General features: G+C 44.1%; 1 protein-coding gene and 1 pseudogene across 1 annotated transcript; one reads left to right on the forward strand and one right to left on the reverse strand.

Annotated features, from left to right (window-relative positions):
- The first annotated feature begins 57,670 nt into the window (after positions 1–57,670).
- On the forward strand, positions 57,671–121,668 carry Serpine2 (serpin family E member 2). The gene is made up of 9 exons (XM_059278168.1): positions 57,671–57,812; positions 93,059–93,339; positions 97,496–97,723; positions 103,747–103,944; positions 112,103–112,301; positions 113,547–113,647; positions 116,855–116,941; positions 119,361–119,444; positions 121,250–121,668. The coding sequence occupies exons 2-9, from the start codon at positions 93,081–93,083 to the stop codon at positions 121,285–121,287; spliced, it is 1,194 nt and encodes a 397-aa protein (XP_059134151.1). The 5' UTR covers positions 57,671–57,812; positions 93,059–93,080; the 3' UTR covers positions 121,288–121,668.
- Positions 121,669–125,152: 3,484 nt separating this feature from the next.
- LOC131923514 (ATP synthase subunit d, mitochondrial-like) lies at positions 125,153–125,638 on the reverse strand (annotated as a pseudogene).
- Between the last annotated feature and the right edge of the window lie 5,279 nt (positions 125,639–130,917).

Here is a 130,917-nt window from a genome sequence, read left to right on the forward strand (position 1 = left end):
CCCTATGTAACCAGGCTGGTTTTAGCCTTGTAATTCTCCTACACCTACCTCCCAAGAGTAGGGATTAAAGCATGCCACAAATGACCAGCTTTGAAGTCAACTCTTACCTTTTGAAACCACAAAAATAGGACCATGGGAAATCACATGCAGACTCTCCTCCCATGACTGGGTGAACTACAGGATCGGTTGAATGCTCGGTCTTGCAGTATGTTGACTGTATGAGTGAGGGCAATGAGGTCAGGAGGAATAGAACCTTGAATGCTGTAAGTAGGTGTGTAGACATGGTGCCTATAACACACAGCAGAATCAAAGCACCAGTCAGAATATTCCTATGTTGGCCTGTAGTGTTGTCATGTCGATGAAGAATTCCTAGAAGTGAAATAGTATTCCCAAAGCTTTATTTGAGCGGTGTAAGTAGAACACATTAGGATGAGTAAGAAGTGATCTTGAACAACAGCAGAAAAAAACAGAGTTTGGCCTTTGAATGTCTGGACTTGAGCCAGCTAGCTTACAGATTTAGCATCCTCTGAATGAAGGAGAGGCCAAATCTTCTCAAGAAAATACCCTGATCTACTGCCAAAAATGTCTCCTGTTAATCTTACTCCCAATCCTCCCTAAAGGACCTATGACTTTTCCCAGAGTTACTCCACATTGGGAGTGGGGGGGAGGGATCAGGCCTTTAAGGACTATAGGATAGTGTCTCTGATTTGGTATTTATTTCAAGAGACCCACAAAGGCTAGTGTTGTCCACCAGTTAGAGTAAGAACTTATGGAAGAAGATTTTTATCTCAGATCTGCATCACAGTAGGCACAGGAAGTCACCAAACTCAACCCCTGGTTATTCCCCCAGATCTGCAATGTGTAATTGAAATGAACAACCCCAGCAGCTGACACACTCCTCATGATGATTCCCTGGCCTGTCAATCTGGTTTCATTATGCTTTGGAAAAGGGGTGGAAGCCATTGGAAGTGCCTCTATCTAGGAAAAAAAATACAACAAGGGCAAAACTGCATTATAGAGGGGCTACAGTGACAATGTTGCCACTGAGGACTTGAGGGACATAGGGACAGTGACTCCCACCACAAATGCATTCAATTACAGAGAATGATAATTAGATCTTAGGGAGCAACAGATCTCCCAGGTGGTGACTCCAATTCCACCTCCTGCACCAGGAGTGATTTCATTGCTTGAGTGAATTAACACATGATTACCGCATTGCAAGCTATTAATATAGCAAATGCCTTCTCCATCCATGACAATAAGAGGCAGTTGGCTCTCCATTGTCTTAGTACTATATCATCAACACCCTACCTCAGGGATATACAAATTCTTTAATCTTTTGCCATAATTTAGTTTGCATGGTGCAAACTAAACTTTCCTTCCTTGAGATACCACACCAATCTATTATGTTGAAGAATTATGCTGATTGAACTCAATGAACATAGAATAACTTCTATCCCAGTTGTACTGGTAAAACACGTATATGTCAGAGAGCTAGAAATAAATCCAACCAAAATTCAGGGACCTTCTATCTCAGTGCAGTTTTTAGTGGTTCCATGGTATGAGGCGTATTGAGAAAGATCTTTCCTAAGGTGATGGGTAAGCTGTTGAATCCGTGCCTTTGATACACTGAAGAAAAACTCAGTGCCTAGAGGACCTGTTTAGATTTTGGATGCAACATACTTATCTGTTGGGAGGTTGCTTTTGCCCATTTACTTAGTGCCCTGAAAACTGTCATGTAGAGGCCAGACTAAGAGAAAATTCTGACACAGGTCCACAATGCTGGGCAAACTATTCTACTGTGTGAGCCATTTGGCCCAGGAGATCCAATGGCATATGAAGATAGGAAAGCCCTTTTGAAGCCTTTGTAAAGCCCCTATCCAAAGATGAATGGGCTCATGGGATTTTAGAGCCAAGTCCCACCATTCTCTGTGTAACTGCTCTTTTTTTCAGACATAGTTTTTAGAAGTCCTTAACCATAGGCCACTGAGCTCTCTTGCAACTTGAACCGCCCCCTTATGTGCTAGATTTATCCAATACAATTGTCTTAGTTAGGGCTTCTGTTGCTGTGAAGGGACACTATGACACCATGGCGACTCTTAATAAGGAAAACATTTCATTGGGGCTGGCTTACAGTTTCAGAGGTTTAGTCTATTACTGTCATGGCGGGAAGCATGGCAGTGTGCAGACAGACATGGTGCTGGAGAAGGAGCCAAGAGTTCTACATCTGTATGGTCAGGCAGCAGGAAAAGAGTGAGACACTGGGCCTGGCTTGAGCCTCTGAGACCTCAGCCCCACCCCTCAACAGTGCCCTACCTCCTCCAAAAAGACCACACCTACTCACACAAGGCCACACCTACTCACACAAAGCCTCTGTCTCCTAATAGTGCCACTCCCAATCAGCCTATGGGGGGGCCATTTTCAAACCACCACCACAACGGAACACAAGGGGTTGATCAAATCCTGAAGGCGCGAGTGAGTTGCATGTAGAGGTGGCACAAATCTCCATGTCCCCACTGCTATTGCACTGCCTTATCCCTCCCAGCTTGAACCTGTGTATTCATGGGGAGTCCTCTGTCACCAGGAGACTGAGACTATCCCCAGTTTATATGTGGGTCCACACAATATGCAGACACCACACAAAAGTACATAGTTGTAGCATTACAGCCCCCTTCTGGTGAAGGGCAAACCTACCCACACCACACAAAAGTACATGGTTGTAGCATTACAGCCCCCTTCTGGTGAAGGGCAAACCTACTCACGGGCAGAATTTGCAATGAACCAGGCTTTCCCCTTCACTTAGAAGTAGAAAGAGCCCCCACATACTTATCTACTAATGCACAGATTGTTGACATTGATTTTGTTGGATGGTCAACTACTTAAGAGGAAAATTGGTGACCAAAAAAAAAAAAAATCTGCAGAAGAAGAATGCCTGATGAAACTCTCCAGTTGGCTTTCAAATGGCTCACAGTTCCAAGTTATGTTCCTGTCCGGGCATCTTCAGGCAGGCCAGCGAGGAGTGAATGTGTGACTAGTGCACTTTATACAGCTCAGGATCGCAGGGCCAGAGAATGGTCTGACCCACAATTAAGGTAATGTCATCAAGACAGTCCCCTTGTTGTTTGACACTCTTCTTAGGGAGGATGAACAAATGTCTACCACCCCAGACAGGGAATGGATGACAGATACCGCTGAAGTCCAACTTAGTGAATCAATTAAGTTCTGTTAGGTTACTAAAAGGAGCAGAAATGACTCCAAGTCAGCTGCTTCACCAAAAAGCATGAGTGACAGTTTGTAAAAGCTGGAAACCTGGAGCACACTGCACAACCTGCAGGCAGCTCAACAGGTTGGAGTGTGTCCTTCCCAGGTAGCTCAAGTGGTCTGGCGTCTGCCTCTTCCAGGCAGCTCAGATGGTCTGAGGATGTCTCTCAGTGGTCCTTACTGCTTATATACGCCTGGGGAGGGAGGACCCTAGTGAATGTACTCAGTGTCAGTAACTTGCTGAAGTCTTTAAGTCGCTTACTTCCTGAGCTTAAGGAGCGTCCTGCGGGCTGCAGTGTTTCACCTCCCCTTGAAGCACTCTGTTGTTTTACCTTTGTTTTGACACTGTGTCTTAAGGAGCTTCTCTACCCATAGAAGGTTTTAATCTTGGAGGAAACTGGTACAATACACTCCTACAGGCATGCCCAGAGACCACGTGGACAATTAACACTAACAATAAGGATGAATGGATGGATGGATGGATGGATGGATGGATGGATGGATGGATGGGTGGATGGGTGGATGGATGGATGGATGGATGGATGGATGGGTGGATGGATGGATGGATGGATGGGTGGATGGATGGGTGGATGGATGGATGGATGGATGGATGGATGGATGGATGGATGGGTGGATGGATGGGTGGATGGATGGATGGATGGATGGATGGATGGATGGATGGGTGGATGGATGGATGGATGGATGGATGAATATAGATGATAGATAGATAGATAGATAGATAGATGGTGGATATTAAGTATAGATATATCTATAGATTGGTATATTAGATAGGTGATGGAGTTCTGATCAATACACTTGTCTTTATAATATTCCAAACAACTTTAGAAGATTTTGGAAATGGTTTTTCACTTGTTCATGAGGCAAATATCTTATTCAAGTTTAGTGCACATATAGAAAACCATACAGATAACAAACACATACTTACAGTTTTACAAAATTCCTATTTATTTCACTGATATCCAGAACATTAGCCCTTCAGTACCTACTTCCAGCCTCTATACCCCAAGGACAAATTACTTGTAACCCCATCCTGACATCACAAATGGGACTGACTAGTTTTGAACTTCATATAAAGAGAGTTATACCATGTTAGATCCAAAGCCCCCTTCTGTAACCCGCTTTTCCCTGTCCACTCTGTGTTATCTGGCTGTTTTGGCTGGTTTCTGCTCGTTGTTCTCTAAGTTCTCTGTCTCTCATGCTGTGCTCTGTCTTTCTACTTCCATTATTCTCTCCCACTCTCTCACTTCCCTAGCCCTGATCATGTATAGTCTGCTTTTCTCGCCGTTCTAGACTTCTCCAAATGCCTCCGGCTGTTCCCTCTCTAATAGCTGCAATAAAACCTTCTCATACCATGTTAGTAGTTTATACACACAATACTTGATTTTTCTATCTGTCTTACTATAGACAGTGAAGAGACTGGCCAGTTTGAGTGTGACAAGCACAGGTCTGGCAGGCCTTTTCCATCTCTCCCATTCCCTCTGCCTTGCAGGAAAAACCATTAGATTGCATTCCTAAAGCTGGCCCCCAAGGTCTACTCACTTATTTGGCCACTTCCTCTTCCTGAGGCTGACCACCAAGGTCCAGCTATCAAAGTATTGAAGTCTAGTGATCAAAAGTCCTCTTTGGCTCACCTAATTAACATGCCCAATTAAAATTAAACACCTCATCCTAACAGGAGGGTTTCTCATTTTACCTTTAGAAACTGCCATTTGCCTATGGGCCTAGTCTGTTTCCTCTCTATCCAGAGGCAGTCCTTTGCCCCCACCCCCTTGCCCCAGGACGAATGTCTCTGCCCCTTTTCTCTTGTTCTCTTCCCATTCTCACTCATCCTCTACCTCCTGTCTGTCTCTTATCCTCTGCTCTCTGTCCCTCTAGGGCAAATGAAACTCCTTTGTTCTGAGAACTTGGTCTTGGAGGTCCTGAGCCAATGCTTTTCCTTGCAGACAACATAATGTTTGCAAAATTTATATTCTGTAAGCTGTAACATGTAGTTGTTCATTCTCATTGTTGTGCAGTATCCTACAGCAATCTTTTCTACATTCTGATGGTTTATTTTCAGTGTGTGTGTGTGTGTGTGTGTGTGTGTGTGTGTGTGTGTGTGTGTGTGCTTATTTCTTGCTTTTGACCATAAACAATTCTCCTGCCATGAGTATTCAGGGATACATCCTTTGGAGGAGACATATCTGTAGCTTGAGTTTTCCTGCCTGGCCCACAGTCAGGACAAATCTCTATCACCTGCCAGTCCCACAGCCTCAGACCCGACCAAGTAAACACAGAGACTTATGTTGCTTTCAAACTGTATGGCCGTGGCAGGTTTCTTGCTAACTGTTCTTATAGCTTAAATTAATCCATTTCCTTTAATCTATACCTTGCCACATGGCTCGTGGCTTACCGTCATCTTCACAAACTGTTTCTCATCGTGGTGGCTGGCAGTGTCTCTCTGACTCAGCCTTCCACTTCCCAGCTTTATTCTCCTCCTTGCCCCGCCTATACTTCCTGCCTAGCCAACGGCCAATCAGTGTTTTATTGATTAATTAGCAACACATTTGCCATACATCCCACAGCACATATCTAGGAGTCTTTTAATTGGAGTACTTATTAATGGCACATGTAACTTTGGCCAGAATTAAACACCTATTATCTTTGCTCCAAGAACATGAAAGATCTCCCCACTGGTGCAAATTAAATATCCTTCCAAAAGCACTTCCACATTTACCTAGAGATGAAAAGAAGATAAAAGAAATTCTGACTCACCTTTCCGCAGCCAGGGTTGCACCCTCTTGCCAAAGCACTGAGTATAAATACAGTGTGTTTGGTTTCCCTTATTTCTCACAAATGTTCATTATATTTGGCCATTACTGCTCCCAATATACCCTTTTGACTTGATTGTTGGTCATGTCTTGTTCATTCAACTTTGGACACCTAACTTTAACATTGTGCATACACTGGAGGGCTCCATGTGGGGCTTTGGGATATGGGGGAGGACTTCTTTATTGGGCACTTGAGCCGTTCTCTTGTTTACAGTCTTATTTCACACTTAAAAAAAATCTACATCCGTAAAAATCTTAGATAGGTGTCTTACTATGTCAAAAATTCCTTTGGCACAAACAGTCATCAAAATGTGCCATGAATTGACCAAATAGTCTGCCTTAACCGAACAAAGTGTCGAGTGGATTGTACTGAGCTAAAGTCTCTTGTGATCACATCTCACCGCTGAGCTGAACTGGTTCTGTAAATCTTCATTAGAATAATACCCATTAAGGTGCCTGATCCTGGCAGCATCCAGCCTTGATGAGGGATGTGTGCTTTTAGGATAAATGAGCTCATTCAAACTCTCTACAGGTAGGTAGGTAGGTGTCACATTGTCACCTGATCTCTTCTAACCTCTGTGCACTTTTCCCTGGGCAGCAGGAATCCCCAGTACCAGCTCAAGGAAATGGAAGAACTAGTCCTACAAAGAATCAGGCCACAGTCTGTCTTGCCCATTGGTCCCATTGCTTCCATTAAGCTCCCCAACTTCAGACATTCTGGGATGAATAGTATACAACACTCAATGTTTTCTGATGAGCGAGGCACTCTAGAATCCAGACCAAGCTCATCCCACTCGACCCTCCTATCTGCACCGTTGCCAACTTCTCCATTCTGCACTTTGCTCAATCGTCACTCCGTGGAACAGATGGCAGCCTCCTTCAGCTAAAACTCCCAACTCTAGGAGCAATTCCCATGGAGATCCAGGAGAATTTGGTTGAGTAGGATGCCGGTGGGGATGGAGGAGGTTAGCATCCATCGTTATGAAAGGATAGTGGTCTCTGACCTCCTATCTCTCTGCCTCTCCCCCACTTCCTTCTTGGGTGCATTTGCTCCCATCCCATGCCTGCTGAGGCCACAGCCATATACAACAAATTAGTTAAGCTCAGGAGAGCAGCCTGGCCCTGACTTTCTGTGGGATATCCAGAGTGTTTGGGGTAGATAACAACCTATTTGTCATCGGTTCTTTCCTTTGCCAGTAACTTCAAAATAGTAGGGAAGTTTTCAGGTGATGAAAAAAATTTACAAACCCCATCATTTCAGTTATCAATGTTATGAAGGAGATCTAGAGAAGTGTGACAGTGTGAGGAACCAGTTAAGATAGGGTCAAAAGCAGCCTGAGGAGGAGGCATATGAGCTTACATTTCCAGAATGATAGAAATCACTGAGCCCTTCAGAAACCTGGAAGAACATTTCACACAAACAGAATACTATGTAAAAAATGTTGACATAGGCCAGGCAGTAGTGGCGCACTCCTTTAATCCCAGCAGTTGGAAGGCAAAGCCAGGCGGACCTCTGTGAGATCGAGGCCAGCCTGGTTTATTGAGAAAAATCCAGGACAGGCACCAAAACCACACAGAGAAACCTTGTCTCAAAAAACTAAAAAAAAAAAAAAAAAAGAAAAAAGAAAAAAAAATGTTGACATAAAAGTAAGCTTGACTTGTCTGGGAGAAAGAGAGGAAGCCCATGCTCTTTACAATATGCATTTTGCAATATACCTAGATACTGGCAAAATTACACTACCCACCTTTAGTCTATCACCCAAAAGTTACCATTCATGCATTAATGAGAATTCACAGCAAAGCTTCTTCTCATAATGAAGAGGAAGGATAGGAGATAGGGGAATCACTCTAGAAAAGAATGTTGTAGAAGCAAATTCTGTGTAAATAGATAGTTAAATCTTTGACTCAGGCATCACTAATGTAAAAATCATTCCTACCCACTTCTACGTGCTATATATTCATATAAACACCAAGCAGTTAATTATCATCTGTTGCAGTCCAGACATGCTATAAAATGAAGTAAGTAATTGAATTATAAAGGTCCTGGTACCCAAGAGGCAGCCATCTATAACTCTATCATGATAATCAAGAATACTTCAGAGAATAAGATGAACTAGACATAGAAAAATGTTTCTTGGTGTGAGTATTGCCAGCAAAAAAAAAAAAAACAAGGGGAACTCGTGAATGTCATTGCATTGTTTTGAAAGACAAATTATTAAAACATATCTAAGATTAAGTCATGGTAAAACTGATATTAATTTCATAGTACTCATTCTTAACCGTGGATTATAAAATACCATGTTTCTTATGAAAAGTCAAACTTTCATTTAAAATAATTAAGAAGCCACTCAGATTTTTCTTCCCAGAGTCAAAATATGACCAGGATACATTGCTTCAGCCATCTATTATTCCTCTGCTGGCCTGAGGACTCAGAGTCCTGGCCAACTGGGCTCCTCCTCCACAGGAAGTCAAAGCTGAAATCAGTGTGCAAGTAAGGATCATGATACACCCCAGCAGAGCAGGGGAGCAGTGGAGGCTCTCCACTATGGTGATATTTTATTTTGTACTAAAATGTTATTTGTATGTTAATAAATAAAGTTGCCCGGGGGTCAGAGCTATTAGCAAGCCATAGGAAAGCCGGACAGTGGTGGTGTATGCCTGTAATCCCAGCACTTGATAGGCAGAACTAGGTAGATCTCAGTGATACAGCCAGCATTGGAGATACATGCCTTTAATCTCAATCATAGAAGACCTGGAGGTCTACACAGACAGGCAGTGACTAGGCAATCATGTGGTTGGGTTTACAACCAATGAGAAGGCAGAACTGAAAGTCTATATAAAGACTTTAACACAGGAAGTAGCTCTCTTTCAGAGAGGTAGGACCACGGCAGGAGGAAGGGTAAGGTTTTAGCTCTTAGCTCTGACCTCTTGGCTTTCTTCTTTGCATTGGTTCTGTGTTTCTTATTTAATAAGACAATTGGTTACAGCTACACCCCACCCTTGGCCACTATATTCCTGAAGAGACTCCACAACACAGACGGTGTTCTCTGAGCTTGGCTGATTTCTGTTTTACACCTAGGAGCTCTTTCTTCAATGGGGATCGTAGTCAGTTCATTTTATGGGGAGATGCGTGGCTCTAAGCTGTTCCCATTCACCCAGGCACTCATTGACAAGACGTGTCAGTTTGGTGAAATGTATCTCAGTCCCAATCACGTGGCCAGCTCTTTTAAAACAGTGATAGCCATCAAGTCATGGCATATCTATACAAATCTAAGATGTCCCTAACATCATCGCCTCATGACCTCATTTACCCCACTTGTATAATCCCCCAAGATTGTCAATGATATGATTTTTTTTCTCCTATGACCAGAGTATGCTATGTGCCATAGGTCACCTTAAGACAGGACAATTGTCCAGGTGGATATGATCTAAGATCAGGAGCCATGTTCAGTGTTCTCTCGTTGTCACCAAAGTCTATCATGAGGAGCTGGGATGTTAGGTGCATCTGGCTGGTGTAAAGATGGCAGAGACCACGTGTCAATGAATCGGGCAGCACAGAGAGACCGAAAGCAGTATCTGGCTGACAGCCTGCAAGAAATGCGACCTCAGTCTTGCAACTGTATGGTGTGGAATTCCACAAGTGTCCCAAATGAACTCGATAGTTGATCTTTTCCTTAGAGCCCACAGGCAAGAAGACTACTTGTGTGATCCTTTGACGATAGTTTTGAGACACTAAGAAGGACGCGATCATGTCTAGACATCTGACCTACAGAGCCAGGAGCTAAGAAACATATTGTTAAGCCCCAAAGTTTATGGTACAACAGAAGTGTAATACACAGCTTCAGTAAACTGACTAGCTCTCCCGGTGTGTCTCCCTCTGTCTATCCATCTCTCTGTCTCTCTCTTTCTATCTTCTTCTGTCTCTGTCTCTCTCTCTCTCTGCCTCCAGAGAGTCATCAAATGAAGTGTGTGCTCCCATGATGGGTCCCAGGATAATTTTAGTAGCAGACCCAGAATTGTCAACAATGCATTATTTAAAAGTTTATATTTCCCCCAAATCCGTGTCATCCCAGTCTGTGACATGTGAGTAGTTTCTGTCTATATTTTTCCAAAGATACAGAATATAGCCTGTGTTCTTTATGTGTGACCCTTATTTATGTGAAAACAAATGAGACGGGCATCTTCTGATGATGGTATATGAGACAGACAGACTAAGGAAGAAAGAGAAGAGAAATGAAAGGAAGGGGGAGAGAAAGGAGATAGGAGGGTGGGAAGGAAGGAAAGGGGGAGAATGATAATGCAGTATTTCAGTTATCTATTGATACATTTAAGAATCATCCTAAAACAACGGCTTGGTGAATAGCTACTTTATTTTCCTCTAGTATGATGGATGAAATGGTCCAGTTTTTCCTTCCTATGACTGTGATCTCGTGCTACAGATATTGAAGGGACTTGGCTGGACTGAAAGTCCAAGGTGACACAGTCACGGGACTAACAGTGGTGCCAACTGCTCTCAGGATACTTAGTGAGGACCAGTGACCACAGTCTGTGGTTCTCTGTGTGGGGTCACCATGCACTTTGTGCTCTCAGGGTGGCAGCCGGGTGTCGAGGAGCAGAGAAGGTCCATCTTCCTTCGGTATGGATCTAGAAACTCGAGAAAGCCACTTTCCCTGCATCGTAATGGACAGAGCCTACCTTAAGAATCATGCTGATTCAGGAGAAGGAGAAATAAGTCCTGCCTCTTGAAGTAAAAAGAGAGAGGTTACATGGACAGGTTGGAGAAGAACTGTTGGAGTCATCATTGAAAACTCAGCATTAAAGGAGAATCTCTGTGTGTTGGTTGCTACCACCCTCCTCCTCCTCCTCTTCCTCCTCCTCTTCCTCCTCCTCCTCTTCTTCTTCTTTTTCTTCTTTTTCTTCTTCTTCTTCTTCTTCTTCTTCTTCTTCTTCTTCTTCTTCTTCTTCTTCTTCTTCTTCTTCTTCTTCTTCTTCTTGACAGAGAAATCATGATCTTCTAAAACTAGATCAGACCATATCATCTTTCCACCTGGATGTCACAATAATCTACAAGGGGCGCATATCTCCTACTCCTGTATGTAAGCCTCTCTGAGCCCAGCCTCAAGCCCTGACCTGATACAATGGCTCTCTGCATTTCAGACTTGGGTCTCCAGGCTGCTCCTCAAGCCTTCCAGGCACATTCCTATCTCAAGGATTTTGCCTTTGCTTTTTTTCCTCCTTTCTCAGAAGTGTTCTGCAGACAATCACAAGGTTCCTTCCCTCAAGTCAAACGCCAGGGAAGCTGATTTGACTATCCTAAACAAAATAAGAACCTTCCTCATCTCACTGCTGTGTACTAAATTGAGTCCTTCCAAAGTTTGCATGCTGAATGAAGTTCATACCTCTTAAGTGGGTGTTATTTGGAGTAAGGATATGATTAAAATAAAATAAAATACTAAGAGTAAAGCCCTAGCCGGATAGGATTGATGTCTCTGAGAAGAGACAGTGGCAGAAAGCCAGAGAGCATTGTCTCCCTCTTCCCCCACCCTTCTCCACTTCCCCACCCCGTGTGTGAGGACACAGCAAGAAGTCATCTACAAACCAGAAGAAAGCTCTTTCTAGGAAGCAAATGGATCAGTTCCCTGACCTTGGACTTCCAGCCTCTAGAACAATGAAAGAATGAATTTCCATTGTTGTGGCCTTCTGTTTATGATAGCCCCACCAGCTACCTCTGTCCACCTCCCTTAGTGGATTTTCTCCACTCCCATATCATCAACTGTGTGGTGATATATTGTGTCCCCCAATATATTGTGCACCCTAATAAACTTATCTGAAATCAGAGACCAGAACAGCCACTAGACAGACATAGAGGCCAGAAAATGGTGGCACACACACCTTTAATCCTTGCATTCTGGAGGCAAAGATCCATCCGGATCTCTGTGAGTTCAAGGTCACACTGGAAACAGAGCCAGGCATGGTGGCACACACCTGTAATCCCAGGACTTGAGATCTCATGTCTTGCTTGGGAAAGACACATGCCTTTAATCCCAGGAAGTGATGGCAGGAAGCAGAAAGGTATATAAGGCGTCAGGACCAGGAACTAGAAACTTTTACCCTTTCTAAGCTTTTAGATTTTAGCAGCAGTTCAGCTGAGATCCATCTGGATGAAGATTCAGAAGCTTTCAGTCCGAGGAAACAAGATCAGCTGAGGAATTGGCAAGGTGAGGTTGGATGTGGCTTGTTCTGCTTCTCTGATCTTTCAGCATTCACCCCAATACCTGGCTCCAGATTTGTTTTTATTAATAAGACCTTTTAAGATTCGTGTTACACAACTGTGTGATTCCACATCGTCTATTATTTGTGTTTTCTGTCACCCAGCTATAGCCTCCATGAGGAGATTGCTGTTTCCTTAACCTCTAAAACATGCCATCAATACCTATGTAATGAGGGAGTTGAATGAACGAGAAAAACTAGGGAAAATTTTGTGCATTCACTAATAGAGAATACCATTCCTTCACCAGCTGGAAGCCTAGCATGTCTCCCCTTCCCTAGCAAAACCAGCAAATGTTTTAAAGAGCTGGGTCAGGTGAAATGTTGCAGGAATGACAGCACACACCCTGTAAGAAGAGAGTGGAACAGGAAGCTAGCCGGTGCAAAGACGGGACTGGGTTTTTAAAGTGCATGGACGGGAACTCTCTGGGGTGGGTGTGTTTCGTCTTGACTTGCTCATATTTGATGCATTGCATTCGAGTGCCGCTTGCCCCAAGGAACCTGTGAGTGCCGCTTAGACTAGGGAGTCCAATCCACTGGGGAAAAGTGGTTCAGCTCTCATTACACATCCATGATGTGTTTTTGAATCTGTGGTAACACTAAAGGTCTATCCCAGAGCATCTTCTAAGAGCTCTGGGATTTGTTTCTATAGCAGGCTTGCTGAAGGTACCCACAGGGCATTACATCATGAGTCTGAGCCAGAATAGTTTCGTGGTAGATCATTAACCCTTTATGTGTATCATTATAGCTTATTTTCTTTTATTTTATGTGCATTGGTGTTTTGCCTGCATGTATGTCTGTGGGAGGGTGACAGATCCCCTGGAACTGGAGCTTCGGAGAGTTTGTGAGCGGTCTTGTGGGTGCTGGGAATTGAACCCCAGTCCTTTGGACAAGCATGCAGTGCTCTTAACCACTGAGCCATCTCTCTAGCCATCTCTCATTATAACTTCTTCAACACCAAAAGATAAGTCTGTAACAATTGTGGTAGAAATGAACTTCCAAGTATCGGGGGTACCTGTTGCTTATGCTGGGTTCACCTTCATATTTCTTAGATGCAGACTACACACTCTCTAGTCTAATAGCTGAAAATAACAACAAAAACAGCAACGAAAACCCAGCAACTACAGTAAAAGAGCCATCACCACAGTCCCAGCTCACTGATCAGGGAACTGAGACGGAACAAATTGTGCACAGTTAGAGCCCAGAATGAATTGAAAGAAGAGCGATGGGTTGACAAGGAATTCAAAGTAATGAATGGTCTGCTTTTGCATGGCAGTTTCAACTCTTTAACAGCAAGTGAATGAAAACTGTCATTGGAGAGAGTGCGTGATGGGAGCTAGGGAGATAGCTTGGTGAGCCAAGTGCTTGCCCTGCGTGTCTGTGGACCAGAGTTTGGATCCTAAGTGTGCAGGTAAATGCCATGTGGGCACAGCAGCCTCCCTGTAATCCAGCTCTTAGAAGGTAGAAACAGGATCCTCAGAGCAAGTGAGACACCACTTCCCAAGATGTAAGGTGGAGAGCTAGTGAAGAAACTACATGATCCCAAACCGTGATCTCTGCATTGATGGTTACACATATGTGTACATAACTACATATCTGCAGACACAATGAACTTGGTGGTAAAGCAGCCAAAATGTGTTGAATCTCATGGATTCAGAGAGCAGAAGTCCCAAGTCAGGGCATCAGCAAAGTCAGTTCCTTCTGTAGACTGTTGGGAGAACTTGTCAATGACCCTTGGTGCTCCTTGGCTTATGGATGCAACTCTCCAGTATACCCCTTTCTTCACACGGCCTCCTCTCTCTCTCTCTCTCTCTCTCTCTCTCTCTCTCTCTGTGTGTGTGTGTGTGTGTGTGTGTGTGTGTGTGTGTGTTCTCCCTTTCTGCCACTTATAATGGCCCCTCATTCAGACTAAGAGTCCACTCAGGTCCAGGATGGTCTATTCTGGGCAGTCTTAACCTTCATCAGACCTTCAAAGACTCTTATTCCAAATATGATTGTATTATGAGGTTCCAGGGATTAGGGATTGGACACATCTTTTTGGAGGACCCTATTCATTCCCTACATATTCTGTCAGTAGACTGCAGTCTACTAGATACAAAAACTGATCACTGTTTGCTATTGAAGTACAGCTAGGGTGGGGCCATGAAGCCTGTTCTAGCTGCAGTGAGCCCTCTTCCCTCAACAGCCCACGTTCATCCTTTCCTCAATGTTCTTCTCAATTTATCTATCCAAGTTACAATAATCATCTAGTGATCCCATAGATCACAGCCATTCTCTCCAGCCCCACTTTTCCCTCAGACATCTGCGCTTCTACAAATTCATATTTAGTTACAGAGGGTGCTGCAAAGAACATGAACTTCAGATCCAAATGCTAGCACATACAGCTCTGTCATGTGACCTTGGAAGAAGTATCCACTCCCTCTAAAGCTCAATCTACTTGTCTGTGTAGTAATACTTGCCATAGATTGAATGCTCCTATACGTAAAGCTCCCAGCTCGGTATCTTGCTCCCGAGCTACAGAAAGAGTCAAGAAGTACTAGTGTTCTTCCAGGGCATACATTATATCTGTGCTGTATAATCCAGGCATGACACAATAAAAAACTTTGTAGGAATTTTCCTGAAGACAGAGAAAAAAACATCATTACTCTTAAAGAAGCCACAAGTGGATTTTCCTCTTTTGAAATTCTGAGCAGAAGAAGATTTAGAAATGTCCTTGAATGAGGATGCATGGATCAGAGCTCTTTTTGTGTCTAGGAAGGCTTGCACGTTTACCGTTACTGATGATGGGGATTCATCCTAATTTAGTACATCTTTCTAAAGGAAAATACCTGCCCACGACAACCTTCTCTCCTCTTGCAGCTTGAACAGCTCCCTGGCTATTCTTTTAAATAATCTTCTAATTTCCCATATGATGGCTAATCATCCAGTCACTCTTTAGCAGGCTTCTGTTGTTTTGAGTTGTAGCATTTTAGTTTGGCTGAAAAAAAGTCTGCAGGTCTAACTTGGCCATAGAAAACTCGTGTACTGTCAAATCCAAAATGATCTCTTTGAGTTTTTCTGGCACTGTTTGATGACTGGTCACAATGAGGTTCCAAGAGCATTGCAGGGTGCCTATGGAGTTTTCTGAGCCATGAGAAGAATTGACAATGACCAGGCTTGTTTAGATGATAAATACATTTCCTTTCCTGCTAATTGCACGGGAAGGACAAATTTGCATATTGTTTATAAAATAAAGCTCATAGTTTGTCATCCTGAATCATAAATCACGTTGAGAAGCCAATTACTCTATTCCCTGATCTTACTAGATGGCAAAATGCCAGCACTTTCTGGAACCATCTTCTTAGTTGCACTCATTTGAGTGTGTATGTGTGTGTGTGTGTGTGTGTGTGTGTGTGTGTGTACATATTTGTGTAGGTACATGTATACAAGTACAGGCACATGAAGGTCAAAGGTCATTCCTCAAGCACTATCACTTTGGGGTGTGTGTGCAAGAGACCCTGTCTGGAACATGTCAAGTAGGTTAGGTTGACTGGCCAGTGAGTTCCAGAGATCAGTTTGTGTATCCCAGTGTGTCCCCAGCACTAGGATAACAAGAACATGCTGCCATGCCCAACTTCTTTAGCATGGCTTCTGGAGATTGAACTATGGTTCTCGTGGTTGCTATTTCTTAACTCTTGCATCTATTTCTAAACCAAGGTCTGTTTTGCCCACCAGCAGCCTGCGTGGCTAATAAACTTTATTTAGATAATATAGTACACGTTTTTGTTGTTCTTAGTGGTGCTTTCTGATTCGAAATAGCTCCTACCACTCTGTGTCCTGCTTCTTCCATTTATACTGTCGCTTGGTTCCTAAGTTCATGTGAACTGGTTATCATTGAAGAAACTTAACAGTTTATCTGGAAAATACCTGAGTGTTGGCTAACGGGTCCAGTTAGGGTTACTAATAATTCCCCGTCTGCTAGGCACACCCTTGTGGTGCTGTCTCTGTCATTCTGACTCAGAGATCAGGCTTCAAGCTCACCCAGCTAGTTAACTATCCGGTTGGTTCCAAGAACCACAAGCTAAATTTCATTAAATTGTGACACTTTGATATTTCCTAAATGGTGACATTTTGGTATTGTGCTATAAAAAAATAACAGACAGTGTACTCGGAATTTTCCCTCATTGAAATCTTTAATTTTTTTTATTAAGCATTTTAAATAAAAGTTCATCTGGCCTAATAAACCCAGAACAAAGTTAAAAATGTACCTAAGAACTTGTTTAAACACCATAGGCAACACCAAACTCACATTTAAGTCTTTCCCCATTAGGATTGGCCAATAAATTCTACAGGCCTACCCTAACTACAGGTGTACCTTACTGTTAGTATTTGTGCTGGCCAGTGAAAACCACTCAGGACTCTCTGAGCTTCTCTGATGTATTTTCACTTTGACCCTTGGTCAGAATGATGCCCCTGAAGCATTTTAGCACTCCTCTGGAGTCTTCTCAGCCAGGTAGATGTTCCACAGACTAAGGTTTTGCTGCTCACACATATTGGGCCAACTCTGAACACACACACACACACACACACACACACACACACACACACACAGAGTATAGTATGCATATATGTATATTATATATCATATATATATATATATATATATATATATATTAAAATATCCCAAATCTTGCAGTTCTTTATACACTGTATAAGATTCATGGATCTTTAGTATGCTCTGAGAAGAGCTAGAGAGACACATCATTTCCTAAACTCATTTATATATCCAATTCCTTTTGCACAAAACGTCTCTTTGTTTGTACTTCAAGGCACATACTTTGAGAAAGGCTAATACCAGTTCCTGGGCAGAATTTGTGACAAATCCTGGCTACTTGAGCATCATCCCAGTGACTAAGCCACCTCAAATGATTACCAGACTTTCATGGGACCTTGACCGCATTTCAGAACTGCTATGAACCACTGATGTTTCATCTGTTAAGCAACTAGTTTGAGTTTTCTTATAGTTTGAATAGTTTCTGATTTGCCCCCAGAGATTTGTAATATTATATTCATTTGTTTCACTAAATGACCAAAGTGGAAGTGAAAAAAAATACTATTCTATAGAAGAGAATTCCAGGGATTCCACACCAACCTGACTACAAAGATACCATTATGGCTCAATGCAAAAGACCTATGATTTCCCCAAGACCTCTGCGTTTTCCATAAGTAGCGTCCAAGTCTTTACATGTTAAGACTGACAGTAGCATGCTTCATCTACCAAGGTCCTTTGTAGAGTGTCCCTGGAACTCTTCCATTTTCACTTCTGAGGAAGCTGGGAGTCACTTAGTGGCTTTGCTGCTCAGTCCCTTAATACTGGGAGGAGATCTGAAGTTAGGATCTCCATGAGCTACCAATTTATCCACGTAGTAATGTTTTCCTTTGCCACAGTAAAGGACAGAGACAGCAGCCTTAACCCCACCCTCTTCTCTCCTGTGAGTTTTTCCCTTCTGAATTCTTATATCTCATCTCTGGGATCATCAATGCCCTGGCCACACCAACCCCACCACATTCTTCTAATGATTCATAAAGAAGTGGAAACTGTTTCTACACTTCATAAACCAGGCCACCACTACCCCTGGCAGTATAGGACCTTGAAATCTAAGAAATAGAATATATTCATATTTCTATTTGTTTCTCAACCTGTGAAAAATGGATATGTGTGTTTGTTTGTTTTTTGTTTTGTTTTGTTTTGATTTTGATTTGTTTGGTTTTTGGTTGTGAATGAGAACAGAAAGTTGTCTGGAAATGTCCAATTAGGTAATGAAGTTGTAACACTCCAAAAATGAAAATTAATTACCATTAAGCAACACACTTAGCAATTTGGTCTCAGTCCAGAGGCAGACATGAGCTTTGGCTTTCGGGTGACAATCTACTCAAAAATCCAACGTTTGCTGTTGTGTATTTCAATGACACTAGAGAGCTAGAACTACCCTGGATGTTCCTGAAGAGAAACAGGCAACACTTGGGGGTAGGTGAAAAGACCATCTGATGAAATTATAACTTTATTTTTCTGACAAAGTTTGATGGAAATGAAAAACAGAACAAAACAAAAGTGTTAATCCATATCCCTTAGCTGTAAAAGATGAAACTCAACTCAAACCAGCTCTTAAGCAAAAGAGTTTTGTATTTGTCCGGGAAGGTTAAGTTGGACACCTGCTTTCTGTTTGGTGAGATCTGGGGCCAGCTATAATCTCTCTCTCTCTCTCTCTCTCTCTCTCTCTCTCTCTCTCTCTCTCTCTCTCTCAATCCCTTCATCCTTCCTTTCTTCCCTTTCTCCCTTTCTTTCCACCTCTCTCTCAGAAAACTTGGCAGTATACTAGTATACTAGCCCACTGGGTCAATGAATAGAACTATGAGTCACCTTAGGAAGGAGTACTTGGTGACAGGAAAACTTGGCCAATGACAAGGCAGTCACAAATCTTGAGTTTAACATTTTTCTTTGCATTCTGACTTGACCTGTGCATAGCAGTTTTCATACCCAGGGCTGCTGCCTGGAACCTCTGCTGCCTGCTGATAGGTTACCCTCTCTCCATCCTTATCTCCTCCATAGACAGGCTCTAGAGCCCCATCTATTATGAGAGGACATTCACCAGTTACTCCTTGTCTCAGGCCCTGTTGGCTTCCCTTGGGAAGCAATCTCAGTAGAAAGCATGCTTGTGTATGATTGTTGGCCCTAGACTCTTCACCCAGTGAAGACAGGGATCCGTTTCACTAGCCAACAACTAGTACAGTGTCTGCATTGTATACAAAGTGAAAAACTGGAAGTAAAATAAACCCAAAGAAAGAGAAAACCTCTATTTCTTTGGTCTTTCGTCAGATTGAGAAAAGCAAGGTGAAGCCTAACATTCTGGGCTCACATAATGTACTTTGACAGAAATTGAGAATGTATCGAGCTGGAGTTGGGGGCAGGAGGCCAGGGACTTGGCTCATATACCTCACCAGTTCTTCCTACTTTCCCAAAAACATTTTGACGGTATTATATATGACCGGACAACGTACCATCAAACAAATATTCATGGTGTTGTCTATGACATTCTCAGTTTGTGAAGAGAGAACACATTATCTGCTTTTCTGCCTTTACCAGATATTCCATATTGCCTGTTATCTACAGATTTTCTATCATATATATAATAAGTAACATATATAAAGACATAATATATAAAACAAATGAATCTCTAACACATTTATAGAAGATTCTGCACTGAGAGAAAATGGATTCATCTTGGCCAGAAGTGAAGAGGGGGCAGGCAAGTCATACAATACCCTGGCTGTACTCTCATAAGAGTCCGTAGCAGTGGGTCTCAACACCATGGGGGTCAAAGAACCTTTTCACAGGGCGGGGCATATCAGAAGTCTATATTACAATTCATAATACTAGCAAAATTACAGTTTTGAAGTAGCAATGAAAGAATTCTATGGTTGGAGTTCACCACAACGGGAGGAACAGTTTTAAAGGGCTGCAGCATTAGGAAGGTTGAGAACCACTGGTCTACAAAGTTAGAAACAGAGAAGTGGGAAGACACAATGGAGAGAAGAACCAGAAGGACAGGGGACCACTTCATCCTGATGGGTTCTAAGGGTGAGGATGGAAATAAACACCTGAGCCTGGGGTAGATGAACCGGGAGTTTATGCAGTTATTCACAAGTAGGAATGCTTCTTTTTCCCTTTGCTCTTACTGAGGTTTGACTCTGAGGTCTCAGTAAATCCACCCTTAACCACTGTGCCTTGGCTGAAAGGGCTGTCTCAATAACCATGCAGAATTCGGCTGTCCAAAGAACTCTGCCCCTTCTAATACACACTTAGCTCTCAAAACATAGAAGCACTTTTAATCTCTCTCCAAATGTGGGCTCACACTGGTGGTGAAAGCCATGTCACAGCGTGCTCTAGAGAAAGGCAGCGGATATCCACAGTCATACGTAGTAGCCTGGCCACTCTGTGTGACTCTCATTTCTGAACCAGCCCCTCTCAGGTAATCAAGTCCAGTATTCTTGCACTTAAAGTCATTAGCAGCCTGTCACCTTTACCTCCAGCTCACCAGTTCTGTGCTGTGAGCCATGGTCATGCTATTCTGTCCACTACATGTTCAATTCCAACTCACTTAGGAAAATGTTAGTAATTCTTTAAAAAGAAATGTATAGGTCCTAAGACTTAAAAGTAAAACAGCTTACTTATTTTTATACTCCTGGAAATAACTGACAGAATAAAAGATGATGAAATGAATAGTTAAGTACCAAAACATCTTAATACTTCCAAAGACTTGCTGATACCACAGGCGCCGAGAGAATCCAACGTGATTTTGTTCTACTGTAACGCTTGGGAAAACAGCACCAATGTGCCTTCTGCTCCAGGGGACGTGCACTTCCTTGAGCCCCAGTGGCCTCCGTCTGGGGTCCTCCACTGCATCTTCATTTAAGAAAGAAATATCATAGAGATGGGATGCCTTTGTCTTCATCAGTGAGTCTGCCAAGAGGATTTCTAAACTTTTTAATATCTCTGTTAGCACAAAAGAACAACTTGATACTTCAGTAAATACTCTCGCTTCTTCAAGAATTTGGAAATTTCTAACAGACCAAAAAGCTTTGAATTACTTTCATCATTTGTCACCATTCTGACATTTCAAATGGATCCCGATGTTTAATTTAATTTGTATTGGGGATTTCTACACTAACTGACCATATTTTCTCTGTAAAGTGGCTTTGGAAATTGTCACTACTGGAATTTAATTACACAGACATATTTTTCCAATAAGAACTTGTTCAGTTTGGGCCATAGAGATGCCTCGGGTCAGAGCAAGAGGCTCTATGAAAACTAAGATACATAAACCAGTTATGAACGCTCCTTGTGAGGCTCAGTTGAGTACAGACACACTCACAAAATGCCAGGAGGTTCAGTCGGCTCTGTCACATGACTCTAGGACTAGAATGAACTTCTGACGTCTTGCGTCACAACTTCTGACATCCTGTTTCACAGTGATATCCAGAGAGGTTGAAAGTCTTAGTCATAGAGATGCTTAATGGCAGGGGCAGGACCAAGTTCCAGACACTGACACTGAACAGAAGCATTATGCTTGCTTTACAAGCCATCTCGTGAAGTCTGTTCTTTCGTTCCCAGCCAGGCCTGGGGACTTAACTATGAAATAATGCAAACATTTATCCTATCCTCATAAAGCTTATATTCAAGTGAATGAGATAGGTTGTCACCATCATTGTTGATGTCATTATCATCACAAAGTTGGACAACTGAAATAAAGAAACCAATGAAGGACAGAGAAAATAATAGGAAGTGGCTGTCTGGGTTCTCTGAAGGAACAGTGTGTGTGTGTGTGTGTGTGTGTGTGTGTGTGTGTGTGTGTGTGTGTGTGTAATTAGAAAGGGATTTACTGAACTGGCTTGCTCAATTGGATGGCCATCTGCATGCAGGAGAGCCAGAGAACTCATAGCTGTTCAGTCCAAAAAACCGGAAGCCTCAAAACAAGAGAAACCAATGATGCAGCCCCTGTATGAGACTGAAATCTGGGGAATGCCCTGAAAAGTCATTGGTATGAGTTTTCACTGAAAGACTGAAGGAGCTAAGTTCTTCCAGGCAGCAACAATAGTTGTTCTTCTCTGCAAGAGTAGAGCTTGCACACAGACTGGCTTTCTCTGCTCAGATTCCATCCATGATTCCCTATTAAATGACGCTATGTACCTTCAGGGTAAGCTTCTTTCCTCAGTTGCTCTCCCCACATGTCAATCCTCTCTGGAAACACACACACACACACACACACACACACACACACACACACACACACACACAGGTATTTCCCTAATCTTCTAAGCATCTCTCAGTCCAGTCAAGTTGGCAATTCAGATAAACCATGACAACCCCCTTTAGGAACAACAGTCACCTACCTAACAGTCGCTTCCACTTTTGATGGAGGCGACATTTAGGTTCAGAGAGTTGAAGGATGAAGATGAGAAAGTCACTGGAAGCATTTTGAAAGACACAAGCAGCAGCAGCAGCAGCAGCAGCAGCAGCAGCAGCAGCAGCAGCAGCAGCAGTGTGTAGGCACTTAGAGGAAATTTCGATGTTGTTGAGTCTGAGGTCAGCCTAGGTTCTCTTTTGAGAAGAAATGTTTGAGAAGGAATGTGTTTATAACGTCTACCTGTTTGATCTCCATTTTGTTTGGTCAGCTGCTTATTCTGCTCATGTGACGCTTCTTTGTTTGTTTGTTTGTTTGTTTGTTTGTTTTAACTTTTCCCTCCAGAACTAGGGATTGAACCAAGGGCATCACACTGGCCAGGCAAACGCTCTTCCGTTGAACTATATCTCCAGATCTCTATTTTTTTTCTTCTTTTAATTTGAGAAAGGGTCTCACTAATTTACACAACTGGCCTTGAACTCTCTGTAGCCCAGGCATTCATTGAAATTTAAATCCTCCTGCCTCAGCCTCCCACCAGATCTAGCACATGCAATGCTTCTTATACCATAGGAACAAGCTTTCTATTATTTAGAATGGGAATCACACTCCTACCCATCTTCTCCCCTCCTCACAGCATGAAGAGGCTTAGGTTTCATTACTAGCCCTGCTTAAGGGCCTGACTCCTTCCTAAATTAACTGAGGGAATCATAGAAAATAATCTACTAAAGCAGAGGAATCAGGAAACTAACTATTCAAATAGTTCATGAGGTGATGAGCTTGTCATCTGCCCCCATCCATTATATGTACAGTTCAGTGAATTCGGTTCTCCTTATTTTACACACTGAATAGATGTAGAACTGCAACAACATGTTCAGAAAGTACCATCACTCACAGCTGCGACGCTGTGGTGGTTTGAATGAAAATAGCCCCCAAAGGCTCATAGGGAATGGCACTATTAGGAAGTGTGACTTTGTTGGAGTAGGTGTGGCCTTGTTGATGGAAGTGTGTCACTGGGGGTCTTTGAGGTCTCAAATGCTCAAGTCAGGCCCAGTGTCACTTTCTCTTCCTACTGCCTGCTGATCCAGATGTAAAACACTTGGCTACCTCTCTAACGCCATGTCTGCCTACATGCTGCCATGCTTCTTGCCATGACTATGGAGTAAAACTCTGAACTGTAAGCCAGCTCCAATTAAATATTTTCCTTTATAGAAGTTACCATGGTCATGGTGTCTCTTCACAGCAATAGAAACCCTAACTAAAACAGAAGCCATGCAAGCCCCTGAGCACTTCTGTATTTACCACTGATTTTCAAATCTATCCACCAAAATATCCCTGAGCTCCTGCTGTTCATTTTCATTCAACTTTCTTAAATCATGTTTTTGGAGCACAAATAGTAACGCATTCTCAAAGTTTCTCACCAAGCCACCCTCCGACTATTGTCAGATCTCACATGCTAAGATAGAATATTTTGTCTATAACATTAACATAAAGCCACCTTGTCTGTCTGACTTAGTAAATAACTTGACCCCTCCAATAATCTAGGATCTGACTGCTAATGTTTGCCTAAAGCTTGGTTGCTCTCTAGCCAGTTGGATCAGCTGAGATGATACTAATGAAGCCAGTGCTATAGATTCAGCTCCCCTGGGGACTAATTAGCTTCACAGGCAAGAAAAACTCTTCCAAATTTCTCTCATAACCCAAGCCTCCTATTTTAGAAGTTCACACACTAGGGGAAAGAAGGGTCGTCTATGCCATCCCCTCTAAATTCTAAAAAACCCCTCTTCTTCCCAGGAAAGATTACTGCAAGAGCTTTACATTCATTTGCCAGCTCAGTCATTTAACTCTGTGAATTCCTCCTTCCTCCCATCACCTCTCAAGTAGCTCTTACTAAATACAACAGCAGTCTGCTAACTTCCCTGAGTGAGGCCCATCCAGGGCCAATCCTTTCCTCCAGGGAGGGAAAGAGAATAAACTTCTTGGAAGATAAATGAGCCCTCGTCAGTGACATGCCTCCAGACCCTCCCTGGGATAGTTGAGGGTGACAGCTTTCAGATAAGTTGCTTCTGGGGACATCTAGGTCAGCTGATGGGAACCATGGCTGTCACTCTCAAAGTATTACTGGGGACAGCTAGAATTCAATGACTAGTTGTTGAACATGGATATAACGAGCCAGTCTTCTTGTCTTAAATCAAGAGAATCCTAGTATCTCTGAAGCTCTCCATAAAATCGAATGAAGGCTTTGTTGTATTGCCCTGATATGACATTATCCACTGAGGATCCTTGTCACAGAGTAGCAGAGTGACCAGACTGGACTCTTTTTCATCATCAGAGGCTGGTAGTTTCTTCTGATAGCTATCAAAGATACATTTTTGTGTACATGACATTGTCCTCCCTTCCCACTGTGCCTCAACCAGCAGTAATATCAAAAGGCTTACAGAACATCTCGTCCATTGACATCACATTGGATAAAGAATTCACTTCGCAACACAAAGGTATACTATTGATCACATGATCACAGAATATTGGTGCCATTTCTGACTGCATTGTGGATAAATGATTGACTTGACAGAGTAATGGAGAGGACTTTTAAAATGCAATTAAGGTTCCAACTTGGATGTGGTTCCCTGATAAGAATGCCCCTCCTCCAAGAATTAACATAAAGTCTAAAGCAGTTACTACCATACGTTGTTGGATCTCTAATATGTAGAGTACACATGTCCAGAAGTAAGAGTGTCTTAGTCACCTTTTTATTGCTGTGATAAGACACTGTGACCAAGGAAACTCATAGAAGAAACAGTTTATTGGGGACTTAGAGTTTCAGAGGATGAATCCATGACCGTCAAGTAGGGAGGTTAGCAACAGGCAGGCAGGCATTGTGTTGGAGCAGTATCTGAGATCTTACATCCTTATGTAAAAGTAGAGACAGAGGGAACTAACTGGTAATGCCTGTAACATGAATCTTAAAGTTACCTGGAGCCAGTTATTGGGGTGAAAGCTGGAAGATCAGAGAAGCAGAACAAGCCACAGCTACCTTACCTTGCCAGTTCCTTAGCTGATCTTGTTTCCTCGGACTGGAAGCCTCTGAGTCCTCATATCCAAATGGATCTCAGCTGAACTGCTGCTAGAAGCCTAAAAGCTTAACCAGCCAAATGCTTCTAGTTTCTGGTCTTCATGCCTTATATATCTTTCTGCTTTCTACCATCACTCCCTGGGATTAAAGGCTCACTTTCTGGGATTAAAGCATGTGTCACCATGCTTGGCTGTATCCTTGTGGCCTTGAACTCACAGAGATCCAGACAAATTTCTGCCTCTGGAATGCTAGTGTGCTACCACTGCCTAACCTCTATGTTTAATATTGTGGCTGTTCTGTCTCTGACCCCAGATAAGTTTATTAGAGTGCACAATATTTTGGGGAACACAATATCACCACAAATACCTTTAAAAAATACTTTTGAAAACATCAAAGCCCACTCCAGGTGACACACCTTCTCCAACAAGACCACACCTCCTAAACCTTCCCAAATAGTTCCACCAACTAAGGCTCAAGTATTCAAACCTATGAACCTGTGAAGGACATTATCATTCAAACCACCACAAAGGGGTAGAAGTGGAAGTGCCTCTTCCTCCCCTGACAACACACACATCATTATGCCCAGGGATGTATTTTGGTCCCCATAACTCCAGTTTAGATTTAAAGGTCCTGGTTGCCAGAATGAACACTTTCGCCAAACATTTAAAGAGAATTCTGCTGGAGAGATGGCTCAGAGGTTAAGAGCACTCACTGGCTGCTCTTCCATAGGTCCTGAATTCAATTCCCAGCAACCATATGGTGGCTCACAACCATCTGTAATGAGATTTGGTGCCCTTTTCTGGCCTGCAGGGATGCAGGCAGGCAGAACATTGTATACATAATAAATAAATCTTTAAAAAGAAGAGAGAGAGAGAATTCCGTTAACTTTTAAGGTGTTGGGCTGTACCCAGATATTTCAGGTTTCTTTTGCCAACAAGAAGCAAAGTAAGCTGCCTTCATTTTGACAGAAGTAACCATGAGCATCAAGAGAAGTTGAGGCTTTGTTATATGGTTCAGAGGAGGCAGAATATGTTTGGAATCTATATGATGCATTGAACATCTATATTTTGGTGCTTTCGTGTCCGACATTGGTAGTAAGTAGGTAAATGTAGAAGTCATACATAGCCCAAGAAGGGCATGTTACTCAGGGTTTAGAATCTTTGGATTTGAGAGTCTAGATGCCTTAAGTAAATTTAGCTAGCAGAAGTTATAGCTGAGAATAAAGTAAATATACAATGAGTAAAATGAACTGTAGCTTCAAGGCCAATAAGGATGAAGCCTGTATTTTCATCTCATTAACTTTTTTTCTTGTAAAAATCCCAAAGATCAACCAGACATATGAAAGAGTTGTTCCCTGTAGCTTATTATAAGAAATCAAATAGCAGATCCAAGAACTATATGGGACAGACCATAGCAATGTTTCCAAAGTGAGCCACCCAGATCCTTCCTCTCTCTCACTTAAGTCCTTGCAGTATTGATAGGTAGAGGTTTACAGCTAATTTGTCCTCCAGAAACTGTCTTATGTGAAGCAAAGCCATCATAGAAACTGTCATGTTCTCTTCTCACTGGCAGGGCACATCTACCAACTATTCATGACAGGAACAAACAAGGAACCTGCCCTTTGTCTCACACAGAAAAAAAAAAAAAAAAATATATATATATATATATATATATATATATATATATATATATATATATATATATATATATAAAGGGATATTCTAGTTTCTGACCTTCCTCTGAAATTAGATGAAACTTCTGTGACTGTATCAGAGTCCAACTTCTCCCTTTGGCCATTCATGCTTTGTTCATTCCCCCCATGAATATTGATATTGACAACGTTAAAAAATGTACGTTCTATGCACCCATCAGTCTCAGAGTCCATTTCTTGGTGGCCATGAGGGATTTAATACAGGAAGATGTTATAACAGAGATGTTCTTTGTTTGTTTGTTTTTCAGTTTTTATTTCAACTCACATGTATGGGGTTTTGTCTGCATATCACATATGTGCCTGCCAGAAGAGGGTGTCAAAGCCCCTGGCACTGGAGTAACAGATGGTTTTGAGCCATCGTGTGGGTGCTGGGAATTGAACTTGGGTCCTCTGCAAGAACAGAAAGTGCCCTTAACCCCTGAGGCATCTCTCCAGCCCCTATATAACAGAAGGATGTTAAGGGCATGCTTTTTTGTTCATTTGGAGATAGTGTAAATCTTCATTCTTAAACAAGACACTTCCTTTCTCTGCCCTTCTGGTTCAGTGACAAGATAGCAATGTGGGAGTCAAATGGGTATCGTTAATTGATAAAGTCATTGTGACAAAGTCCTTACCATGACACTTGGAATACTAAGTATTTATTAAGTAGAAGTGTGTGCCTATGATTTCATCTTCTATTGCAAACATCCCTGAAGCAAACAGCTATTTTATTGGGAGATAATCCTGGTTAAATATCTGTAGGGAAGTAGGAAAGACAATACTATTTGGTCAATGAGAAGTTATTGCTGTGGTCAGTTAGGGCTAAAACCCTTCGAGACCTTGAAAATACTAAGTCTCCCTTGGGTCTTTCCATTACAACACCACAGTAAGAATCTGGAGAGACACTGACCCCAATTCTAATCCACCAGATTCCTTTCCCCCCAGCCATGGTATTGAATACTATATGTTTTTAGTCTGACTCACCTGCTATTTGAAAAAGAAATGCGACTTAGCAACCAGTGAAAGCATTCAGGTAGAAAGTGAGAGGGACAAGGAGGTAGAAGCCACTAATGTGTTTAAGAGTAATGAGTGCCAAGGCAATATGGCCGGGGCAAGGATTGGATTTTCTGTAGTGTGTGTTTGTACAAAGCACAAATCTTCTCGGAAGTTTACTTTTATTCATAGACTTTCCTCTGCTCTTGATTCTCTCATTGTCTTGTCGGGGGAGGGGGGTGGAAGTGCATAATAAATGAAGACCTCCTTGGTACCAAATATCTACATGCCTTACCTGGAAACTGTGAGAATAAACTTTTGAGAGACTGTGTCTTCAAAAGTGCAATTAAGGATTCTGTTAAGATCATTTGGGTGGACCCTAAATTCAACGTCAAAAGTCCTTGCGCGAGTGAACTGGCAGGAACTTTGAGACAGCAGCGGTGCAATGTGACCACAGATACAGAGTTTAGATTGATGTGCCCCAAAGCCAAAGCTACCCTGGAGTTACTAGAAGCAGCAACAAGGGATCCCTGGTTGAACCTGGAAAGAAAAACTGACCCTGATGATGTCCTTGTCTTTCGGCATCTAGCCGAAGGTAGATTTCTACTGCTTGAAGACTCCCAGGTGGCAGTTTCCACAAAAGCCCTAAGCAATTTCTGAGGGTTTGTTTCTGCTACTTCCTCTGAGAATGCCAGCTGTCTTTACAGTGATTTAACTTTATTGGACTAGCATGAACACAGACCAATCCAGCCATAATCCATCTTAAAGGACCTGTATGTCTTGAGATCCAGGAGATCCTATACCCTGGTCCCTTGGCTCCAGACTATGATAATACCCCACTGTGACATCACATTTTCTGGCCCTTTCAGAAAAGTAATAGGTATAAAGTCTTTCCTGTACTTTCTCAGACAGCTTTAAAAATGGGTTATGTTAAAGCTGGCTGATGAAGCTGATTACTCGATCAGAAGCACGTTATGGCACTTTCTTCAAATTTGTGCACAAGTTGGCTATTTATTCCATCAACATTTATCAGCTCCTGTGGTCGGCCAAGAATTTTTCAGGATGCTGACTTCTCAGAAGCAGGAATCCTGATGGAAAAGCAATGGCTGTCTTTTTCAGCGCACATTTACTGAGGTCCACTCTCCCGCTGGAAGCAAGGGCTGTACATGTGGTGTATAAGAGGAAAGGTCTACTTTGATTCTGTCTACAGAGTTCCAGCTCGCTGGTCCTTTCCTTGGGAGTATTCATGTTCTGTGTCACTGGAAAAATCCCTGGATGCTGGATGCAGAATCTGAGATGCTCCCAGCACTCAGACACTCTTCACATCTTAGAGGATCCCATCTGTATGCTTAACACAGAAGGAAGAGAGGATCACTCCCGTCTATCATGGGCCAGCTAGATCATCCTCCTTCAAAATGCCCTGCAGATTTTTCTGGCCCAAGTGATCCATCCACCTATGGTATTCTAGATCAAGCTCCCTTGCTGCCTCAACTGTTTCTGTTAACTGCTTAAGGCTTTGCTAAGTGTTATCTTCCCCCTACTTAGTGGGATTACACCTGGAAAGCTAAAATAGGTTCCTAATATTGTCTCAATGCCATAAATGCAATAGGTGATTAATAATTTGTTTGAGGAAATGAGTATTGAGTGCAATTGATTGAACGGTTGAATGAATGGATCCTAACTCTTCTGTGCTCAAAGCATCCCATTGACTTCCCATTACCAGCAAAAGGGGGAACGAAATTCATCCCAGGGACCTCTGTGACACATCACCTGCTGTCTTCCAACATCTCCTCCTACCAGTCTTCCGTTGCTCATTCACTGTCCTTCTTGCTGTTTCTTGTCCACACTACATATACTCGTTCCTCAAGACTAGCCAGGACTTCCAGACTCCACAAATTCAATTACAGCACACTCAGATCAGGTTGAAGTTTGCAGAAATGGGTGGTTTAAAACATCCAACGACATCCTAGGTAATAGTTATAATAGGCACATATGGAAAACATTTGGTTTTGTATGGACTCAACTTGAACTGAGTGTCCTATGTGCTAGTCTCTCCATGTAGAACACCTTCACTAGGAATCCCTACATGTCCCTCAGATCCTTGGTTCCCATCAGACATCACCATCTTGAAGAGGTGTGCCCTTAGTCCTCAGTCTCTCAAGAACACACCATCTCTAGCTCTGTCCCTCTCCATCCATTCCTATGCTTCTCTGTGGCACTTTGGAGACAGAGCATTTCCTGTGGGTTTGTTCATCTTCTCTCACTCTCGGGACAATTCTAGATGAGTAAGGACTTGTTTCACTGGTTGACATCTTATTTTCCCAGGACTAGGATACAGTCTGGCTTGAGGCAGCTTCCTTTTAACTATCCCTTCAATAAATAAAATGGAATCACTCATAGTTTGCTTTAATATGTAGTTCTTACAGAAAAATCAAGTAACTTTTCATTCAGGCAACTTCCCATTCTTGTTATTAGCACCAATGTCCTTCAAGAGTAACACAGTAGTCCACTTTTATTCTTAACATTTTGGTTTTGTGAGCCTGCTCTTTAATGGCTGGGCCATTATTCTAACCCTTCACCCTTATTCTTGGCTTCACTTTGCACCGTCTTGGTTATCCATGGTTAACTATGATGCAAAAATATTATTTGTCTTGACCCTTTTGAGAGAAAGGGGCCACTTTCACATAACTTTTGTTATAGTCTACATCTACAGTATAGTTTGTGCAGTATACAACTAGTTATAATGTGTAACTACATTGCTATGGTTGTTTTATCATTAGTTATTGCCGTTATGCTTCATTTACAAATTGAACTTCATTATAGGTATGTATATGTAGAAATAAATGTAGTCTATGCAGAGCTTAGTACTGTATGCAGTTTCAAACACCCAGTGGAGGTCTTGGCACATGTCCCACATGGGTAAATCGGACTCACATATTCCCTCTCATCTCACCTGTTCCCCAATGTGTGTGTGTGTGTGTGTGTGTGTGTGTGTGTGTGTGTGTGTGCGTGTAATAGCACAGTTGCCTGAGGAAGCTGGGAGAGGGTGTTAGATCACTTGGAAGTGGAGTTACAGGTGATTGTGAACCACCTGATGTGGGTGCTGGGAACAGAACTTGGGTCCTCTGGGAGAGTAGCCAGTGCTCTTAACCACAGAACCACCTCCCCAGCCTGAGAGGGCTTTTCTTCAATGAGGAGACACCTGAAATAAAAAGAGAATTCTCCTTGACTCTTTGGCTTCTTGTCATTTACTTAGAAGTCAAAGAAAACAAACATCTGAGTTTTCATCCTTCTCTGGCAGAAAAGTCCAACACCACAAGTTCGTGTCACTTGAATCCGAAGTTGCTTGACCTTGAGTTTTCCTTGCGATGTTGCGGGGCTGGTTTATCTGTAATTGACAGTCTGGGGAAGACAAAAATGAACATTGGTAATTGAGGGGATGACCTGTGCTGTTCCAGCCTACGTTCCACTTTCCTATTTGGCCCTTGCCCAAGAATACGGAAAGCAACTGTCCTCTGTTTTATTATAGCAATCAGCTATAAGAAAAATTGCAGCCACTGTACAATCTTCCAGAGGAGGCACACTGCTTCCATTTCTGTTTCTGAGATGCTTGAGGGATGAGACACGGCCTGAAAGTGGATACCAGGCAGTAGTCTGACTTGTGAGAAGCTGTCAATGGGAAAGCCGATCATAATCCACTCAGCCAGTATCCAACAGTGAAACATTTGCCTTCCAAAACTTTATTCCCAGCCATTGTTGGGGCTCGAACAGTGATGGACAGTCTGGATAATACGGGGTTATTGTATGAAACTGTAGCTCTCCACTATTATAATAGTGAAGAGTCCTTGGAACCTCTTCCTCCTCCTCCTCCTCCTCCTCCTCCTCCTCCTCCTCCTCCTCCTCCTCCTCCTCCATCACCACCTCTCCAGGAGGTTAGCTCCTGTCAACATGAGGTTAGCCTATGTCCTCATTCCCTGATGACCAGCATCTGGCTCCAGGCTCTGGAAGGGACTCTGGAGATATCACCAGTCACTAATCTTCATGTTCTTCATGACCTCTCACGTGTTCAGAAATGATTGCTGATACTCTAGGTTTCTTTCTCATCCAGGATCCTCTACCTGACTTTCAAAGTCCTGCTCCAGCTGCTTTCTCCCTGTCTGATCAATGACCACCCCATCTCTTGTTCTCACCTTATTTTCTAGGCTGTATCCACCTCTGGGCACCTTTCAAAGTCTTCTTTGTTTTCTTGATAGCTTGGAATCTCCTTTGTTTAAATTTGCCTTAACCCTAGACTAGACTTTCTCTCTTGTCATAAAAGTCCATATTTAACATTTGAATATACTTTCTGCCCTTATTTTACTTTTTTCTCACATCATCATCATCATTTTATTTTTAGTTAGCATACAAATTAATAAGTTTTATTATGATATTTTTTGTGTATATATAATTATACTTTGTTCACCACTTGCCACTGTCCTTTTCCACTCTCCCACCAACTCCCTCTTGTTGGTCCTTTTTCTCTGCAAACAGTCTTCCCTCCTGCTTTTCTGTCACTTATGTTCTAGCATCTCCTCTTGCTTCTGCTTCCCATTCCATTTACGCCTTTCCCTCTCCTCTCATCATCCCCTGTTTATTTCCACGTCTTATATATGAAGACATTTAAATTGATTCCACATATGAGAGAAGACATGCAACAGATTCTGAGTCTAGCTTATTTCTCTGAACACAACGATCTGCAGTTCCATCCATTGTAATGTCATTCCTTACACCTGATCAAAATTCCATGGTATATAGCAACTACATTTTCTCATCCATTTATCCGTTTACGGACAGCGAGGCTGCTCCATATTTTAGCTATTATGGATAGAACTTGATGCTTTTATTGATTCCTGTTGTCTTTCCCCCTCAACTAAATTGCAAATGCCTTGAGATATGGCATAAAAATGTGGAAAACGAACACTGTATCTCATGACTGATTTGTTTTTAAACGACCCCAACGGCACATTTAGTGCCCCGCCCATGTTGACGGCTATTCACTTAGTTTTCTCCTAATGGCAATAAGAATGAGAGGTTTCCTTCAGCTCAGTGCCTTCCTGGCACCGTCTATTAAACAAGTGTATTGACTGAATCTGTACTATCTTGACCCCAGCTCAGTAAAGAGCAGCCTACTGTGCCTTTTGAGGTATCTAAAGTAAACATGCTGATTGTACATTTTCTTGAAATCTTTCTATAATCTTATGCTAAGGAATTGTTGTTTCATTTTAGCGCTAAAAACGAGTTTAGTCAGACAAGAAAGTAAGTCCAAGTTCACCTAGTTGGTCGAGAGTGAAGTCAGGCCAGTTATGGTAGCTCATAGTCCCAACGGTTGGGAGGGACAGGCAGGAGGATCACTGCAAGTCTGAGGCCATCCTAGTGGACACAGAGATTTCTAGGCCATCCAGGGACACAAAGGGACACCCTGTGTCAAAAAGACGACAACGAAGTCATCGGGATTTGAATACAGACTAAGCTGCCTTCCAAGCCCAGAGAGGAGATGTCAAATGAACGGACGGATGGGCAGCATTTCCCGCCAGGGAGTAGTCAATAGAATATCTCTTGGAATTTCTATGGCTAGTTGAAAATTTTAATTCACTCGGTCTTCAAAGAACACCACAAACGCCCAACCCTTCAACACGCTGAACCGAAGGATGCTGGGGAGTGTGAAACATCTAAATATGATTGATTCTTCTCCTGAGGGGGAAAAGGAATCAATGTTTTGCTTTTCCTCCAGTTTAGTAGAGCTTTTTGTGTGTGTTAACCGACTTCCTTTAGAAATTTAAATGCTTAATTTAAACAAGTCCTGGGACTCCACATAGCTCCATCTTGCACAGCTGTGTTTAAAAATGTATGGCCCAGTAGCCAAAAAGTAACTTAATTGAAATTTCGTTCTTTGCCTGCATCACTCATAGAATATCAAAAGGAATAAAATTTCTAAATTGAAAGAATTCTGCTCCAAATCCTGTTTCCTCTCATCAGCATTTCCTCTCTATGCCAAAGTTGCATCCATACCTCTCTTGGGTCAAATTCCCACAATTCTTTCTGATGCACCTACGGGAACTCTTCCCTCCCAAATACCTATTTCCTGATTCACTATCCCACCCCATCTTCTCATTTTACATGACATCTAGGAGCCAGAATGTCAGGGCTGCCACAGTCTTAAATGTGAGACTCTATTGGGCTGTGTTACATCTGTCTCTAGTCACTATAGCCTTGGGAGACCCTGCATGTGGCATTGTAGGGTTCTTAGCTCCGTCTCTCTCCATCTCTCCCCTCCCTCTTCTTTCATCCTCCTTCCCTCCTTCCTTGTCCCTTTCCTCCCATTGTTTCTCTGAACCTCAACATGGTTATGTGAACAAACTCAATTACAAATGGGGAAATAAATAACAGAAAGCCTAGTTATCCCAGCTCAGAACATTCTAGACCAGCCCAACAACCCAAACACAAGATAGCAATAAAAAAAAAAGAACAGCACAGCCAGCCCCAAGCTAGACTCGTTATCCTCACAGATCCATGAGCATGCCTAGCCAAGAGTAACAGATTTATCCAGTCAACTCACTATCTTATGAGCTAATTTGTGCTTGATAGGAACAGTTTGTTACACACCATGAGGTAGCTGATACATTAGTGAAACAGGAGGAAAATCAGAGCTGGAGGCAGAGGGGAAGTAGTGAATACTTATAAATAAATTTTTGTTTCCTTTTGATAGAGGCTGGTATTTACAAGTTAAATATTTCTAATAGCAATGTTGGAATTCAGTCTTCTTTTGATCTAACTACCAAAATAAGTGCTCAAACTGTAAAAACTACTTAGACATTTTCTATATAGAAATATTTACCCTGCATGCACACAATAATTTAATTTACAATTCCCTTCAAATATAAAGTATAGCTAGACTTTCTTTGAACTGCCAGCTCCCAAATAATGACACAGAGACTTCTTATTGTGTGTGAAAGCTTGACCTTAGCTTAGGCTTGTTCCCAACTGGCTCTTTTAACTAAAATTAACCAGTTTATATTAATCTATGTTCTGCTTCCTTACCTCTCCTCAGTACAGTACATCCAATTTCCTCTGCATCTCACTGGTGGATTCCACTTCTCTTCTTCCCAGAGTTCCTATCTCTGCCCAGAAGTACCACCTATTCTAGGTATTGGTGGTTCAGCTCTTTATTAAAACAATCAGAAGGTGCCTTGGCAGAGACACATCTTCACAAAGTGTACAAAAAGACTATCCCACAACAGTAAAGCAAATTTTTCTCCCTACCACTCTCATGGCTACTGGTTGGAGCCCGCTGCTTAAGAATTTTGCTGAAATTGGTGCCTAGCGCATCAAAGAAGCAAGTGCTGGTCATAATCTATGACGGGTTTATGGATAAACAACAGAAGTGTGTAAGTCACCGGCTCCTGACAGAACCACAGTGAAATCTGCATGCTGGCTGCATCCATTTAGAAAATATTCCCCTTCTGAGAATATTTGTTTGGCTTCAGCCATTTTGCACATAAATTGTTCTGAAGTTAGGGTATATGCCTCTGAGTCACTGCCAAAAGAACTGCTTTGATCACATTCAAAGTCTGTCCCCACAAGATCTTTCCTAACTTGGGTTTTAGGGGGCTGTGCCATAGCATTCGGCCGGTGAGGAGGCTTCTGGTGATGAGTCAACAAACACATACCTCGAGATACACTGTATTAGGAAATGATAAGTAATGTCACCATCTGGTGACTCCCCCAGCATGCTGCAACTCTCCATGCTGATTTCATTAATGCCTCAGAGCAAGAAGACATCCGTTCTCAAAGAGCATGTGGGAATTCTTTGGGAGACTGTGACAACCATACAAAGGACAGTGGATCAGAGGATCTTTGAAGGTCCTTTGTTTATACAGCGGACATCAATTGTCACTAAACTAGCGAAAAGGAACTTACTAGGATGGTATAGGACGGCTTTTATAATCAAAGGAAGGACTGAAAAACAGCATGGGAAAATGCCTTGCTGGTTACTAGTTTTCCAAGAAGCCAGAGAGCCAGGCCCAGAATGGGTGTTTGCCATATTTACTTCCCTCCATCCTATGTCGTGAATGAACCTTCCAGGAAGCTTAGTGCAATCGAAGTTTTTGTATCTCTGTCTCTCTCTGTCTCTCTGTCTCAGTCTGACTCTCTCTCTCTTTCTGTTCCTCCCTTCCTACTCTCCCCTCTCCCTTTTAGAGACAGAGTTTCTCTATATAGCCCAGTCTGTCCTCAAATTCTCACTGTAGACCAGGCTGGCCTCAAACTCAGAGATCTGCCTGCCTCTGCCTCCCCATTTCTAGGATTAAAGGTGTGCGCCACCACACCAGGCCTAAGTCTTTGAATTTTAGAAGCCTGTTGTCCTCTAGGTGAGTGACCTCTGGACTCATTTCTGGAAGCTAAACTGATGGTTTAAATATATATTTTTATTTTTAAGTGTGTGTGTGTGCGTGCCCATACCTGTGCACGCGCGTGCGTGCGTGTGCGTGTGCGTGTGCGTGTGCGTGTGCGTGTGCGTGTGTGTGTGTGTGTGTGTGTGTGTGTGTGTGTGTGTGTGTGAAGCCTTTGAGAGGACACAGTCATTGGATGCCCCTGGAGCTAGAGTTATAAGTAGTTGTAAGCTCCCCAACACGGGTATGGGAATTGAACTTGCGTCCTTTGCAAAAGCAGTTCATGCCCTGAATCACTGAGCCCCAATCCCCTACACTGACTCTTTACTCCTATAACTTATTTAATTTAAATATGTACTATCATTAGTGATGGAGAACAATATGTCACTACCCCTTCTATAAATAGCTTTCATCTGCTTGCAGACATTAAACCTGTTCCTGAGCTTGCTGTGAATCAAGGGAAAGAATTAAACAACCTCCCCCATCAATTCTGTTTACTGAGCTCTTAATGAGCTTTTCTGAAAGAAATGTCACCAGGCTGTCTGCCCTGGCGAGTCAAGAGTCTATTCAATCTCTATTGAGAGTGGACATGATAAAAAGACGAAAAAACTATGCTGTCTGTCACTCACAGTCAATCCCTTTCCATAAACATGCATGCCTGGGCATGCTCTTTCACACAAATTTTAAAGGCTGCATTTCCCTAGAGGTCATTAAGGCTTCTCTGCCTGGAGATATGGTAGAATCATGGCATCCCAGGTTGGTGAAGAAGAAGCAGAAGTCCCAACAGAAAGGAATCAGGGTGAGGCAGGGTAACAGCCCCAGTTACTGGACTAGATCTCAACAAAATCATTTAATCATAAAATATAACAATGATATCAAATATCATTTATATGTGCTGGTGTTACATCAATCAAGCACTTTACATGCGTGATCTTGTTTGATGTCTTATCCACCATAGCTTTAGAGTTATTTTTCATTGCTGTGTATGAAGAAACTAGAGCTCAGAGGGTAGAGACATTACATAATTATATTTACAGGAGGCATCAGAGCAGATGAGGTGCTATGGCTCCAGAGTTCAGGATGAAATCACTGTACTCTCAAGGACAACAAAACCCAATGCTGGAGGTGGAGAAACAGTCCCCAGTCTGTCGGGCAGCTTCCTGGGTTCCTGCGGGAAGAAGGAAGGGCAGAGCCCCAGGAAGGGTATTGAGAGTCTACTCAAGTCCGCAGGAACTTGAATCTAGTCTCAAACCTCAGCAGGCTAAGATGTGTCCATTGTAGAGACAAGCAACCCGCTGTTAACTGCAGCTATTCAGGCAAAGCTTACAAGCCAATATAGTAAATAAGCCTGAATGATGCAGCAGCCTCCAAGCCCTAGAGCCAGGGTCCACATCTGGTCCTAGGACAAGACTCAAAGAAAATCACCAGAGAGTCTGCGTGACCCCTATGCACTCCCCAACTGTGAACTATAGCCCCATTCATACCCTGTGCCCAATCACTATCCTTCTAGGATCCCCATGGTCCTCTATTGTCTGATGAACCACAGCCCTAAAAATGCATCCAGCCTTTCCAGCCTGCCTTGCTATCTTTCCAGTGAACTGAACCCTGTCCCTCAACCTGTATCAAGAGGAATATTGTATTAAAATTAATATTATTCGTTCGTGTTGTCTATCATGACAACACAGAGATTTTTTTCCTCAGCCACCAAACTGGACCACTTGGGTTCTGATGCCAGGCCAGATGAAAGCCCATCTTACCCGGTATTACATGGCCCCCATACTTAGGCAGTCTCTCTCAGATGGGTGCTCCCAGTTGCAGCACGCTCTGTAGCTCCAGTGCTGCCAGAATGGCTGTCTTACTCACCTTTCCTCGTTTTGTGGCTTTTGGAATTCTCAAACAGTAGACAGCTGAATGAACATTTTATTATGACGCAGCCAGCAAAGCCACTGGCTTTATTGACTGGTGACTGGCCTTAGGTAATGTGAGGCAGGCTGCAGTAAATATTCACACAGACTGACAGCACTCACCAGGGTGCAGAGGTCCACATGACTTCACCCGCTCAAGGCTGAGGATCGAGAGGACAGGATACACACTCCCACTCCCATGCCCTTCCACTTCTCGGTGTCTGCAGCAGACGGTTTGTTTCTGAGGCCCTGCCTTCCCCTGTTCCTGCCTCTGGCTCATTTTCTCATTTTGAAATTGCATGTCCTCTGTCCATTGTTTTGGAAAAGTACAGGTGTGACCACCCTTTTCAGAAAAGTCCCTTTGCACAGACTTCATGTAATATGGGCTCTGTTGCCCTCAGACACTGGCCTGGTGAAGCTGAGGACTTCACTCATTTTGAGGAATGCTGAATCACTACTTCTTAAGAATTAGCCTCAGTCTGGCCAGAAGCCATCAGAAGCTTGGATAAGAGACTCAGTTGTAACACGAATCTTAAACTGTCTTATTAATTAAAAAAAAAAACCCACAGCCATATATTGGGGTGAAAGCTAAGAGATCAGAGGAATAAAACAAGCCACAGTCATCCTCACCTCGCCAACTGCTCAGCAGATCGTGTTTCCATGAATCCTCGAACTGAAAGCTTCTGAGTCCTCACCCCTAAGGGTCTCATTTGAACTGCTGCTAAAAAGCCTCCAGTTCCTAGTCTTCACACCTTATATACCTTTCTGCTTCCTGCCATCACTTCCTGGGATTAAAAGCATGTGTCCTTCCCAAGCAAAGGTATGAGATCTCAAGTGCTGGGATTAAAGGTGTGTGCCACCACTGCCTGGCTCTGTTCCCAGTGTGGCTTGAACTCACAGAGATCTAGACAAGGATCTCTGCCTCCCAAGTGACAGGATTAAGGGTGTGTGCCACCACTGTCGGCCCTCTATGTCTAATCTAGTGGCTGGCTCTGTCCTCTGATCCCCAAATAAGTTTATTAGAGTACACCATATATTGGGGTACACAATATATCGCCACACTCAGTGTCTTCACAGGCCAGGATGATTCTTCCATCAGCAGGGCTATGAACCTCAGGACTGAGAATGGATTTGGGGACATTGCATCTGCAACCAGGAGTCAATGGATTGATATAAGAGTGTTTGAATGTGAATTTTCCTTAAGAGAGGCTACGGTTAATAGACCCTTTCCTTTACTCCTCCTCCCTGTCAGGACTGTGGCGTACGCTGTGTGGTCCTGGGAAGCTTTCCTATTGGTGATACTGACAAGGAGGACCATGATGCAGTGAATGCAAAGTACTAACAGGAAGGATTTTTTCCCAATTTTATTTTTATGTGTTTGACTGTTTTGCATTCATGTAGGCATGTGTACCACATGAGTGCCTATTTCCCTCAGAGGCCAGGAAAGGGCATCAGATCCCCTGGGACTGGAGTAACCAATAGTTATGAGAGACCAGGTGGGCGCTGGGCAGGGAATCAAAGTCTCAATAAACTCTTTTAGCTCTGAATCGTCTCTCCAGGTCCTTAAATATTTGTTTTTATTATTTTTCAGTCGTGGGTATACGTATTTGTGTGTATCTGCATGTGGGCGTGTTCACATGTGTGTAGGTGGCCACAGCGGCATGAAGAGGATGTCTGATCTCCTGGAGCTGGAGTGGCAGGAGTTGGAGAGTCACCCAGCATGGATGTCTGCCATCGGTGTTTCTTTAGAAATTCTGGATTTCAGCCATTGTTTTGCCATTATGTCATGGGGGGAAGAAGAGCTAGGTCAGTTTACCATATAATTTACTTGCAGGTTATACTTCCGCAAAATGTATGCAAATTGTTTCAAATAGCATCTGCTAATCTAGGTGTTGTTTTCCTAGGGCTCTTCATGTTTCTGGCAGCAATAGCATAGTAGAAAGGAAAAAAATCACATCCCCTTTATTGAATGGTGGGTTTTTATTTTAAAGACTTATTTGATTTCATGTGCTCTTAAGTGCGGAGCCATCTCTCCAGCCTCTTATTTTTTTACTATGTATTTCTTATTCTAAGTTCATTTAATATCAACCTTATGACTGGGAAAATTATATAGCAAATCATTATTATCAGAAAAAAAACATTTGGATTTGGGTTCATAATTGGAATTAAAATATAGATTTAAAAAGAGAAGAGAATTTTATTTCTCACCTCAAGCCAACATCTTGTAGCTGTACCATTCAGAAAGATAACTTCTAAGGTCATGGCGGGTAGCAAGGCTATACTGAGTGTTTTAAGAACCAGACTTAAGAGGATGGAGAGATACGGCAGGGCTAAGAGCACTTCCTGCTCTTGCAGAGGATTTGGGTTCAATTCCCACCACTTACATGGCAATTTACAACCATCAGGGGATTTAATGCCATCTTCTGACCTCCGTGGGAACCAAGAATACACATGGTGTACATACATACATGTAGGCAAAACACTCATAAAATAAAATGAATAAATCTAAAGAAGAAGAATCAGACTTGAAAATGGCTTATATCTTTACTGCCCAAAGCCATTCCCATTGCCCAAGTCAGTTGCAAGAAGACTGGAAAATGCGAGAAGCACCAGAGATCGAAAGGGTTGTAATATTCTTTGGGAATGATCCTTTGAAAAGTCACACACAATGGTAAGATCTTTAATTGCATTTCCCTTATACTGCTTTGCACTTATACACTCTACTGTGGCAAAGCTGAGCCCTAAAACATCTGAAGAGGAGAGAGTTTGCCATACTAGCCTACCATTCCCAGATCAAAGACCCTTATTACATTATTTCTCTTATTAAGGATAGAGAGAACAATTCTTACCACAGCCTCCAGGATCTATCTGATGTCACCTGAACTCTAACAACCTCTCTAGGGTTAGATGCTCCATTCCTTCTCTTCTTGATCTGATCACTCTCCTTTGCTCAACAGACCATCTTCAGCTTCCCCCTGATGCCTCCCACCCGGGACTCTAGATGTGTCATCCTGAATTCTAAGATCACCTCGGTCTACCCCTATTTGACTTAAGACCTGGTTCATCACTAAGTGAAGACTTACCTTGATCATCAAGGCTAAGTTGTCCTCACTCATTCTCACACAGCTCCTTACATTTTTCCCTCTTTTGTTGCATATGCATGTGTGACTCTTTGACCAACCTTACTTTTGCTACCATATCTTAGTATATATTTACTAAAACCAATGAGTAAATGAATTCTGGAAATTAATGACAGAATTATCATGACTGGTCAAGACTCACCAGGATTGTGTATTAAGACAGACAGCTGAGAGGCGGAGGGACAGATTCCTGAACAGAATCCAGATTCTACTAGTAGGAAGGGGGTGGTAAGAACAGATAACCACACCTGCTCTGCCGAGCTGACAGCCAGTGTGCTGCAGGCTGTCATAAGTTCTCGTGGGGATATTGTCAAATTTGTATCTGTGTGCATAATTTAGTATATGAATACCCATTTTGATATGTTAATAGGTAGGTATTAGCTAGAATATTCTTGAACTGATAATTCTCTTGTGGTGTGGTACAGGGTATATTTTTCCACGAACAAGAAGCAGGAGGCACGAAACTTCACCAAGATGTGGGTGCTGGGATATTAAAAAAAACAAAAAACAAAACTTTCCCACTAGCAAATCCAATTATGCATTCTGGACACATGGAGACATGGGGCTGAAGAGGCACCAAGATATTTATTTCATAACAGTTCATTTTAATTGACAGCTGGATTAGCTTAACAAACACCTAGTACATTAGTGGTGCATACATTTGGGTGTGTCTGTGACAACATTTCCTGAAAGGATTAATGATGGGGGAAGATCTGAGAGATCAGGATCTGGCATCTCTGTCTTCTTAAGAAGACACTACTGGAGCAGAGTGTCTGATAGAAACAACAAAGAAAAGCAGGGCTGGGACTCACAGTGTTAGTCAGTCATGGCAGGGAAGACACAGCAGTGTCCATGGCAGTGGGAACATAGCAGAGCCTCCTCACATCTCAGAGAACCAGAAGGCAAATTGCTCAAGCTGGAATCAGGGCTGGCTCTAACTCCCAAACGTGCAGCCTCAATAGCCTAACAATAGCAGCCATCCCTCCTGTGCCCCAAAGGTATCTAACCTGTCCAAAAGGTCTCACCATGTAGAGACCAAGTATGCATGTACAAGCACCTGGGGAGGGGACAATTCCCATGCAAACCATAGCACCAGTGCTGCTAGGTTAAGGCCACATTTACCTTTTAAATGTCTTCTAATACAATCATATTAGAAAGTTGGAGCCCACCCTGAGGCACTACCCCATGGGATGGGGTCTAGAACCGAATAAAAGGGGCAGGGAGGAAGGAAAGGCAGCTGAGCAGTGACATTTCTTTTTCCTACTTCCCTGATCCACCCAGATGTGGCTGAGAGTCATTCCTTTTTTCTTCTCCCCATGATGGACTGTACCCCCTGACACCATGATGCCAAATAGAGCTCTGTTCCCTTCCATTCATTCTTGTTGGGTATTTTGCTACAGCAAGAAGAAAGGTCACCAATATGCCCATCAACATGACACTGTACCATTCAAAACAGTGTGTATCTTAGGAACAGCAAGCACACATAGCGTCCAGCTCTGGGTTCCTAAATACCTTTTTGCCAGTGAAAGGAACCCTAGCTTCTTGTTGGACATGGAAAGGTAAAATATAGGTGAGCCTGGTACATCTTGATCCAAAAGGCAAAAAATTGAGCCATAGGCAAATGGTTAAGGGCACATTGAAGGGATGCAGAAAGAGGTCCCAGTGGCTGAATCTGGAAATTTGAGAGTGACAAGATGATACAGAAGTGTGGTATTGTATCACAATCCAAAGTATAAACATAAGTAAATCCATATTGATACAAATACATGACTGAACTAAATAGGTGGAAAGAGACACATCTTTACTACAGGATAATTCTATTCAATACAAGCAGATATTCCCACCTGCAGAAGATGGAGTTCCACCTCCTTCCATGTGAGACAGACTTAGTCATGGGCATCAAGTGAAGAGAAGATGATGCCAACACCCATTGACATGCTCATGTGGAAAGGGGAAATTCTACTTGGTCCCACCCCTAGATGAGGAGCTACAGGCTGTCAATGCCTGCTGAGAGAGGAAGAAGCTGTCTCCTCCAGGGAAAGGCTCCCATGTAAGGTTGTCCTGTCCCTAGTGGTGAACCTGGGACACATGTACGTATGAGCAAATTTAAATGGTTTTAGTAGTTACACATATATGTGCGTATATGGACTGCTTAACAGTAATAACCAAAAAAGAGATCATGAATTTGGGAGGGAGGATGGGAGGAGCTAGGAGGGAGAGAAGAGGGCAGGATTGATGAAGATGCAATCCTAAAAAAATTAAAAGTTTTAAAATTCTTTTAGAATTATAGAGGATAGAAAGAGGGAAATAGTGACTTTCGGTGAAAATACACAGCAGATACGGCCTGAGTCAAATGACCAAGGGAAACTCCCAAGATGAAGCATACTGACCTCATCTAGCCCTGAGATGATGTGAGGAGAGGAAGTGAGAAGTTCACCTCTGTCGTCTTCTTCTTCAAGTCCTGTAATCCCCATATAAAGGGCAATAAAGGACACTAGACAAACACAAATTGAGAGGACATCCTACACGACACAACTATTGACTTGTAACTGTCGAGATCACGAAAAAGAGAAAAAGGTTAAGAACTTGTCACAGGCCTGTCACAGACTAGAGGAAACAAAAGGAACACAGTGACTAAACGCAATGGCTGCCTTTTGTGGGAACCTGGAGTTGCGAAGAAACATTGGGGGAAATAATGGTGACATCCAAATAAGTCTGATGGACTTCAGTTCCTGATGAGGTGACATGGTTAATTTCTAAACTGTGACAAATAAATGATTGACACTCCATATTATCCTTTCAACTTTGTTATAAGCCTAGAAATCATTTCAAAAGAAAAAATTAATTGCTGATAAATGAAAAAAGGCTGAGAACTAATATTCTAAAATTCATGTTTAGGGTGCTGGAGATGTGACTCAGTAATTAAGAGTTCAGTCCCCAGCACCCATGTTGTGCAACTCACATAAGTTGTAAGTCTAGCTCCAGGGGATCCTCTAGCCTCAACCGGCTCCTGAACTACAGGTACATAACTCCCCCCCTCCCCCACATATTCCGCTGCCACCACACACAAACAGACGTACATATATACAATTAAGATAAGTAAATAACACATCTTTCCTCGTTCTAGGCAACAATATTAAGGTTCTGAGTTGCCTGGGCTCCCCAAATGGTACCACTATCCTGCACTATCCAGCACTTTATGTTTGTGCCTGGGTATAATGCTATCAGCTCATAGTAGAGGACCTTGTGACATCATAACATAAACTTGATCTACCGCTTGTTGTCATGTAATAGTGCCATCTCCCTGAAGATCCGTGGGGGATGCTTTTTAGATTTAGTGCCAAGGACAGTCATGATTCTCTAAGCTGGCTTAGACTCTAGCTGCCAGGAAGCTTAAAGCCAATTCGACCACACACCTCTGGGAGATTTAAGATGTTAGGTACAGATCCTGTGACCAGTTCGCATTCCAAGCTTACTGTGACCACCTCCCCTTTCTCTTCCCTCTGCTCAGTTTCCACACGCAGAAATGGGGCTCTTTCTCTCTGGAACCTCAGTGCCCAGCTTGGCGTCTGGCTCACAGCTGCGTCTCATACATTGTTTATCACACACGGCGCACCCTTCAAACGTTTAACAAAACACCGAGGATATTCAAACTTCAAAGCAATCTCATAAAGCAGCAACTGTTCTCCTCTTCATTTTACAGGTCATGTAAGCAAACATGAGGGAACAGAGTTATACAAACTGCCCAAGTTACCAAAAGAGTGAATGGCAGAGCTTGGATTGGAACCCACAAAGTCTGACACTGAAGCCACTGTTATTAACCTTGGCCTGCCCGGTAGCTTGTAAATGAGAAGGGGTGGATGAGAGAAAGTAATAGGAGGGAAGGAGAAAAGAAAGAGGGAGACAGAGAGACTTCAGAAAGAGTTTAACATAAGTGTAAGATGGTATTATATGTTGTTTACAACCTCAGGATTTGAAACAAACAAACAAAAGGACAAAAGGATTTCTGTTCACCCCACTCAAGAACAATCTGCACCACTGAAAGACACACTGTTCATTCTTTAGGGTTTAAGGCCAGAAAAGATACCATTAAAATGCAAATATCACTTGACAGGAAGTGAATCCAGTGTTAAAACTCATTTATCACCTCAGCCGGGCAGCCTTCTAGAAGAAGCCTCAGTTTGAATGACATTTGATGGGTAGAAGAAGGCCCAACACTTCTCAGGGGTCCTGGGAGACTGCAGGAGCCTGCATAAGGCTGGGGCTGGAGGGGGGAGGCCAGAGCCCTGAGCAGCACGGGAAAGCAGAGGAAATTGGGCTGTGGGTAGGAGCCTCACCCACCTGGATTGTTCCTGGTAGACAGCTGGTTGGTTCTGCAGGCCTTTATGGACCAGCCAGGCAAAGACAAGACAGAACAGGAGCCTGAACCCCCTTGCTGTACCACATAGTGTTGACTTCCTCTGGACGTTCCCTCTCTTGTCCCCAGTCTTTCAAAGCACAGATTCTAAATGAGACACGATAGCCTCTAAAGGGCCCGGTTCATCTAAAGCACTGTTTCCCATTTATTGCACGTGATGTGGAACACTTAGGAGGCAGTGCAGAATCAGGACATCTAAGTTACAGTGATGGTCATAACAGCTGCTGACTGAGAGTTTTCTGGATGTTTTCCTGTTTGTTGTTGTTTTTTTTTTTTTTTACATAATTTCATTCCAACTTCCCAGTGAGTCTGTGAGGTAGTATGACGACCTTCAACAACAAATAATGGGAGGCTTCGAGGTATGTGGAGAATTCCCTAAGATTGCAGGTTAGTAAAGTAGAGAGCTTAGATACGATCACTGATCTGTAAGGCTCCAGGCACAGGCTCTTATTACCTCAGTCTCTTCCTGGTTTACCTACATCCTAGGACAAGTCAGTTGGTTTTTGGCCCCTAGCAAGTGAGATCAGCCTTCTTTTTTTTTTTTCCTCGAGACAGGGTTTCTCTGTGTAGTTTCGGAGTTTATCCTGGAACTCACTCTGTAGACCAGGCTGGCTTCGAACTCACAGAGATCTGCTTGCCTCTGCCTCCCGAGTGCTGACATTAAAGGCATGCCCCACCACTGTCCGGCCCAACCTTCTTAAACTCTAATGTTCATATGGCTCAACTGAACATTTTAACATTGTTAAAAAATAGGTTGTTGGCCCAGAGTAGTGGAGCATACTTTTCATCCCAGGAATCAGGAGGCAGAAGTAGGTGGATCTCTGTGAATTCACCACAGTCTGTTCTACATAATGAGTTGTAGGCCAGCCAGGGCTGTGAATTGAGACTCCCTATCTCAATAATAATAATAATAATAATAATAATAATAATAATAATAATAATAAAAAGGTTGTGAATGTAGTAGGTGTGGCAAGACCTGAGATGCTACCAAGCAGGCAAGTTTCTGAGGTTGAGGTTGATGGCCTAGGGTATACACCTTTAGAAACAGGGCACTATGTCAGTTTTGATTAGTATGCATGAGTAAGTCTTCTTAACAAGTTCAGATTCACAGGAATGCCACATGAGCAGATGTGAAGAAGGGATTCCCTCGTACATTATTTAATGAGAATCTCAAAGATGATCCTGCAGACACCTTATGGAATCCACTTTAACACAGCAGTGAAAACAGTAAGTGATCTGTAAGGCCCCTTTCTCGTGCTAGAAGTCTTTGAAGATATACTGAGTGTTAAGATGTTATAGATACAGCTACTCAACGACTCTCACTGGCATTCTTGGTACTTAGTTGTTTATCCCTAAGCCCTTTGGGGTAAAAGTCTCCAAAGTAGACTGGAGAGGCAGAAAAACGTCCTTTGGATGGCTCTTTATGTGATAATTGCTTCAAAAGTCTCCCTGGCTTTCTATGTCTGGCATAACAATAATTGGTTTCTATTCTTTTATAAGAGCCTGTCTTTCCTCAGAGCTTCATAAATGTGGGGTCAGTGTTACCCTCATTAAAGCCAAAATGCTGTTCAAGTAGAGCTGATAAGTGGAAGCAGGGTACTTCCTCACCATTGAGACCCTGGTGGCTCGTAAAACTAAGAATTGCTGTACAGTAATGCCTCAAGACACAGCACAGGTCAGCTGTGCCCTGCAGCCAGCTAGAGCTGATTAAGAGTCTGATCGTTAAAGACTGACTCATTATGATGATAAAGAGTGTTCTTAACTCCAAAGCTATCTTGGGAATTAGGTTGTCTTCTCCATGTGACCTGAGTGAACTTTGATGATGGTCCATGGGATCTGCCCAAACATGTCTATACAAACCAACACAGTTCTTAGAAATCTTTTCTGGTCTGGCATGAAGCCAAGAACTTAAGAGGATAAATTATTTCTTTCTGAAAAGAACTGGACATCTCACGACACTTGTCTTCATCACCCCTTCCCTCTCTGACATCTGTCAATAAAGTCTAGTGAAACCCATATAAACACTACCATTTGCTGCTCTACAATGTTCCAGACATACTAGCAGGTGCCCCAGGAGGGTTGGTGTGGGAGGCTATAACAAAATACCCTAGACTAGATGACTTATAAGAAACAGCAATTTATTCCCCACAGTTCTTGAGGCTGAGAAGTCTAAGAACAAGGTCCCAGATGAGTCCGTGTATGGTGAGGGTTCATTTCTTGGCTCATAGAAGGCTATCTTCATCTTCTTTCTATACTATAGAGAGTCTATGGCTTCACAGAGGAGAAGGATAAGGGTCTTCCTCGGGCCTCTTGTATAAGGGCACATAATTCCATGCATAAAGCGTCCTCACAGTCTAATCATGTCCCAAAGACCTTATCTCTTAATGCCATCCATTGGTCATCAAGTTTTGGCATGTGGACTTTAAAGGGACATAAACATTCAGACCACAGCAGTTGGTGTAGAAGAGACCTAACAAGAACAACTTGAGCTGGACCAGGAAAGATAACTGTGTATTTCAGGATGATCAATAACAACAATATATATGAAATGCTTTGGAGTTTACAGTATGCTTCATCTAACCCTATGAAAGACATTCTGTTATTCTTCTTTTAGACTTAAGGAAACTGCAGCCCACAGGCATTAAATGGCTTCCAGATGATCATGAGAAAGTGACAGAAATGGACAGAAATCCAGGTCATCTGGATCCCAGTGTCTAATCTTTTGAGTACTTTCCATCGTTCAATGCTGCAAAGGTGGAAGACCTCAAGTATAAAAGAAGAAACAAAAATATGCAAATAATCTAGGTACCAAGCCTCACATGGATGTCCCCTTTTGGAACAGTGGAATTAATTGGATCACCCATTCATTCAATAATCACATTATAGTTTTCTGTAATAATATTATACTAATATTAATATATCAATTATAGCATAATTAATATAATTTATTATTGTGTTAATAGTATGTTATTAATAATATTAATACTATATTAATAATAATATTCTATGATAAATTATTATAATCTTCTCAATTGAAGGAACTGTATGAAAAAAATAGAGATATCTGGAATTGAAGATAGGGTATGATTGTAGTAATGACCTATGATGTAGGTCAGTAAGTAGATGACCCTCAGAGCGACAGGCTGCTGAGGAAGGAGAGGTTGAGACTGGCTGAGAAAAAAAGAAAACTGTGATGGTTTTCATGAGAGAAAGGTGGTGGATTATGCCCCCGTATGGTCAAAGTAGCCCGTTCCAAGCCACATATCTTCTTGAAATGTAATTTTGTGATTTACCTTATTATGAACGGAATTCCTGGTCCCCCAAATCTGCTATGTTGAAGTCCTAAACTCACTAATGTGACTATATTTGAAGACAGAGCATTTAAGAAGGTAATTAAGGCTAAATGAGGCCTTAAATGTGAGGCCTTAACCCAGAAACACTGGCACTATGGTTTGCATGTGACATGGGCCCTCCCCAGGAGCACGTGCTTGCACACGTTATTGCTTGCACACTTCGTTCCCTGTTGGTAGAACAGGTTTGGGAGGCTCTGATGCAACTTCCAGGAAAGGAGGCATGACTGCTGGAAGTGGGTCACTGAATATGGACCTGTGAGGGTTAGAACCAGCCCCACTTCTAGCTTAAGAGCTCTGCTTTCGGGCTTGCTGAGATGTGAGAAGATTCTGATGGGCATTTTCATTGCCATGAACATGGCTATGCCTTCCCTGCCATGGCTGACCGTGAGCCAAAAGAAATATTTCCTACTTTAACTTGTTTCTGATCTCTCGCTCTCTCTCCCTCGCTCCCTCCCTCCCTTTATCCTTCCCTCCTGCCTCTCCCTCCCTCCCTTCCCCTCTCCCTCTCTCCCTTCCTCTCCCTCCCCATCTCCTTCCCTTCCCCTCTCCCTTCCTCCACCTCTCTGTGGCCAGTGAGGACACAATGAGAAAACAACCATCTTCAAGGTACATAGTCCAGAAAAATCAGCGCTACTAAGACACCTTGTTCTTAGACTTCCAGCTTCCATAAGTAAATGTTCATCTGCTCATCGTATGCCACTCAGTCTACGGTATGAACAGACAGACAGCTATGCCTCTCAGCCAGAGGTAGAGTCAGCTCTTCCTCTTTGGATCTTAGGTAGTCCATGACCTGCTTGAATCTTGGCAACAGAAGTGACATTGTACCACATCCAAGACAAGTCTCTAAGAGAACTCTGAGCTTTGGTTTCCACCCTCTGGAGGTTTAAACTATAACACAAAGTCTAACTACTACTGTAAACACCACACAGAGGAGATGCTTTTGAGTATGAAGTGTGACAAGATGGAAGAGGGAACATGAAGACGAGAAACACGGAAGGCAGAGGGTAGAGTTCCAGTCACCCCCACCGAGGAGCCACACGTGTGAGGGAAGCCACCTTCAGCTGGCGCCTGCACCAGCGAGCACAGAGTGAATTAGATACCAGCCATCCCAACTGAATTCTGCTGGGGCCAATACGTACAACTATAAACAAGCAAATGGCGGTTGTTATTTAAACTATGGAGATTTTGGCTGATTGGTAATGCAATGCTAGACGTTACAGGTGAGAAAGGGGGCCAGAGAAAATGGTTTGAACAATGGCACATTGATAGAAAAAAATGCAATATAATTATAGATAAATAATTCTGATTGATAAGGCTTTAAGGAATATAGCAGGAAAATGAGAAGGTGATACTAGCAAGGTAGACTAGGTTAGACTGTGGGGGCTTTCACTGCACTTTTTTATTCTGAGCAATTAGGATATGCGTTGTGGAATATTATTTTCACTAGGCAAAGATGTGTTACATTTGTTTATGCTGCATTTTTAAGGATGTAGTGATGTGTGTTTAATTACTTAAAAATCAAATGTCTGCCTAAGGCAGGTACCTGATTGGTCTATAAAAAGCTGAACAGCCAATAGGTAGGCAGGAGAGGGATAGGCGGGGCAGCAGACGGAGAGAATAAGTAGGAGGAGAAATCCAGGCAAAAGAGAAGAAGAAGAGAACAAGGGAGAAAGAGAGGGACACATGAGGGGCCAGAAGCAAGGAAGCTGCCAGCCAGACATGTGTAAGTAAGATGTTCAGAAGGAAAGAAAATTAAAAAGCCAGGAGGCAAAAAGTAGATAAAGAGAAACAGGTTAATTTAAGTTAAAGAAAAAAAAAAAAAAAAGAGCTAGCCAGAAACGAGCCTAAGCTAGGCCGAGCATTCATAACTAATAAGAAGTCTCTGTCATGATTTGGGAGCTGGTTGGTCAGATGTGTCAGGCACTCTGCTAAACCCTTTTCATAGATGAACTGGTCATCACCTGCTCCTGTGAAATTCTATAGTTATTCCACATTCTGCGAAAAAAAAAAAAAAAAAAGGTTCAGAAATTAAGTTACCCTTACTTAGTGCTGGGGCTAAGATCTGAAAGCAGGCATTCTACTCTGGATTGTGAGCCTAGCCTTGAACAGCTGAGCCGTCTCTCAGGCCCAACACAGGCTTTCTAATTCCAGAGTATTCACCCATCACCTCTGCAGAAGATTGCCTATGCCAGAGATTGGACTGCAGCGACAAGAAGGGCGTTACCTGAGCAGATATCGGACAAACACTTTGGAAAGACTATGCATCTGTGGACAGATTATGGGAGCTGTAAGAGTGGGAAGGGGGACTTGGTGTGGTCTGGGTGTTAAGTAGTGGGGCGTATGAACTTGTTGGGAAAAGAATAAGGAAAGGGGATGAACAAGTTGGATTTGGGGAAGAAGCACCACCAAGGACTAAAGGACCACGGAGGAGTACAGATTCATTCTTTTCTTTATGGCTTCAGCCATTCCTGTTAGCAAGCCCGCAAAGGCGAACTGGTTTGGGGACTGGGATGACTCATCTTAATGGTCAGCTTAATGGGATTTGGAGTCACCATGGCAACAGACCTCCAGGCACGCCTGTAAGAGATTGTCTAGATTAGGTTAATTGAGGTGCAGAGAACTGTCCTAAGTGTGGGTGGCATCATTCTGTGGGCTTAGGGTCCCAGACTGAAGAACACAGAGAGAGCTCTGAGCACCGGCATTCACTGCTCTCTGCTTCCTGACTGCGGATGAAATGTGACCAGCTGCCTCAGGCTCCTGTTGCCATGACGACGACAGGTTGTACCTTTGATTTCTCAGGAGTTCTGTAACAGCCATAAGATAAATAATAATTACACGGGCAGAGCTATCCGTTTGCTTTTAGACTTGTTATGTAGAGGTGCCAACTGGGCATTTGATGACATATATACATACATATGCATATATACGTATATGTGTGTGTATACACACACACACACACACACACACACACACACACACTTATATGTGACCTCAGGATAGTGATCCAGATGACACATAAATATTGTTTTGGAATCCATGCAGAACTCACCAACTCACAGGTATCCAGTAGTGTCAGTGAGGGGTCCTTGATTATACTACAGAAATAAATGTCTCCATAAAGTAGAAAGGGCTCACAGAAACACGTGTTCCCGGGCTTCTGTTCAGAAGGGCAGAAACAAGGACGGTGCTGAGCTCCAGATGAGAACTCACATTCTCATCAGGCTGGGATGAGCAGGCTCCTAGCTACTCTCTCCAATCCTTGGAAGACTTGGAGCACTGGGAGGGAATCCAGTTAACTTGGTTGCATGTCCACCCCTAAGCTAGAGGAAGCAAGGACAGTTTGACTTCTATTCTCAACAAGGTGGTACAGAAGTGCTTCAGTGGGCAGAGGATGGGGAAGAATGGATAATGGCTGGCTACATATCCATCGGTGTGCATCCTACTCGGGGAGAGTAGAAAAGACAAAGTCAAGGTCAGTCGGTCTCACCTATGCGAAGAGGAAGATTGGATGAGGGAAAGATACAGACAAGCAAAGGAGTTAGAAGAGTTGTAAAAGATAAGAGTTGTAAAAGCACAAGAATTTCCTGTTAATATTCTGATCCCGCCCTTTGGCGCCACCCTATGCCCTGACGTAAAAACCTATTCTCTTTGAAACCCTGTCTGGAAAAACAAAAACAACAACAACAAAAAACTATTCTTTGTTTTTTGTTTTTTGTTTTTGTGTGTGTGTGTGTGTGTGTTTTTGTTGTTGTTGTTTTTTTTTTTTTTTTTTTTTGTTTTTTTTTTTTTGAGACAGGGTTTCTCTGTGTAGCTTTGGGGTCTTTCCTGGAACTCACTCTGTAGACCAGGCTGGCCTGGAACTCACAGAGATTCTCCTGCCTCTGCCTCTGGAGTGCTGGAATTAAAGATGTACGCCACCACTGCCCGGCTTACAAAACCTATTCTTAAGGGAAAACTCCGCCCATTTTCTCTCCCTTCCGTTTTTCTCCCTTCCGTTTTCCTCCCACGAGGTGAGCACCTCTCGAACCCCTCCCCCCATCTCCCTCTCCCTATCTCTCTCTTTTCCTTTCTCTCCCTCCTTTCATCCCCCCACCAAATAAAACTTCACTGAGTGCTGTCTGCATGGCATCTCTGTCTCTCACCCGCCGTGGCTACCCGCCAGGACCTCCAGCATGTGTAATATCATAACATTTACTACTGCTGGAAGATCATGGAGAACGATAAAAATCTCCAGGGTTTATCCATGTTACTGGTAACTTTGGGAAGAGAAGGATGGAATGAGCAGCTGGTGAAAGCGGGGGGGGGGGGGGGGGGCGACACGGATGACGGGGGGACCGGGACACGACACGGACGGACGGACGAACTAATGATGCGCCTGAGTGGCTGGATTAAAGAAACTCCTGGAAGTAGGCAGGCAGCATCCATTGAGCAGAGGTGAAAGACATGCTAGGTTAAGTGGTGGGAACCGCGGTGATTCTCCAAACGTGCACCTTCTATTGTATTTGGTGAGATGTAAGTAGAAAGTAATACCTAGCCTAGCACCTAGCAATGTCTGTGCTCTGAAGTTGTTGGTGAGCAGTAAACAAGGAGAAAAGAACAAATCGACTCTCGGGCTTTAATCAGTTTCAGAAGTTACAGAAAGAGGAAATTGGATTTACTTGAAAGCCAACTTTAGAGGGAATTAAAAAAACAAATGTCTTTTAGAAGCTCAACCGGGACACAATAGCAGTGCAACAGTCTCCGAAGGTAATTGTCTAAGTGAACTGCTCTAACCAGTCTCCTCTCTCTGGGTTGGAACAGTCTTACAGAACAGGATTTGCATCTGTAATGTTGTGTAACAAGCAGCTTTGTGGTATAATATCTTAAATGGAGGGTAGATAGGAGAGAGGTAACTGTCACTCTCTTAGTATCATAATCTCTCTCAGTCTTCCAGACAAAACACCATCACCCAGTTGGAAGCTAAAGACAGCTTTTACTCAAATACAAGGTCACTTTATGTGGGTCCACGGGGGAGCAGTGGAGGTGGGGTGGGGGGGATGCACATTTATTCCATGGCACTCAGCACTGGACCCCATCCAAGAGAGGAAACCAGACTAAATAGATCATTTGTTTTATTCTGTTTGGGAATTTCTTGCGTGTCTCTCCCAACTGCAGCTTAGGGACACAAAGCCAAACTCAGAGCCCTGGCTAGAGCTGGCTAAAAGCCAGGTCACTTTTTTATTTTTATTTTTAAAGGACTAAATAGCTTGAAGCTGTAGCTGCAGATTAAGGCAAGCCACACAATCTTTGAAGGATGAAATGAAATTCTACTGTGAAGGGGAAGTTGGGAAGAAGGGGCCAGGTAGGAGTTAAGTGATTTGTATTACTCAAACAAAGCAGAGATAGAGAAGGGAGGAACATATCATCGCCTAGAAGCACCCATCTTTGAGAAATGCACTTGCAAGAAGGGTCAGATGCTGAGAGGAAGATCTGCAGTTGGAGCCCTCCAGCTGAGGTAGTCCCACACCGTCTCTGGACCTTCACACCGATGATGGATGGCCAAGTGTCTGACAGTGTGAGTGGCATGGAAGGTGTCCCCCGGGGCCTTCGCTGCTGTCCTGCCTTGTGGGCATGAGGAAGGCAGGCCAACGCCAGCCACGCACCCTCAGTAACAAATGTCGTTGGTATTCCTAGCAGATCGCGCTGGTAGAATGAGGCTTTGTTTTGAATCCTTTCCTCTGGGGGAAGTTCACAATCCATCTCATCCAATGGCCAAGGAGAGAGAAGCATCCATGGCTGGGCTTATTTTAGTGTATTGGTTAACACTGCATCCTGTCTGACTTCAGAACTGACAAGTCAGGTACAGTATTGCTTAAAATGCTTCTTCCACACTCCTGGGGAGAATAGGAAAGTGAATGGCAGTCACGAAAATGTAAACAAAAGAGGCACCTCCTAAAGACTCCTGAGTAATGTATTTCATAGACGAAGAATCTTGACCAGTGGTTCTCAACCTTCCTGATGCTGCGACCCTTTAATACAGTTCCTCATGTTGTGAGGATCCATATTATTATTATTATTTTCTTTGCTACTCATAACTGTAATTTTGCTAGTGTTATGAGTCATAATGTAAATATCTGATATGCAGGATATCTGATATGTGACCCCTTATGAAAGGGTCATTGTCCCCCCAAAGGGGTCATAACCCCACAGGTTGAGAACTGCTGATCTAGATCCTATTTATGCTCTAACTGGGAAAATAGGTTTTTCCTCTTTGGAGACATTAGCTGCATTACAAGACACTCAAATCCTTCAGTGTTTGTGCATTTCTCTCAAAACAGTTAACTGGAGGAAAATTTTCCCGAAAAATATACAATGGGAAGTAGTGTTTGAGATACGAACCACCGCCTCCTGTATTAACATCCTGAGAGTGGTATTACAAAGTAGCTTTGCAAAATGTCACCCCTGAGAAAAACTGGGCAAAGTGTACAGGGATCGCCACCGCACACCTAAAACCATCTCAGTTAGCAACGTCAATGTGAAGACAGCATGATCCAGGTGGCCGCAGAGAACTCAGCGAGCTTTGCTTATCTGTCTTCACTCATACTTCTTCTAGTAGTTTCTCTAGCAGTTTCTTACACTCCCTCACCCCACCCCCCACCCCCCACCCCCACACAGCACTTGGTACACACACCAGGATCTTGTGCACATGAGACAAGCACTTTACTCCCTAGCTACAATCCCAGGCCCTGACGCCCCCATCTGGAAAGCAGCTCTTGGATTTTTCAAATGGGGGTGGGGGTGGGGGTGTGCTGCTTCTCTCTGGGCTGTCTTCTATCACCTCCCCACTAGACCCCATCTGAATTCTGCCTATCCACAGCCCACCCTCCCAGGCAAACTAAGCTGCAACCCTGTCATTACCGCCCCTGAAAGTCCCCTTGCATCTCTATATCCTATCTACACACATTTCTGAGCAATTGCTGTGTGTGGAATGACCCCCCCTAGGCACAGAGGATACCCTGAGCTGGGAACCATGTGAAGCTGGTCTCTCTCTGCTGCTCTCTGGTGACATACCCTGATGAAGGACGGAGGAAACGTAGCAAGAAGCAAATAGGGAAGGGGAAAAAAAAATCAAATCATCATGAGGTTTATGAAGAAACTGAGAGGGAAGGAAGTGACTTTAACTCACTAGTCCAGAAAGGCTTCCCAGAGGAGGGGATAAGATGTAACTTGTGACCTGCAGAATGAGTGGGCAGCCTCTCAGGAGCATTTGGCACAGAGCGAACAAGAAAAATGGGATTTGTAAACTGTCGTGACTGTAGAGCAATGGAAGGTTTTCTTTTTGTGTGTGTGTGATTGCATTTCCTCATTTGGGGTGGAGGTGGGGGGCAAACCTCCCATAGCATGTGTCCCTACAAGAGGAACTGTGAGACACAGAGAGAGAGAGAGAATCTAACATGGACACAGGCGCGCCAGTGTGGCTGCAGGGTGATCTGAGTTGCTCTGACAGTGGGTGCAGTTTATTTCAGGGCCCTAGGGAGATTTACCACCTTTCTTCCTCACAGGGGCCAAACGTGGGGCCTGCCGGGGAGGGTGTTGCACCAAAGGCAACAGAAATGACCATGAAAGTTGGGTCCCCACAAACCTGACTTGAGCAAAGGAGGCCTGAAGAAGGCAGAAAGGGAGACCCAGGTGATCGACCAGGGAGCAGGACAACCATCTGTTGCTGGCCTCGGTCTGCAGCCGTTTCCTACTCCAAAGGTCTCAAGAGCAGAAGGTGCAGGTTCAGAAGACCTGGATTCCCAGAGCTTTGCGTGTGCCTCATGCCGTCACCACAAGCAAGTGCCCAGTTCTCTGGATGCCCTTGCTTGTCATGTACCTAGGAGCCCCACAGCTAGCTCATCCTCTGAGCAGGCATAAGTTGGCTCTGGGGCACCTGAAGGGAGGACCTGTTCCAGACCTCCAAGTCCTGGCACGGTTATCCCCATCACCTGCAGGATTGTACATTGTCGCGGGGCGACCCTTCTCTCTCTAAGTCCCAGGGACACACCACTGGTTTCGGTGTCGCCCACTCACTCCCCCACATGCCCATCTGGACGACCCACGTGCGGCTCGACCCCGGGGTTGGCGCCGCACCTCGGGCCGGGCGCGTCTGGCCGGCGCTTTCGGGGGACCCGGACACCGCCCCCCACCCCCCGCGCCTCCTCGAGGGGGCAGCATCCGGCCGCCGCGGGTCCGGCAGGGGGGGACGTCCTGGATTCCCCTGCGGTGGGAGAGGGACGCTGCGGCCGGCTGCCACACAAAGGCGGCGGCGGCGGCGGCGGGAAGGCGGGGCGGGGCGGGCCGGGGGCGGGGGAGGCAGGAAGGGGCGGGGGCGGCGGCGGCGGCGGCGATAAAGCCCCCGCGCAGCCCGGCCGGCTAGTGCTGTGGTTGCACGGGAGCGCGGGCTGCACGCGTCCCCGCCGCCTGTCCGCCCCCCCGCCGCCGCTGCGCTGTCCTCCCTCCGGGCTCCGACCGCCACCTGGGGATCCAAGCGAGGACGGGTGAGTACCGGCTGCGCGGTCCCCGCCGCTGGGAGGGGAGCCGGGGACCGTCCCTGGGGCTGCGCCGCGACCGGGCGCCGGGGCGGGAACTTTCTCGGGCCGCCGGGGCCACTGCTGCGAGCGCGCCGGGCTCCCGCGTCCCTATCCCCGAGGGCTGGGGCGCCCAGGTGTGCCCGAGATTGAGGGAGCCGCTCGCCGAGCTCGGTGTGGCTGCGGTGGGTCCTGGAGGGCTGCAAACCGTGACCCTGGACCTGAGGCGTCGGGCCACTCAGGGGTATCACCGACCCCGCACTTTGCTTGTGCGCGCCCGGGACAGGGACCAGGAGACCCACTCTCACTGGTTACCTTTTCCTCAGCAGCGTGGAGGTGAGCAGCGATTTAGGGGAGAGCTTCAGTTCACACCGGCCTTTGCAACAGGCTTATCCATACTATGCAGTAGCAGCTCTTTGCTATTTATTATTTATTCCCATCAACTGTAGACCAGGGTATTGCGAGGCCGCTGAGTGACTCCAGGTAAGGTGAAAGTACTCAGAAATCCTGGGCGGAATTCGGTATTTAATTTGGCCCCAAGATGAGCAGAGGGAAAGCTGCTATTACATAAGACAGCACTCCACCTTCAGGTATTAGAGAAGGTACTGTTGAGGATTTTTAGTGTTTTAATGAACAAAACAGAATCTCCGCGTGCCTCTCTTGAGAAATCTCCAAACGCGGCTGGATCTTGCTTTGACTACTTTGCAAAGAACGTTCTTCTATTTAGCGTCAACATAAAAAGGTGTTTGAAGGTTTGACTTTCTCTTTCAAGCTAGGAAGCAGTTTACTTCTCTGAACTGTTCTGGAACAATTGATCTGATAGTTTTGTACCGTGGGAGATTTTGTATCGGAGTGGGAATAGAGATAACTGGGAGAAATGGCAGCTTTACTGATTTGTGTATCTAAAGCACACTTAAAAACTGAAGGTCCTTTCAACACTTTCTGTGGCTCTAAAGCGGGAATTATACGCTGTTTGCAACATTTAAGCAAAACATTCTCAAGAGACGTTCGACCAATAATGCTCCCATCAACTCTTGAGTTTTGACTGTTTTTCAAAATAGTGTTTGAACATTTCGTTCAGGGAAGGGTGACGCCTGAAGGTCATGAGACGATGTCATCTTTCTTTTCTGGAGATCCCCAACAGAATCTATGCAGGAACCGCCCCCCCCCCAATGAACTTGACATATTAGCACAATTTTGAAAAGACAGAAATTACTGGCTCCCCAAAGGATGTTAATTTTCAGCTTCACACATAGATGATTTGACAGTGGTCGGAGATGGCTGAAGATGGTGGAATTGGAAGCGAGATGATGACCTGACCAGGCTCCTGGTCCCGTTCCATGTTGCTGCCTTCTTGTAGCAGTCCTCTCCCACATGGTTGGGGACTTTGGCCATTTCTTCCTCCTGTGGTGGTGATGCTGCAGGATCAATTCCAGGGCCATCTCAAGTCCAGTGGTTTCCACCCACTCAATTCACTCAGTCCTCTAAACAAGTTCGAGACTGGCCCTCACCTTGCAGGTGCTCCGCCTCTGTCAGAAACCCCGACGTCTGCCGGGCATAGTAGTATATGCTCAAAATCCCAGCCCCTGGGAGGCTGAAACAGCGTTGCTGTGAGCCTGATCTACATAGTGAGCTCCAGGTCAGCCAGGGCTCATAGAAAGACCTGTCTCAAAAACAACTGGAGTTCGCAGGCGCACACACACACACAAACATACACACACACACACACACACACACACACACACACTCCATTATTTTAAAACCATAAGCTCCTCCTACTTCCCCAGGCTACAAACTGGCTCTCCCATTGGAGTTTTCAACACAAAGGATTTTCGGGGGGCCTTCCATGCTTCAGGTTCTACAGGTGACCTAATGACCCTGTAGAACTGAGACCATGTTCCTGAGAAAGTAAAGGCCACCAGACTTGTCCCATGTGTTACCACTGTGCCATCCTATAAGCATTTCCATATTTACCCACCCGTCTGCTCAGTTTCCCCGGGCCTGTGTGTGCCTTACGTTTTTCTTTCGACATTTTCCACCTTTGCTAAATATAGCAGGTCCTCGCATTCCTGGGATTATCACTCTTACAGGGGGAAAAAAAACAGAAAAGCATACCTATGGTAAATACTGTGGGGTAGAATGGCAGAGAAAATAATCAAGTTGAACTGGGAATTTGCAGAAGAGGAGAGAAAAGGCTCCTTGTGTCAGTGAGTAATGTCTCCAGCTGTGTCATGAATCCCAAGCCTCCCTCTGCTGAGGAATCTTACCCCTCTCTCTTACCGTCTGTTCATTCTCTTGCTTCTGTTCATTCTCTTGCTATGAACCCTATTGTCCTTCAGCAGGAATTTTGCAATGCTCTAACTTCCCCTGTCCTGGCCTTTTTACCTTTCCCCTGGTGGTCACCAGATTCTTAAATTAGTTGCCACTTCCCAGTTTCTCTTCTTCTCAGGCCCTGCAAGTGTCCCCAGAACAGAAGAGCCTATGATTTCCTGTATGAGCCATCTCCTGGGTGCCCAGCTGGCCTCTGCCATCTCCTGGGTGCCCAGCTGGCCTTTGCCATCTCCTGGGTACTCAGCTGGCCTCTGGCATTTGACACCAGGCACTTTCTTCCATGCCTTTCTCCAGCTTTCCTCCCTTCCGTCATCTCTTCTCCTTTCTGTGGTTTCCCAGTACCCTGTCTCTCCCTCATGAACGCTATCCGTAGAGACTTTGACTGAACCATTTTCCCAGTTTCACTTACCACCATTATGAAGTGAGTCCCAGGTTGCGGTCTGAGCTAAGAGCATTCTCTTATATTTCAACTAGTTGCCAGCTTGGAGATCTGAGACTGTCTTTATGTGTTTGCTTGTTGTATGCAGGTATACATGTATGTGTTTACATGCATGCGCTGTTCATCTTGTTTTTGTTTGTTTTGTGTTGAGATAGGGTTTCTCACTGGCTTGGAGCTCCACAGCAGACCAGGCTGGCTGATGAGCCTGAAAAATCCTCTTGTCTCCGCTTCCTCAGCCCTGGGATTACAAGTAAACACCGTGTTGTTTATTTTTTTAATATTGGTCCGAGGATTGAGCTCACATACCTACCTGTACCTGTGCTTGGGTGGCAGGCGCTTTATCATCTAAGCCAGTGGTTCTCAACCTTCCTAATGCTGCGCCCTTTTAATAATAGCTGGAGAAAGGCATGGAAGAAAGTGCCTCTTGTTGTGGTGGCCCCATTTGTTGCAACCTCATAACTGTAGTTTTGCTACTGTTGTGGATCGTAATGTAAATATCTGCTATGTAGGATTTCTGATATGCAACCCACAGGTTGAGAACCACTGATCTAACTAAGTTATCGATCTCATCAGCCCTGACTTTAGCTTTTATGCCCACCCCATATATTCCTCATTAGCCAAAGTTTTTATCTTTTTTTCTTAATGGCTATATAATTCCCCAAGGTGTACAAGCGGGAGCCTCCAGTAATGCCTAATTTCTGCATATCCTGCTCTGACCAGTCACAGTCCCGTTGCTTCTCTGTGCTGTGTGAGCCCATGAGCCTCCAATCTATTTGCTTGCCTCTGTTTTCCCTTTGTGTGTAGAAATGACAAAATGGTGCCCAGTGCACCGCTTTTAGCTGGCCAACATATATTGGCCTGGGTGAAATGTACAGAAAAATTAGCTAATGTTTAGATTAGTTCTGGAGATTAGTACTTGGAGATAACCTTGGGTTTATTGCTTCCCTTAAAAGGCAGAAGGCGTGGAGCATCATGAGGCTTACATTCAATGTGGAAACCCTCGGTGGGTGCTAAGCCCCTTGCTCTTGTCCATGATGGAGGTTAGCTGCTTTCTGGTCCCTGTGGACCTGTGACCCCTCATTGACATCAGCTTTGTGGCTTTAGAGTTAGTAACTGTGGGCTGGGGCAGCTGTCGGCAGCCTGGGAGTCCTGGCGGCTTACTGCAAGTTGCCTGCACCGAGAGCTCTGCATCCTATCTGTCTGTCTGTCTGTCTCAGATCTCTGCAGGCTCCCTCCACCTGCCTGCATCCCTCCTGACATAATCCAGTACCTCCCTCTTGGTGTGGAGTTAACCACCACTCTGGAGGGGCGGGTGTAGAGTCAGGAGATTCTTCGGGTTGGAAGGTGACTGCTCAGTGGTCCTTCTGCGAGGTTGTCCCTGAGCATCTCAGAATGCTTTCGCTGTGGCTCATACAGAATTCTGATATTACCTTACCTGTGTCCAGACTGCAGCCTCTGCTGTCTCCACATACCTCACTCTTTTCTCAACTCCACGTACCTACACACACACACACACACACACACACACACACACACACACACACACACACACGCTCCAATAGGACATAGGGTTTGGTCAACTCACACCCCAGGCAGCAGTAGTAAGGAGTCTGTAAGTATGAAGACACAGAAGACACAGTCCCAGAGGTATGTAGTTCCCAAAGTCAGGCAGACCTTCCACTGTCCCACCCAGAGCCTGTGTCTATGGTGCTCAGGGAACATTCCATAACATATCAGGAACTCAGGCTGGTGGCTGTCTAGTGACCTGACCACATCTGTACTCTCTTCTACCCTTCCTGCCTTCCCTGCCATGTCCTCTTCTGGAAGGTTGTTTCTTCCACACTGGGCTCCATGGGGTCCACATACCAGGATGCTGCGCTGTATCTCCCTGCCTCAGTCTTGTGGTGCCTTTGCCTACAATTCCCTTCTTCCATGCTCACTGTCTGGATAATTTCACCTTTTTCCAAACCCAGGTCTAGTTATCTTCTGTTCCCAAAGCCATTCCTGATAATCACTGCTTCCAGCCCTTGGTCACACACATGCACATGTGGTATACACACACACCACACCACACACACACACACACACCAGTGCGTACACAACTCTGTGGTGGCAGCTGCCGCCTTATATAGTCAAGTGCTTTACCTGCCCTTGTTTTAATTTTATTGGCAAGCTAATGTGTGAACTAAACTGTCACCATTTTTTTTCATAAGTCTGGTTCATATTCTGTGTGGAAAAGGAGCTGTATTTCAGGCTCAAAGGGGAACTCTTTAAAATATAACCTCAACTTCAGGTTATGGTACTTCTACTTTTAATATACGTTTTCATTCTTCTCTGTGTGGACAGGTGGATATGTATGTGAACTTTTGTGTGTGATGGCCAGAGGACAACCTCAGATGTTTCTTCAGTGGTAGCCACCTTGCTCTTTGAGAGTCTGGAACTCACCAATTAGGCAAGGCTGCCTGGCCAGATAACCCTGGGGATCCATCCTCTTGTCTCTGCTTCCCTAACTGGGATTCCAAGTATATGCCACCATTGTCCTGACATTTTTTTTTTTTTAATATGTGCTCTGGGGATTGAACTTGGGTTCTTGTGCTTGCTTGGCAAGCACTCCTGTTTTCATGGTTTTTTTTAAAAAAAATGTTCTGAGCGACCACATGTTTTGAGGTAGAACATTAGGAAACGAAAGCAGTACAAAAATGCTTCTCTGCCTGTGACCACTTGGAGGATCCCCCTGACCTTTCTCAGCCTACTACTGTCTTCCTTGAGGTCCGCTGGCTGGGCTGCACTTTGCCTCTCATGGCTTGTGTAAGGAGGGATGATGCATTGTGGACCATGGTGCACTTCTGCTCGCCTTGGTGATGATGGTGTGTACCTTCTTAGTGACATTGTTTTTCCGGTTTGTTTCTCTTCAGCCAAATTTGGTGAAAAGGACCCTGGACTGAAAAGGATCTGGGCTGTGCTACTGACAGTCTAACCATGTAGAACTCGGTTTCCCTCTGTATACAGTGGATATCACAGAAATAAATGACATTCACGGTTTCTTATTAAATGTCTTATAGATTTAAAAAAAATCTATAACTTCTTGGCTTTCCTTTCTAATCTAGCTTTCTCATAAATATCAAGTCTAGATGACTTTTTTCCTTGAGTGCATTATTCTGTGCTTACATACCACGACGCTCCCGTCCATCTCTTTCTTTTATAATCCTGTGAAGTCATTTAGCATTAGAATGTAGAAATAGCACCCTGGGCCAAGGGGAAGATTTAGTTGATGTTTCTACTCGGAGGCAGTTATGAAATTGTTAAATGAATTAGGACCCTATGCTTGGATCTTCTTTGTGAGCCCGTTCCCCATATATAAATGTTCTCAGTCTTCGCTTCCAAACCATCTTTCTTCATGAATAGATTGCATGCCTGAGGTGGAAATCAATGTTGGTTAAAAAAAATATATCCTTGGGAACTAAATGGAGTCAAGCACAGTAAACTGCATCTTAAGGTTCTTTCTTATCGGTATGTTCACAATTTGTCTAAGGATGCTGAAAGCTTACTACTATTTTATGATTCTTTAGAGAACCACCATCTTCTACTGAGTAGGCTGCGTCTTTTACGTAGCCCACAAGGCTTTGCTTTATTTTACTGTTTGATTTCTAGGTTTGGATTTAAGCCCAGGCTGGAGAACTCAGCATCCCTACTGAATGCCTTTTTTTTTTTTTTTTTTTTTTTTGGATGGGGAGTGGGGGGCAAGAATGGCCACCAAGCCTGAGCAATCTCCTGTTTTGTAGTACTGTTGGTGTATTTTGATAAACATATCCTCCATTTCATGTCTGGATCTCTCTCAAGGTTGGGTAGACATCCTAGTTCATGATCATATCAGGAACACCCAGACCCATGCTACTGTTTGACCTTGTACTCAACCTCTCCTTCAGAAGATAAAAAGGAATCCACTGTGCCATTCTCCTCTTATCAACTGATCCTTAGAAGAAAGAAAATGTGAACAAAATTTTAACGTTAAAACTCTCTCTCTCTCTGAAAAAGCTGCAGGCATTTCTTGTTGTGGCTGTAAACCTTGTAGATACACTTGGTTTTTATAACTTTGTCGCCTCCATGCTCCCCGACAGCACAAATTAGAGTTTTGGTTACTTAAGGAATTTCTCTTGAGAGTTATACCAAACATAGCATCAGGACCCTGCCACCCTTCTGCCCATCCCCCTCTGTAGAATGCCAACACATCTAGCTATAGGAAAAATAACCACCTGTTTTTATAGGCAAAATCCTGAAAATAGGCATGGGTAGCAAGAGCGTTTATAGCAAACACAAAACCCACTTGGGTTGAGTAAGGTGCAGCTGGGACGTGGCTCTGTGTGTGGCAAAAGGCTTGTCCATCCTGAGTTCAAGCCCTAGCAAACCACCAGACAAGAGATTTAAAAGCATGTAAAAGGCAAGTGAGACCTTCCTTCCAGAAGGGGCCTCTAGGAATAATAGAGATGCTTGCTGATAGCATTTGGTTTTTTTGTTAGTTTAGTTTTTATTTGTTTGTTTGTTTTCCTTCATATTCTGAATACAGATCTACCTGAGAAGTTCCTTTATTGAGGATTTGGTTTCTGTTTGGATCATATAAAAAGCTATTTACACCTGCGTTACCTTTTCCTTACAGTGCGAAACCCTAATCAAAACAACTCCAGCAGAAATGTGTTCCATAAGGAGCTCTTGCCTTTTGCTTGCTGACCCTTAGATCTGGCTCTGAAATGGAAAGCAGAGACTCAAGGCTTTGAGGTTCACTGCTTCCCTTTGGTCTCTTGACACATCTTCTCTCTTCCTTTCCTCGAAGACCATGACTGCAACTAGCTCCAGGCTTATCTCCCTAGAGCACCATGATAAAGAGGGAAGGAGCTTTCTTGCCAATTCCAGTGGAGGGGCGGGGAACACTGGGAGGAAATCTGATTGGCTCAGTTCTGGTCACTTGCCTTTGTCTGCACCAATGGCTGCAGTTATAAGAATGGGGCTTGTATGAGTGGTTGGATCTGGTCAAGTGTTCAATGATGTGGGTCATGCTGGGGTAAGGTGTGCTAAGCACATAAATTATCTTCAGATGACAGAGACTTCTCGTGTGCTCCTTGAACTTGCTGCCTACCTCTAGAATAGGAGCTAATAGCTCTTCTACCCATACAGTTGTGAAAGAAGAGTGGAAAAGCCAGCGTGTCCATGGTTATACAGCCTGTTTACTATGACGGAGTTAGGTCTACGTTTGTGAATTGTGAGCTGGCAACACAGATCACCAAGACTTCCATCACTCCTCAGCAGTGTTTATGTCTTCTCAGAAAGAAAAATCTTCCAAATCCCACCCTTCCTTCCAAGTCACTGCCTTTTCCGTAGGGCCTGATAGCCCAAGTTCATGAGGGAGGAGTAGGCCGACACTTTTATGTTGTTTGAAGTAACGTGTTTACTTTTGTTAACATTTGGCCTCCCAGTTTGGTCCTTAGACATACCTCTCCCCGCCCAACTGGAGTCTAAAATTAGTGCTGACCTTTGGATGGAGAATGCATTTCACACAGTCCGAAGAACCAACGTAGACTGAGCTGGATAAAATTCCACAGAACCAAGAGTGAGTGTAACCTGATTTTTAAATTCAACTCTATTTGGGATTTAACTTTTCTTTTTGTAAAGTTTATACTTTATTCAAAACTTGTCACTTCTCTATAGCAGGGATTTCCCCTCCTCCCTTCCTCTGCTCCTTCTCCTCCTGGTCCTCATCTTCCTCCTCCTCTAGATTTGGAGCCTCGTAGACTTTGGTTTGAATCTAGATCCCATCAGTTGCTTTTGTTTTTTTGTTTGTTTGTTTGTTTGTGTTTTTTTTGTTTGTTTGTTTTTCGAGACAGGGTTTCTCTGTGTAGCTTTGCGCCTTTCCTGGAACTCACTTTGGAGACCAGGCTGGCCTCGAACTCACAGAGATCCGCCTGCCTCTGCCTCCCGAGTGCTGGGATTAAAGGCGTGCGCCACCACCGCCCGGCCTAGATCCCATCAGTTGCAAGCGGGAGAACGTAGCCAGGTTTCTAAGGTTTCCTAAGCCCCAGCTTTGTCTGTGAGTTGAGCATGAAGGTAACCACCTCTTGAGTATTGTGGGCATAGAGTGGAGAGTGTATCTTAGGTAGAGGTTGTACATAGTGGTAGGAATGGAGTCTAACAGGACAAGAGGTGGCCATGGTCATAGTTCTGGATTGTATTTGCCATAGTGATATAGGTGAGTGTTTGGCTTCCCCAAGATTCTTATTCTGTGTGTCTCAGACCTGGTGAGTTGCTCTGTGTATTGGTACCCTTTATAGTCAATCTCCCATCCTGTGACACTGAATAGGCAACACTCCCTGTGATCAGCCTCAAGTCAACAGAAGTGTCTTCCTCTATTTCTCCCTACTTTGTTGAGGTGAGGTCTCTCGCTGAACCTGACTGTGGCTCTTCTTGCTAGCCAGTTTGCCCCAGGGATGCTCTATGTGTGCATCCTGAGTGAATGCTGAGCTTGCACATGGACTACCTCTCCCAAGACTTTGAAGAGAGTCCTGGGCATCTGAACTCTGGTCCTCACACTTCTGTGGCAAACACTTTACCCAGGACCTTGTCCCCCAACTCAGAAATGACTGCTTTAAAGATAGGCTGAATGCATTTGGAACACTTGTTCATTTAAGTATGATTGGATTCCCTAATTATACAAGAATTCTAAGAATGTTTAACTTGCAAGTATTCCCAGGTCAGACATGTATTTTCTGCTGTAGCTGATAGAGTTGTCTTAGGATTTTCCTGGAACTTAGCCATTTGAGACTTAATGCAATGCTCTGAGTATGTGCCTGCACCTGAGCTGGTGCTGACAATGGAGATTTGATGTGGTGGATAACTTAATTATAAAAGGGCTTCCTTTCTAAAGACGTGGGTTTTCTTTCTGAAATTAACTCCCTAAGAGATTGACATCACTTTCTGCCAAATCTAGGTTAGTTTCTTAATATGACATGTGAGTTAAGATAGCCATTTAGAAGATTGGCCAAAGATGCCCAGATGTGCATAATAAACCTGTTCTTGTGCGACAGGGTGGTAAACTCTGAATTTCAAAGTGCTGATCATATAAATGTTAATTAATTCAGCATAGTCAAAGGGCTGAAAACACAGTTGTTCCTACAGGTATGCGTCGCTTATTTGACTAAAATTTCTTTGCGCAAGGTAAGTCCCCATTTTGCGTGTATGATGGTTAGGTTATGTTTTCCTGCCCCTCCTTTCTTGTCTGGTCGTAGGTGTCTTATCTGGCCTGTGAGGACCCACATCCTGTCTTGGCCTTCTGTGTTCCTTTTACTGTACCTGGTATAGAGGAGCTGAAAAGAAGCTCCAAGGCAAAGAAGGAATTGAAAAATTACAGATAATCCGTATGTCAATTGCTGTTAAGCACATTTTATACTCGATTTTGATGAGTCTTAGCAACACTTATATTAAGGGGAGTGGGTCATAGTTGATAGTGAGAAATCATGAGACGCAGGTGTGCGGAGCAACTCGCTCAGACGCTCATGGACAGGAGAGAGTCTGGAACCACGGGTCCCCGTGGAGGAAACTTTTTGTTCTGAATCACTGTTTGCAGTGCCCGAGCAATAAGGCAAGACAGCTCAGATAAAAAGGCCATGACCTTGATGGGCAGGGAATCACCTTGAGAGTCAGAAGGACTTGGGTTTAAATCCCAACTCCACCTGCATTTGCTGTGTGTAGCCAATGTCAACTATTCACCTGTCTGTGCTCCATTTCCACAGGTGGGAAGTACACATGGTGAGGGTTTTTCCTCTTTCTTAGAGAGGGATCGATCGTGTCTGTCCCATTTCACACCGAAGGAGCTAGAAAATGCAGGGACTTATATCCACACCGCGGTCGGAGCTGTGACAGAACTCCCCCTTCCTGATTACTGTCACCTGTTGCTCTCAGGAGGTCAAGTCTGGGTACAGTTTTGCAACAGGCTGCCCCGCCTCCCCCTACCCCTGACTGGACCCTTTACTTGTGGGCTGTCCTATCCATTCCCTAGAAATGTGTGGCCAACTCATGTCTCCTCCTGTCTGGGTTCACTCCCATCATCCTGATGAAGATGCTGTCTTGGGAGTGGAAGACATTCTACAAATTGGCTCTTGATGGGTGTGTCCCTCTCATAACATCCAGAAATTGAATGACGGTCCTGTCATGAGGGTGAAATTCAATTTGAGAGCTGGGTTTTGAGCGCCTACTCAGTAATAGTTACCTGGAGGCACCCAGGTATAGAGACAGGACAGGCGTCACCTTGGAGATTCTCATCCACTTATGTTGAGAGCATGTCTGCGTTCAAGATAACCTAGCACAGTGGCATCCCACAGTGGCAGAAGGGCAGCAACCCCAGAGTGCTCTAGATCAGTGGTTCTCAACCTTCTTCATGCTGCAACCCTTCACAGTTCCTCACGTTGTGGTGACCCCCAACCACAAAATTATTTTTTGTTGCTTCTTCGTAACTGGAATTTTGCTACTGTTCTGAATCATAATGTAAATATCCAGTATGTAGGATATCTGATATGTGTCCCTTGTGAAAGGGTCGTTCAACCCCCACAAGGGCTGTGACCCACAGGTTGAGAACAGCTTCTTTAGAGGGTACAAAAGCAACAGTTGAAGGGGCTGGGAGATGGCTCAGTACTAAAGTGTTTGCTGCATGAGTCCAAGAACCTGAGTCCAGATCCCCAGTGTTCATGTAAAATCTGCAGTGTGTGTCTATCGTCCCAGAATTGGGGAGGCAAACAGGCAGATCCTTGGGGCTAGCTGGAAATGATTAAGGTCCAGGTTCAATAAGAGACTCGGTGCTAAAAAAAATCAGATTGCAAGCAATAGAGGTAGACACCTGACATTGCGCAGCTACATACATAATCATGTACACCACACGGACACTCACAAATTCCCATGCTCAAAAGTGACAATCAGGTTTCCATGGAGTCGTTTTGCTCTTTATCATCTTGCACTGACATGGTCAGTAAGTAGTCCTTCACCAGAGCGGACTTGATCTTATGACCTCCATCCTTCCTCTAGTTGTATCAAGAATCTTAAAAGTTCTTATTAATAAAATCAAACCTGAGGCCAGTTATTGGGGTGAACTGGAAGATCAGAGAACCAGAACAAGCCACAACTAACCTCACCTGGCCAACTTCTCAGCTGGTCTTGTTTCCTCAGACTGGAAGCCTCTGTGTCCTCATATCCGAATGGCTCTCAGCTGAACTCTGCTGCTCAAAAGCCTGAAAGCTTAACCAGCCAAATGCTTAACCAGCCAAATTCTTAACCAAATGCTTCTAGTTTCTGGTCTCCACGCCTTATATATCTTTCTGTTTTTGCTATCACTCCCTGGGATTAAAGGCTCGCTTTCTGGGATTAAAGGCATGTGTCACCATGCCTGGCCGTTTCCAATGTGGCTTGAACTCATAGAGATCCAGAGGGATTTCTGTCTCTGGAATGCTAGGATTAAAGGTGTGAGTGCCACCATTTTCTAGCCTTTGTATCTAGTGGCTGTTCTGTCTCTGACCCCAGATAAGTTTATTAGGGTGCACAATATTTTGGGGAGCACAATACCACCACACCTAGTCCTTCACCAGGTCAGTCATAAGCTGCCATCATTAATGACACTAATGAGGTATTGGACAGGTTAGACTGGCTGGTGGTCAGTGTGGCTTGGATGGTTGAGAAGGCTACACTAGAGTCTCTCCCTCCTATATCTGTTATAAAAGGAATCTAGAAAAGTAGTTTGTGATCTTGAGAGGCAGAGAAGCCACTGATGTCCCGATGAGCCATGGGCTGGGAAGATCTTGCCAAATCCTCCAAGTGGTCTGCAGCAGCTTGTGGTTCTGTAGATGAGGGTCCCAGACTCCCCACTGAAAAATACAGGCAAGTGACAGGATTCCCTCTGTGACATGTGTACAGTGATAGCCAGTTCTTAAGCAGTTGGCTGGGGGGCCGCATGAGAAACCTGTCATGCAGAGAAATGACTTAAATATGACAAGGATATCTGGGACGTAATCTATGCACAGGTGAAGGGTGGGGATATAGCTGATGAATGTGGGTGTCTTGATGCCCTGTGGGTAATAGTCTTTGTTTCTTTGACTTGTATGTCCGCGAAATTCCATTTGCCATAAACTTTGGTTTTTTATTGATTTGTTTCAGCCAAGAATTGTTGGTTTGGCTCTCTGTGGCTGACTACAGGTAGACAACTCCTTTACAGAGGAGAAGTTAGCTTGCACACAAAAGATGAAAGTTTTAGTGGGTGCCTTTGGAAAGTGTGACCCCGTTGTTCATAGGAAGCTTGCACTTCCATTCAGTATGCATGGTTACAAGAGCAGGTGCACGTGGAACTGTGTGCACACTCAGAAGGATTGCATGATGGGCCAGGCCTGGGAACAGTGTCTATCATCTCCCCTCTTTTTGCTAAGTATTCAGTCTGAAGTTCACTTGCACCTTCAGCATAGGCCGAGAAATGTCATTCAGCTCTGGGACTGGAATGATGAGGAAATGGATTAGCTGAGATCCTTCTTGGATCACTTGGTTACTATTGCTGTGATAAAACACCATGGCCCAAACAGCTTGGGATGACAGGGTTTATTTCAGCTTACACTTCCGGGTAACAGTTCATCACTGAGGGCAGGAACTGAAACAAGACAGGAACCTGGAAGCAGGATGATGCAGAGGCCATGGATGAATGTTGCTTACTGGCTTGCTCCCCATGGCTTGCTCAGTCTGCTTTTCTTATATCACCCAGCACCACCTGCCCAGAGGTGGTCTCACCCACAATGGGCTGGGCTCTCCTCCATCAATCACTAGTTAAAAGAAAATGCCATACAGGCTTGTCTGCAGGCTAATATTATGGAGGAATTTTCTCAATTGGAGTCCCCTTCTCTCTGATGACGCCAGCCTGTGTCAAGTTGACATAAGATTAGCCAGCACAGCTGAGGCCCTGTCTACTGTCAAAGGAAGACTACTAAAGGTCGCTTTATAACATCAGCACAGTCAGTCATCGGCCCTAGGGGTCATAGATAATTATATTTTTGCCTCTGAAGGCAATTGTACTGATGTTCCCTCAGAGGCTTCTCATAGCAACCAAGCCAACAATTCAGGGTCCGTGTCTATGACATGTCACTTAGTCAGGAGATGCAGTGCCTGGGAACATAGTTGGGAACTACAGAAATGATAGCAGGTACTGAAGAATGACGGAGGAGAGGCCAAAATAAAATGCTTCCTGGAAGATGGGAGTGGAAAGAAATGTGCTATTTCTAGCTCACAGTACATGTGATCTCATGTCTTAGTCAAAGTTTGTTTAGTCTGGTTAACCCAAACTGGTGAGGGTAGTGAGGATCTTCCTACTGAGAAGACTGGAAGTTTGTGTGATAGTCATCCGTCTTTGGGAGTTAGGAGTCCATTAATGGAATAGTACGACCTTTTCTTGAACAGTGTGGAGAGGGGTGTTGGGTGTACTGGAAATTCAGCTCTGAATCTGGGATAGCTAGGAGGGAAAGTCAGGCCAAGCTTCGAAGTGGCATTTTCGGGAAGAAGCACTGGTAAAGCCAGCCTTGAGGGAGACGTACCTTACATGTTCCCTTATATCTATCTCGCTGGCTGTGTGACATGGTTGGGTTAGATATCATCTGCTCATCTCATGTGTGATGTGACATGTCAACAAGGCTGTGTCCTTGATAGGAACTTTGTAAGTCTCCAGTGAAACTACCCACTTTCTACATTGTTGCCGATTATCATCTTTCTTTCTTAATTTTTTTTGTTTGTTTTTTGGAGGGTTTTTTTTGGTTTTTGTTGGGGGTTTTTTTTTTTTGGTTTTTTTTTTTTTTTTTTTTTTTTTTTTTTTTTTAATCAAGACAGGGTTTCTCTGTTTAGCTTTGGTGCCTATCCTGGAACTCACTCTGTAGACCAGGCTGGCCTTGAACTCACAGAGATCCACCTGCCTCTGCCTCCCGAGTGCTGGGATTAAAGGTGTGAGCCACTGCACCCAGCTTGGATATCATCCTTCTTTTGACACGTAACTCTGAGGAGAAGCCCAGCCAGTCTGCCTACCCTTCCCATTCCCTGGTGCACCATCTATTCCAGAAGTTAGATAAATGGAGAACGTGAACTTTAAATTCTTGGTTTGTTTTTTGTTTGTTTGTTTTATTTAGAAACCTTGCTCTTCTGCCATAGCTTGGATCTGGCAGAGAGAAGTGGTCAATCCTGTGAGGAAAAGCTCTCAGATTTATGTCAGCACTTCTCACCACAGCAGTTCTCCAAAGTAGAGGGTGGATGAAAGGGGTTAGCACTCACTATAGAGCAGGGAAACTGAGTCACTGAGCAGGTATGGGGTCTATGAAAGCCGCTGGTCTGCGTCCCACGTTTGTGTTGAGTGAATGTAGACATCTTATAGGAAATAGCTAACTGTCCCTCTTGTTGCCTCTCTCCTAGACGCCTTCAGAAGGTGTCAGTGTCTACTCTAGCAAGGGAGCTTGAGGCAAACCGAGGGAGGAGACTGAGTTTGAAACCATGCTTCCTATTACTTCAGGCCGTTTCTAAGCTTTGAAAAATTATTTTGGTTTCATAGTGAGGATGACTTGTAAATATAGAATTATTTTTTCTATTGCTGTGATAAAACACTATGACCAGAGTCAACTTGTAGAAGAAAGTGTTTACTTGGGCCTTACAGTTTCTGAGGGTTAGGAGCCCATGATGGGGAGCTAAGGCATGCCAGTACGAGAGCTTATAGCTCACAAGTGGCAGGCAGAGAGGGAAAGACTGGGAATGAGAGGGAAAGGCAAGTCTTTTGAAACCTCATGTCCTGCTCCCAGTGACACACCTCCTCCAACAAGCCCACACTTCCTAATCCTTCCCAAACAGTTCCACCAACTGGAGGAACCAAGCATTCAAATATATGCGCCTGTGGGGCCCATTCTCATTCAAACCACCACAAGCATAGCCTCCCCCCATGCTTCTTACCCTTCTCTTCTTTCCTCTATTCCAATTTATGTGTTCACACATTCTTTGTAACGAAAGACTTGGAATCAAGAGGCTAAGTCTCTCCCTGATCCCTTGCAGTACCTGGTCAAACCCAGTCAGTGCCTTTCACACACAGGGCAAGCACTTTATCACTGAACTATATCCTCAGACCCACAGGAACCTCTCCCCTTTGCTCATCCTCTTTCTTTATTGAGAAGTATTTCCAGATTCTTGTCTTTGGACACATATGTGTTTATTTATGTATTAGTTGATTTTGGAAGGTGGCTCGTAGAGTTTGTTCCCACCGACTTTTATGTTTATAATGCTTTCTTAGCAGCTAGTTTTGCTTACTATATAACTCACAAAAAAGTTCTGCTTAGGAAGTTTGGCTGTACCAAACCTGGGTGGGTGGGCAGGAGACTTGGTTATGAGAACGACCCCCTCAAAAAAGGAGACTAAATATCACGGGGTCACATCAGTGGGTGCCATAGCTTACCTTACAGTAGCCATAGCAGTCATAATAACAAATTCAAAACACTGGCTCCCTGTTTCCTGGTGGAATCCTTTTTTTTTTTTTTTTTTTTTTTGGTTTTTCAAGACAGGGTTTCTCTGTGCAGCTTTGCGCCTTTCCTGGATCTCACTCTGTAGACCAGGCTGGCCTCGAACTTACAAAGATCCACCTGCCTCTGCCTCCCGAGTGCTGGGATTAAAGGCATGTGCCACCACCGCTCAGCTGGAATCCATTTTAAATGTGATGTCTTCAATGAATTTCAAGAACTTTTTCTTTAACCCTGAATATTTAGTTTCTACATCTGTTTGAGAACATGGATGTCTTACAAATCTGATTTAGTTACATGGATCTTTTCTTCTCCCTCTCTCTCAACTTCTGTACCACAGGCTCAGCTTTTGGTTACGTCTCTTGGGATTGCCCCGGGAGAAAAGATAATAAATACTGTCTGGTGCCAGGGGAGTAGGAAAAAACATACAGCGAGGGATCAAATGGTACTACATTTTCCTTGTGTGTCAGAAAAATTGGCTGCTCAGATGACATTTCCTCCTGGGGTCCACAGCATGAAATATGGAATAAAAGCTCAGAGTTTGTCAGGATGCTCAGTGTCATTTAGAGTTAGAGAGACTAACAGTGACCAATCCCACAGACAGATGATAGATAAACAGAGTTCTCTGGCTGAATAATGTACTCCATGGTATGATGGCTCAGAGGCAGAGGCAGGAGGATCTCCATAAATTTAAGGTCAGCCCAACCTATTACTGAACTGGAGACATGTCAGGACCATTTAGCTCAAAAATTCACAACCAAACCGACACAAAACAACAAGTCTTGAGTGATTGGTAAGGTTGTGCAAATTGCCCGGTGTGGTGGTGCATGCCTTTAGTCTCAGCACAGAGGCGAGTGGGTCTGTAAGATCATCTGGATATGCATAGCAAATTCCAGGATAGCCAAGGCTACATTTTTAAAAAAAAGCTGTGTAAGTTAGTGGCCCAATTCATAGAAGTAAAACCCTGAGGTAGCTCCATGTAGACTGTTTCCTAGCCAGTAGGCACAGGGAGTTAGCTCATCAAACGCTGCACACAACTCTATCCCTTTCATTCTTATGTGTAACTACAGATAATGTAAGAGCCTCACCCCTGGGGACAGTTACTAAAATTTCTAGGTTGTGAGTTCTTTCTTCCTAATTTCATTTCTTATTTTATAGACCAAAGGTGAGGGTTCAAAGTGTGACAGGAGCTTTCATGCCCTCGGTAGATGTATATTTGATGCCCCCTGTGTTTCCCGGCTTTCGAGTCTAATGATTTTTGTTCTGTGCTGGTAGTTATTGGATACTAGTTGCTACCACTGTTGGCCCCGAATGGCTGTTAAGGGGAACAATGCCTTCCCCTCCTGCCCTCATGGTCTCCTACTTACTTACTACGTGGTGAGACACTAATAATCACACCATTTATAAAGGCAAGTAGCTGCCCCCCCCCCCCCCCGCCCCCCGTTGGCCTGAAGCTCTTCTTATTGCAAGTCACTTTCTGTCTTGTTTCTTTTTCCTTTAAGGATGCCTGCCATTCATCCATCCTGAAGGTTCTTGGTGTGGGACCTCAATAACAGCTTTGTTAACTTGGGAAGTGCACAGGCTCCTTCGAAACCCCGCTAAGCTCTCAGAAAAGGAAGGTGGTCACACATGTCCTTACTCCCTTCTCCCAAATAGTGTTATTTTAAATCCCCAGCCTCTGTCTTCATCCCCAGTGGGTTTTACTGTCAAGCACCCTGATCTGCAATGTCCAAGGGGCTCTTGTATCTTGAATCATATAGTTCTGGGCACTCTTGAGAACTCAGCTGTGCCTCCTTGGTGGGTATGTTCTTAAGGCTGGTGCCTTCTTCCTGCCAGGCATCCTGGCATCCTGCTGCCATTTTGAGCTTTCTTCTCTAGCTTACTTCTCCCAGGTTTGAACCAGTCAAGTCTGTGGAGCGTTTGTTTTCTCCAGAAAAAAAGAGCCCCTTTCAAGCCATTGTTTTTAAAAGTCACTTGGAACCTTCAAAACCTCCGTTCATTAATTCACAGTGCTAAAATTTAGGAGTGGCTGGGGCTTCAGGCAAGCTATATTGAATTAAATGTGTAGAGCACTTTAAGACAGCATTTGATTGTACATTTAAAATAGGCAATGCAAATTGAAATTCCTCCTGGGTGCTTTAAGTCATGCATTATATGTGCGGTATTTTCAATTAGCTACAGAAAAAAAAAAAATCCTTCAGTACGGCTCTATTTTTACAGCTGGGAATTGCTCAGGGAACACAATCGACTATTTTATATATGTAAGATTTATTTAAATGACTTGTGGGGCATTTGCAATTTAACCAATAATTGAAAATATTGTTGCAGGGTGGCAGGTAAAGCGAGGAAGTCGTTTTGCATTCCAGGAGAGGTGCTATGAGCTCAATAGTGCCTTAGTTAGAGTGGCTGGTTGTGGCAGCAGAGACTTGGTCCTTCGCATTTCACACCTCGCTTTGGCCCCACCGTAGAGAGGAGAATGATTGGCTGTGAGGTGGTACTTTCAATGAGAACTTCCAACTCTAAAGTTTTATCCATTTTCTCCTTTTTTTTTCTTTCTTCTTTTTTTTTTTTTTAAATGTGTCAAACACAAATTAAAAGTCCAATGGGATAGAAGGAGCTATGACTCATTCTCTGAGTCCTGCCCTACCCTTTCCCATTGTTCATCATCATCTCACTTCAGACATCACCCGGAATATTGATGCAGAAAGCAAGTTGATGCCCTCAGGGTGGACTAACCCATACATACCTCCATGGTTGTCCCATAAGCATGACTGGGGCGGGGCGGGGGATGGTTAATAACGAATACTCCTACTGAAATAAATTATGTTTTAAGTGGTTGTTCAGCCACACTGTACTGAAACCCATCATTATTCAGCTGCAAACAATGAGTATAGATTAGTTAGGCATTTTGTGCCCAGAAGGGAAATGGTATCCGTTTATTTCTAACCTTTATAATAATGACTGCCAACCAGGGTCCGTCTTCCCTCTGTCTTCCGGGATGTCTGTTAATGTCTGTAGGCATGTAGGTATCACAAACGGGCGGAGGATGCAACCAGCATCTCTTGGGTAAAGATGCTGCTTAACAATTTGTAATGCACAGCCCCTTACAACCAAGAATCACCCAGCCCAGCGTGTGAAGAGTGCCAAGCACTTTTCAAATATGTTAGACTGTATGAAATGGTCCATGGTGCACCATTGAATTAAGTTGGTCTTTAGAGGCCTGGCTACTTCTTTAATGCCTTGTTTGTATGTTGAACACCTGGGTATCCATGTGTCATCCTGGATGCTAGGGTCCAGTGATGGACAGGGCAGATAAAGGAACCAAGGGGAGACAAGACTGATACATGTTTCATTTGGGAAGAACTTTAACGTGGAAGCCTGATGCTGAAAAGAAGCCAGAAGGTTTGGGATATCTGGAGAAAGCAAGCTCAATCTCAGCCAGATAATGATGTATATAGGCTGCAGGATGGACTTGCGGTTGCTAACAAGAATATTGGGAAACCATGGGAGAGTTTGGCACAGATCTTTTGCAAAAGAGCATGGTCAGCTCTCTTCAGCGGTCAGAGAGCAGAGCGGGTAGTGATTTGGGTACAGGAAGTCAGTGCTGCCTTCCCGAGAAGTTGGTGACTTAGACTGGGAACAAGGAGATGGAGAGGATAGATGAGATGTATTCAAGAGGGAGAATGGATTTGTTGATGATTCTACTAGGATAAAGGAAAAGATAGTTCCCAGACTTTTGGCTTGGATTCTAGGATGGGGAGGAGGTGGTGGGTGGTGCCAGTTATTAAGCCAAGTTTGGTGGTTAGGACTGGCCCCTCCCCCTTCCTAGTATAGCCATGAGAATTGTTAAGGGAATATCATGCAGGAAAACTGTGTGTTGGGGTCCACTTACAAACACTTAAGGCTTTCCTCCCAGATTGCCTGTTCTTCTGGGGTCACCCAAATAGGCTTTTTAGTGTGATACCGCATTATTTGTAAGTGGTCTCTTTGTGGGTTGTTGTCAAGCATTTCCTGTTCCGTGTTATTCTATCCATCTAAACAAACAAAATGGCTCTGAGAGTCAGCTTAAAATCCAGACGACTGCCATTAAATCTCATGACCGCTGAGACAGAGTTTGTCTGGTTGCACTACACTCAAACCTTCCAAAATTGCTTGAGTTTAATCGCACCCTGTTTCAATTTCGGACTGGTAGGAAAACACTCCGTATTCATAATAAGCTTGAGAGCCTTGGAGAAAACATGATGCCCATTTCCCAAGCTGACATGGTGCTCCTCAGTCATTTCTAAACCTGTCATGGGGTCTGTTGATGGAGCAGTGCAGCATGCTGGTGCCCTAGGGAAGACACAGGCCTGTATATTATCTTCTCTAGCAATCTGTGCCCAGATGCAAAGATCCTGTAATGTTATATCCTAGACCTTTGAATCTCCCCTACATTGAGGAAACATAGGAAGTGGGTCCGCAATGGAAAATAAAGGCAAGTAAATAAGTAAGGCAACGTTCTTTTTGTTTTCAGGAATCAGTTTGAGTCTTTCGTACTTGAAGTTAAGGTGGTCTGTAGTGGAGACTCTCAGAGAATGAGATCATCATCTCTGCCCATGATGGTCATGGTGATAAACAGTAGTGATGGCAGAAGCTAGCATTGATAGAGGCCTTAAGAACTGGCCTACGCTGGAGAGATGGATCAGCAGGGAAGTGTACAGGCTGCTCTTCCCGAGAACCTGATTCGATTCCCAGCACCTGCATGGTGGCTCACAACCATCTGTAACTCCAAGTTTCACAGGATCCTGTCTTCTTGGCCTCTGAGGGTACCAGGCACTCCAGTGGAACACAGATATGCATGCAGGCAAAACACTCATCCATATAAAATAAAAATAAACACTCACTCTATTTAAAAAAACTAAAAGAACTAGCCTTCAAACCCATGACGCATTGTGTTTCTTAGTAACTACAATACCTCATACACGTTTACCAGGTCTATACAAAGGTGGTGCTTCACATAACAATAGAGAAACAGTGCAACCAGCAAGTTGATATGTGCAGTCTGCCCCCTCATTCATACTGTACCAGTTTCCTGTGGGAAATTGTCATATTTTCTCCTAGCTTTTTTCATTCATTTTACGTGTACGTGTGTGTGTGTGTGTGTGTGTGTGTGTGTGTGTGTGTGCGCGCGTGCGCGCGTGCAGATACTGTACCAGTTTCCTGTGGTAAATACTTGTATTTTCTTCTAGTTTTTTTCATTCTTTCTTATGTGTATATGTATGTGTGCGCGTGCGCAGAGGTCAACCTTAGGTGCCATTCCTCAGCAGCTACTCACCTTGTCTTTTGAGACAGGGTCTCTCTCTAGCCTGGGGCTCACTACATGAGCTGGGCTGACTGGAGGGCCAGAGAGCCCCAGAAATCTGAATCTTTAACCCGCCCCCCACCCCCGCCAGCACTGTATGATTACATGCCCACACCATCATACCCAGCTTTTTTTTTTTTTTTTTGGTATTTTTTTTTTTGGTTTTTTCAAGACACGGTTTCTCTGTGTAGCTTTGTGCCTTTCCTGGAACTCACTTGGTAGCCCAGGCTGGCCTCGAACTCACAGAGATCCACCTGCCTCTGCCTCTCGAGTGCTGGGATTAAAGGCGTGCGCCACCACCGCCCGGCCATACCCAGCTTTTTACATGGATGCCAGGGATCAAGGGAAGACTCAGATCGTCATGTTTGAGCAGCAAGCAATTTCACCAACCGAGCCATCTCCCCCGGCCACTTTACAGGATCTTTTCTGAAGAACGAAAGGTTATCATTTTTATTCATTTTTCTTGTTTATTAGTTTTCCCCTTTTGGATATGGATGCTTTTAGTGTGAAATCTGAGAAAGACTGGGAGTTGGGGTCCTGCCTCTTATAGTGTGCAGTGACTGATGACTGTGAACAGGCAAGACACAGGCTTGAGAGGCGCCCTCTAGTTTGGGTTCTGGGGTAGAGTTTCCTGCTCCAGGGTCACCTGGGCCTCGCAAGACTGTGAGGTGGTATTTGGCATGAAACGAGCAGAAACAAAGTCATCAGAGGTATTTTACCCTCCAGACCGTCTTAATGAATGACTTCCTGACCTCTCCCCCTGCTCCTTGGACTAGTTACACACAGCTCATTCTCCAGTCTCCACTGGGGAGGTGCTTTCCTCAGACTGCTACAGGCCCTCTCTGTGTGGGTGCGCCTGGCTTCCTTGGCTGTACAGCCCACTTGCTTTCAGAGCATTTGTGCCAAAGATAGGTAAAAATGAATTCAAGAGGTTTGGTGATGGTTTGATTAAAGTCTTCTCTGAAGCAGGCCCTACCAACCTCTGTGTTCTGTTGACCGATTGGACCATGTAGTTCCTCATCGTGGGGGGCCTTTTGTGACACTCAGTGTCCCTGGCTTCTCACAGGGATGCCACAGCACTTTCCTCCCTACCCTGATACGTTTCTACAAAACACAAATGGCTTTAGAGATGATGTCCAAGGGTCCCAGACCGCTTGGGTTGAGAACCCTGAGGGGAGATCTTAATGATCCTGATTTGATCAGCGATTTGATATGCATGTTGAAACAGCAGATGCACCTCATTAGTACCATTATCATATGCTAATAAAAAGTGCTCGCACCAAGGCCTGGTTCTCAGCAATGAGCCCAGCACACTCACTACCGTAGTATTTGTGGAATAGAGGAGTGGATGGCTGTGCTTAATATCAAAAAAAACTCTTAATGCTACCTGACTTTAGGGGAGCCAAGAGGCTTTGGCTGTGAAATTGAGCCCCAGCAGTTTCGATCCCTCTCCACATGGTCGAATGTGGGTTTCCTTGCCCACAACCCCCACTGACAGAAATAGGATCACAGGGCCTTCAGGTTCCTGCCTGATTAAAACCCACATCCTCTGTTAGTGCTATCAAAGCTGGGTCTCACGGCTCAGAAAAAGCATCTCTGTGCTTTGCAGGGCTCGGATGTCAGCTACCCATTTACTGGTCCGCTAAAGAAGGCATCCTTCCTCGTGAAGATGGAAACCCCTCCCCCCACCCCCGCACACCCCTTCGCTTTTTAGGGTAATTTGACACGGAGTCATCTTGAGACCTAATTCAGAACTTATTTGTCGGGTAGTCTGGCTTTCCTGGCTAGACAGAGAGGTCCCCTCAGATGAAGGAGGGGGTAGAGTTGGGGTGGGGCTCAGAGTTGCTTAGCTCAGTGGGTCCCCGAGAGAAGTGGTTCAGAGAGTGCCAGGGAATAAGTACAGAGGTGTGAAACACAGCACAGGGTGTGTGTGTGAACGTTTTGGTGCTTCTCTACCTACTCTGTTCACAGTTCCGTTTCCCAAATGATAGTCCCAACATGAATGATAGAGTAGCTTTGGTTTAGCAAAAGCAAGCAGCTGTGGGGAGAGAGCTAACAGTGGGAAAGAGGACAGACCAAGGACAGAAGATGTGATGCCATCCGGCTTCCTGCTGCTGCTCTTCGGCTTCCTGCTGCTGCTCTTCGGGAGACTTTAGGGAAATAACTGCCCATTGACTCAGCCTGGTATTATCACCTCCCCATGCTTCTTGCTGGAAGCAGCAGCTCATTAGAATGCCTGTATCCCTGCTTCCAGCCTCAGAGTTCCTCCACAGGCTGTGGCGAACTGGAGCTGACACATTGGATGAGGTGAACTGCCAGGCTGAAGCTGTAATTGCTGGTCATAAGCCTTCCCTTCTAGGATGCACAGAAGTAATTGGCTGGATTCTTTCCTCTTCCATGTAGTCATGTTTCAGGTTAAAAAAAAAAAAAAAAAAACGAAAACAGAAAGAATCATGATATAAATTGGTGTCAGTACTGCCGTGACTCTGGCTGTGATTCTAAACGAAGAGAAGCCAGGGACATTGTGGTGTGGCGTGGGCAGAGGAGGAATGTTTGTTCTTCTGTGCATCAGAACATAGGTTCTCTTGGAGTCCTGAGTCGTGAGGTATGGAGCGGACCCATACCCTGAGGCATGAGGTATGGGAGCCAACCCATACCCTGAGACCTTTCTACCCATAAGGTGCTGTATCCCTGGTCTCCACCCACGAGATGGCATAGTGCCACTTACCCCAAGTAGTATGACAACCAGAAGTGTCTCCAAATATCCCCTGGGGAGAGAGTCACCCCCACCCTGGCTGAAAGCCACCACCCTAGAGTAACAAACACTTGGCACTCTTCAAAGCTGTGGTCACTTGTTTGCTCCCAGGTAGAGGAACACAGTGTCTCTTCACCTTTTCCTCCATTGGCCTTTAAACTCCACCAAAGCAAGTGCCGTGGCATATTAGCCAAGAGCACAGGCTCTCAGCCTCAGGTCTCTCTACCATGCATGAGATGTGCAATCTAGGTAGGTTACTCAACCTTTTTTTTTTTTTTTTTTCTGGTCCTCAGTTTCCACCATTTGTGGAATATAGAAACAACTACAGCCTACTTTTTATGTGGAGGATTAAATTGCATTTTCAATGTAAAATACAGTGTCTGGCATTTAGTAGATGTCATGTTCATGTTGGTTTAATCTGCTGTAACGAAATACCATTGACTGGCGAGCTTATAAACAACAGAAATTTATTTCTCACAGTTCTAGAATCAGAGAAGTCTAAGGTTAATACACTGGCATATACAGTGGCTGGTAAGGGCTTGCTTTCTGTTTGTACATAGTACCTTCTAGTTGTTTCTTCATGTGTTAAGCAAGATTAGCTGTCTCTGGAGTCCCCTTTATAATGGCTCCAATACCATTTGTGAAGCCCCACCCCCAAGATCTAATCATCTCTCAAAGATATGATTTTTGTTATTATTATTATTGAGACAGAGTCTCACTGTATATCCCTGGTTGGCCTGGAATTCACTATGTAGACGAAGCTGGCCTTGAACTCATAGAGAGACGTGTCTGCCTCAGGAGTGCTGAGACTAAAGGCATGCACCACCGTGTCGGGCAAGAACCAGCTTCTGATAACATCACATTGTAGGTTAGAACTTCAATAAGTGAATTCTGGAAGGATACAGACATTCAGACTGTAGCAGTGTGCATCCAGTTAATGATGGCTATTATTCCCAAGTACTTAAGGGTGTATTCTATAGCTCTTAAGCAAGTTAGAATTGGGGAAGGATTTAATTGCTGCTGGCACATAGACTAGAAAAGGAACAGTTAACTTCCATTGAATTACAATTCGTCTCATAAGCATCTATTGAATTCCTCCTGTAATCTAGGCACTGTCCTAAATACATGGCATCAAATGTTAATAAATAATTATCTCTCTCTTTAAATGTCTGATATGGAGATATAGAGACATAGATCAAGTGGTTCATCAGAATAGAGCCACCTCTCTGTATTGACAGAAGAACATGAACGGCTGTAGCATTCCCCTTAGTGTATCAGAAGGGAGTTCGCTGTGTGTTGTGTGTCCGCGTTTCTCTCTCTCTGCAGTAGATAACACTTCATTAGTTTTTCACGGTCTTCTGACTTGCGTCTTGTTCCTGTGCTCGGCAGCTCTTTCTCTGCTTCCTTTCTATCCAGCTTTCACCCTTCAGCTGATGTTAGGTCCAAGCTCCTGTCATGTGTGTTTTTATAAGCAGAAAAAAAAAAAAAGATTCTGTCTTAAGTGTGGTCTTGCATTTCTGAAGCTTTGCAAACTGCGTACCGATGTGCTGCGTGAAATCGTCATCAGAAACAGTTTATAGTGGTAGCTCAGCGATGCCCTTTAGTCTTTTGGCACGTGGTATAACTTTTGCATAGTTGATTATATCATAGTCTTGTTGTCAGTTGAAGTATATCTTTCCCAACCCTAGAGAGGCTGAGGCACAGGACTGAGCATTTTGAGTCCAGCCAGGGTTATATATCGCAAAAGTGTTTCAGCAACAAAAGTAAACAGCCCCAATTATCCAGAATCAATTACTACTGATATATTACTGCTTGATTTTCATAACAGTGAGTGACATTGTTGGGCGGATGCCATTAACTATTACTCACTGTTGGGTGGCATGGGTCATGTATGTTCTCCCAGAAGGGAGATTCGGTACGGGGGAATGGGAAAAGAGGGTCTTAGAAAAGGCAGAAGCTAAGCAAGAGATGGTATCAGGGCCAAGTCCCACTACAGAGCTCACGGGCATTCTGGAGAGTCATTTACAGCGAGACCAGGAGTCAATGGCTATTAGCCTTCTGGGAGGAAATAGTGTCTGTAAACACTTAAGGCCCACGAAGAAAAGTGGGCTTTGCTTCCCACTGGCAGTTGTCCAAAGGTAGCAGGTGCAAGCGGTTAGCAACAGAGCACACAAAAGCTAGAGGGCAAGTATGCAGAGCTGCTAAAAGGCTACCCACAGTGCCGCTTCCATCGGAGATTCAGATTGCAATTAAAATTGCCGGCTTAGCTACTTCTTGCAATGATTTTTGCTTCTAGAAATAATCAGTTTTGGGCACAGATCTTCTTTTATTTTCTTACAGTTAATTGATAAAGGCAGTTTGCTGTTTAACAGGTATGTGCTTTTTTTTTTTTTTTCTTTTAAGAATACATCTTTATTCCAGATTGGCTTTCGGAATTATTTTTTTAAAATCCATTTGTTCTTACAACTCTTGGCCTTCATAGTTTGCTTCAGTCAACATCAGTTTAAGGAGCACTGAGTTCTCATCAGTGAGTGGAGGACCCAGAGACAGCATCAGTGTTTCTGCAAAGGACTGCTGAAGTTATGCTCACGGTCTGGCTTTGAACAATATCTCAATGGGAGATCAAAGAAGCACAGAATGTATTTTAGGCTCGGACAGTAAAGGCACTTGCCACCAAGTCTCATGATCCGAGTTCAAGCCCAGAGCCACATGCCAGAAAGAACGAACTGATTCCTCCAAATTGCCCTCTGATCTCCACATACATGTCACGGCACACCCTCCTCACACAAATAATTAAAATGTAAAAATAGTTTTAAAAATGTACCTTAATTATGTTATAGTAGAAACAATTTCTTTTTTTATTAAAGTGTTTGTAAATTCATGATTTTTTTTTTTTTTTTTTTTTGGTTTTTCGAGACAGGGGTTTCTCTGTGCAGCTTTGCGCCTTTCCTGGAACTCACTTGGTAGCCCAGGCTGGCCTCGAACTCACAGAGATCCGCCTGGCTCTGCCTCCCGAGTGCTGGGATTAAAAGTGTGCGCCACCACCGCCCGGGGCCATTCATGATTATTTTATATAGCCTAAAGTACAATATCTGTTACACCTTTTTTTTTTTTTTTAAATACAATGAAATTGTTTCCCTGTTTTTAAAACATGTAAGCCACTGGTTGATAGCACTGTAGTACTGGAGACCTCTCTTGGTTCCTGGATTAGGAAATCCCCCATCTGAAGCATTACAGATTTAATGGTCAAGTCTGCACACTGAAAGGCGTAAATGGGATATATACCACCTTTACCATACCACTGCTATCAACCACTGTATTCTTTTTTATCCCCTATACCAAAATACATCGCCCCACTCAATTTCTTACTTAAATCATCCAAGGACACTGGAAAGGCCCACCCAGAAGTAGTAGAGGAGAAAGCAAGCTTGACCAAGAGGGTCATTCACTCTGCATCTCCTGCTGAGTGGGCGGTAGAAGTTGGATTTGAACCCCAAGCAAATTGTGTCTGAAACCCTGAAGGAAGTGGGGAAAAAAATGTTCCTGATCTTGTATTTTTGGAAGTAGACAACTAGCAAATCCCCACAATCTTCTTCTCTAGCCTACCTTCCCCTAACCCCAGCAAAGAAAAATCTCAGTATGCAAAATAGATGGGTACAAGGCACTAGGGTGCCAGAGTACACTTTACCAATAAGACATACCCTTTTTCCTTCAGCCATTGCTGCCGTGTGTTTCAATGGTTGGAAATGTCTTTCCTAAGCATTTGTAGGTTGGTTCTTGACCCAATTAATTAGTGTCATAGATCAAACATAGATGCATCCCTGTTGGATTCAGGTTAAAAAAAAACCAAAAAACAAAAAACCTATGACGAACTTCCAGAGTTTTAGTATCTTTTGGTAACCTGAGAAAGCATTTAAAGCTGCAGTAGCTCCAGCTGCCATCTCCTGTTTGTTCCTCCCTAAGGTATGAAGATGCCAACTCAGGTGGACTGTGGCGTACTTATCAGAGTTACGCATCATGATGTGTTCTAGCTTGCTTGCTCTTCTGGCTTAGTTATCTTAAGGAAATGTGGTCTTATATGGAAAACAAGGACAGCCTGAGGGACAACGAGGACAGCCCTAAGGCCATCATTTCAGGAATGGCTTGGAAAGGTTTCAAATGTCGTCTTCTGGCTTCCATATTTAAGGCTAGCCTCTTCTTGGCTTTATAATGATAACTCCAGTTACTTGTGGATGAACTGTTACCACTGCTCTACAGAGAGCCTTAAGTCTTCCTAGACTAGCTCCTGAAGGGTCTCTAGAACACTGCTTGTGAAATGCTCTTGAGAGTTGGAAACATTTTTCTGCTGGCAAAAAAATAGCGATGGGAAATACTCAGTCTGACAGTGGAGCGTTACAGACTGGTGTAAAAAGTTTCATTGTTTTCCTTTGAGAAACTAAAGACCCTCCTTTGAGAAGTCCTCGGCAAAAGCTGTTGGCAGATGTGGTTTGCAGGTGTGTTCCTGTCAGCCAGGCTCCCTTTAGAAGAAGGGCACAGGGGCAGATCAATAAGGGGGCATCTAGGTTTGAAGAAGAACCTCAGAGCTTTTCCCAGTTGGCTGTCTGTTGGGCTGGCAAGAAGTTATGGAGAGAAACTGGGGGTGGTCGGGTGGGGGGTGACTTTCCTCCCTATACTATCAGTTAGTTGCTCACTCCAGGTGCCTGGCATTATTGTGACCCTACTTTTTATTGTAGGCACAATTCAGGAGACTCATTGATTTTTACACAATAGTATGCTTTGACCAGTCTTACCAATTTTTAACGTCAGCTGGCTCCCCCGTTTTGGCCTTATCTAATGAGCCTCCTGTGACTTTCCTGGCCCTGGGAGGTAAGGCAATTTCTACGCAGGCAGTCTGCCTTTCAAGATTTGGATACACCCCCAGAGAGTGACATAAATAAATGTGGGCTCTTCAGTATCTCTGTCTCCAAGTATTGCTTCAGTTTTCTTGGGATTTACGAGATGGGGGTGTTCAGATGCAATCTGTGAATAGTGTTTCACTCTAAAAGGAGCCAGAGAAGTGACTGACTGTACTTGGAACAGGAAATGTACAGACGAACCTAAGGACATCTTGTCAAACCAGAAGCCAAGGAAGCCGAGGACACTACATGTTCAAGTTGAATGTTTCAATGAATCAACTTGAAGCGACTTCGTTTGAGTCTCAACAAGATGAATATTGACAGTAGATCAAGCCTCTAGAAAACGCTGACAACAGGAGTTTGCTCTGACAGGAAAATGAAACAGGGCACACTGGTGAACTGAGAATTGGTTGGCAAAGTCCTTTTCAGTGGGCAACTGTTCTAGTATCTGTTGCACCTTTCTCACACATGCTGAAGCTCACGGTCGTCAGCTATGGAGCCTTTCTTTTTATCTATATCCCTGCTGGTGAATGAAGGAAACTTAGTTATAAGACACCTACCATTTTGGAGCCCCTTAATTTTATACATATACATATGTATGTATATATACGTATATATACATATACATACATATATATATATATAATGTATTTTTTAAAGGTACTTGGGCAATGATCATGGTCCAAAAGCAAAACAGTTGACTAGACTCCTGAGCCTAACCCCTTGGACAACACCACCATTACAAAACAGTAATTCTTACCTGAAGAATTGAATCAGTCGGGTTGCCCAGCCTCTAGATCAGGGTTGCTGACAACCTTCCAGCTAATAAATCTTCTTTTCTTCCCGCCATACTGTCTCTGTTGCCAACTACCCTGCTCGGATTCTGCCAGTTTTACATAAGACAGAGGAACACAGTTACCAAATTCCAGTGGGTATTAGGACCACAGTCAAAAATAAAGCAACTTAAGATTTTTTGTTGTTGTTCTGAAAAAGCAAAAGGGTTATCAACTTGTCGTAATGGATATCTTGAATCAAATAAGATTATACATGTAGCAGAAGACAATCAGATTATGTTAACACTGGATAATTAGCATATGAAGGGGTTACTGATTTTGCTAGGTGATAATGATATTGTGGGTCGATATCTTAACTAAGGGATACGTATTAAAATGGTCCTGAATGCTGTTCTGTGATGTCTGTAGTTTACTTTAGAATAGTCTTTGACTTGGAAGAGATAAGTGATAAAGTAATCATTGTCATTACTAAACGTTGAATACTGTGGACTTTTTTTTAATCAAATTTTATTCAAATATACATAAAATATTTTTTCATGTATTTTATGTACATTTGAATACATGATATAGTGTATATGCTTATACACATACACACATGTAGTTTATTATTGTTAGCTCTTCCAACATATTTTAGTGAGTGATGGAGGCTGGACTGCTGTCCTTTTTCTGCCACTCTTGGGTCCCCCTGAGCAGATGAGAAACACCTGGCAAAAGTCTCAGACCCTGTAGACTTCTGTTGTGTTCTTTTCGCACCAAATTGTTTACATATAGCTTGCTGTGTGAACATTGGAATTATTGTCTGCTTGTGCTGTGGATAAAAGGTCTATTTTATATAAAAATAGCTTGTTAAGTAGAAAACAAATGCCACCATTTACAAGGCTATCTCATTTTCTGTTACATAGTAGGTCAGCAATGAGTCAGTCACTCTAGGGGTCTGTTTGCAAGTCCTTAAGCAGCCCAGGCTAGTGATGGACAGCAACCTCTCAGGCAGGGGGGCACAGAGCTGTGGAAATCAAGGCACATCACCAGCCCCCAGCGGGATGACACAGGAACAGGACATGTGTGGTAAGAGTGAGGGCCCAGCAGTACCAGCATGTCTCTCTCTTCACATTTCCTGTGAGTGACTCTAAATCCAGACTTGTATGTGCTGGCTCCTGAATTTCAGTTTCCGGAAGTATTTTTGGAACACGGCATTCCAAACCAAACCCCGGGCAGTGGGATTAGGCCCTGGCTCCTGCCTCTGATTTAGAGCGACCGGTGATGAGGCTCTAAATAGACCCCGTAGGCTCCAGGACTCTATAAAGGCCCCTGGATTTGAGCTTCCTGTCTAGTGGGAAGGGGGTGGTGGGACCGTTTGAAAACCAGCCAAGTGAGAGGTGCAGAGAGGGATGTTGTATTCAGGGAAGAGGAGCTGGGGAGGCTCTGGTGGGGTCCCTAAGTAAACAGTAGAGAAAAAAAAAAAAGCAAAAAGAAGGCCATCAATAGAACACGGTCTTGGAAGAGGAGACTTGGGACAGTTTGAAGGCTAAGGGCCTCCATAGCCCACCAGTGAAGGATTTCTATCTATCTATCTATCTATCTATCTATCTATCTATCTATCTATCATCTATCTATCTATCTTTGAGGTCGAGAGAGTGTCATGAACAATCAGGAGGGAATAGGTAGCAAACGTTGAAAGCCTGCCGGTGAGATTAGCAGAGACTTCAGCTTCGCCTGTGTAGACGTGACAGCTGAAGCCACTGAGTCTATGGCATGTGTTTCTCTCGCGTCTGCCATTGGCAAGTGACACATTTTCAAGTGTGCATATTGAAGCTGGCATTTGCAGAACTAGCAGCCCGTTATTTACTACGCTAAACCATGCTTAACGCTCAGAGCAGACCCAATTACTTCGGGAACGTTCCCCTCGCTGGAAAGGGAAAAGGCTTGGAGGAGGAGAAAGCCAGCATTTGGAAGCCTGTGCCGGTGGCAGTAGCTTTATGGGTAGGCTTATGATCTCCCTCAACGATGGCCTAGAGCACATGAATTGCTTTTTATTGTTGTAAAAACATTATTCAAGAAATTGAAACACTCAAACAGATTTATGAACCTTTATATCCACGCTACCCAATATGTTTGGGCCAAGTACTTATTCTTCCTCTCATACCCAACTTCGAAGAGTGATTTCTTTTAAAAAAAAATGAAAATAATAGAAAGTTGCTATATTCTTCCCATTGCCGGATTCTGCTTGGCCTAGAAATGAAGCATTTTAAAATCAGCCACACTTATTTCATGTAAAATAGTATTGATAGGGGTATGAGTATATTTCATTATTAGAACTTACTCAAGCCTGAAGTGATTTATGGATCCACCCTTACTGCGGCCTCCTGAGCTTATTCTTAGACATGTGTACAAGCCAGGTGAGTTTCAGTTTGAGAGCATTTGGCCAAGCAGAAGTTATGCCCAGAGCATCCATCAAAAATTGCCCAGATTCCAAGTTCCACACAGCCTGGAGACTGCCCAGTGTGCTTTTCTGAAGCCGAACATGGACATCTCTCAAAAACTTCCCTGGGCAAAGAAACCAAGAAAAACACTCCCACTATAATGAAACTGTTCTTTTAGGGGAGAAACATCATAACTGAGCAAAATTCTGGTAACTAAAGTAACTTTGTTCGGAGACTGTTTGTGCTGATGCTAAGATATTAGGTCTGTTAGGAATTTTAGTCTCTATTTTCCTCTCCTTTCTCTGGAGAGTTTTATTTTTAAAGGAGGAAGGGAGAAGGTGGGGAGAGGGAGGGGAGAAAATAGAGAGAGGAAAAGAGAGGGGGAAGAGATAGAGAGGGAGAGAGCGAGCAGAGGGTTCTCTTCAAAACTCCTCTCTCTCCCTCTCTCTCTCTCTCTCTCTCTCTCTCTCTCTCTCCCTCCCTCCCTCCCTCCCTCCCTCCCTCCCTCCCTCCCTCCCTCCCTCCCTCTCTCTCTCTCTCTCTCTCTCTCTCTCTCTCTCTCTCTCTCTGTTAAAGAGCTTTAAGCTACCAGTGGCAAAACCACATGATACTTTCTGTGTCTTTGGAGAGTACAAATCCAACCATTTGTTCAAATAGCCCCTCACCCAGCAGAGTTTCTTAGGAGTCATTAACTGAAATTGATGAGGTTGGTTGGTACAAAGATTCTACACTTTTTTTTTTTTTTTGTATTTGTGATCACTTTGTGGCATGTTGAATTTCAAAGAGGAAATGCATTCCCTGAGGGAGAAAGGGAGAAAGGGGAATCGGAGCTAGCTCAGAGGAGGAGTGTGTAAAGCTCCCATGGTCAGGGCTTGGAAGTCCCCCAAGGTCCAACAGGCTCCAGGAAACTCAGGCGATTGTCGTGGTATTAGAGCCAGTCCAAGGTGCCAAAGTCAAAATAGGCCACTGCTGACCACAGCAGAGGCCCACGTGGGAGCGTTATGTAGGTCACTTACACATTTTGCATTTAGACAGGCTAGATTCAGACAATTACCTTATAATTAAGTGCTGGAGAAACCCCACACGTTCTGAATTTTTAGAAGTTACCTATTTCACAATGTGTAAGAAAATTACAACATGTGTTTGAATGGTGTGTCCTTGGTGGCTCACTGTGTGTGGACAGCCGGGTCGGGAATTCTGTTTATGCTGACACTTCTTGGCCCAACCCAGATGCTGGCGTTTTCTTGGACCAGTTTTGGAGTTCACTGTGATGCTCAGGACTGAACACGAGCATTTCCTCAACCGCATTCAGCAAACTCTAGTTTGATGCAATGAGAAATAATAAAACTAGAAACTGGTGCTCATAGCCCCTAGGGCTTATTCCCACAAGTGTTTTTTTGAGTATCAGCCATGCATGACCTAGTGTGGGAAGTTCCCAAAACAGGGAAAGGAAGGCAGGAAGACGTGGTTTACCGAGCCCTTCCCACACTCTTTCTTTTCCCTTGTGGCCACTGATTTCCTCTCATCCAGGTCACCTGTCTCTTCAGGTGCTTCCCTCTCTAACCTCCCGTAGGTGACAAGGGGGTCAAATGGCTCCACGGGAGATTCGTGCCTCGTGAAACCTCAAGCCTCTAAAGCAGGGATCAAATTAGTAACATCACAAATTCTGCCTTTGTTTTTTGCTAAGTGCTGCTGTTGAGTTCTAACTTAATGGAAGTATTCGCTTTCCCATAAATACACGTAAACTCCTACCTCTTGTCGTAGCCGAAGAAAGCCCTGTCAGTGGCAATCCAGGACGGCAGTGTATTTCAAGCAAATGGCTGTAATTGAAATTCTCAGTGTAAGCAATGCCATCCGCACCGTTTATGGATTTACCAATTGTTCTGCTCTGTTGTAGCTCTACAGCTGCCACTGAAATTTGTTTTAATTAACAGCCCTGGAATTTCAAAAAGTTGTATGTGGTACATAAAAAAGAATCAAGTCGGTGTGGTTATATGAAAATCCCGACAACCTGAACCATTCCCTCTGTTTCAAACCCTCCACGTGGTCTCTTGTGACCATTGCTTTCTGTCTTCCTTGGCCTCCATCACATAGCCTGCCTGCTGTTCCCCAGTCCCTTTGCTGGGCATGCTCGCCCCGCATCTGTGCATGGTTGGTTCTTTTCTCCATCTTCAGTTGACTTCCTCTGTGTTCCTACCGCAGAGGTGGCCTTCCCTATAATGTGACCCTCCCGTGGCCCTTCATTCACCCACATTGCTTTGCTTTATGGTCCTGGCTTTTATTCTTCTCTGCAGTTACCTAATAGCTTGCTGGTTTATTTTCTCCAGGTCTCTCTAGAAGGACATTCTTGAGAGGGCCAGCGTCACACCCATCAGATTTACAGTTGTCTGTCTAGCGCTTACAAAAGGGCTTGGCACATAGAAGACCCTTGGAAATAACACTTCAAATGATTGACAGTTATAGGAATTAATACTCATACCCGCCTAGTGCCTGGTATGTACTAAGGACCTAGCAGATGGAGGTTTATGGCTTTCCAGCCCTGTTTTTCTGAACCCCGTGCATTTGAGACTAATTTAGGACAGGATTCAGTTATCATGGGCACAAGAAATCGGATCAAGTTGAGTTCAGAGTATTCGTCCCATTGTGTTCACAAAAGAGTGATGTATTTCTGTCTGGTTTTTCTTTTCTTTTTAGGCTGTCCTTGTTGGAAGGAACCATGAATTGGCATTTTCCCTTCTTCATCTGGACCACAGTGACATTGTCTTCCGTGTACTCCCAGTTCAACTCTCTGTCTCTGGAGGAACTAGGCTCTGACACGGGGATCCAGGTTTTCAATCAGATCATCAAGTCCCGGCCTCATGAAAACATTGTCGTCTCCCCGCATGGGATTGCATCCATCTTGGGCATGCTGCAGCTGGGGGCTGACGGCAGGACGAAGAAGCAGCTCACGACGGTGATGAGATACAGTGTAAACGGTTCGTGTGCGCGCTTTCCCTCCATGAGTGAGGCCTTGCCGTTGGCCCTGCATGTGAAGGGTCGTGGCTTGGTCTCTGCTTAATCAGAGAAGCAGGGCAGCCAAGAGAAGTCATACAGTGCCATCTGGAACATAGGGCCAGGGTCTTCTAAAGGCGAGATGACATCCCCAAAGTTAAGAACTGCACTTTTGGTTCTGTAGCTGTTGGGTTTGGTGTTACCTCTGTCTACCCAGCACTACTATTTTCTCCTAAGGGAAATCTTTTGTGTTATAAGTAAGCATCCTTGTAAAACATGTCCATGTTAGAGACTGAAAGTATGGAAACTTTATGATGGTGGAGCTGCTCCGTATTGATGGGGTGATGTGAGTCTACATGACTGATAGAAATGCACAGAACTGCTGACACACATATGCACGCACATGCACCAGGCATGTATGAAAAAATGAGTCAAGTCAGAATGAGTGCTATAGACTATACCGATGACAGTTTCCTAATATGGTCATCATGCCATTGAGGAAGACTGGATGAGGGGCACAAGGGATGCCCCTTTGCTGTTTTTGTTTTAATTTTTTAAAACTCATTGTGGGGGTAGTGTGCGTGAGTTCAATGTGTGTGTAGGTGGGTGCAGAAGTGTGTGGAGATTAGAAATGAGTGTTGGTGTTTCCCTCCATCCCGCCCCTTAGTTTTTAAGCCATAGTCTCTCACTGAAGGTCACCAATTCAACAAGAGGAGCTGGCCAGTGAGCTCTGGGAATCCCCCTGCCTCTGCTTCCCCAATGCTAGGATCGTAGGCATTTACGACCACACTGGCAGGTGTTACACAGATGCTAAGGATCCGAACTCAGATTCTCGTGCTCAGGTGGCAAGGACTTTACTGACTGAGCTGTCTCCCCAGCCTGCCCTGTCTGCTGATTTGAGGCCACTTAGAAATGTGAAGTAAGAAGCCAAATGTCTTTTAAATAAATAAATAAATGTCCGGCCGTGTCCAGACAGTGGTCCTGGTAACTAACATGCTTGTATTCACAGCTCTTGAGAAGTGAGACAGGAGGACTGAGCATTTGAGGCCAGCCTGGCTACGTACCAACCTAACTCAAAGATATGAAATGAACCTGGAGATGTAGCCTAGTGCTGGATGGGGGGGGGGGGGGGGGGGGCGTGGCTTGCCTAACGTATACAAAGCCCAGCGTTTGATATTTAGTTCCACGAAAGGACAAACAAAACAAAACAAATAACAACAAATACAGGTAAGGGGCGGGGAGAGGGGCTTGGTGTTGTTGAAAGAAAGCTTGTTTTCAATCGCCGGTGTAGCCAGCCACAGGAACTCTGTGTCCGCAGGCAGTAGTTCCCTGTAGGTTAGATTTCCCTTTCCACAACCGTAGCGCCCGAGGGAACAGGACTGTTCCTGAGCTCTTCTGTGCTGTCGTGCACACTGAGCGCAAACAAGTCATGTTTCATATCGAGGCGGCAGTCACCTCGTTGGAAAGGGAGGGAGCTCTCACCACGTTCTTCCCCGTTCTTCTAGCCGTGAAGTTCTTTTTTGTTTGTTTGTTTTTGTTTTTGTTTTGTTTGTTTGTTTTTCAAGACAGGGTTTCTCTGTGTAGCTTTGCGCCTTTCCTGGAACTCACTCTGTAGCCCAGGCTGGTCTCGAACTCACAGAGATCTGCCTGGCTCTGCCTCCCAAGTGCTGGGATTAAAGGCGTGCGCCACCACTGCCCAGCCCCTAGCCGTGAAGTTCTAAAACTCTTGACTGCATTGGTCCTGTTGGCAAGAGAGCTGGATTCGTGGCAGAAGAGTGCTTTTCCTTGCCTTTACCTGCTCCCACCTCCTTTGTGTGTTCAGTGTGACCCTCATGTGGGAGGGTCATCTGTTGGGAGCCCCATATGCCCAATGCTATTCCCTGTTGACAGAGGGACAAACTTTGCTTGGTTTTGCAGTTTGCCCGCTTATTAGATGTGAGGAAAGGCTGAATTCTTGGAACATACTGTTTTGTCTCTGGCTGGGAAGTTCAGGGTCGTTGGTGATTTCTACCGCCTTCGTGAGTCACAGCTTAAATTTATGGCCATCCAGGCCCTGTCAGCCAGCATAGTTCCAAAATAGCAACTGGGGTTGTGTCTTGTTTTGGTTTGGTTTGGTTTTAATGTTGATCCACTGTGATTTTAAATCGGCATCTTCTTGATGTTGGCTACAAGTCTACTCCTACCCTTTCTCTCTTCGGAATTGCCAACAGACATGTGTAGAATGTGATGTCAGGGTCCATGATATACTTATGCATGCTGGAGGCCTTCTTGGGGGCTCAAACTCTGAGGGTTTGTGGTAGTGATGTTCACAGAGGAAGATGAGAGATTGTTTGAGGATGTGGAAGATGAGCTCTGATCTTTCTCCCCCAGGAAGTGTATTAGTTCCTTTTATTCATTGCTGGAACAAAATAGCATGGGAAAAGCCAAGGAAGACAGGATTTATCTCAGTTCATCGTTTGGAGGAAAAATGATGACAGCCGGAGCTGGAGGCAGCTGGCCATGTTGTATCCCCAGTCAGAGAGTAAAGAGAAAGAACCTGGTGCCCAAGTCACTTTCTCCTGTTTTATGATGTCTGCCACCCTAGCTCAGGAAATGGTACCTCCTGGGTGCAGGCTGAGTCTAACCACCTCGATTAACCCAATAAGGAACTCCCTCTCAGACATGACCAGGGGTTTTTACGTGATTTTTAGATCCTGTCAAGTTGGCGATTGCTTATCACAGGGAAGAACTGTACATGTCAAGGGAGCAGAGTCTGAAAGTGCCAGGGCTGGCATGGAGCCTTGGAGATGACTTTTGGCCAGCTCTTCTCCATACGATAGTTTCCCCATAGCATGGTGTCGAGGTGCCAAAGTCCTGTCCATGATACAAAGCTCTCCTTGGATTGGGAGATGTCCTGGCCCTGGCATTCATGAAATCCGAGGAAGATGCATGTTCAGAATGACAAGTCAGCCCTCAAGCACCACCAAGCTGACTCTGGGAGGATGCTCTAGGACAATATAATTTTGAAAAGACCTCAGGTGATTAGGGCAGTCCTGTAATTTCCCTGTGGAAATCCATCTCATCCGTATGACATATTTTTTTTCTTTTTTTTCCTTCTTCATGCCCCCAAACTAAATGGAGCATGAATGAATGGCTCGTATAAAATAAAGCTTATGTTGCCATAAAATTAATTTCTTTACTTTCCAAACTCAATATCAAGTAAAAATCACAGTGTTCTGGTTGGCGGCACATGACAATTTATAATAGTCTTCCTAATGCTTATTTTATTCATCTTCTTTTCTCCAAATAGGAAAAAAAAAATCACATTGTTAAATCCTTGGCAAGAAAGAAAATAGCAATTGAGACTGTTAGGCAAGAAAGTCTGCATGAGGAAGCTTCCCGCCATTCATTTCTTCCATGGCTGCCAGTCCCAGAGTAGACCAGCATTCATGCTGACTACAAGAACATCGTAATATATTGGTACAGGAGCAACTGTCTCCCAAGAACTTTTATGGTCTAACACTATCGATGCCTCCAGATAGAGACCCCTTACAAGGCAGACTTAGTCTCTTGTGACTACTATCTTGCTTGCTGTTCTTATATGCTGTGGTACGAATGAAAAGTTTTTTTGAAGAGGTATGTGTGTGTGTTCATGTCTACTTGCGTCGATGAGTTTAAGAATACACATGTGCATCCATGTGATTAGAAGCTGGCATGGACTTTCTTCCCTGATTGCTCTTAACCTTAAATATTCAGGCAGGGTCTCTCACTTGATCCCAAAGCTCACCAAATTGGCTTGTGTAGCCAGCCAGTTCTACTTAGGGATTCTCCTGTCTCCACCTCTTTCTGAGGACTGGAACTGTAGGAGGGCTGCTGTGCCTGCCCAGCATTTATGTGGGTGCTGGGGATTTGAACACCAGTCCTTATGGGCTGCAGGACAAGCACTTGACTTGCTGGGCTGTCTTCATGGAGTCTTGTTTTTTGAACAGCGTCTTGCTTTGTAGCCTAGGCTGACCTCAACCTAAACTCATAATAGCCCTCTTGCCTTAGCTTCTCAACTCCTGGGATTACAGGTATAAGCCACAATGCCTAACAAGAATTGTTGTAAATATGTAAATTGTCATAAAAAAATATTGCCATGTTTTCTGACTTCCCCTTCAGGAGTTGGTAAAGTGCTGAAGAAGATCAACAAGGCTATTGTCTCCAAGAAGAATAAAGACATTGTGACCGTGGCCAATGCTGTGTTTGTCAAGAATGGCTTTAAAATGGAGGTGCCCTTTGCAGCCAGGAACAAAGAGGTGTTTCAGTGTGAAGTGCAGAACGTGAACTTCCAGGACCCAGTCTCGGCCTGCGAGTCCATCAATTTTTGGGTTAAAAACGAAACCAGAGGTGAGTGGCCTTCCTGTTTCCTGTAGATTCGCGTTTTGTGAATGAAAGAGTAGAGACTCAGAGGTTTGGGCTGTAGTCTTCAAGACCAGTGCTTGCTCCACCAAGAGCCACGTGGGCTTAGGCAGGATCTGACCGACCTCTTCACTCTCCATGGGCCAGGTCTCAGTCTGCCTGCCTTCCCCACTTCAGGCTGTCACTGCTCACTATCCAGGGTTTTCCTCTTGCAGGATGGGCAGCAGGAAAGAACACAGCCCTTCCTCTCTTTCCTTGTTTGTCTTACCTGGTTTTTTTTGCACCTACTGTTTTCTTGGCCTAGAACAGCCTTCTTAAGCTTTGGCTTTGTGTCTCCTGTGACCCCAGCCTCATCTGCCGTTGCCAAGCTGTAGGTGCCCTCCACTGGCTTTGTGTGGCTTGTGATTACACTGCTTTGAACCCCTCCATTATGGCATTTTCACCATCGCATAATGACTGCTTGTTTCGATGTCTCTTCTCATTAAATGGAGGAGTTTCCCAATGTTGGTGTTTCAAACCTGCTGACTTGGAAGCCGGAAGCCTCAGAGACATTCAGGAGGAGCTTAGGGCCTCCCACAACAAAGCAAAGCCGTTCCGGTTTCTTTTCTGTGGCTGTGATAAACAACCTGACAAGAAGAAATTTGGGGAAGGAAGGGCTTATTTTAGCTTACAATTCCAGATTATAGCCCATCATTGTGGGGAAGTCTGGCCAGAGATTAAAGCAAGTCGTCACATCACATCCACACTCACAAGCAGGGAGAAATAAACGCATGCATGCTCAGTACTCAGCTAGCTTTCTCTGCTCCCACACAGTCCGGGGCCACAAAACCAGGACATGGTACTTTCATGGTGGGCTTTCCAGCATCAGTTCAAGCTGTCAAGACAGTCCTTTGTTGAGTCATTTTTCCCAGGTAATTCTAGGGTTAACATTTTAACACTCACAGTGTAATACTCACAGGTGCTAAGACTGGAAATGTGCTCTTGGACTTAGATCCTAAAAGAAGCAGGAACTCAATAGGGTAAACCCTGCGTTTGGGGACAAGCTTCTCAGAACCTGAACTAGGATTACCCAGGGATGTGTTTAGAGTACAGTTCCCCGGCCCCTGAGTTGCTGGGAAAGACTTTCTGAGGGAGGGCCGGGGTGCCTCCGGTCAGGCTCCATGACCCATCATCCTACTTACACGGGTGAAAACGTGATCATCTCAGAGGAGCTAATGAAGAGGGGGAAGGAAGGTGTGTGGGAAGTGGAGGAGAGCCAGTAACTTTCTCAGTTGCTCTGCAATCTGGAGTCCGCTCCCTGTGCCGCTCTCGGAAGAGTAATAGTGTGTATGTCCAGGGCTGGTTGGGGGATGCTGGTAGCAGATTGCAGCAGCTACATGCAGACATGGCTATTGGTCCTGATGCTGGCTGTGTGACGCCATGCCATTGTACGCTCTTGGCCTTCTTTACCCATAGAAAGATAACGTTGCATTGTGTCGGTGTGCCATCTGATGGAGTCCCTGACCACCTGTGCTGGGAACCTCAAGCAGGGTTTTTCAGTTCTGTCAGACCCCCTCCCTCTGTTAGTGTGTTCATTTGTTTATTGACAATGCTCCTGAGGGAGTGTAGGGCTTTACAGCCATGCTAAACAAACCCTCAACCAGTCAGCTGCATCCTTAGCCTTCAATTCCCTCCTTCTAGCTTGAAATTCATAGGTAATATATATATATATATATATATATATATATATATATATATTATTAGATATAATCTAGTCAGATTATATATAATCATAGATATATATCATAGAATAATATATCATAGGTAATATTATATATATATATTCCCATTGCATACATAAACAGATTTTTTATTAAAAAATTAAACAATAATATAAGGGAAAACAAAAGGAATTTATAGTTGTGGTTAAACCTTTGGGTTCATGTGCATGTGAATACATGATATATTTTTTTTTATTCAGAAATTTTTGCCAAATTCTCAGGATAAGTGTGAACTGACAATAGTAGACTAAGTCAGGTGCGTTGTACCATGACACAAGGAACCACAGCAGTCACCATTGCTGATGCAATTAAAAAAAAAAAAAAAGGCAAACCAGCAAGAGACTTGTTATGTATCTCTCAGTTATAATAACCCCAAACAGGCTGTTTCCTGGGCTTTTCTGCTACAATAACAAACAGACCTACCTTTCACTTCTTGTCCTTAACAATTATCGTGACATAATTGAAAATCAGTGAACCACACGGGGCTTAGTGAAGAGTGACTCCCAGCTCTTGGTTATGACTGTCATCATTAACTGATGCAATTTTTTTGAAATAGTGGTGCAGAATTCTTGGTAAATTTCCAAACTTGTCTCAGAGCAAACCAAGTAGAAATATTTAAAAGTAGGAGCTGGAAAAGATGGCTCCATGCTTAAGAGCACTCACTGCTCTTACAGAGGACCAGAGTGCATTTCCCAGCACCCGTGGTGGATGACTTATAACTGCCTATGACTTCAGGTTGACCGGAATCCAACAACTGCAGGCTACCATGGGTACCTACACTCGTGTGGAGGCATATAGATGTTAACATAGTAAAAATAAATCTTTTAGTATTTTTTTTAAGAGAGACATTCTCCATTGTGTGGGGCTGTTTTGAGCACCACAGAACATGTGGCATGCCTGGCCACTGCCAGCTCAACCGAAACACGCCCCCAGATCTCCAGACAAGCAACCTCTGTCCCCAGACTGCTGAGCGCATCTAAGGAGATGCGCTTCCTGCAGAGAGAGAGGGCTAGCACCAGGGTGCTTTGCTCACCTTGTGACAGGTCTGACTGGGAGGCTGCCGAAGCCTCAGCTTCTCCCTGCCACAAAGGCTTCTCTCATCCCCCCCCCATCACATACACGCCCCCCATCCATGCATGTGACAGCCTGGAATGTTTCCCTGCCTCTCGCTGGCTATGTAGCTCCTGCTAACTTTTGTGCCCACCACATGCGTGACGCAGAACCTGCAGGCTCCGTTCTTTCTCAGTCTGAAGGTCTGTTCTGCCACTTGTACACATCCGCTGTGTAACTTTGGTAAAATGTCTTCCCCTCTCCCCTCCCCCCCAGCTCCTGATTTGCAGAATGTTGATATATTAGTGATAACTGACAGAACGACAGGTCCATGAAGGCTTTTTGATGACGTGAGTGATGACATAGGAAGCACTGAGCACAGGGCCTGGCCCTTCACAAAGTGTGAGCTGTTTTCACAGCGGCTAGCTCGTGCTTCTCCACCCTCCTAACGCTTCGACCCTTTAATACAATTCCTCATTTGGTGGTGACCCCCAACCATAACATTATTTTCTTGCTACTCCATAACTGTAATTTTGCTACTGTTATGAATTGTAATATAAATATCATTGTTTTCCAGTGGTCTTAGGTGACCCCTGTGAAAGAGTCATTGACTCCCCCCCCCAAAAAAAAAGAGTATAGCACCCAACAGGTTGAGAACCGCCGGAAGTCCTGCTTGCCGGGGACCCTGTCTGTCATTTCAGATGTACCTTGTATTTGCTGCCATGGACTTGAGTGCTTTCACTTCGGTGTGTTGGTTCAAATGGAAGCTTTATGCTTTTCCAAATCTTTTTGGCATCTACCTCTAATCCTCAGTTCTTTGTGGGAGGGACCCACTTGGTGCGTGCTAGGTAGTATCCAAGACGGATGGAGGATGATAGTCCACCTATATCTATGGCAACACCACCAGCAGGTCTCTCATGCTTATCGCTAACCTATCTTACCTCCCACCTATCTGTCCATTTCCTAGTGCTTTTTCTTTGCCATTTCCTTTGTCATTTCACCTTGCCCTCCTAACGCATACTCACCCTGAAGGTGGCGATGCATATAAGGCATTGCATTTTCATGTTCGTTTTTACTTTTCTTCAAGATGAGGTATCATGTATCCCAGGTTGGTATTGAACTCATTATCCAGCAGAGGCTTGCCTTGAACTCTTGAGTTCTTCTGCCTCTACTTCCCGAGGGCCAGGATTACAGGTGTGCACTGTGATACTCGTCACCCAGCCCTGAGTCATACTTTATCACTGCAAAATGATCTGAGGTGTCTTCGGCTAATTGAGCCCTGACTGCATTCTGAAAAGGGAATGGTACAGTCCTCGTAACGAGGCAATGCGTGGTGCGGTTGGGAGAGGCAGGCTCATTCAACTTGGCTAGAATATAAAATACCACCATGGTGGCTGGTGGCACTGACCCTCAACTCTGGAAAGTGAAGGGCAAGGTGGGGATGAGGGTCAAGGGGCATGGGTTATAAAAAGAAAAGGATGGATTCAGTTGGGTAATGTTCTCTACAAGGGCAGAAACACATCCGAAGTACTGGGCATTAGCTTCAAGGAGTGCTCTTGGAGGAGCGTGTTTGCGAGGCTGCCTTGCACTGAACTGAGTGATTGATGGCTATTTATAGCCTGTAGTTTTCTTCCAGGACCAGGCTTAGGTGGTGTTGATGCCCCCCTTGTGGAAGTAAGAGTACTGAAGACGCTGAATGTCGGGTACCACAAACTTCCTCTGTGCTATTTTTGAGGAGTTTCAGGGGTTTTCATGGAGTATTAGGACTCTTCTTTCTTGAGTTTCATTTTAAGAGACATGAAGATCTCTGCTTAAATTAGACATCTGGCCTCCATGGAAGCTGTTGATTTTACTGTCACTATTTTAAGTATTATAGCTTGAATATATATTATGTGTTGCTATATATCTATGGATTAAAATCAAGCAAGTTAAATTTTAATAGCTTTGAGTATAAGGAACCCTTATTTAACACACATACACACCTACGTGTTTGTTTGTTTGTTTGTTTATTTTTTGGCCTTTCGAGACAGGGTTTCTCTGTGTAGCTCTGGCTGTCCTGGAACTCTCTCTGTAGACCAGGCTGGCCTCAAACTCACAGAGATGCACCTGACTCTGCCTCTCAAGTCCTGGAATTAAAGGCATGCACCACCACGGCCCGGCATATACCCCTACCCTTAAACCTTCTAAGACCAAGCAAAAAGGAACCTGAGCAGCAAGCGTGGGTGGCATTTAAAGGATTCCTCCAACACTCTGAAGTGAGAAGAGTCTGTTTGTTCCTTTGCTACTCATGTGCACATCCTGGCATCCCAGCATCCCAGCATCCCAGCAAGAGAACACTTGCCTTCAAAGTCATTTCCTGTAGGCTAACCCCATTTCTTCTCATCTCTGAACTCTTGGAGCCTAGCTCAATGCCTAGCCCTTAAATGGGAACATGATACTCAGTTTCAATTCCTCTTGGTCATTAGGAGGCTTGTGAGGACCAGGGATTGATTCCAATTGTTTCTGACGTCTTGGAAGAAATGGGTTTAGTGCGGATATTTCACAAGGTGGAATGTTTACTCTGACGGGGACTGCATGAACCTGGTTGCTGTAAAGCAGAGAGAAGCAGAAACTGTTTATCTCATGAAGACCAAGGACCCTCATCAGCAACCACCTGAGAGTTGTCAGTAAAAACATCTAAAACAAGTCGTAATTAAATAATGGCTTATTCTCGATGCATAATAGACACTTTCTAAAACAAGGGCCTTATAGAACTAGTTGTCATTTCTTGAGCTGGTTTGATAAACTCTTAACTAACCAGTAACAGTCTTCTCCAGTGATTTTAATGTGTTGTTTGCTTTCCTTGAAATTTTTTAATCTGAGCAAGAAAAATTAGTATAAAAAGTGTGCTTTGGAAATCCAGTTGAGGGGCTGATGATGTAGTTCAGCTGGTAGAGTGCTTGCTTAATTCAGTTTCCAGTACCACATAAACTGGACATGGTGCCACACACAGAAATCCTACCACTTTGGAGGTGGAGGCAGGGGAGTCAGAAGTTCAGTTAGTCTCAGCTACATAGAGAGTTTAGGCTGCATGAGACCAGAATGTCTGATTTAAGTCTTTAAAAAAAATTTTTTTCCACTCTTGTCTCTGCAGCTAGCTGCCATTTGCCCTCAATGCGGCTTTCCACTGCTGATGTTTTCCCTTGTTCTTGGACTTCACAGGCATGATTGACAACCTGCTTTCCCCAAATCTGATCGATGGTGCCCTTACCAGACTGGTCCTTGTCAATGCAGTGTATTTCAAGGGTTTGTGGAAATCCAGGTTTCAACCCGAGAGCACAAAGAAACGGACCTTCGTGGCAGGTGATGGGAAGCCCTACCAAGTGCCCATGCTGGCCCAGCTCTCTGTGTTCCGGTCTGGTGAGTACAGGCTGGTTGAGGTCTATTCTAGAATGTGCTGGTAGCAGATTCAAGAGCACATCTTTGTTGGGGGGCGGGGGGAGGCTGGGGGAGGTGACACACAGCTGGAATGCCAGTACTTCATAGAGTGGGCGAGGTTTCTGGAAGGCAAGATTTCTTTCTTTCTTTCTTTCTTTCTTTCTTTCTTTCTTTCTTTCTTTCTTTCTTTCTTTCTTTCTTTCTTTCTTTTTTAATGGTTTTTTGAGACAAAGTTTCTCTGTGTAGCCCTGCCTGCCCTAGAACTCTGTAGACCAGGCTAGTCTCAAACTCACAGAAATCCTCCTGCCTCTTCCTCTCAAGTGCTGGGATTAAAGGCATGCACCACCACCACCCTGCGAGGCAAGATTTTGTAAAGCACAGAAGTCTTTGTACCATGCAAAAAAAAAATTGTGCATTAACACGTCACATGTGTAGACTTCTGGGTTGAAAATGTAGAATGAAAAGATAATTAACAAAACTAATATAAATGGACATTAAACTTATGAAGGAATCTATCAAGTCACCATTAGCAAACATATATTACTAAATAAAATTATATTATATTTCTTTTTTACTTCTTGCATTACCAAAAATTAGGAAGGCTAATAAAACTCACTTATGGCTACTGCATGGGGTGGGTAGGCTCCTTGAGCATTACTAGTTAGTGGTGGGACCTGTAACCTACAGGACTTTCTCTATGTCATTATCCCAGCAGCCCCACTCCAGAGAACTTGCTACCTGAAGATGATCACACATTGGAAAACAGAAACCTGATACAGAGTTCCATTCAGAGCCCTGGGTTCTGTATCTTTGGATTTAACCTACCTCAGATGGAAAATATTTAAAAAGAAAAGTTAACTGTGTATCGAACATACACAGATAAGTTTTCTTGTCATTGTCCCTGAACAATACGATGAAGCAGCTATTCACGTTGCATTAAGTTTGATAAGTCACAGACGAGTTAACGTATTCAGTGGGATTTATATAGGTAGATGAGAAGACCACATTTAATATGAGGGATTTCAGCCTCCTGAACCCTGTGACTCCTGAGACATGACTGTGCCCTGGAACACAGGTGGTAATTAGATTGAGCTCTACATAAATAGAAAGATTATGCAGTGTGTATCAGATTTCAGAAGGCAGGGTATAGAACAGCAGATGCTGATGAACCATGCTTACATAAATACTTTCTGTAGTCTATACAGATATGTCTTGGCGAATGTTCAGGAAAATGTTCACTGTGGTGAGATTTCACATAGATTTCCTCATTTGAAATTGAAATTTCTTGTGTATGGATGTGCGCGTGTTGGTGTGGTGTAGGTGTGTGTAGGTGTGAGTACCTGTGGATGCCAGAAGAGAACATTGTGGGGGGGAGGGTCTGCTCTGTCACTGTCCACTTCAATCTTTTAAGACAGGATATCTCATTGTGCCTGGAGCTAATGGCCAAAAAGCTCCAACCATCCTCCTGTTTCCAGGTTTTCTGTGGTTGCTGGGGATTGGAGCTTAGGTCCCCATGCTTTCCTAGCAAGCTTTCTTCCTCTCTCTGCAGCCCCTGAGCTTTCTTTGTTAGGAGCATGTATCATCAACCCTATAGATGAGGAAAAAATCTCCCATGCACAGATAACCATGACTGATTATTTTTGTACATTTCACTTCATGGGAGCATTCTTGATCTACCTTAAGTCTGCTTTTCCTGTCTATATGACAGGCTTCAAGTCTCCAATCTGTACTGGGCCCCCTGGATGCAAAATAGTCCCCTTTTTTCTTTTTTGTCTTCCCTTTTTTAAAAAAAGAATTTATTTATTTATTTATTTATTTATTTATTTATTTATTTATTTATTTATTTATTTATATTCTCTGTGTGAATGCCTGTGTGCAGGAGCCCATAGAAGCCAGAAAAAGGTATCAGATACCCTGGAGCTGGAGTTATGGGTGGTTATGAGCCACTCAACATGGGCGCATGCTAGGAACTATGAACACTTGACCTCTACAAGGACGGTACACACTCTGAACCACGGAGCCATCTCTCTAGCCCCCAAATACTACCTTTTTATTCTCAGTCACTGTCACATCCAAACAGATGACCATGTCGCCAGCTGCCTGCTGGAGAAGTCACGGCTCCTGAGTGTCACAGTCAGAACACTTCTCATCTTGTCGGCCATAAGTCAGGCTGCTAGGAACAAATTTTCCAAAGTTACTAGTCAAGAAATGTTCATTGAGAAACATTATATGCTTACAACAGCACAGGAAGTTCGTCCCAAGTACCTGAACATAGTAAATGGCTCCTTTCGCCTGAAAGTCACTTCTGTGACATTGACCTCCCCGTCTTGGGCTGTGCTGTTCAAGGACACCCTTGGAATGCTGGCAGCACCCCCAGTGCATATCCAGACAGAAATGTCTTATTTTAAATGGATCCTTGTATAGTCTGCATTCGATGAAAAAAACAAAACAGAAGATTATAGCAAGGGTTCTTTAGATATCCTCTGGGAGATTCAGACATACAATTTTTTCCCCTCTGTCTAACAGCCCTGGCTGTCCTGGAACTCACTCTATAGACCAGGCTGGCCTCAAACTCACAGAGATCCGCCTGCCTCTGCCTCCCCAAGTGCTGGGATTAAAGGCATGTGCCACCACCGCCCAGCTGACATACAATTTTTTATAGCAATGTAGCCTGCTCTTCTTGAGTATATAGTCTGTTCCCAGAGGGAAACACTTGAGGGCCTGTTCTGAGTTCAGAAGTGATTTGTCCAAGAACATACATGTGCGCTTTACCTCGGGTATACACAAATGCATCTTTTTGTGGTGCCCAGGATCGAACCCAGGGCCTTGGGCAGGCTAGACAAACACTCTATTGCTGAACTGCATCCTTGATATAAATGCATGTTTATCAGTTGAGTTAGAGAGAGGAGATGGGAGTTGGGGGTGGGAGAATGGATCAGAGAATGAATATCTGCCTTCCTTGATTCACTCACTCTCTCCTTTCCCACATCCTTCCACCCTGCCTGCAACTGAGGCTGCCTTTTGGGCTCTCTTGCTTCCTAGCATCCTATGGGAGTGGCCAGTGTAGACATACCAGGTGACTGATGGGGGAGGAGAGAAGGGCATTAATTTCCCAGACTCTCCCCACAATGACATCATGGCTGCAGCCTTCGTTCCCACAAAAGTCTCAAGTCCTTCCAGAGGAGTATGATCAGGAACTCATTCTCTCTAGGTCACCCTGCCCTTTAAGGCTGGGCATGGTGACCACTGTCTATAACCAACCTATAGCAGTTCCTCTGTGTTCTTCCTGTGCTTTATATAATGCCTTCATCAGGCTCTGCTTAGATGACTCAGCCTGATGGCACATGTGTTTCCCGTCCGCTGTGACTGCTGTACCGAGTGCAGGACAGAGCCATCTAAGTGTTCTTGCCTCTATCCCATTTCCTTACAAATCGGGACAGCAAGCAGCATGGGCTCATCCTTCTCTCCTTCCTTTCTGTGCCTGTCATTGGGTTTACCTGGAATCCCAGCTTGGAGTCTGGCTTCCTTCTGGAATGGGTGGTGTGAGAGTGTCGTCCCCTCCCTAGTTTCATACTTGGCTGCCAGAGCAGCTTGTGAGGATAAGACCGGCTTATACGCATGGGCCTGTGAGCCGGGTCCAGCGGGCCACAGTGGCTCCGAGCAGGCATTCATTTTCACGACTGCAGACCTCTTAGCCTGGTGGCCATTTCTACCCATCTCCTCCTCACCCTCCGCCAACGCTACCAGCCAGGCCTCAAGAGGCTGATGTGCCCAAGCCTGCAGGGTCTCCTGTTGGGTGTTTCTTGGGTCTCAGCCAAGTCTTAGTTCCCCTTGCTGAGACACTTCCATTCAGAGGATCTGCCTTCTTTACTTCTCTCCCAAGATATCATCGGCAACTCTGAGGGGACCCACTTGGCAACGTCAAGGTGAAAGGGTGGGAAGTTAAAAGAGGGAGGAAAATGCTTCTGTCTTGCACCTCCTAACAATAAGCCTTCAAGGATAGACTTCTGTTTAGGAAGAGCTCTGAAGTGCTGTTTGGTGGACGGGTGTCCAGGCTCACTGCAAAGCCAGCTGCCACATATATAAAACGAAAAGAAAACATGCTCCTAGAATCCCAGTTCCTAGGATAAAAACCCTTTTAAGCTCTAGATATATAATTTCTGACCTATAAATATGTAGTATGTCTTTGAAGCCTTTTGGCATGCATAGGATCACACTGCAATATTTATTCTACAATCTGTTTTATTCCTTAGTTGCTATAATCATGGGCCTTTTTTCCCCCCATCAATTTGTTAGAATTTACAAGACTGTTTTTTAGCTGCACATTATTTCATAATATAAACTTGTGTAATATTTTCTGACTAGTCAGTTACTTTTTTCCTCTAATAAATAGCACGGCAGTGAGTGTTCTTATGCGTAAATTTGTAAAGGCTTTTATCACTATTCCTAGAGGAAATTCGCTTAAGTAGGAATTGCTGATCAAAGTCGTTATAAATGTTCATCTTAAACGCTTGAATTTATACTGTAGAGACCTTATCCTGAGGGGGAAAAAACACAATAAATAACCAGACTTCTTTGTTTGTATATGTGTGCACATGCTCATATGTGTGCAGGTGTACCTGGGTCTGAGGGTATGTTCCTCAATCACTCTTCACCTTATTTTTTGAGGCAGGGTCTCTCACAGAACCTGGTGCTCACAGATTCAGCTAGGCTGGCTGGCCACTGAACCTCCAGGACTTACCTGCCTCAGCTTCCCCAGAACTAGAATTAGAATTAGAATTAGAATTAGAGTTTGTCACCATATCTGCATTTTTAGATGGATACTAGGAATTGAACTCACGCCCTCATGCTTGTGAGGCGGGTGTTTTTTTTTAACCAACTGAGATGCCTCCACAGTCCCCCGTCTCTGATGTCCTTCCTTCTCTGTTTCCAGCTCATATTTATCCAGCAATATGACTTCCCCTTTGGCTGTCTGCTAAGTTGGAGTTCCCAAGACTAGGTGTATTCTCGTTCTTACCTGCCAGGTTCTCCCAGCACAGCACTCACCTAGTGACTCACCTAGTTGCTTAGGCCTTGCCTCTTCCCCATCAGCTGTCCTCAGGCCTGCTTTAGACTCTGGTCTGTGATGTAGATAGCCATACTCAGAGGATCTATCTGTTGTGTCCAAACACATTCCTCAGTTTCTGTTCAAGTGGGGTCAGGAGATTCACTCTGACTGGTAGCCAAAGGTCATTACAGGGACAGCGATCTATAATGCTTACCTGATAGGTCTTTAAAATGTTCTCCTGGATTTTACAGACCATAAAGCATTTGTAGCTTTTCAACGAGTTGTGTCCTTCCTTGTAGGACTTAACATAGGAGTCAGAGTGTTACAAGGGCCTTTCCAGAATAAAAGCTCTCACTCCAAATGGATCTTCTAAGAAAAGTCTCCAATCTTCACAATTTTCATACTTGACTCTTGACTAATATTATATCATTCATCTAAGAGAAAGGGCTTCCTTGTTTCTTTTCGGAGTGAGGGAATTTCTTCATGTGTTATACACTGTAGAAATCGTCCTCACAGAAGAGCATATGATGTACTTTGCAGATGTTGAGGTCTGCTTAGCTTAGAATATGACACTTTAAAGGGAAGATCTGTGGGACAGCCAGAGGCCCTGTGCCCTGACCCCAGCTCCCAAATACCCTTTCCTGTATGGTTTGTCCTAATGGGGAGGTGTCACACCCACTACCACTGTGTGGTTCCCCATGGTAGGTCAGCTCTGTGTCTAAACTGAGGAGTAACCAACGTTCCAGAAGTCAGGCAGCCAGGCATCATCATGGCTGCGCCCTGTGATCCCTGCATCTGGCTGAGAGAGAAGTATCTTGTGCTTGAGGTCAGCCTGGAATCTATGGCATGATCTTGTTTCAAAACGTGGTCGGGCCCCACTTCCGTCACTATGAAGCTTTCTGCTATGTGTCAAATTTCACTGTGTGTTGTAGATGTACATTGTCTTGATGAATTGTACTGAAGTCATTGACCGAGTGAGCCGTGGAATCCAGGTTCTCTGACTCGAGCCTGTGTTCCAAATCTGACATTTGTCCCCGATAAAAAGGTGATGGGTCAGCACCATAATGCCTGTGACAGGAGAGGGAGCAGAGGTGTCCATCGATCTCCCCACTGTTCAAGCTCACCAGTACATCATGGGTACGGTCAGATGCAGCCCGCCTGCTGGCTCTGGTCAACCAGTCCTGGGGTCAGATGCTGAGGTAGAAAAAAAAATCAAACATCCAGCAGATGTGTGACTACATGGAATGGCTAACGTGTGCTGTTTTACTGGTCAGTAACGGCGTATCCAGTCAAGGTTCGGTTAACCTGTGAGCCTGCCTACCTCCCCAACTCCCACACCCCAGTTCACAGTTCCCATCATTCATAGCTTCAATCCTCCTTAGCTGGATTATACACACTTCTATAGCAATTAATCTCTCAAGGTCTTTGTTTCCTGTCCCGGAGCAATAATTTAGTAACTACTTCCCACATTTCACAGTTTCAAAAAATTAGCTCCACCAGCGCTGGAGACTTGATGTTTACTTCAAGGATTAAAGGACTCATTAGGAGGTGTTTTTTTTCTCACTCTCTCATTGATTTTTCAGTTTCTACTGAGACTGTTTTATCACTCAGGCTAAAAGTAAAGGTGAAGAATATTAACTTTGATTCTTGGGTAGTCTCAACCCAGAACCCAGGCTGGTTTGTGCTCACAGCAATTCCAAGCTAAGTCAGGCCGCACTGGATTCCCAAGCCGTCCTACAGCCTGGTGCAGCCTGTGGTTGGGGAGAACAGGAGATTCCACCAATCCCTGGAAACGTCTATTATCCTGTGGTGTCAGAGTGCTTGGGACAAAACAAAGCTTGCTCTCTGTCTCTTGCTGTCCTCTCTTTGGCCTTCTGTCCTCCTTCCCTGGAAGTGTGGCCTGTCCAGAGTTCCTCACCTCAGAAGCTATGATTGGCCAAGGTCATCTGCCAAGAAAGGTCCAGTGAAAATCACAGGAGCAAGGGGCCAGAGAGATGGAAGGGAAAAAAAAAGAAAATCACAGGAGCTTGCTTCCTCTTTTCTCTTTCTTGTGTTGTACTTCATGTGGAGGAGGTAGAGGAGGGCCCCGTGGGCACCCTGCATACTACTACATATATTACCTTTTCTCATTTTGTCACCCCAGCAACCTTGTGGGGTCCATATTTTGGTATCTTGATACTTCCATCTGTATAAAGGGGGGAAGGTCACGGGAAGAACATGTCACCTCATCAGGCTCACGGAGTTCATCTTTAAAGGTTTAATGTTCAGTAAAGATTTTAGAAATCCCCCCATGGATCTAGAAGTGCCAGCAGGGTCCTTTTGACAGCTCGGTTGTGCTATGTATGACGTTGCTGTCGTGGTCTGGTCTCTGTTGCTGGGTTAGTTACTTTGCTTGTGGCTGTGAGAAAATGCCTGACCCAGGCAGCTAAAGGAAGGTAGGGTTTATTTCAGCTCACAGTTTGAGGGTCTCGTCCATTGTGGTGGAAAGTTAATGGTGGCAATGGTATGAGGCAGCTGGTCATCCTGCATCTGCACTTGGGAAACAGAAATGAAACCTGGTGCTCAGCTAGCTTGCTCCTTTTTTTGCTTTAAAACATGTAACTCTGAGAAATGATGGGTATGCTAATTGGCTTGACTATAGAAATGCTTTTGCTGCATCTTGCCTATACCATCATATTGTACACCCTAAACACACTGCAGGTAAGGTGTTTTCTAAAACAAAATAAAATGTTAAAAAAAAAACTCAAAAGTAGCTTTAATTTATTCTTTTATCCATATAAAGGTCAACCTCTTACACAGCACTGTGTGGTGAGTTCCTAATGATCTACTTATATTCTATTCGGCGGAATTACAGTGAGTTTAGCGATGCCCAGAGGCATTCTGTCTAGACTGAAGACAGAGAATTCTGCACCAGGGAAGAAAGAAGTCATTGTCCTTATCTTTGTCCTTCCGAGGGGGAGCTATTTGTAGCAAAGGGAGCTTTGTGGACTGAATTGCTGTCTTTCCTCTGTGGCTTCCCTGGTGACTGGCAGCCACTTGTGCCCTGTCTAGAAGTCAGCAAGCATACACTAAATCTACCTCCGATTTCTTTAGGGTCTACCAGCACCCCCAATGGCTTATGGTACAACTTCATTGAGCTGCCCTACCACGGTGAAAGCATCAGCATGCTAATCGCCCTGCCAACCGAGAACTCCACCCCACTCTCTGCCATCATCCCTCACATCAGTACCAAGACCATCGATAGCTGGATGAACACCATGGTACCCAAGAGGATGCAGCTGGTCCTGCCCAAGTAAGTGTCCCTTCCCTGGAAAGAAAGGATGTGCTGCTCAATACCTATCATATTGCATAGTAGAAAAACGGGGAGCTAAGATTGTTTGTGGAACATATGTTTGGGGGGAAGGCAGGCTATGTTTTATGAAAGCTTTCTCTGAGACCCTGCAGTGCCTGTTTGTGGTGGAATACTGATGATACTCAAGGAAAGCAGGCAGCCGTGGCCTTAGAACCAATCCCACGAGTGCAAATTCATGAATCTGTAACCATTTCTAAGGTATCTCTTCCCATTCAGAGAATTGAAAAGCACACACGTGTCTTCATTTAGTACGGTGAGAACACAGTAGTCTAAGGAGATTGGTGAGATAAGGAACGCCGCTGGTCGTTCAGGCATCAGCTAGAAGCTGGTAGAGCCCAAGGCCTGTGGGGCTGTGCTCAGCTAAGTTCTTTGCCTCAGTGTTTAAGGCAGCTTTTCTTGTATACCCTCAAAGTAAATGATAAATGGAATTTCTGATGTTATGACTCCAGGCTAGCACAAAAGCAGCCCGTTCTTGGTGCATCCTAATTCCCAACAATTCAAAGGGCACTTTTTCCAACGTGCAGAGGGAGTGATGGAATTTGTCTCCCTTGTGAACTTTTCATCGTTACCAGCTTTCTCACTCTCCAGAGTGTCTAGCCACACCTCAGTGGGAGTAGAGAATTCCAATAGCTTTTAATTCTCCAGTCACTGAGTTAAGTAGTCAAGAGTAGTACATTTACATGCATTAGAAGTCTTTCTCCCAAGGGGGCTGGAGAGGTGGCTCCGTGGTTAAGAGTGCTCACTGCTCTTTCAGGGGACCTGGATTTGGTCTCCAATAACCATGTGGTAGCACACAATCATCTATAACTCTACTTCCAGGGGATCTGGTGCCCTCTTCTGGCTTCTTTGGTACTATGTGTACATGTGGTGCACATAAATGCATGCAGACAAAATACTTATACATCTAAAAGATAAAAAATAAATACATCCTAAATGTTAATTGCATCCTAACCACTCTTATAGAAAGTCACTGAGATATGGAGTGCCTGCCCCACGCGGATGGTTGTGCTCATTGTGAATGGGTAGAGGGTATTACTCATTTAAATATTAGAGGTCAGGCTGCAGTTCAGAGTGGTGACAAGGTCTTCCTTAAAGAATCTGTTTGTAAACATGTGCTGATTTTGGTCATGTTTGAATCATTTATAGCATCTTGACCCTCCCCCATATTATTCTATGTTCCTGTAGGTTCACGGCTGTGGCACAAACAGATCTGAAGGAGCCACTGAAAGCCCTTGGCATTACTGAGATGTTTGAGCCATCAAAGGCAAATTTTGCAAAAATAACAAGTATGTCGAGTTTAAAACTTAAAACTTCAAGGAAGTGTTACGGGTCCTTATTTGCTCAAAAAGAAAAATCACAATCAGGAGTGTGTTGCCCTAAACCTGTGCAAGTTTTAATTTGATGCACTGCCAAAGGATGCTGTTGACTGTAAACCTGTCAATCAGCGTTCATCATTTACTCATGCATTTCATGGAGGCCTGAGGGACCACGAGGATAAGGACTTCTGCATATATTGCCTGTTACCCAAAAACTTGTCGATGCTGGGACTTGAACCCAGGGCTGTGTGCTTGTTAGACATGTGCTCTACTGCTGAGCGATATCTGTAACCCCAGAGTTTGCCTCTTAATTAGGACTTAGTTGTTCTTTATTTTTTCTTTCTTTCTTTCTTTCTTTCTTTCTTTCTCTCTCTCTCTCTCTCTCTCTCTCTCTCTCTCTCTCTCTCTCTTTCTTTCTTTCTTTTTGATTTTTTGAGACAAGGTTTCTCTGTGTAGCTTTAGTGCCTGTCCTGGATCTCGCTCTGTAGACCAGGCTGGCCTCGAACTCACAGAGATCCACATGCTCCACCTGTCTCTGCGCCACCACCACCCAGCTGTTCTTTATTTTCTAATACAAACTTGGGTTTGAAAAAAAAAAAAAAACTAAAGATTTTTTAAATTCTCAAACATTAGTTTACTTCCATGGAGCAATTCCATACTTGCCTGTATCCAGAAATGTATTTGCCATGTCTGAGATAAGTAATTCAACATGTCTGATTAGGACTGTCATTCACCCAAGCAGCTATTAATAAGAGATGCCTAGTGTCATCTCCCATGTTTGCCACCCTCTGTAACTCTTCCTGGAGTTGTTTGAATGGGTCAGTCTTTTTCTTCTACTTTTAGAACACTTTCCAAAGAAAAGCCATAGCTTGGACATGCAGAGTACTCCAGTGTTGATTTTAACCCTTGACCGGTAGAGAATTTGGTTTTGTTGCCAACCCCAGTTACATGCTCAAGAATATCTGAGTATCTCTGGTGGGGGAGAGGCACTTCCCCATTTCATCTCCCCAACACACACATACACACACACACACACACACACACACACACACACACACACACACACACAGAAGCACTTCCCCACCTCATCTCCCCAACACACACAGACACATACACACACACACACACAGACACACAGAGAGACATACACACCCATACACATAATACATACACAGAAGCACTTCCCCACCTCATCCCCCAACACCCACACTCACACACACACACACACACACACACACACAGAAGCACTTCCCCACCCCCCCTCCCCCCCGACACACACACACACACCACACACCACACACATGCACCTTTGCTGGAACTGTAGCTCTATTGATCTTCCCATTCCCTGTCATTCCTGGTTCCCAGCCCAGAACATTAGCATCACCTGGGACTGTGTTAGAAACGCTTATTTTGGGTCCGTTCCAGACCTCCTGAATCACCACCTATATTTTAATGGGATCCTTTGGCCTAATAAAGTTTGAGCAGCACTTCTTGTTCAGATCACCTGTTAAAGTCTGAATACTAAACAGGAGGACCACGGGCCCTGAATCTCCTTATGCTGTTCTCTTTAACCTTGTAGGTGACCTGAGCCACATAAACATGCACATAGTCACAATTAGCCATATTAGAGCTGAGTGTTTTTGCAGACAATGCAACACTAGGTGACCTCCCCACCCCACCCCGCCAAATAAAGCCCTTTGCTCTCTTCATCCAGACCCATGTCCCATCAGGCTCATGCTGACAGGAGTTGATGTCCTCCTTGACAGTGCCACCCACTGGGAATCATTTGTTGCTTATGCTCTGGTGAGAAGGAAGTGAGGACCCTCACTAAAGGGTCCCCAAGACACACCTGCAGTTCTGGGCCTGGCCCTACCCAGGAGTTCCCTCATACTACTGTGTTGGTGGATGAGTGGTTGGGCCTAGGGAAGCCAGCACTTCTCTGCTCCTAACTAATGTGACTAGGGACAGATTTCTTAACCCGTGAGCCTCAGTTTCCCCATCTGAAATCCTTTCTGGGATGGACAGTCTATATTTGGTCCGCCTCAGGAACAATTCCCTCCTGCTTTTCCGGGTTTAGCTCATCCTTAATCAATGCCCATAGGCCAAAAGCTTCCATAGGAATCTTTTCTCTGCTTGTTAAGTTCTTCTTTGATAGATATTACCTCTGATTATTCCCCAAGATTTTGCGTTCATAACCCCATAATTAGGCTTATCTTATCCTACTTTACCCTAAGCTTTTTCTTTTCTATATTCCTAACCCAATATTTCTATTTTCTACCTTAATTTTTATAGATGAGAGAGAGAGAGAGAGAGAACCTTTATAGAGAGAAATCTAATGCTACAGCCTTGTGGTATTTCACCACCTAACCTATACCCCCAAGAATTTTTCAATTCCTTATCAGCATGCCTACACTCTTGATGCCAATGCCCCCCTCAATCCTTTCGCCAAGTCCTAGGGTTATGTTCTTTTCTTTTTTGTCCCTTTCTTTTGTTTCTGTTCAGGTGCCATCTGTGACGGACCAACCCCCACATTTATTTACCCCAGAGACTCTTGAGGAATGAGGGATAAGAGACTTAGTTAGAAATAGAGAGGAGAGAGAAATCAGAGAGAGCACAGGATAGACTCAGGTATGCCTGGATCCTTATCTTCCAGCCCAGAATTTTATTCCAAATACCTATTTATAACAACACCAAGGGGTGGAGCAAAAGACCTCCCCCTTGCTAGTTACAGTCAAGTGTAGACCCTTACAAACACCTGGTACCCAGGCCTGTGGTCCAATCAACCTCTTACGCAGTCCTGCTGGGTAAAGCCACTAGGAAACCTAGTGGGCTACAACAAATTGGATAATACCATTGTCTTTCTTCTTCTGGAAAAATGGCATCTTTACAAATCTCTGTCCTTTTCATTCTTAAAATCAATAGTGACCTGAGTTGAAATGATTAGAGACATTTGGGGTCTGGGAGTCCCTTCCAGAAGTAACAGTTACAAATCATTTAGCAGAAATTGAAATCCACCGCAAGTGACAGCCACCTCCAGCCCTCAGTCTGTAGGACGGTCAGAGGTTACTTCGGACCCTTTTTTAAAAACTGGAAGTCGCCATGGCTTCGGGGTTACTCCTGACGCTGCGGATGGCATGCTCCTGGAGCAAGTGCTGATTTTGTGTTTTCTGGAAACAGGGTCAGAAAGCCTTCATGTCTCTCATATCTTGCAAAAAGCAAAAATTGAAATCAGTGAAGATGGAACCAAAGCTTCAGCAGCAACAAGTAAGTGCTGGGTCACATGACAAGGCCGCTTCCCGTGGGAAAGCAGACACACGCCAGTTCACTCAACAGCTTAGCAAACCTCTAGGGAGCCTTGTTGCCAGGTGAGCCCTGGGGAGGTAGGAAGGGGAGACTGACCTTTGAGACGGCAGTGGGTGTAGGTAGATGATGAAGTGTTTCGTGATGATGATGATGATGATGATGATGATGATGATGAAGAAAATGTTGATGTCAGGGGTATAGCTCAGTGATAGAGTACTTGCCCAAGATACTTGATGCCTTGGATTTGAACACTAATACTGAGAAAAGAAAAGTCATGTTAGGGTAGGAATTTCATCTAGGAAGGGAGTAGGCATTCCCCTGGAAAGAGCCAGACAATATGCTTTTCATCCTTGTGGGCCTCCCTGTCTCCACCAAGACTCCTCAAGTCTGCAAGAAGGCAGCCAGAGGTCTGCAAGTGAGTGGGTACGGCTCACTTAGTCTTCCAATAAAGCTTTGTTTATCAAACCAAGGGTTGGCGCTGTAGACTTAGCCCAAGTACAGTTGCGTGTTGGTCCTTGCTCTCTGTGATGTAAAGCACGATGTGCTGTAAAGAATCTGCATCATTTTCAGGACAGGATAGCTGTGCATCCTTCCTCCATCATTAGAACATCTACATGTGTCCCCTTGGCAGCTTGTAAGGAAAGAAAGCGTATGTTTGTCCCCTACCAGCACCGTCCCTGCCATCAGTCACCCATATGCGAATGGTGAATGAGGAGATTGAGCTACTATCTGTAAGCTCACAGAATAACTTCACTGCACACACCCTGCTGGATGGTTGACTCTTTCTAGTCATGAAACAAAATTATCATTTATTCTATAGAATCAGCACCTTATTACCTCCCAAACAAATACTTAATTTTTTTTTCTGTTACTTTAAAATAGCACTTAACATAAAGACCTAGAACATGAGGTTTGCTATTTTTAAAATACCCTTTGTCTTTTCTAGGTGATTGCTACCTCTTAAATTTGACCAAAGTGATTTGTCAGTTTTGCCAACTAGTATTCCAGTCAGGAGCAGCTACATGATTTGTAAAGTAAACCTATGTGAATGGAAATATAGACGCACTGCTCTAAATTGCACTAGGAATTTCAAGACCACTACAGCAGAGTGTACTAGACCAAGTCCAGGGCTCCAGTCACCACCCTGTCGCTGCTGAATTAGTCAGCTCAGGCCCCCATAACAATGCCAGAAACTGGAGAACTTAACAGATAACTTATTTTCCCACAGTTCTTGAGGCCAGAAGTCCAGGGTCAGAGTGGCAGGAGGCTTGGCTTCTCTTCAGGTCTTTCTCCTTGGCTTGTGTGCTCATGGGGTCTTGTCACATCCCTGATGTCCCTCCCCATCTTAATAAGGACATCAGTCCTGTTGGGTCGGAGCCTCACCTCCAGGTCCTTCTGTGTCCCTTACAGCCCCTGTGAAGGGCCTGTCTCCAAGTGTGATCATATTAGGCGCTTAGTGCCCCAACATAGAAATTTTAGGGAGACACAATTCAGTCTGTAATGCCTGCTGTCTATTTGTAATGCTGGGTGAAGCGGTTTGCACAGCATAATTTTTTGAGTATTCACTTTCTAAGAGCAAGCCCGAGTCATTCATGTGTGTCTTTCAGAAGTTTGAGGAAAGTACTGAGCCATTGTACCAGACACTAGTAGTTATACCAGCCTTCTCCCTTCTGCTAGCCTTCAGTCTTGTTAAATGGGGCCGGCCACTGGTCAGCAGAGTAGACTGATATCTGTGTGTCTAATGAAGCTTTCTTTCTGGGTAGAGTGTAGTTCATTGGCAGATGATGACTTGCTCGGCAGTCACACTGTGCTGGGTGTATCCCCAGAATTACAAGAATAACAAAAGGTGCTTTCTAAAGCAGGTGTCTGCACTCACGAGTTGAGCAGTAGTGTAACATAACAGGTGCAGGTGAGCTGTCCCTGTTGCCGTCACAAAGGGCACCGAAAGGATGTACCAAAGGAGCAGGCACAGAACCGGCAGTTGAGCATGCTGAGCTAGTCTTTGATCTGCAGAAAGGATGTGGGTAGGTTAAAGAGGTCCAGAGGCTTTATCACCATGGCAGATGGCATGAATAAAAATAGCTTATAATAACAGCCAATATGCATTGGATGCCCATTTGGTGGCAGTCTCTGTCCTGAGAGCTGTAGTGTGTTGTATGTCATTCAGTCCTCATAAGCCCATGAGGACTAAGTACATTTATTGTGAAGATGGGGCTTTTATAGAATAAAGGAGACAGAAACTGTGAAAAGCCCAGCCCAGTGTTCAGTAAATGGTGACCGTTGAGACCATTAGAGCATGCCAGCTTAGGGGACACCAGCATCTAGGAGTGCAGTCACTGGCCTGCTGCTGATTGGCTAACACACCTTCCTCTTTCCGCAGCTGCAATCCTAATTGCAAGATCATCGCCCCCCTGGTTCATAGTAGACAGGCCTTTCTTGTTTTTCATCCGACATAATCCCACAGGTGAGTGGTTCTTCTGTTTCATCCCTGGCTGTCCATCCTCAGACAGGTGTTCTCCAGCTACAGTTGTCCCCGTCCATGTGGCCCTTAATCCGTTTCTTCATGTCAGCATCAGGAGACACTATGGATACTATAACCACCCTCGTTAAAGAGGAAGGAAAATCAAGTCTGTGTTACAGAGTTTGATGGGATCTTTTGAATATTGCCCGGATTGTAGGTTTGGAGGAAGGTGGTGGTTTTTAACATATAAGAAGGTTCGGCATAGCCAGGAGGTGGTAGCACACACCTTTAATCCCAGCACTCGGGAGGCAGAGGCAGGCGGATCTCTGTGAGTTCGAGGCCAGCCTGGGCTACCAAGTGAGTTCCAGGAAAGGTGCAAAGCTACACAGAGAAACCCTGTCTCGAAAAAACCAAAAAAAAAAAAAAAAAAAAAGAAGAAGGTTCGGCACACCCTTCATAGTTTTAAAAATCCCTTAAATTTTTGCAACACACTTGGTCTTCAATAATATAATGCCTTGGGAATTGTCCATGCAATTGATCTTAGCCCCACAGTTCATTCCTTAAACTGGGCTCTGATCTTTAGCTTCGGGGTGGGGGAGGTGTATGTGTAGTGTGTGTGTGTGTGTGTGTGTGTGTGTGTGTGTGTGTGTGTGTGTGTGGTGTGTATATGTATAGTGTGGGGGGCAGCTGTATGGATACATGTGCACATATATGCATGTATGAAGGCCAGAGGCCTAAGTTGGCTGTCATTCCTTAAGTACCATCTACCCTGGTTTTTGTTGTTGTTGTTTAGAGAGGGACCTGGGACCTGAAGATTAGGCTAGGCTGGCCTGCCAGCCCCAGGAACCCTCCTTGTCTCTGTGAGATTATAAGCTATAAGCATACACCACCATATTTGGCTTTTTCTGTGGATGCTGGGGATTGAACTCAGGTCCTCGTGGTTACATGGCAAATCCTTTACCTACTTAACCATCTTACCAGCCCACTGAGTTCATCTTTTAAAAAGAAATGGTCAAAATATATTGTATGAAAATTTTTCTTAATTAAAAAACAATGTTTTAAAAAAGATAAGTAACGGGGTGCGGCGGGGGGGGGTAGAAATAGTAGGGCTGGAGAGATGGTTCAGCAGTTAAGGGTGCTTTCTGCTCTTGCAGAGGATCTAGGTTCTATTTCTAGAGCCCACATCAGGCATCTTACAACTGCCTGTCACTTCAGTTCCAGGTGATCATGCCCTCTGGCCTCTGTAGGCACCTACATACATTCAGTGCACACAAGCTCATGCAGACACACACAAAGAAATAAATGAAAATCATAGATTTTTTTTTAAGTAAAATAAGGATAGTAACAGTCTCCCTCTTTTTATTTAATTATGAAGTATAAACCTGCCTTTGTGGAAAGGTTGGCTTCACATCCATACACTGTGGGTGCTAATAGGTTTTATCATTTGCTATTACTTTAATCAGAAGGTGTAGTTTTATCTCTGGTTTTGCATGTTGTATGTCAGAGCTCATGAGTCCAGCCCTGGAGCTTCTTGCCATTTGTGGCTACTTAACCTAAACTTTCATTAAAATGGTAATTAAAATGTCAACTTCTTGGTCACACTGTCCTCAATGCAGCCACCACATTGGAGTAGTGGGTGGGTACCATTATCGCACAGTGAAAGTTTAGACTATTTCTACCCTTTGAGAAAGTTCTATGGAATGGCACAGACGAGCAAGAGCTTTCCCTCCCCGGCATGCAGCACTGTCCATTTTGCACCGTGAATTCATTTTTAAGGAGTCCAATGTTATCTCTCTTTAACCCTGTAGGTGCTATTTTGTTCCTGGGGCAGATAAACAAGCCCTGAAGATTAGACAAAAGAAACCCACGCAAAGCAGAAGACGACTCAGTTCTGAAGAAAGACTCCCTCCCCCACATCTTCCATAGTTCTGTTAAATATTTTTGTACACTGCTTTCTTTTTTGAAACCGGTTCATAGCAACAGTTCAGTGACGCAAGTGTTTCTGGTCAGGGCTGTGTCAGAAGAAAGGGCAGGATGGCTGGGATGCTGTAGTGAAGAACGAACAGGAAGGCTTCAAGATGTCTAAAAGATTTCCTTAAACTACTGATCAGTCACCTAGATTAACAACCCCCTTGAGGATTTGCTGTCTATCCAGTTCAGGATTTTTGTTCCGTTTTTGTTTATATGTGTGACTTTCCAGGAGAAGTTTAATCAGTGTGACAGGAGGAGGGGGAAAAACATTTTACCGTTGTTTTTATGGGGGAAAAAAATATCGTTTGCCTTTTTAATTCTTTTTCCCTCACTTCCACCCAAAGGCTTGAAGGTGGTAAGGGGTGGAACTAGCGAAAGCTGTAGCCTCTTCGTGTGTTGTTTTGTTGTTGTTATTGTTCTTTTATATAATGCATGTATTCACTAAAATCCAGTTGGAAAACTAATGTCTTGCTAGACACAATTTGCTGTCAAGCCACGTGCCCGTCACTACTGGTCTGTACTCTTCGGATTGGCGTTTTTTTGTATTTTGTATAAAGTAAAAAAATAAAGTGTTACGAGTAGTAAAAAAAAAAAAAAAAAAAAAAAAAAAAAAAAAGAAGCAGCCATTTTTCTGTTTGAAAAATGACATCAAAAGAAACAGCCTCTTCAAAAACCTTACTTCGACCTCTTACGGTAAGCCTTTGTGCATCGGCAGCTTGTAGGACCTTCAAAGCTCCTGGGCTGTTTCTGTCCTTTTTCTTGCCATCTGACAAGCAATTGCTGTTCCTTGCCTCAGTACCTCTCAGTTTATAGAGCTCTTCCAGCAGTGACTCTGTTGCTAATCCCAGCTCTAGCCTCAGCTGCATTTCACTTGAGCGGTAGCTGAGGATTCTCCACAGACAAGCACTCCATAACGTATAGAAAGAACTATCTGGAGATTTCTGTCTTTCGAAAATCTAAGCAGCAGTGCATGTTTTGGTTTCGGGGACTGGCTAGAGGGGTTGCTGTCTGAATTGACAATTTTTGTTTCATGTAAGGGGGATAGTTTTTCACGTTGAATTTGAACATCACAATTATGTTACCATTTACGGGAGCTTTTAAAATGAGTGTCTCGAAGAATTGTACAGCCTGTCATCATGACAGTTGAAAACTTTGAAGCAGCAAGATGGGTCAGCAGGTAGAGGAACTTGCTGCCAAGCCTGATGGACCTGAGTTCAATCCCCAGGACCCATGTGATGGAAGAACTGACTCCCATATGTTCTGACCTGCACATGCACACTGTAACTTGCACACAAACACCTCCAAATAACAAGTGTAATTTAAAAAATTTAAGACCATCAAAAGCACTTCTTATCAAAACTTAAGAATTTATTACTTTTTTAAGCCCAGAAACTTCACAATTTATGCTACATCAAAATGTCAATCATATTTAGCACTATTTGACCTTCTTGTTAGATACAATAATTGTTACTTGTAAAGTGAACTAAACTATGTTGCTTGCAAGTGCTTAATTATGTGTATTTGAAACCACAGAAGAAAAGGAAGCAAATACCAAAAACCTATTTTGAGTAATCCCCTCAAGTCACATTCGAGCAAATATGCTCCTTGTTATTAATGCCTATTAGATCCAGTCTTACTGGGTTTTATTCTGCTGTGAGTCAGTAATATATTATGAATTACTTAAAACAATAATGCTGGGGCTGGAGAGATGGCTCAGCGGTTAAGAGCACTGGCTACTCTTCCAGAGGTCCTGAGTTCAATTCCCAGCAACCACATGGTGGCTCACAATCATCTGTAATGAGATCTGGCACCCTCTTCTGGTTTGCAGGCATACATGCAGGCAGGACACTGTATACATAATAAATAAACCTTTTAAAAAAATGGTCAGAACAATTGTACCAGTGGCAATGAAATGAGAATTATAACCTGCCTTCATCTACTTGTTATTTATTCAAGTCCTGTTTTGTATTGGAGTTTCCTGGGGAAGGACTAGTAAATGCAGATAGAGACACACAGAGGGAGTTTGTTACAGGAATTGTTACCTATAGTTATGAAGGCCAGGATTCTTGCAGTATACCATCTGTAAGCTGGAAAACCAAAGAATGGCCACACAGCTCAATCTGAGGCCTGAGCAGTGAAGGAACCATGATAGAACTCTGTCAGAGGCCAAGGGCTTGAGAAGCTGGAGCAAGAATGTCCAGTCAGGAGATGGGCTCCCACCTCCAGAGGAGAGGAAATGTTGCCTTTCTTGCATTGTTCTGGCTTCCTCTCCATAGATGGGATGATGACCTCCCACCCTAAGTGAAGGTGGGTCTTTCTTTGTCCACTGATCCAAGTGCCAGTTTTCTGGAAAACTGAGACAAACCCAGAAACAGTGCTTTACCACCTCCATGGGCATCCATCTTTTGTTCCAGGCAGGTTGACACTTAAACCTCACAAGTGTCTACCAGGTATCAAATGCTGGGGAGTCCTTTTCCCAAACCTTGGTGTAGACAGACACAGTCTTGGCATAGCAAAGTACTTGCCTGTTTCAAGTACATTTATGATATACAGAAGCAGGACAAAAAGGAGATGAGTCCAAGAGAGAGATGTCCAAGGTCTACAGAGTCCCTGGACTCCCAACTCTTCCCTTACAAAGCTCCTTCCTACAAGGACCAGAGAGTTTGCTGGATACTGGAGTGGCTCTAGTGTATAGTATAGAGATGAATATGTTGCTCATACTTCACTGGTTACTTGAAATTTCCAAGTGTCTGGTAAAGTTTCAAAGGTCAGTGATGCACAGAACTTGGGAAGTCATGGCATCGAGGTACCAGGCTACCCTCTTCTCCCTTAGTTCTACCAACTCCGCTATCTCTACTCTTCCTCTACTCAACACCTACACTCGGCTCCTGGCTGATTTTGGAATCAAATCTCTTTGCAATCCCCCGGACCAGAGAGGAAATGTTCCTCTCATCTTTTTTTAATGTATAACCTTTTACCTTGTGATATAGTTAAGCCAATCAGTCTGCAGGCCGTGTCTTCAAAAATACCAATTTTCTGAAAGCTCTTTTCCTGGAGGGAAACTGGGATAAATGTAAGATATGGACACTGCTAGGAAAATTACAGGCCTGTGAGAGACTACTTTTACTCTGTAGACATGGTTGAGCGAATGATTTACCATAGATTAGATGCCACACTGAGTTTGAGCAGGAGGCAGGCTGCAATTTTCTTAAAGTAACAAAATGGTAGACCTAGGAGGAAATGGAGCCAACTGTCGGTGAAATCACTCTTCTGTCACTTAATGAGATGGGGACTTTCAATTTTTCCTGAGATGCTGGGAAATGAGAGCAGACAGTGACCCAGTTACACCAGCTGCTATGATGTCTTACTGGCCTATCAGTATCTGTCCCATAAAGGAAATAATGACAGGTGACCCGGAAAAAAATTTCCAGTCACCCAGAACTTTACAAAAGGGTTCAAGGGAGTGTCCTTTATGCCTGTCCCTTTGTTTTTCTGAAAAATGAACTGGGTGACGCCTGAGCTTCACATGAAGAGTCTGAAGAACTTCAGTGATTCAGTGAGTCAACAGAGCACCAAACACTCCCTTCAAGGAACCATCGACTGTGACTTCTGAGAGAGATGAGATCTGGCTAAGCTGTGGGTGATAGTTGAGTCTTCAGTTGTGTTTTTTTTTCTATGTAAATGCTTTATTTTAATGTCCAGAGTTTTAGAATGAAGGGCTGGGGCTCCCTCCTGGCCTGTTTCACAAGTTCTCGATGGGCCGATGAGGCCAGTACGAGTACTTCTTCTTGTCCAGCTTGGTTTCTGGGAAGATTTCATTCAAGTCGTCAATGGTCATCTGATCAAAGGGGACAATGTTCTTTATTTTCTCCAGCTGCATCTCATATTGCCGGATCCTGGCCTGGGATTCAGACACAAATGCAGCAGTTCTTCATATCCTCCTTTTCCTCACTGTCCACCAGAGCTGTGTATTTATCGTCAGGCACTGGAATCTTCAGGGCATTATACTTCTTTCCAAATTCATCCACCAAGCCACCCTTGGCCACATTGGCCCTGTAATAAGCCCAGTCAATCACTGGTGGTTTCTCAGACACATTAACCAACCTGGTATGGAGGGTCTCACTCCAGGACTTTAGGGAATTTCCAATTGTCTTTTGGTTTCAGGGTATAATCTCCACAAAAACTACCCAATCAATGGTTTTTAGAGCAGATTTACACCCAGCCATCTTGGGATCCTTCACCGACCCTGGCAGACCGCTGTCTCCAGCAGTAAAGAATGGAAGTCGAGTCCTCAGTTTAATGTGATTGCTGAAATAGTATGTCCTCCGCCTACTGAGAATCCACTTGAAAATGCCACAAAGTGGATAGCCATTGCTGTTCTTTTTGAGACAGGATCTCATGTGGCCTCAAACTCTATGTAGCTGAGGATAACTTTACTTCTGGACCTATTGCCTCTGCCTCACTATTGCTGGGATAACAGCCGTGTACCACCATGCTCCATTTATGGGGTATTGGGGCTTTGTGCATACTAGGCAAGCACTCTACAAGCAGTTGGGTCTACAGCATATAATACGAATTGCTAAATGGTCTTTTTATTAAAAAACAAACAAAAAAACCAGGAGCCTGATATTGGGACGAATGCTGAAAGATCAGAGAGACAAAGGAACAAGCCACCTCTTACCTCTAGGAGTTCTCAGCCTGAAAAGCTTTCCTCACGCCTTATATACACTTCTCTGCCCGTCCATATCATTTCCTGTCTCAACTTCCCTAGTGCTGGGATTAAAGGAGTATGACTCCCAAGTATTGGAATTAAAGGTGTGTGCCACCACTGCCTGGCTCTGTTTTTCTCCTAGACTGAGTCAATCTCATGTAGTCCAGAGTGGCTTTGAACTGACAGAGATCCAAATGGATCTCTGCCTTCTAAGTGCTAGGATTAAAGGCGTGTGCCACCACTGCCTGGCTTCTATGTGTAATCTAGTGGCTTGTTCTGTTCTTTGATCTTCAGGTAAATTTATTAGGATACACAATATATCACCACCACAACAGCCCACAAAGCATTCTCTGGAGAGTCCCAAACTACTGTACTTTTTTTTTAAAAGTATTTTTATAATCTTTTGATGTTATAATTACATCATTTCCTCCTTCCCTGTCTTCCCTTCAAACCCTCCCACAGGCCACCCACTCTCCTTGCTCTCTTTCAGATTTATTGCCTTTTTTTCTTTAAGTGTCTATGTTGGTGTGTGTGTGTGTGTGTTCCTAAATATATAAATACAACCTGTTTGGTCTGTATAATGTTACTTGTACGCAGGTTTCAGGACTGACCATTTGGTATTGGATAACCAGTTGGTGTGCTCTTCTCTAGGGAAGACTTGCTTCCCACTGTCAGCATTCCTTAGCTTCCTGGAGTTCTTTGTCTGGAGTTGAGCTTTCCTCCGACATTAGCATGTCTGTTGATGTCTTCCTTGTTCAGGTCATGTTTAGGCAGCCATGTTGTTGAGTCTTCATGGATGTAGCTTCTCCGACATCTCTAGGAGACACAATATCATAGCAAACTTCCTGTTTCTTTGGCTCCTAATAATCTGCTCCATCTTCCACAGTGACCTTTGAGCCTTGGGTGCAGGAGTTGTGTTGCAGACATATCAGTTGTGACCGAGTTTCATAGCTCTGCATTTTGTTTGGTTGTGGTTTTCTGTAATGGGCTCCTTCTGCTGCAAAAAGAAGTTCCCTTGATGAGGCCTGAGGTCTACACTTCTCTGTGGGTATTAGGATAATATTCAGAGTGTATTTGAGGATTATGATAGTTTAGTAAAGTGGAAGTTTTAGATTCTCCGAGATCCATGAATTCATGGATCTCTAGGTCGTTGACTAGGTTTCCAGTACCAGGTGAAATTTGCCTCTGATTGAGTGAGTCTTAAGTTCAATTAGAGAGCTGTTGGTTACTGCCAAGGTATGCCTAGATAGAAACATTTCATTTAAACTATATATGCAGCTGGGCATGGTAGCATAGGCCTTTAGGCCCAGCACTTGGTAGGCAGATGCAAGTGGATCTCTGAGTTTGAGGCCAGCCTGGCCTACAGAGAGAGTTCCAGGACAGCCAGAGCTACACAGAGAAACCCTGTCTCAAAAATAATATGTGTATATGTATGGATATGTTGAGTTCTATGTATTATATGTATTTTTAGGTAACTAGCAATATGATTCCTCATAACTTTTTCAGACATCCTGTTATTTTACCCTCCTTCTATGTTCATTTCCATTCCATCCCCAATTAACCTCCCCATTTCCCCCTTTAGATCACATATTCTGCTATTCCTCCTCTATCACTTCTCCCTGCCCCCACAATAGTCTCTCTCTTTTTTTTCCTGGTTTCTGAAGTTAGTCCAGGGTATATATTCACATCTGAAGACTGGGAGCTAGGAACCTCAGATGAGAGAATATGCAACGTTTGTCTTCCTGGGTCTGGGTTTCCTTACTCAGTATGGTTTTCTCGTTCCATCCACTTACATACAGTTTCCTGTTCCTGAGTTCGTTTTCTCTACAGCTGAATGGTATCCATAGTGTACATGTACCACATTTTTACTATCCATTCACCAAGTGAAGGACATGGTCTTCATTTCTTAGCTATGGTGACAGAGCAGCAATGGACATGGCTGAGCAAGTATCTGTGGAGTAGGATGCTGAGTCCTTTGGGCATACGCTCAGAAATGGTACAGCGAGATCATATGGTAGGTTTGTTTTTAACTTCTTGAGAATTCTCCACACTGATTTCCAGAGTGGCTGGACCTATTTGCAATCCCATCAACCCACATCCCCTCCAGCATTTGCCAAATTACTTCCGTCTTCTCTGTTGAGTCTTGAGGAAAGATACAGATGTGATTTAAATGAGAAGCAGGATAGAAATCACTGTTTTCCATCATACCAAGAACACTGCTGACTAATGCTTGCAAATGTAATTAACTGAATATAGGAACAGTCTTTCCTGAATGTGACTGTCCTAGAGTCAAGAACTGAATCCTAGTGACCACCTATCAGGCTCCCCATGAACATCTTTATCAAGTCGGTCAGCTGAGCATTCTCTACCTTTGTCTCATTAGCCGTAGGTCTCTGTTAAGTGTCTCCAGGCCTTCAGTGACTTGCTGCCTTGATGTGAAGGGGCTTGTGTAGAGGAAACATCTTCAGCAAGCTCTTCTCGGGGCTAGAAATAAATAACCTTTCTCCATCTGCAAATGACCTCATGACTCCTCTCTTGTGCAGAGAAAGAACCAGAATAGATTAAACTCATTAGACCACTTTGCAATTTTAATGTACCACGATCCTGGCAAAAAGTTTCTTTGAATAATCAAGTCATGCAGGCCTTTCCTCAATGGCAGGGATGGTAAGTTTTTCGTTTTCTCAATTATTTTTCCTCCAAGAACATTTTTCTTAAGTCATTAATTTTGTATTGTTAGTGAATGACAGGCAGCCGAATACACAAGTACCAGTGGAACCCAAACACAATTGAGCATTTTTTTTTCACAAGTGTGAAAGTGCCTATGGCTGTGAGTTGTTTAACTTAATTGTTTTGAAATAGGGTCTCACTATGTAGCTAAGGCTGGCCTTAAACTTGTGACCTTCTGGCCTCAGCCTTTCTCATTCTGAGTGCTGTGATTCCATTCACCACACCCAGTTTGTGGTTTGTGATTAAGATTTTTGACAGGGCGACTACAGAGTGGGGAGGAAGTTCGTGTCTTCCAGAGTTGACAGGCCTCCAGCTTGTATTGCCAAAGCTGGCCTTGAACCCCAGTCCTCCTGCTTCTACTTTCTAGGTGCTGTGATGACACTCATACACTGCCATGCCTGACCTGAAGATTTTGATGGCTTGGATTTTCTTCTGGTGGCAGGGCGGAGGTGTCGATAGTTTACAAGATAATAAATCAAGCCGTCCTCAGTATTCTCCTGAGAGCCGGGCTTCGTGTGGTCTCATACCCCAAGTCAAGAGCCACAGCTCTTAGGTCTTCAACTGCAAGGACTGTAGGTCTTCACAAACTGAGGATTGGAAAGATGGTACAGGATATCTGTAAAGGGGACTGGAAACAGTGGACATCAGGATGCAGGCCTGGATGGTCCACCGCCAGGTGCAGGATGTTTGAGTGCCTTTTCAAGTAGTAATAAAGGGTTAAAAAAATCTTTAAAAATTTTTATTTTCAGCATCTCTACTATTTTCCCTTTTCCCAGGGAAAGTGGGAATGAAAAACCAAACACTCATATCTTGGCATCAGAGGTGAAGTATGCACCTATCAAATTCCTAACTACAGCGTCCTGAGAAGCAGCAGGAAGTGGGCTAGCTCAGGCAGACATTTTCATAGAATTATAAAGCTGTGTGGGGTCTGGGAAAGTCATATCACATAATCATATGCCATATACACATATGCCTGCTGCAAGCCACAGGAAAAATGTAACGGAATTCAGCTACTATCACAAAAGCTACTGCTTGGGAAAGTCAAGGACTTTTCCAAAGGTCAATCCATGGCTTAAGAAGTCTTGGTGATACTTTAACTTTTGTAGATATATTTGTAAGGATTATGTCCTTAATTACATCACCAGCCTGCTACGGTGTCCCAGCCTAAAAAGCGGGCATGCCCTCTGCGTGTTCTCTCCTTTACACACTCTCTCCTTCCGTTCTCTTCCCTCCTCGAGGTTTCTCTCTTTCTCTTCCTCTCTCTCTCTCTCTCTCTCTCTCTCTCTCTCTCTCTCTCTCTCTCTCTCTCTCTCTCTCCCAATAAAGCTCTAGAAAGGTAACTATGGCTCGTGACTCTCCTCCAGCACTCTCCTCCCTTGGCATGGCCGCCACCAGCCACAAGTGTCACCGCTCAACCAACAATATTGGCTGGTTCCTACAATGATTTTCTTGTATGCTATGTACTTCCAAGAACTCCTAACAGTGTATTTATCTAAAATACCTATCAAGCATCCAAGGCCTAACGATCTCCTAAACTAAGATAACACCCTTGTAGAAACAACACCTGTCTCCTAGGTCAGGCGGATAGCTTTATTTCTTGTGCAATTTAAACTGAGACCCTCCTTTCTTATACAGCTTTACTAACATTATAGACTCCTAACTTCTTACCTAACCACTTCTAGGAATGTAGTTTGAGCACATAAATTCCCTTTTTGATATACTAAGCTATATTAGCTCTCAGTTGACCTCCTCCTTTAACCACTCCCTTTGGGTTGTAAAAGAAAGCCTGACGGTCACTGCCTGAGGAAAATTCTTACCTGCCTATAATTCCCTGTAGGAATTCAAGCCTGGTAACGTAGCTGGAGGTGGGGGAGGGATTGCTATTGCTTGAGTTTATAACTGAATACCCTAGAGAACTTGAGGAGGGAGAACTGAGAAGGATAAGGAGGACTTTGACTAGAGAACTTGAGGACAAGGTGGAAGATGAGGAAGAGCCAGATGGGTAAGAACAAGATGAGAAGAACCTAGATGAGGCAGAATTAAGATGATAGAATTAAGACAGAACTT

This window comes from Peromyscus eremicus, chromosome 13, assembly GCF_949786415.1.
Source record: "Peromyscus eremicus chromosome 13, PerEre_H2_v1, whole genome shotgun sequence".
Lineage (NCBI taxonomy): Eukaryota > Metazoa > Chordata > Mammalia > Rodentia > Cricetidae > Peromyscus > Peromyscus eremicus.

What these genes read in the sequence shown, in the direction of transcription:
- Serpine2 (XM_059278168.1), top strand. Translation starts at nt 93,081, where the DNA reads ATGAATTGGCATTTTCCCTTCTTCATCTGGACCACAGTGACATTGTCT. An exon ending in GGTTAAAAACGAAACCAGAG is followed by an intron (nt 97,724 to 103,746) that starts GTGAGTGGCCTT and finishes TGGACTTCACAG; the next exon opens with GCATGATTGACAACCTGCTT. An exon ending in AAATTTTGCAAAAATAACAA is followed by an intron (nt 113,648 to 116,854) that starts GTATGTCGAGTT and finishes TTCTGGAAACAG; the next exon opens with GGTCAGAAAGCCTTCATGTC.